This window comes from Myotis yumanensis, unplaced genomic scaffold, assembly GCF_028538775.1.
Source record: "Myotis yumanensis isolate MYYU_CA2020_CCGP unplaced genomic scaffold, mMyoYum1.0.hap1 SCAF_10, whole genome shotgun sequence".
Lineage (NCBI taxonomy): Eukaryota > Metazoa > Chordata > Mammalia > Chiroptera > Vespertilionidae > Myotis > Myotis yumanensis.
Window position 1 is genome coordinate 58,416,565 of NW_027223761.1, and position 111,073 is coordinate 58,527,637.

Genomic DNA, 111,073 nt, shown 5'->3' on the forward strand with positions numbered 1-111,073 from the left:
TTAAATTTGAGGTCTTGGAAGAACATGCAGATGTAACTTTCTAACAAGAAGCTGGAAACACTACACTGGTTCTTGGGCAGAAGCTCAGGGAGAAAGATTTGATGCCCATGCAAGTACAATGACGTGTAGAAGGCGTGAGGATAGGTGGATTCTGGGAGACTGTAGAAAGAGAAGAGGATTTAACCCAGGCTTATGCCCATATCTAGGGGAACTCGAAGAGGAAAGGAGCAGAAGGACCACTCATAGATGGAAAGTGATCTGAGAACCATGATCACAGAGTGCCACCAAGGCCAGGGAATCTTGAGGAAAACACCAGCAAAGTCAATGCTCAAGAGGCCAAGAGATTGAAGACACACAATAGATGTCATTAGATTCAGGGTTAGAAGGTCATTTGTATTTTTGCACAGTGTCATTTGCAAAGAGGGCTAAGAAATGAGTGGCAGGTTAAAAAAAAAAAATGTAGGCCAGTGGAGCAGTTTGACCACCACCAAGAACAAGCAAAAGGTTTTTTTTAAAAAAATATATTTTTTTATTGATTTCAGAGAGGAAGGGAGAGGGGGAGATAGAAACATCAATAATGAGAGAGAATCATTGATCAGCTGCCTCCTGCACTCGCCCTACTGGGAATGGAGCCCAAAATCCGGGCATGTGCCCTTGACTGGAATCGAACTCAGGACCCTTCAGTCCGCAGGCTGATGCTCTATCCACTGAGCAAAACTGGCCAGGGCAGCAAAGGCTTTTTAAGGAGGCAGATCTGAGTAGAATTATACACCAAGAAGGAGGGACCAATAAGAAAAAGGAGAGACTGACAATATTAAAAAGAAAAAATCCTAGAAGAGCCTGGACGAGGTGGAATCAAGAGCTCAGGGGACACGGTGGTTAGTGTTAGGAGGGAGACACACATATTCTTTTCACAAATACACACCCATCTCCTCTCCCTAGGAGGGGCATTCCTGGCCCTTCTATAGAGTTCCTGCACATTGCCCTCAGCCTGATTAACACCATGTATTTTTACTACTAACAATACCTCATACACCAATCATAAATGCACACACTGGGAAGTATAAGTCACTTGGCTTTTTACATAGCTTTTGCTTATTAAAAAGTAAGTTCATGCAGCAATTAATAAAGAGAAAGATCTTGCAATTCACTAAAGAAGGATCATCCATAGATGTCAGGGTTCCGGTATTTTATTCCCACATTAAATTTAAGGACACGGGGGCTTGTTAAACTGGCTTTTTATTTGAGGATTTGTGGAGTTAGCATGTTCTGAATGTCTTCGGCAAGATAATTTAGGTAAGAAAGTTTGTGCATATCTTTCACGCAGGTGACAACATTCCAATGAAGTATTTCACAGAGTGCAGAACACAGTCATTAATAAGGCAACATCCTCAACAGTCATGCATATTTCTTTTTTATAACAAGCATCTTGGTAAGGGCAGGACAGCAGAGTGAATATCCTGCCACATTGAAATTCATGAAGTACAATCCATTTTATGAAATGCACATACTAGTATAAAGACTTTCTGCTCGACTCTTTCTAAATTGCTGTCTCTAGCCTCATGACTTAGGGATCTGGGAAATATTCTCCTGATAATAATACTTTAACATGCATCTCCCCTGCAGTATACCCATTATGTCAAATGAACTACGTAAGGAATTCTTCAAATATAGCCTGCCTTATCTCCGTAAGGATAATTATCTGTGGAGGACGCCTTGTCTAGGAGTCGTAGGGGAAATGACTAATGGCGCCAATGGAGGACTGTCCTGGGACTCAGCATCTTTATCGGAGCAGCTTGGAGCGTATGCTGTCAGGATACATCAGGCAAATTGAAAGATTAGAATCCCTCTCCTTTGGTACGATGAAAAGGAAAATGAATAAAGTGCATGCTGGCGTGGCTCTGGTTCCACTCCTCTCTCTGGGCTGTTCCGCCCAACCTTGCTGATTGAGACTAACTGGGGAGAAGAAATGTCTGACTTTTGGAATGTTTTCAAAGAAATGCAGTTTTAATACTCCTAAATACCAATAGTAGCTCAAAGCAGGCAGCAACTCTGCCAGGTCGGCTAAATACCAATAGTAGCTCAAAGCAGGCAGCAACTCTGCCAGGTCGGTGTGCTGGGGGTGGGAGGGGGCGGGGGCGGGGGCGGGGCAGGGACGGTGTCATGACTGGAGCTGACAGTAATTTGCCAATTAGCACAGTGGCTGTGTGTGCAGTGATACTTTGAAGGCGCTGTCTTGATGCCCCCCTCCTTTTCTTTTTTCCTTTTCAACCTTCAATATTCTTCTTGCAACTCTGTTTACCCTAATTAGTAATCTTTCAGAAAGAAACTTTAGTCGTGTCCCTGTTTCATGCATTCAAATAGAATGAAACTTCAATAAAGGAGGTGTGTGTGTGTGTGTTTGTGTGTGTGTGTGTGTGTGTGTGTGTGTGTGTGTGAGAGAGAGAGAGAGAGAGAGAGAGAGAGAGAGAGAGAGAGAGTTTTAACTATTTTGTTTTTAAACAGGGAAGGTGAAAAAGGAAACACCAAGTTACAGGGCACAATGTCATATAAGTTCTGAGGATGGGGGATAAGGGCATTTTAAGGGCAGTGAATGGATATTTTAAAAATCTATACCATGTTCCAGAAACTGAATTAAGTGGATTTTGTATTCAAAACCAGGATTTTTAAAATCCAGTCCAGAAATTCTTGTAATCTAAACTTCTAATCACATAATTCTTGAAATACCAAAATATGCTCCCACAAAAGACACAAAAAGGTCTTTGGGGTAGAAGAACAGTCAAAGGTCATTTAGGGAGCAGACTCAACCAGCTGAAACAAAGGTTATCTAGAATGAAGCCAAAATAAATAAATAAAACCTCCCCCTTTCAAAACACAAAACTCTGAAGAAAAATCAAATATTGATCAAGTTAAACCGATGGCCTTAAATCAGGAAACTCACACTCCCTCACTTTTCTTACAATAGAGCTTTGGGATTCTTCACTCAGAATTGATTTACTCTTTTATCGGACACAAATATAACTGGCTTGAATGACTGGTTTCTTAGCCAGCTGGAGATTAGAAGGAACCTGTTCCACCAGGGTGCTGGTAGTGGCAGCTGTGATTGCTAATAGAAGGAGGAGATACAGTTTACCAAGTCTAGCAGATATTCAGACTCAATGCCTGCTAACCCAGAGTCTCTGGCACACAGTGCTTCAGTAATCTCCAAGATGATTCTATATTACAACGGAGAATACTATGACTCTGAGTAGTCAAGCAAAGATTCATTTATGGTCAGTAGACTCATGTTAAAGTGGGGAAAATATCCAAAATATCAAAAGGTTTGGAGTAGAGTTTCTGCTACATTTAAGTTTTATTGATAAGGGATATGTGGCAAAGCCAGAAAAACAGTGTTTTCTTTTACTTATTTATCACTTTCCTCAATCATTTACTTGTTTGTTATTTTAATCCATCCGACAAATTTGATGTGACCAAAGTGTTACTATATGAGATAATAAAGAAATACTGTAGTTTCAGATGGCCTGATTTACCATTAATCTGAAATCACTTCTACAGGACTAGAAAAACTCAGGATCCAAATACAACCCAGGGAAATGTTTCTCTGAGGAAAGGGAAGTGAATAATTTTGGAGCATCCATGAGAACCAAATCATAACCCAAGGCAGTTCCTTTGAGAAAAGTTTGTAAGTGGATGAATGCTCCTTGTTGTTAGTGTAGATCTTGTGTGCCCTAGCTTGTTTGGCTCAGTGGATAGAGTGTTGGCCTTCAGACTGAAGGGTCCCGGGTTCAATTCCAGTCAAGGGCACATGCCCAGGTTGCGGGCTTAATCCCCAGTAGGGGGCATGTAGGAGGCAGCCAATCAATGATTCTCTCTCATCATTGATGTTTCTATCTCTCTCTCCCTCTCTCTTCTTCTCTGAAATCAATAAAAATATATATTTTTTAAAAAGACCTTGTGTATATAAATAGAGAAAAATCTTCAAGGTGAGGTTATACTTTCAAAAGAATAAAAGGAAAAAGGAACAGAGAGACATGAAGAAGAAAAGAAGGGAGAAAACATGAAAACAGGAGGATGAGGCCCCCACTCAAAGGCAGTGCAAGTACTTATGAAACTACTGCTAAGCTCAGGATAACCTAAACTCTTCAACTGCATCAGAATAATGCACCAATCCAGGAGGTGCAGAAGACCAGCTGGAACTATGTTCTAGGGCAGTGGTTGGCAAACTGCGGCTCGAGAGCCACATGCGGCTCTTTGGCCCCTTGAGTGTGGCTCTTCCACAAAATACCACCTGCGGGCGCGCATGTACAGTGCAAAATTGACTTAAAACTTTAAGTAAAGTTTATTAAGTTAATTTTAGGGAACGTTGTGGAGTGAAAGAAGATGTAGTGTCGAGGATTGACAAAGGTATGTTGAGATGGTTTGGACATATAGAGAGGATGAATGAAAGGAGATAGACGAAACAAGTATACAAGACGAGTGTGGATGGGAGAGTTGGAAGGGGTCGACCTCAGCGAATGTACCTCAGTCGGATTGAGGACATTTTTAGCAAAGGCCAGTTTAGGAGTACCCTAATTAAGTTAATAACAATGTACCTACCTATATAGTTTAAGTTTAAAAAATTTGACTCTCAAAAGAAATTTCAATCGTTGTACTGTTGATATTTGGCTCTGTTGACTAATGAGTTTGCCGACCACTGTCCTAGGGCAAAGTTTAATTTTGCTTAAAAACTCTCTTTTAAAGTTCAGTTCCACATATACATTCAGTTCTGTTCTGCTAATCTATCAGGCATTTACTGAACCTTGCAATATGGCGGGCCTGCTCAGTCATGCAGTCTATTAAAACTGTCCCTTGCTAATGAGTTCCAAAAATCTTTGGACACACACACACACACACACACACACACATTTTCATTACTCTTTCTTTCCCTAAAAACTGAAAACCAGAGAAGGCAAATCTTATACAAACAGCCAAGAGCAATGATAACAAAACTGGTTCAACAAAATTATGCAATTGGTTGCTAACCTGATCCTCCCTGTCTTCTTAAAGTGCCCTTCCTGTGACATTGTTTAATTTCCACATTTATTGAGCACTTCCTATCTGTTAGACTCTAGGAAACCTGTTCTTGGAAAATATGTTCGCCTCAGTTATTTATTTATCAGTGAACACATACATTGATTTAAGTGCCAGGCGAGGTGCTGGTATTTCAGCAAGTAAACAAGATAGATGATATTTACAGTCCAAGAGTATAGTCTATAAGCCAATGTGTTGCCTTTCCCAGGGCATCGGCTTTTAAATTTTTGCAAATTGCTTTGAACTATTTCTCTACCCTCTTTGGTCTTATAAGTAGGGCCTGGGAATTAAACTGACAAAAGATAGATTAACAGGAGAAAGGCATACACATTTTATTTGATGTTAGCATTAAAATCTTTACATGCACAGAGACCTTCACAGAAAAGAAATGAAGACCCAAAGAGGCAGTCAGACCTGGGGGCTTATACCATTTTAACAAAGGATAGTAAATGTAAGAGAAGTGACAAGACAAGGGAAAAGGGGTTTGGTCTTCTGGGGCAGTAAATTGAAGGAAGGTCAACAAATGGGGGGAACTGATGAAAGATAAGGGTTATTTTGTGAGGTTTGTTTGTGCAGACTCATCTTGGTAACAATTTTCAGCCTCCAGCGATAAGGGCTGTTCTCCTGTTGGTGCGGGAGAAGGAGGGGAACCTCTTCACAAAGGGAAATGTTTGACCCGCTTTAGGCCGAAGGGGGAGAGACAAGAGCTTTTTCTGTGTTTGCTGCTTCTGAACTGCCTTCACTTCAAAATAACCCTTACACCAAAGTCGCACAGTTTGGGGTGATTCTGATCCCCTTCGGTACCTTAGGAAGCACTCTTCGACAGCGGGTACTACAGCTGGGGCTGGGGAACTCGGGACATGGGGACGGGATGGATGTAGACTACTACCTCGTCTGGATGAGGAGTTAGTAAGGTGAAGGCTTTGGAAGTCTTTCCTCATGGAACAAATGACTGGTCATCTGCACAGCACACTCCCCAGGTTTTGTGATGGTTTCCTCTAGGCCAGCGGTTCTCAACCTGTGGGTCGCGACCCCTTTGGGAGTTGAACGACCCTTTCACAGGGGTCGCCTAAGACCATCGGAAAGCACATATATAATTACATATTGTTTTGTGATTAATCATTATGCTTTAATTATGTTCAATTTGTAACAATAAAAATACATCCTGCATATCAGATATTTACATTACGATTCATAACAGTAGCAAAATTACAGTTATGAAGTAGCAACGAAAATAATTTTATGGTTGGGGGTCACCACAACATGAGGAACTGTATTTAAAGGGCCAGAAGGTTGAGAACCACTGCATAGGGATGGAAGACGGGGGCAGGGCTGGCAGGGGTACTTGAGAGCAGTGGTTATTCAGGTGCTAGAGCTGGGTTTGGGATCCCTTCTGTTCGTTTGCAGAGCGCTGGTTTATCACCACTATCCTGTTAGCAGCCAGCACAGGTACATTCTCTCTCTTCTCTCTGAGAGCTCTCTAATGCTTGCTCCTGGCTGCTGTCTCCCTGAGTCAGCAGTCCTCTCTGCCGACCCCTACTGGACACCAACATAACAGCACTTGCATTCCCTCGTGAGAGCTGAGGCCTCACTTAGTAACTAAATCTTGTGGCTCTGCCCTGGCCGGTGTGTTCAATGGTTAGAGTGCCGGCCTGTGCGCAGAAGGGTTGCCAAAGGGTCATACATAGGTTTGATCCCTGGCCATGTGTGAGAGGCAAGCAATCAGTATGTCTCTCTCACATCAATTTCTCTCTCTCTCTCTCCTCCTCCTCCTCCTCCTCCTCCTCTCTTCCCACCCCTTTCACTCTCTAAAAATCAATGGGAAAAATATCCTCAGGTGAGGATTAACAAAAAACACAAAAAAGCTCATGTCCTTGGCAGATGAAACCTGGCAAGAACCACCTCAGGGATGGCCCCTCTCTGCCCACTTGCACCACAGAAACAATTGCCAGTCCGCAGAAAGGCCCCCAAGCCTCTGGAGAGAAAAACTCAAGTGCACGGTGGCCTGGCACCCAGACCCTCTGTTCCAGTTCTGCCCCAACCCACAGAGTAGTCACTTCCTTGCGGCGAAACGGGTTGATGAGTGGTTCCCAGGCCCCAGGTTTGTTACCTCCTGAAGAGCGAGACATTTTCTCTGTGTAGCACAATGAGAGGAAACCACTAGAGGCAAATTTTGGCTCAACATACAGACTTTTTTTTTTTAAGTAATTAAGTTTGTTTCCATCTATAGAACGAGCCACTCTTGGAAGGACGAGTTCTCTGTCCATGGAACTGTTCAGGAGGGAGGACTTCTTTTCAAGGGCCCTGGCGTGCCATGGTAAGAGCAACATGGACTTTGAAATCTTACTGAGTTTGAAGCCCTGCAGCACCGTACAAAGGTGTGCATTGGGCGAGTTACGTAATCTTGCTGCTTTTCCTCATGTCTGAGTAAGGGCTGGGGCAGGGGTGGGCAAACTTTTTGACTCGAGGGCCATAATGGGTTCTTAAACTGGACCGGAGGGCTGGAACAAAAGCATGGATGGAGTGTTTGTGTGAACTAATATAAATTCAAAGTAAACATCATTACATAAAAGGGTACGGTCTTTTTTTTTTTTTAGTTTTATTCATTTCAAACGGGCCGGGCCCGCGGGCCGTAGTTTGCCCACGGCTGGGCTGGGGAGAGGGTTGAATGATGACGTATGTACAGCACCTTCATTGGTGCCCACACTTCGAGTGAATAGTGTTTGTTTATTTAACTGACACAGAGGCCAGATTGTGTGTCAGACACGATTCCAAGTGCTTTGCAAATATTAACCCCTGCACCCTCCTGACAGTCTCACGAGGTAGCACTGTCGTTGCTGTGGGTGGAACGGTGGATGCAGTGGTCTCCAGAGCCCCTTCCAAGTCTGAGATGGTGAGACCACACTCCTGCGAGGGCAGTGCCAACAACAGACCCAGACAGCGCCTCCTGGTGAATAGAGCTGGTGCCTGAGGGACTGTTTGATGATGTTAGCCACCAGCTTTCCTGAGCCCAAGGTTAGGCATTGAGATGAATGCATTCTTAAGTCCCCTTCAGCGCAGGGCCCACGAAAATACCCCCCAATCAAGCATTTTTCTCCCTTGCAGATATGTCCATTAATAAATTCTTCCATTATCTTTAAAAGCATGCTCTGGCTGCCTGGAAAATGCTCTCTTCCTCCTCCTTTCCCTCCTCCTCCTCTTCTTCCTCCTCCTCCTCCCCCTTTTCCTGCCCTTCTTCCCTCTCATCCTCTCCTCACAATTAATTGCTACTATGTATTTAATACTTATTTATGCCAAGATCCATTTTAAATTATACATGTGTGTGTTTATATACACATATACATATACACATACATACGTATATGGCAGGTGAGTGACAGGATCCTGTTATGTTCTGGTGAATTATTAAATACAGGTCCAGGCTGACCTCATTCAGGCCCTTGCTTATTTACATCGCTACTTTCATGTGCCTGGGACCTATGTCTGGGAGCCCTGCTATTTACAGCTAAGTAAATAGCAGACTGAGGTTTTCCATGACAACAACGTCTCATTATTTAAAAGAAAAAAATATGCTTTAAAATGAAAGGTGAGAAAAACAAGATTGAGGTAAAAGACAAGGTGATCAGAAGATAGAAAGCGAGCGTGGCATGTAAAGAACCAGGCAACACCACGGGAGACCAGGCCAGTCCAAGCTGGTAATTGTGTATTAAGAATGAGTAATACCTTAATCAATAAAGAAATTAAAGATTGAAAAGAAAAAAAAGAATGATGCAATGTATCTATATTTCTCATAAGCTAACATTTTGGATGACAGATTTTCTGGGAGTAAAGACCCAAGTTTTTCTTGTTGTTCTTATAGATTTTTTTTTTTTTTTTTTTAAACCACAGGACCTCATAGCTAAGAAGGAAGTGTGGACGAAAGGGGCCACATGCTGACCTGACAAGCTCAGGGGAGGCCTGCATAGCAGTTTTTCAGACTCAGAGACCTAAAGTAACCACAAAGGATGGTCTGAAATTAAACTTTAACTAAAAGCAGTTATGGTGGGCAGTTACGTCCTAGGCCAGTATCTTCACTGACAAGGTCAACCTTTACTTTAACTGAGCCTATCTGTCTTTTTGCATCTATGATAGTATACCTTGAAATGTCTGGGTAACTTGTGACTTTCCTGTATCTGGAGCCCCTGGGGCACAACCAGGTGTGCTGGGTCCCAGGACAGATACCACAAATTCCTTCATCATCATGTTAATTGTTCCTGCACCCACCTAAGTATGTGTCCATCATTTTACTTTTTATCCAATCCCAGGGGTTTCCCTGCTTTGCTTTATCCCTCCTCCTTAATCTATCACCAATGAATTTCAAGTAACTCACCTATGTCCCTCCTTTGATTGCAAATGTATAAATACAATTGTAACCCCGCCATTCTTTGGAGCACTATCTCAATTCATTGAGGTTCTGCTTCCCGGCATATGTCGACAGTTTGGCTCAAATAAACTCACAAAATTCTTTACAGGTTTCAATGGTTTTTTTACGTTAACAGAAGGAAGGAACAAAAAGAAAACAATTCCTTCTGTTAGTCACATAGTTATTAATAATTATGTATTAAATTTTTATCATGACTAGTTTGGGGTCCCATAATATGAGAGCATTTGGAAAAATATAAAAACAAGCACCTTGATAAAAGGGTAAAGAAATGGGCTTTGTTAAAAGGCTAACAAATATCAGTTGTGCCTGGCCAGTGTTATTCAGTGGTTGAGCATTGAACTATGAGCCAGGAGGTCACGATTCGATTCCCGGTCAGGGCACATGCCCCATTGCAAGCTTGATCCCCCAATAGGGGGCATGCAGGAGGCAGCTGATCCATGTGATGTTTCTATCTCTCTCTCTCTCTCTCTCTCTCTCCCTCTCCCTTTTTCTCTGAAATCAATAAAGATATATTAAAAAGAGGAAAATAAGTTGTTTGTTCAAGAAGAAAAATTGGAAATTTATCAGTCAATACCTTTAATTACACGAGGGGTTATTATAAACAATAGTGCTCAATTATTTTCCTTTGCCAGGCAGAAAGAAAAATAAGAAAAAACAAGTTTCACCCACAGCAAGAAGAGTTTAAAAGCTATAATGAACCTCATTATAGAATTAAGAGTCCATGTGACTGGGCTGCATTAGCAAAGGGCACAGCCTATGCATGGCTGCAAGATAAGAAGCTCCTGATGGAGACTTCATGGGGGTGGTGAACACACAGTACAGTGTTCAGAGGATGTGTTGTAGAATTGTCCACCGGAAACCTGTGTCATTTTGTTAGCCAGTGTCACCCCAATACATTCAATGAAAAGGGGGGAAATAAATAAATAAAATAAAGGAAATGTAAGGCTACCTGGGAGATACAGAATCAATGGGAATGTTGCAAAAGCATAAGAATTCTAGAGACCAGATAGCAAGAGCTATCAGTGGAGTGAGTCAACTCCACATATTTTTCCACATTCATGCATCACTTTCTTCAAGTTTTATAGTTTCTGAAGACAGTCTAATTGACCAAGCTTTAGCTAGGGTTCACAGGGTACCTTTCTTGATTGATAATCTTAGCAGGTCTACACACAATCATGTAGAGAGGCCATTTAAAAAATATATATATATAATGAGAGTGATACTATCAAAGGAAGGGGCAATGGATGCTGAGTAACAACTCCCACCCCCCCGGCCCCGGCCCCCAACAAAGATCCACTAGAGCACCCAAAAAAGAAACCCAGAGTCTCCTTTGCTCTTCCTTTGCTCTCAAGCCTCATTTTCAATAAGGCCTCAAGCTTGTTCACTCAAATCTTTTGAATCCACCCATACCTATCTACCTCGACTTCCAGTGCCTTAGTTCAAACCCTCTCTCATCTCACATCTTGATTAATGCAACACTTTCCAATTTTGCTTACATGCTCCTTCTTGCCTCCATTTCCCACCTCTGCCCCCCTACACACAGTTGTCAGAATAGTCTCTCTAAAATGCAAATCTTATTGTGCCCTCCCGGTAATCATGTAGTCCACAGGCTTCTATGTAATCCCTTTTCTCCTGCCCATAGAATCCCAGCTAAGGCTTCTATAGCTTTCATGACAAAAATTCAGAGTGTCTGACTTGTTGGCTTTTGCCTAACTCTCTAGTTTCATTTCATATCACTGCCCAGAATAACACTTATCTGAAAAAAAAAAGAGAGATAAGAAGCTCCTCAGCTTACTTTCTGTTGATCTCCATTACCCACCACACCCACACTCTCAATCTCAGTTCCAGCAAGACAGGTTATGGAGCTACCACTGCCAATTGCCTAATCAGCATTGCGGATGACTCTGCTGAATCTAGAGTTGACTCCCATCAGCCTACTTCCCAGGCCCCCGTTGGGGCAGTGGGTAGAGCACAAGCTCCATATCAGGAGACCTGGCTGGCAGTCCTGCTTGACATGCTACTTTCCTTCTTTGAACCCCAGTTTTCTCGTCTGTAAAATAAGCACGTTGGTCTTAATGCTAGTGGCTCTCAATCTTCAGTGTAGATGAGAATCTTTACAATCATTGTTTTTTTTGGGGGGAAGAGGGTACTTGTTTAAAATCCAGATTTCTGCCCTCTTCCCCACATAATTTTTACTTAATCTGGAGTGGGGAACAGGGTCCAAGATTCTGTTTATTAATAAATATCTATAATAATCTATAATAATAAAAAAACGAGGAAACCAAGATGGCGGCATAGGTAAACACCGGAGTTTGCTGCCTTGAACAACCACTTCAAAAATACAACTAAAAGACGGAACGGACATCATCCAGAACCACAGGAAGACTGGCTGAGTGGAAGTTCTACAACTAGGAGGAAAGAGAAAAGCATACTGAGGCTCAGAGGAGGCACAGTGCTGAAGTAAAATACTAAGGTTCGGAGTGCATGCGGAGCGGGCTGGCTGCTGAGGGCGTGGTTGTCATTTTCAATCGGGAGGGAGTCTCAGGCTCTGAGCTCCAGTTCCGGGCGAGTCTCTAGGGACCCAGACTCATATGGGAGAAGCGGGACTGTCTGGCATCACTCAGAACCCTAGGGCAGCTTTCTCTCTGTGGGGCTTGCAGCGATTACTGGGACACTGAGAAGCAGAGCCTCTGAGGGCAAGACTGAGAGCAGCCATAATTGCTAACCCGCCCTGTTGATCCCGTGGGACCCGCCCCGCCCAAGCCCTGCACGGAGACTTTTGCTGGATAGCCTCAGGCAAAGGCTAGATTAGCACCTCCCTAGAGATCCAGGAGCCAGGAAGCCCAGAGGTCAGAGTGGGACCATCCAGTTTGCAGCTCCGTGGAACCATAAAAGACACACTCAGGGGACAGACTCAGTGAGCACCAAAGCCCCATCGAAGCAAGTCTAGCCCCAGAGGGGTGTCTCCAGCACAGAAGTTCTCCCACTGCAGACACAGCTGATTCTCACAGCCAATTGGCCTGGAGGTCAATTCCTCACAGTGATAACTACAACAATCAAGGCTTAACTACAAGAAGACTGTGCACAAAGCCCACAAGGGGGTGCACCAAGAGTGTCTACCTCAGGTAATTGGGACACTTAACACAAAAAGGCACTCTATCGACACAGCGAAGCATAAAAAATGCCGAGACAAAGAAACAGGACACAAACGACAGAATTGGAGGAAAGCAAACTGTTGGATATAGAGTTCAAAATCATACTTTTAAGGTCTTTAAAGAACTGTCTAGAAGCCGCCGATAAATTTAATAAGGCCCTTGAAAAGACTGGTGAGACTGCCGATAAATGTAGTAAGATCTTCAAGAAGACTGGTGAGACCGCCGATAAATGTAGTGAGATCCTCAAGAAATCTAATGAGACCCTCGATGTTGTGATAAAGGACCAACTAGAAATTAAGCATACACTGACTGAAATAAAGAACATTACACAGACTCCCAACAGCAGACCAGAGGAGCACAAGAATCAAGTCAAAGATTTGAAATACGAAGAAGCAAAAAATACCCAACTGGAAAAGCAAAATGAAAAAAGAATCCAAAAATATGAAGATAGTGTAAGGAGCCTCTGGGGCAGCTTCAAGCGTACCAACATCCGAATTATAGGGGTGCCAGAAGATGAGAGAGAGCAAGATATTGAAAACCTATTTGAAGAAATAATGACAGAAAACTTCCCCTACCTGGTGAAAGGAATAGACTTACAAGTCCAGGAAGCACAGAGAACCCCAGACAAAAGGAACCCAAAGAGGACCACACCAAGACACATCATAATTAAAATGCCAAGAGCAAAAGACAAAGAGAGAATCCTAAAAGCAGCAAGAGAAAGAAAATCAGTTACCTACAAGGGAGTACCCATACGACTGTCAGCTGATTTCTCAACAGAAACTTTGCAGGCCAGAAGGGAGTGGCAAGAAATATTCAAAGTGATGAATACCAAGAACCTACAACCAAGACTACTTTATCCAGCAAAGCTATCATTCAGAAGTGAAGGCCAGATAAAGAGCTTCACAGATAAGAAAAAGCTAAAGGAGTTCATCACCACCAAACCAGTGTTATATGAAATGCTGAAAGGTATCCTTTAAGAAGAGGAAGAAGAAGAAAAAGGTAAAGATACAAATTATGAACAACAAATACGCATTTATCAACAAGTGAATCTAAAAATCAAGTGAATAAATAATCTGATGAACAGTATGAACTGGTGATTGTAATAGAATCAGGGACATAGAATGGGAATGGACTGACTATTCTTGGGGCAAGGGAAAGGGGTGTGGGGGTGAGTGAAGAGATTAGACAATAATCGTGCACCTATGGATGAGGACAGTGGGTGGGGAGTGAGGGCGGAAGGTGGGGTGGGAACTGGGTGGAGGGGAGTTATGGTGAGAAAAAAGAGTAACTAATGTAATAATCTGAACAATAAAGATTTAATTTAAAAAAAAAACAAAGAAAAAAAACCCATAACATACTAATTAGACCAGACATCCTTCCGGACGACCTTCCAGACGAAGTTGGGTGGCGAGGGTAGCCCGAGTCCCAGGTGCCAGAGGGAAGCCGGTGCCGGCAGTGGGGGGAAGGAAGGCCTACTCTTGCATGAATTTTGTGCATCGGGCCTCTAGTGTGATATAAGTGACCCTGCGCTAGTGCTTTAATTTGCTTGGGCTGCCATGACAAAATAACACAGATGGGTGGCTTAAACAACAGGCATTTATTTTCTCACAGTTCAGCAGGATGGAAGTCCAAGATCAAGGTATTGGCAGGTTTGGTTTCTCCTGAGACTTCTCTCCCTGGCTTGCAAATGCCACTTTCTTGCTGTGTTCTCACAGTCTTTCCTCTGTGTGCACATCGCTGGTGTCTCTTTGTGTCCTAGTCTCCTCTTCCAAGAAGGGCACCAGTCAGATTGGATTAGGACCACTCTCATGACCTCCTTTTAACTGAATCCCATTTTTAAAGGCTTGTCTCTAGATACAGTCACATTCTGGAGTACTGGGGGTTAAGACTCCAACATGTGGATTTGGGGCAGGGGCACAATTCAGCACCTAGCAGCCAGGCAATCTCTACCATTTTATGACCAGTGAGAGCTAGATCATCCCTCTTTCCAGGCTTAGCCTCCTTTTTGAGTCTTCTAGTAGAACTCTTGTGAGATTGCTAAAATCCTATTTTTATAGGATCTCACCCACTTCTCCAGTCAAAGTTCTCAGTCCTAACCTGGTGACATCTAGCCATAATCTCCTGGCCCTCATTGGTCTTACCACCATAGCTAAAGTACCTGCTGCCTTCCACCCTCCACCGCCTACATTTATTTCTGATCTGTTATTGCCTTATTTATTTATGTTTCCTCATCTCCTATCTTTCTCCCCTGCTAGACTGTAATTCCATAGATTAGCTAACCTATATCGTATATTTTGTTCCTAGCACCACACACAGTGCCTGGCACACTGTAGGCACTCACTAAGTACTGACGCATGAATAAATGAATGAACAAGTGAGATGAGTTGAGATGACCTTTAAGTCCTTTCCAATTGTAGAATTCAATCACTTTTTCCCTCTTTATTCTTCCACTGGGACAGTGTTTAAGAGACTTCTTTCCAGTCAGAGAGGAATAAACAAAATATGTGGAATATATATGATATCTGCCTAGAGGCCTGGGAGAGGTGAAAATTATGCTCACTTATCATCCTACCAATGTCTTAGTACTGTACTGGGACTGAACTACTCAGAGATAGGTCAGGATAGAGGGAGACAGTTGATCAGCCAAGAATGAAGACAGTTGATCACACATCACTCGTGATGACTTGAGTCCCGCAGGTGAAGGTACATGGGCCCACAACTGAGTCTGAGTCTGAACATCAGGCTTCTTGATCTTCAAGGTAAAAGGCCCCAAACACTTATTCATAAACTTTGGGCCTGAGACATTTGCTAGGACAACATAAGCAGTTAAGCTTCTTAACATATGTAATTCTTTTAGGTGGTTGGAAGGATGCTGGAATGTGTCAATAAAAACAACAGTAGTAATGCAAAAAAAAAGTAATAATAATAAATGAAAAAATTAAAATGTCAAAATAGTTTAAACAGAGAGAGGCTGAGGTACACAGGTGAATGATAATCTCTGATGGGTTGGTTCTACACCCAAGAAAACTAGGTCATATCTTAAGGACACAGAAGGCAGTCCTTAAATATTTTAAAATAGCTCCCATGTATATCTTTATTGAGGAATTCAACCCTAGCCTGAGTAGATGGCTTTTTCCTTATATTTACTCAATTTGAGGGCGAATATTTGTTTCTATGTCTGCTCCCTCTACTATACTGGTGAGAACAATGATCACATCTTATTTATTTCTGCATCTCCTGCACCTGCTACATGGCCCTCAAAAATTGTTTACTGAATGAATGACTAACAAGGAGATTTGAATATTATTAACTAGGTATTTGCCAAAATGTTTAGTGGGAGATTAGACTGAAACTCATGAATTCTACCACGATCATTCCGGTATATTCTTCTCTGAATACCTTTATTTATAGAATTCTTAAAATCTGACTTTTAGTCTAAGGCCAGAATTTCTTTGAAGAGGAAAGGCAAAGCATGTTTGGGGAAGAAAGAAGCCAGGAGAAGGATGCCTGTATGGCCACCTCTGGGAATGCAAAATGATTTTCAAATTATGCCAAGTCAGACACAATCAAGAAAGTAAATATATTGAAGGGGAGTCAGATACCTGCAGCACAATGTGAAGCATTTAAAAAAATCAAATTGCGATCCAAATTATACACATTGTTGCTCCACTCAATAGTGTACATAATAGTAAATTGACTCTAATTATTAATTCCAACAGTCCCATTCACTGAGAAATGAGTTTATAATAAAGAGTTATTTAGCTTCCAAGCTCCTGGGGCCAGAGCCAAGAACCTGCCAGAGAGGCAGTCTTGGGGGATCATTATTAATTATCTGTCTAATTATTCCTCTCTCCCTTAGGAACAGCAATAATATATAGTCCAGGATTCATGAGGGCAAGAAGGGTTCACTCGTGCCCACCTCATACTTCAGGGACCTTCTAACAGAGAGATTGTCTGCTCAGCAGGGAACACAGCTACTTCAGACACCTTCACAACTGCACAGAGATTTATGCCGGAGGGGAGACTGACAGGTTTCTGCACGGGAGAAATCGTCCCCCTTCTCCTCGGTCACTGGCCCTTATTTTGGCTCCCCTGCCCCAACTACCCAGAAAAAACCTCAGGAGACCCCTTCCTCAGCCCTATCACCTTGAGCTAATATTTCTCATTATGCTCCCAACTAAACTGTTTCCCCCCTAAAAAACAAAAACAAAAAACCAGTTTGGGGGAGATAGTGAAAGGACTATGAAGCATCCCTGAGTTGAACAAGGCTTTTTTTTAAAATGGTGGTAAAATACATATAAAATTTGCCATTTTCACGATTTTAAAGTGTGCAAATTAATGGCATTTGGTGCAATTTAATGACACTCACAGTGTTGTGGAACCGTCACCACTGTCTAGTTCCAGAACATTTATCACCCCAAAAGGAAACTCCATGTCAATGAAGCAAGTCACCCTGGCGGCCTCTGGCAACCTGTAATGTGCTTGTTGTCTGTATGCATTTGCCTAATCTGAATATTTCCTATTCAGTCTGTGGCCTCTTGTGACCAGCTTCTTTCACTTAGCTAGGTTCACCTATTAGCACCCACCAGTACTTCATTCTTTTTTATGACTGAATAATATTCCACCACCTTTAGTTCATTAGCTAATAAACATTTGCGTTGTTTTCATCAACCAAACTTTTTAAGGCTAACCTCCTGTGCATGATCTCTACGTCCTTAATCTGATGGGATCTGGCATCTACTTTAACAAGAATGGCTACCAATGTTGAAGACAGCCAGTGGTGCCTGACCGGTGTGGCTCAGTGGTTGAGCATCAACCTATGAACCAGGAGGTCACAGTTTGATTCCTGGTCAGGGCACATGCCTGGGTTGCGGGCTTGATCCCCAGTGTGGGGTGTGCAGGAGGCAGCCAATCAATGATTCTTTCTCATCCTTTGATGTTTCTATTTCTCTCTCCCTCTCCCTTCCTCTCTGAAATAATAATAATAATAAAAGACAGCCAGGGGTTATGGAGAACTCGGTCCGTTCCAGGCATTGTGCGCAGTGGTTTACAAGCATAACCCTATTTAATTCTCATGGGGCAAAGTCTTGTGCAGGTGGGTTTCACACCAGGCACCCAGCAGAGCGCCCGGGGACTGTGTCTGTCCTGAGAGAGAGGCACTGGTCTCTAGTGTCAGCAGCCCTCTGGGGTAAATGTTATCATTATCCTCAGTTTAAACTTAAGGACAAAAAATAAAATAAACTTAAGGACAGTGAGAAGTACAATTGTAATATATTCGAGATTATACATCTAACGAAGAAGAAGAGACCAGGGCTTGAACCCAGACCCAACTGCCTCCATATCCTCAGCCACTACCCTCGCTACATTGGGATCACATTGGGAAGGGCATCTGTGGCTGCCTTTCTTCTTCCAAGAAGAAACCATCATGCAAAGTGAAAGACATATCTTACACCGTGACCCAGACCTAATGCACATGTACACCAAAAAAAGTTACATGAAATACAACCTTAGTACCATCAGTATTATTTTCCATTCTATTTTATTAAAAAACACCACAAAACTGGTAAAACTCCAAAAAATGATTTCTAAAGAGTTGCCACCCACAATTTAAAAACTACGGCTGAAATTCACGTTCTTCAGTCTTTGCTTTACTGTAACTTTTTGTGACATTTGACACTGTTGGATGAGCCTCTACTTCCTGAAACTCAACATGTTTTCAGCTCAGTCTCTGTTAGGCTCCAGAACACTATTTCCAGCTTTTTCCTGCATCTCAAGCTAAGTGCCTGATATGTGCTTCAAACAGACAGGGCTCAAAGCTGAACTCATTCCTGTCTTCCTCACCCTTTTAAAACCTCTCTTTCTCTACTGCTTCCTGTCTCAGTGGATGCCTTCTTCTCTACCTTCTTAGTCTCTCAAGATATATAAAGACTTTTACAACCAAAATATAAAAAAGAAAATATACAAGTGGACAAGCACATGAAAAGATGCTCAACACGATTAACCAACAAATAAACACAAAATCAAAACTACAATAAAATACTATTATATACCCACAAGAATGTCTAAAATAACAGACTGACAATGAGCCCTGGCTGGTGTTGCTCTGTGGTTAGAGTGTCAGCCCATGCACTGAAGGGTTGCAGGTTCTACTCTTTGTCAAGGGCACATACCTGGGTTCGATGTAGGTTAGATCCTTGGCCCTGGTCTCGGGGTGCGTGAGAAAGGCAACCAGTCAATGAGTGTCTCTCACATCAATATTTCTCTCTCCTCCTCCTTCACTTCTTCCTCATCCTCCTCCCCTTCCTTCCTTCCACTCACTCTCTCTAAAAAAATCAATGGGAAAAAATATCCTCAGGTGAGGATTAACAGAAATACATAAATAAATCCATAAGTAAGTAAATAAAAATAAAATGACTGATGATGCAAGTGTTGGCAAGGATGTAGAGCAACATATATTGGTGGTGGGGGATAGAAAATGGTACAATCACTTTGAAGATCTGTTTCATAGTTTCTTGTAAAGTTAAGTCTATATTTATCATGTACTCTAACAATTCCACTGCTAGCGATTCCCCCCATGAGAAATAAAATCATATTTCATACAAAGATTTATTCATAAACGTTCATAGCAATTTCATTCATAATAGGCCCAAATCAAAGACAACTTAAATATCTTTCAGCATGTGACTGAATAAATAAAATGTGGTACATCCACACAATAGAATACTACTAAAAAAAGCGAAGGCACCAACTACTATGTAGACAACAACCTGCATGAATTTAAAAAATATTATGCTGAGTGAAAGAAGCCAGACAAAGAAGGCGTGCACACTGTGTGAATTCATTTAAATAAAATTCTAGAAAAGGAAAAACTAATTCATAGAAAGCCTATCAGTAGGGACCACAGGGGCATTGTTTATTGACTGTAAGGGCTTAAGAGAACTTTTTGGATGATGGCAATACTCTATATCTTGGTTGTGGTTGTATGGGTGTACATGTTTGTCAGAACTTATCAAACTGAATACGAATAGATGCATTTTCATTTTATGTAAAGTTTATCTTTATGAAGTTACTTTAACTTATTGGAATTTTTAAAAAGTGTTCATCCAATTCCTTCTCTTTCTGTTACCTCCTACAACTAATCAATTATTCAATTCTGTTGACTCAACTTCAAACATGTCTCTCAAGTGAGCCTTTCCTGTCTCACTCTCCATTGCCCAGTCTTAGTTCAGGCCATCAGTCCCTCTTCCTCACACCAAGATGAGAGCATCCTGTCCACCCCCCCGCCCCCCCCCCCCCCCCCCGCCCACCACCATGCTCACTCCCTTGAGCTCCAGTCAGTGTTTTCCTTCTCACCACTCCTAGTCATATCCTGTCATTCCCTTGATGAAATAATTCCGCTGGTTGTTTTCTGTCTATTGGTTGAGATACAGATTTCTTCCTCCCTCCCTTTCTTCCCTCCTTCTTTCCCTCCTTTCTCCCCTCCCTTCCTCCCTTCCTTCCTTCCTTCCTTCCTTCCTTCCTTCCTTCCTTCCTTCCTTCCCTCCTGCCTTCCATAAATAATTATTGGGAAGAGGCAGTCATTTAGCACACATGCAGAGCCATTCATAAGCTGGTCCCTCTCAAGGTTCATCTTTAGTCGCTTTGAACCTCAATAACTCCACACCTTTATATATTTTGTACCTGTAACCTGTTTTGTCCTTCCCTCTCTCTCTTCCTATTTATTTCTTAGAGATTTTCTCCTCTGTGAGGCCTTTCCCCACTTACCCAGGCAGACATAGGTGTCTCAAAACCTTTTACTTACCCTTACAGCGTCGGCTGGTTATCCCTTCTCAGTGTTCCCCTTCTAGACTGTGCATGATTTGATGTTATAGACTCTGCCAGTCATACCTGTGCCTTGAACAACTAACATCATGGGGCTTAATAAATGTTTATTGAACTAAAAGAAATGGACACATTAATACATTGGCCACATTTCTGTTGATGATAAAGTTAACAAGGTAAATTCTGCTGTTGGAATTAATTTTTTCCTCCTATCCTCCCGTAATCTTTTATCAATCTCTCTCTGGTAATCACTTGTTATTCCCTCACTAGATTGTGTACTTTAATACATTTTTGAAATATTTTTAAGCACCTATAAAAGTATGAAGAATAATAAACTCCCCAGATACCCATTTTTGTCAAATTTTTGCTCTATTTGCTTTAGATGCTTTAAAAATCAATATAACATTTGTAGATAAGTTGAAAGCTCCGGAGTGATCCTTCCCAATGCCATTCCCATCCTCCCTTTCAAAGGCAGTGACTCTCTTAAATTTGGTGTTTATTTGCATATGTGTAAATTCATAAACAATTCATGGTATTGTTTTACATATTTTAAAACTTCATATAAATTATATGCAAATATTCTGCAAGTTGTTTTTTGCTTTGCTCGACATGTTTTTAGCTTTATCTGTGTTGGCACATATAACTACTTTAAATGAGTTAAAGAATATATAGCTGCACGCTGGGCCTGCGTGGCTCAGTGGTTAAGTATCGACCTATGAACCAGGAGGTCAAGGTTCGGTTCTGGTTGGACACATGCCTGGGTTGTGGACTTGACCCCCAGTGTGGGGCGGTCAGGAAGCAGCCAGTCAATGATTCTCTCTCATCATTGATGTTTCTATCTCTCTCTCCCTTCCTCTCTGAAATCTATCTATCTATCTATCTATCTATCTATCTGGCTGCATAAAGTTTCAACTAGGTGTAGTCCAACTAGATGCAGTCCAACATGATTGTGCAATCATGATTATTTAAAAAACAAATATCTTATTGAGAGAGAGAGAGAAACATCAGTGATGAGAGAGAATCATGATTTGCTGCCTCTTGCATGCCCGCAACCTGGGCATGTGCCCTGACTGGGAATTGGACTGTGACCTGCTGGTTCATAGGTCAACACTCAACCACTGAGCCATGCTGGCTGGGCATCAAGATTCTTAAAATTTCCCTGCCGCGATACATGACTTCCCATGATTAGTTTTCCTTCTTTGGGGACTGTGCAGGAGACCATCCACAATGCAGTACAGATGTCTCTAAAGAGACAATACATTAAGAATAAGAACTGGGCAACATTTTTCATAAGCTATAGAGATGGATTAAATCTACAAATTTGAAATTTAACAAGGACAAATGTAAGGTGCTGCATTTGGATGAAACAAAGTCCAATCGCACAAATAGAGGACGGGGAGACATGGCCTAGAAGCAGAACACGAATAGAAAATAGGGAGGCTTAGTTGACAAGTAGGCATGACTGTGAAAGGAAGCTCCAGGTGGTGATGGAGTGTGGCCCCAGGCTGCTTGTACTGTACCTGGAAGAGTCTTCAGTTTCTGAATGTGGAACTTGTTCAAAAGAAAGTAGCATGGATAGTTGAATGAAAAGTTTACTTTTCACTTCAAGGAAAAAAGTACCGCCCTAGCTGGTTTGGCTCAGTGAATAGAGTGTTGGTCTGTGGACTAAAGGGTCCCAGGTTCAATTCTGGTCAAGGGCACCATGGCTGGTTGTGGGCTGGAGCCCCAATAAGGGGCATGTAGGAGGCAGCTGATCAGTGATTCTATCTCATCATTGATGTTTATATCTCTCTCTCTCCCTTCCTCTCTGAAATCAATCTATAATAATAAAAGCATAATATGCTAATTAGACCAGACGTCCTTCCAGACGACCTTCTGGACAAAGCCGGGGCTGAGAGGGAAGCCCTGGTCCCTGGTGCCTGCAGGCAGCCAGAGGGAAGCCGGTGCCGGCAACAGGGGGAAGGAAGGCCTACTCTTGCATGAATTTTGTGCATTGGGTCTCTAGTAAAAATATATTAAAAAAAAAAAAAAAGTACCATGAGGTCTTGGCTGGAGTCTCCTACGAACTATCGGACACTCTCCCCAACCCCTTCTCTTCACTACACAGCTATTAGGTTATCTTTGCAAAAGGCATATCTGATCACACCAGATATAATCCTTATCTTAGAACCTAGAAGGCACCTACTATCCTTAGGATAAGGATCAAGCCCTTAACTCGCCCTGAAAGCCCTGCCTGGTCTGGTCTTGCCCAGCTCTCAGCTTCCCTCTCTGCCAGCTGCCTCTGCTCTCCAGTCTCAGTCCCTCCTGCATCCCAGCCTTTGCCTGGAAATCTCTTCCTCACCCCCTCACTCCTCAGTCTGGGTCAGGTTCCCTCATTATTCACTCTTGAAGAACCTTGTTTTCCTCCCGAATCTATTGGTCCCTATAGTATTATGCACTCACTGGTGTGATTGATTTGATCGATTTATGGCTGACGTTCAGCTGACTCTAACTTCATGCAGGCTTGGAACAGGCTGGGTTTGCTTTTCCAAGCCTGTGCACCTTGCTCAGTAAGTATTTGTTAAAGAGTAAATGGACCCCTGGGAAGTGGATAAAAAAAAGATGTAGTCCTGGCTGGGTGGCTCAGTTGGTTGGAGCATCACCCTGTACCCCAAAAGGTTGTGGGTTTGATTCCTGGTCAGGGCACATACTCAGGTGATGGGTTTGATCCCTGGACCTGAGGCAACCAAATTGATGTTTCTCTCTCACATTGATGTTTCTCTCTCTCCCCCTTCCTCTCTCTCTCAAATCAATAAAACAAACAAAAAAACCCCAACATATCATAAGGTAAGGATTAAAAAAAGATCTATAGGATGATGCTAACCTAGCCTAAGTCTTGAGTCAGAGAATCATTTTCTTTGAACGAACAAGATTCAAGGACACTATGAATTGCAGAGGCATGTGCCCTGTTAGGCCAGGAAACCTATTCCTCCCCAAGGTGAGGACTTGGCAATTCCTGCAGCCAATGTTGGGAGCCAGCATCTGCCCACACTTTGGAAAACAGTGATACATTAACCCTCAGAGGCAGAGCCCAAGGACACTCTGCTGACGGGCTCTCTGCCTGCCTGCAGCTTTAATAGCCTGCTCTCCAATGGGGCTGACGTCAGTGGGAGATCCCGTGCTCAGCGTGTCTGACTCAGCCTCAGGGCAGCTGGGAGAGAAGGATTTGGCTGGAAGACATTTCACCTGCTACCTGCTTGGGGCTTAAAGTGAAATTTGGCCCTTATACTTTTTTCCCCCTGATGTACTTTAACCTTCATTTTTATTGCATTTGCACGTCCTACAATTTTATTATTTATAGACGATTAAATGAAAATCTGCATGTGGAGCTGGGGTAAGGGTAGGGGAGCCAAATCAAGTTCTTCTTAGTCTTTAGACAAAGTTCCAAATTGGCACAGTTAAGGGCACAAGGAGAAATGTTTGTCACTTTAGATACAGTAGAGGCTGCAGGATTTAAAATGTTTTGTTGCCTTTTTTAAAAAATTATGAAAACATTTTTCAATCTTTCAAGCAAAACATGTTAGCTGATGGAATCCCAGAGAATTCTCGCCAGGTGACTACGCAGAGCTTCGTATTTAATATGCCATTTGCAGAAGAGATGTCCTACCAAATGTTCAAGAAAAGTGGTCACACGAACCCTCTTTCATACGGGGTTCTTTAAAATACAATATGGCAAGGTATTATAGGCTTGTCAGAAATGTTGGCCAACACCTCAGAATTCACTTCTCCCACCTCAGTGCTCGCAGTGCCTTAGACACAACTCAGCCTAGTGCTTACCGGGCATCATGATACGATGTTTGAGCATCTCTTTGCTGAGACTGTGAGTCCTTGGGGCTGGAGTGCATCTCTTAGCTATTTTTGACAGGCCTAGTTTCTGTCTGATGTCTGGCGTATGGCAGGTGCAAGGAGAACAGGAATTGAAACCAAAGAGCTCTGTGCTCCAATATTTTATTTTATTTTTTGTTAATCCTCACCTGAGGATATTTTCTCCATTGATTTTTTTTTTAGAGAGAGTGGGAGGGATGGAGGGATGGGGGAGAGAGAGAAAAACAACACATTGATGTGAGAGAGACACAGTGATTGGCCTGTTTGCCCCAACCAAAGCTGGGGATCGGACCTGCAACCCAGGTACACGCCCTTGACCAGGAATCAAACCTGCAACCTTTCTGTCCGCAGGCTGATGCTCTAACCACTGAGCAACTGGCCAGGGCTCTGTGCTCCAATCTTACTCTCACATTTTCAGACTCTAGGACTTAGGCACATACCTAACCTCCCTAAGTCCCATTATTCTGTAAAATGGGGAATCACACCTCTGCACAGGGCAGCTGTGAGAATGAAAGGAGATTCGTGGCCTGCAGGTACCCGATAACCGTTATCATAACGGATTTAAGAGTCAGGACACCGGGCTCTGCTTCTTGCTAACTGTGTGTGACCTTGGGCAAGTCCCGTAACCTCTTTGAGCCTTGGCTGCTCATTTGTAAAATGGGAACAAAACTATCTCCCCATCAGAGGTGGGGTGAGACACAGATTTTAGACTGTTGGAGTTAATGGGCCAAAAAATAAACAGTCTAGTGACTAACACAAAGCTGCCAATCTTTTATTTTCCAAGTAAAAATGTTCTAAAAAAACACACACAAAACACCAAACACACACACACACACACACACACACACACACACATACACACAAAACGGTTGTCTACCATGACAAAAGAAAGTATAACACTCCAAAAGTAGGAAGGATTAATTTATCTAAATGCACATATATTTAAAGAAAAACCCTTTCCAATGTTTCTGTTATAGTCTGGTGAGAACTTTAGTTTGTGCCAGCAATAGTCCATGTCCAACCTTTGGAAACGACTAATTATGAGGATTAAATGAGATGATGTGTGTAAATAGCTGAGCATAGAGCTTGACACACAGAAAACACTAAACAAGTACTAGTATTAATGGCTGCTCTTTAATATTTTTATCATCATCATAAATTAAAATACTTAACTATTTCATTAAAATGTTTGATGAATGGCCCAGGCCTAGGTGGCTCAGTGGTAGAATGTTGGCCCTCATACTGATAGGTCAAGGGTTCGATTCTGGGTCAAGGGCAGGTACCTGGATTGCAGGTGGATCCCTTGCCCTGGTTGGGGAGAGTATGGTAAGCAACCGATCGATGTGTCTCTCCCACATCAGTGTTTCTCTTTCTCTCTCCCCTCCCTCCCTTCCACTCTCTCTAAAAATCAATGGGAAACTTATCCTTGGGTGAGGATTAACAAAACAAAAGCTTGATGAATGAAGTAAGTGCCTGTTATGTTTGTAATCAGTGGAGCTAGAGAAGGAAGAGTGGCAATCATATGAGTAACTGACCTTAGGTTTTGGAATAAGAATATTATTAGCAAACATTCACAGAGGGCTTCCTACATGTCAGGTGCTCCTCTAAGTATGTTACATGTATGATCTCATTTGTTCTTCATGAAAAGCCCGTTTTTATAGATTAAGGCAAATGATGCAAGGAGAGGTAATGGAACTTCTTCCATGTACCCACTGGTAAGTGGTGGGGCTGGGATTCAATCCAGGCAGTTAGACTCTTCTGCGTCCCTATAATAAAGCTAGAACATGATAAATCCAATGTAAATGAAGACATTGTATAAACAGAAGTATAAGATAATTGGAAAAGAAAGCAACAGACTGTGTTATTGAACTAGATATGAGTTAAGCATTAGAAGACGGGCACAGAGTCTCATAACCACATCCAGTTTTATGTAAAAACTAGAGGCCCAGTGCATGAAATTCGTGCACTGGTAGGGTCCCTAGCGGCTGCCAGCCAGGGCCTCCCTCCCTTCCCCAGGGCCAGCCCCACCCCCTGGTCGAACTCCCAGACGAACTCTTGGTGGAGGGGATAATTTGCATACTACGCTTTTATTATATAGGATATCATGTTCTAGAAAAGTGTCAGATATCATTTTAAGTGCAGCTGAAGAATCTGATGTGTCGAAGGCTTGGCACATCACCTTTATTTTCTGCGGGGCTTCTCCATCGGCATACTTTTGATAGTGATGGTGGAAGGAGTGAGGGGGAAGAACGTTTGGTTCTGAGTCTTGTTTCAGCGTTTTCAATTCATAGTGTTGCCAAGGCAGCAAGGGGAGAGTGCCGGGAGAGCACCGTGTTCCAGCTGGACTGAGGTGTGAGGCCAACAGACGGGACAGCCTGTTTGCCACTAGATCACCTGCGTGGAACCAGGTTAATGAATCAATCCCCCAGGAAGCACCACTGCTTTATTGCTTGGCACCAGCTCTATGGCAGGAGCCAAAGCCAGCTCTGGACATGGGCCTGTGCAGAATATAGTCAAACAAGAGGTCACATTTTCCCAGGACCTCACTGCCAACGCGTGGCCAGAGCCCAGCTGAACTTGGCAGCAGTGGCCACCCAAACGTCCCTCCAGCCAAGAGCGGAGGAACTGGCTTCTTGGAGATGATTGAGTCACAGCCACGCCTGGATCCTTCCCAAGCTGACGCTTTGCAACGGGGACCCACAGAGGATGCAGGCCAAGGCCGCCGTGTCGTGGAAGGGGCTGCCAAATCAAGTTGCTCTTTGAAGACCGGAGACCTCTCTGCTGGGTTGAGGTTAAGCCTCCAAGGTTCCCAGGCTGCCAAATCACACCGGCTTTCCATCATCTCATTATTCATCTTGTTTCTTATTAACCCCCACACGTTAGCCTTGACTCCAGTGCTGCTCAGCACAAAATTACATCCTTTTTGGGGTTCAAATTGATAGCGTTTTCTGTGTTCCAGGCATTGCTCTCAGCACATTTTGTAGGTGATCTACTTCTCACAATCACTCTTTGCAGAAAATGATAGGCAGCCAGAGAGACGTGGAGGAACTCATGAAGAGGTCACACAGCACGCTTGCCTGTAGCCAGGTTACCCTGAAGGCCTGAGACCTTTAACCATCCATCTCAGTCCCTCTTTCTCATGCGCGTTGTGAACATAATCATCATTTAAGTGATATGTATCTGTTTTTTTCCAAATGGATTACAAGCTCCTCGAGGGAAAGGACTGTTTCTTACTAAGGTGCTCCCACGGTGTCTGGGTCAGCTCAGGCTGCTACCATACATTCCACAGATTTGGTGGTTTAAATGACAGGTGTTTTTTTCTCACAGCTCTGGAGGCGGGAAGTCTCAGGTCAGGGGGCCAGCATGGCCGGGTCCTTGTTGAGGGCCCTCACGTACTCACACGGCTTTCCCTGGTGAGTGCATCCAGAGGGAAATCTCATCCTCTCCTTCTAAGGGCACTCACAATCCCACCCACGGGGCATCCATCCTCATGACCTGCGGCCTCACCTCCTAATACAGTGGTCGGCAAACTGCGACTCGCGAGCCACATGCGGCTCTTTGGCCCGTTGAGTGTGGCTCTTCCACAAAATACCGACTTCTGCGCATGGGACACGAAGTTTCAATCGCACTGTACATGCACACCCGCACGTGGTATTTTGTGGAAGAGCTACACTCAAGGGACCAAAGGGCCGCATGTGGCTCTCGAACCACAGCTTGCCGACCACTGTCCTAACACCTCCCATCACACAGGGGGTTAGGATTTCTACATACAAACTGGGGAGAGGGACACAAACATTCAGTCTTAGTATTCATTCATACGTGTGGGAAACATTTATTGAGCACTTATTATGTGCTAGGGACTGTGCAAAGCGTCTGCCAATACAAGGACAAAAAAATCATCAGGCCTGCTCATTGGAAGCTAGTAGTCCCATGAGGCTAATACCCAGGGAAGTCCACGAGTTATTACAAAACAACCAAGTCCACCTGGCATGACGTGTGCCATTCTAGCAGGTCTTAGCAGTTATGTATCGGCTACTAACACATTTTATTGTAGGTGCAAGGAACAAGAATGTTATTCTCAGACAAAATCCTTAAATTAGTCCAATGGTGGGTGTGGCAAAATCAGAAATATATATTTGGTCTTTGTCCCCAGTTCCTGACACAGAGCTCCTACATCCTTTGGAATTTCCTGAGTGCTAGGAGTGCTAGGAATGTTTTTTTGTCCTAATGAGGTACTCTGGGTGGGCCCCAGACAGCTTCAGGATGGGGCATATTGCCAGAGAGACCAAATCGTGATTAGAAGCCTGGAACTTTAAGCTCCCTCCCTCCCCACGCCGCCTCTACTAACCTCCCGTGAGGGCAAAGGGCTGAAAATTCAGTTAATAATCAACCATGCTTATTTGATGAAACTGCCATAAAAAAACCCTAAACAACAGGGTTTAGAGAGCTGCTTCTTTTTATTTTTTTTATTTTCATTGATTTTTTAGAGAGTGAGGAAGGGAGAGGGGGAGAGAGAAACATCGATGCAAGAGCAAAGCATCGATGGGCCGCCTCCAGCATGCCCCCTACCAGGGATCGAGCCCAAACCTGGGTGTGTGTTCTTTTTTTTTTTTTTTTTTTTTTTTTTTTTTTAATATATTTTATTGATTTTTTACAGAGAGGAAGGGAGAGAGATAGAGAGTTAGAAACATCGATGAGAGAGAAACATCGACCAGCTGCCTCCTGCACATCTCCCACTGGGGATGTGCCCGCAACCCAGGTACATGCCCTTGACCGGAATCGAACCCGGGACCCTTGAGTCCGCAGGCAGACACTCTATCCACTGAGCCAAACCGGTTTTGGCTGGGTGTGTGTTCTGACTGGGAATGGAGCCCGCAACCTTTTCGTGCACAGGACAATGCCCAACCAACTGAGCCACACCAGCCAGAGCTGGAGACCTTCTGGCTTGGTGAACACTTTGAAATACCAGGAGGGTAGCGTGCCCAGAGAGGGCATGGAAACCCAACGTACCCTCCCCTACCCGCCACCCCCCTTTTCCCTTGTCCTATGCACCTCTTCCACGCGGCTGTTCCTGAGTTCTAACCTTTATAATAAACCAGGAAAGTATGTAAAATTTCTTCTTGAGTTCTGTGAGTCATTCTAGCAAACTATCAAACCTGAGGAGGGGGTTGTGGGAACTCCCAATTTACAGCTGGCCCGTCAGGAGTTCAGGTGCCTTGGGACTTGTGATTGGCATCTGAAGTGAGGGCAGTCTTCTGGAACCGAGCCCTTTAACTCGTGTGGGATCTGACACGAACTCCAGGTAGTGTCAGAAGTGAATTGGAAAAAAAAAAAAGAAGTGAATTGAATTGTAGGACACCCAGCTGGTGCCTGGAGAATCAGAGAATTGGCCAGTGGTGTTGGAAAACACCCCCCGTGGCTTTCTTGAGAGAACAACATGAATTTGTCCATCATTAAACATGGACCTTGGAAGATACAAACATCTGACAAAAGTGTACAGCAGGCTCAAAAGTGCATACATCTTCATCTATATGAACTCCATTAAGGTCAAAGGAGGAGATGGGTGCTTAAACATTCCATGTTGTTAAAGTCCTGTCCAGATTATCATAAAGGCCTCCTAACTCCTCTCCCTGCTTTCACTCTTGTCCTGCTCGAATCATCCATGTATCGAGCATCCATTAAGCACTCGACATGCTTCTCTCATTTAATCATTATGACAACCCCGGCTCTCCTGCTCTCCAATTTACCCAGCAGCCACCCCTACTCACAGGCCCTTCCCCACCCCCGGACTTTCGCATTTGCGGTGCCCCTGGCCCAGGATGCTCCTGCTCCGCTCTTCTCACGGCCGGCTGGCATGCACCCATCAGGTGAAAGTGCAAACGGTCACCTCTTAGGAGAGTCTGTCCTTGACCACCAATCTCAGCTGCCCTCTCCGATTGTGATATCTTTTCCTGATGACGTTCTTGCTAATGCGAACTCATTGGGGCCTGTTACACTCATGTTTATTTCTTTTCTTGGGTTTGTCCGTTTCCCCACCTAGAATGTTTTGTGAGCTCTGTATGGCAGTTTGCTCACCGGTCTTGCTGATGAGTCTATCCCCCGGGCAGAGTGTTTGCAAAAAACAGGAGGTGACCAACATCTATTTGGTGGATGAATTGGTGAATGTATCTTAAGAATATTGAGTTAATTAAAAATATCAAGTAATATATACTAAAATTTTTTCTGTACATTTTTTTTTTTTGTAAGTCGTGACCACCTAACCATGTCCACATTTTCAAATGAACAGGCCTGGGTTCATACGGTCACTAGATGGGTATGCATTTGTTGGCTGAGTGATCACATGGGAAGCAGGTCAGGTGCACCTTGGGGGATATACCCAAGTGTTCCAGATGTAGCTGGATAATCAGATGAGTACAGTCACATAGCGAAGAGCAGAGGACGATGGGAGGAAGGGGTGACTAGTGGACCATCTGAGAGGCATTGGGTGTGTGCGCTTCGGGAAGGTTTGGTGGAGGCTGGAACTTGAGGTAGATGGAGAGAGAATGGAGGGGTGAGGAGTGGCAGGAGATGAGTTTGAAGGTTAGACCGCAGACGATGGCAGAAGGTGCTAAACGCCATGTTAAAGGGGACAGACTTTGTGCTGGAAGCCATGCCAGCCGTGAAAGGGGAAGAGAGCGTAGGAAACCAGTGATTAGATTAATGCCACACAGAAGAGGGGCCGTGGCTCCGAGGAAGCAGAGGCTGCAGGTAAGACCTGAGGCCCTCCCTCCACTGCAGTGGAGCAGGGAGAATGACAAGGATGCTGTGCACTGAGCTAATGGTCCACAGGTCTGCCCAGGAAAAGGCAGATACTCTAAATATGCACAGTGAACTATACAGCACATTATCTGAACGGGTTGCAGGAAGTTTAGGTGATGGGATAGAGAGTTATCGTCTACACCAGTGATGGCGAACCTTTTGAGCTCGGCGTGTCAGCATTTTGAAAAACCCTAACTTAACTCTGGTGCCATGTCACATATAGAAATTTTTTGATATTTGCAACCATAGTAAAACAAAGACTTATATTTTTGATATTTATTTTATATATTTAAATGCCATTTAACAAAGAAAAATCAACCAAAAAAATGAGTTCACGTGTCACCTCTGACACGCGTGTTAGAGGTTCGCCATCACTGGTCTACACGAACAGCCCCAGCATGATTGTAAATGTATAGGCAAGCATCGTATGTCCTTGCATGAAGGATTGTAGATACAGTGTGCAGGTCAGTCACAAGAGTAAGGACTAGAAGGGCCTTCGGAGTGGACCTGTGCCCTTATTCTTTATTCTCACCTGTATGGCCTGGCTCTGTTCACCAGGGGCTCCTTTACGTTCCTTAACTGTGCCATCCCACCCCCACCCCCGCATCCAGAGGTTTGCTCTTACAGGTCCACACTCCCTGTCTCTCTTCCATCCCTGCTGGGTGAAATCCTACTCATTTTTCTGGGCCAAGGTACATAGTCATGTCTGGTGCCTTCCTTAACTTGGTTCAGATACAACCAATTGCTCAACTCTGTATGCTGTGTCATTTGCATTGAGGTCTATTATGTCAATACGTATTGAGACACAATCATGTGATGATTAATAGGGCAGACTTCACAGCCAGGCTGTCTGGGTTTGCTCTTGACTGCCATATAAGTTACTGAACCATTCAGGGCTTTAGTTTTCTCACCTGTAAAATGAAGATGTTAATAGTGACTCTGAGAATATTGTCCATCTAAAGTCATTGGAAAGATCTGATGAGCTGATACATGTGAAATGCAAGAACAATCCCTGGTCCATAATAAGGCATTAAGTGTGTTAGCTATTTTCCTGCTAGATTGTGGGTTTCGGAGGGTAAAGGGTATAGGTCTGATTCATCTCCGTAAGCCCAGAGCCTGGCCCCATGCCTGACCCACGGTGATCCTCAGAGAGTGCTGCCAATTGAATGGATTACACAATTCGGGAAACTGAGGCTTAGGGCAGTTTAGGGACATGCCCATGGCCTCACTAGAACATGAACCCAGGGCCTCTTGAGCTGCAGGCAGTGCTCTGAAGCTGGCCATTGTATCGGCTACCCCGCATGTGGAGTAAGCTATTCTGTGTGTGCCTGTAGCAAGGAAGACTGGGTGCACTTAAACTCACTTTTCAGGTTGCCTTTTATGACACCTATGAAAGTGACATTTACCGCTATAAGACATAAAAAAAATGAGTAAGTGTAAACGTCTGAGATGACTGTGATTTAAGGAATGATAGGTGTTATTTTTTCACAGGTTTTATATGATGTGAGCACGTGCTATGGAATAATGGGAACAGAAGTTGTAAATAAACCTGCCGAGTATGTATTTCTAAGATGGGGCGTGATGGTGGTGTATGCCTTATCTTTCAAACATTTTCAAAATGTGTGGTGTTTCTGACAGTTTAAATGTGAAATGTTTCCTCATAATATTTATTGGCCGAAGACACTGTGAAATAGAGGCATACTCTCGTGGCTTGGGGCCCATACATTCCCCAAGTGTATGTGTGAGGGGGAGGCAGGAGGGCAAGGCAGGCCAATCTCCTTCCCTCAGACTTACGACCTCTTGTCCTGCACCGCAGGTGTCCATCCTGCCCTGACTCTGGGCCGAGTTCTGATTTGAGGGGGATTTTAAAGAGCCCAGATACATTGCAAGTTAGCTCTGCTGTTGGGTCCACTCTGATCTGGGTCCCAATTCCAGTGAAGGGAACTAACTTGTTGGTTACCCACTCTCTGGCAGGCCCTTACTACATGCTTTATCTCATTTAATCCTAAGATTTTCATATGTGATGAAGCAGATACCATAGAGTGAATCTTAGTTAAGTGATTTGACTTAACTAGGATCCAAAACCTGTTGCATAGTGGAAGAAAACCAAATGCCCATTGAATGGGCGAATAGATAAATGAAATGTGTTATATCCATACAATGGAATATTATTCAGCCATTAAAAAGAATAAATTACAGCCCAGCTGGTTTGGCTCAGTGGGTAGAACATTGGCCTGTGGACTGAAGGATCTCTAGTTTGATTCCCCGTCAGAGCACATGCCCTGGTTGCAGGCTCGACTCCCAGTAGGGGGCGTGCAGGAGGCAGCCAATCAATGATTCTCTCTCATCATTGATGTATCTATCTCTCTCTCCCTCTCAATTCTCTCTGAAATCAACAAAAATATGTTTAAAAAAAGAATAAATTACCAGTGTTTCCCAATGGTTAAAGCATCGGCCCATGCACCAAAGGGTCATGAGTTTGATTTTTGGTCAAGGGCACGAACCTGGGTTGCAGGTTCAATCCCTGGTTCCTGTCGGGGCACGTGTAGGAGGCAGCCCATTGATATGTCTCTCTTACATCGATGTTCTCTTTTTCTTTCTTTCCTCCTCCCTCCCTTCCACTCTCTAAAAATGAATGGGGGGAAAAAAGAACAAATTATTAATATATTTTGTAGTTTTAGTATTAGTCAGAGTTCTCCAGAGAAACAGAACCAATAGTATATACATACAAAGTAAGGAATTAGCTCACATGATTATGGAGGCTGAGCAGTCCCAAGATCTCCCTTCTGCAGGCTGGAGACTCGCGAGAACCAGTGGTATAGTTCCAGCCCAAGTCCCAAGGCCTGAGAACCAGGAGACCCAATAGTGTAAGTTCCAGTCCAAGTCTGAATCCAAAGGCAGGAAAAGACTGATGTCCCAGCTTGAAAAGAGTCAGGCAGAGAGAGAGAACAGATTCTCCCTCACTCAGCCTTCTTGTTCTGTTCAGCCCTTCAGCAGATTCAATGAGGCCCACCCTCACTGGGGAGGGCAATAAACTTTATTCCGTCCATCAATTCACATATTAATCTCATTCAGAAACACCCTCACCGACACACCCAGAAATAATGTTTAAACAAATATCTGGGCATCACGTGGCCTAGTCAAGTTGACACATAAAATGAACCATCACACACTATAAATGGACGAACCTCCAAAACATGCTAAGTGAGAGAAGCCGGACACAGAAGGTTACATGCCACATGGTCCCCTTTATATAAAATATCCGGAATAGGCCAATCCATAGAAACAGGAAGCAGATTAGTGCTTGTCAGGGACTCGGGGGAAAGGGGAAATGGAGAACGACTGCTTAATGGGAATGGGAGCTCCATTTGGGATGGTGAAAATACTCGGGAGTTGATAGTGGTGACGGTTGCACAGCACTGTGAACATACTCAACGCTACTGGATTGCACACTTTAAATTGGCTAACATGCTAAGTTATATGTTTTGTGTATTTTTCCACAATAAAAAAACCAAAACCCTGGTGCATCTGTCTTTGAAGACCTTGTTTTTTTCTCGTACAACAGGATGTGCTTCCACCTTGTTCCTGATTCTCAGTCCCTATCTTGTACCTGGATCTCTCTGTGTAGAAAGTTCGGTCCCTCAGTCCCTCTGCTTCGGGCCGGCTTCCCTTTGAAGCCACCCCTCCGTGGTCAGAACCTATGATGTCACTCACTCCGACTTCTGGCTGCTTACAGCTCCTGGCTGGCTGTTCCTTTTATCTCCCTGCGGCTCCACCTGATTCCAGCTGCTTGTCTAAATGCTCATCTCAGCCTGCCCCTGGATTTCCATGGCCTGACTTGTGTCAAGTGCTTATGGGGTCGTCTTCCCCACTCACCTTCATTCCTTCCTCCCTGTAGACACTTCCTTCCCCTCCTACCCTACTCCTGACTTACCTGTCCTGCTCTTTTGACTCCCTTTCCCTGTCAAAGTGTCCCCAAAGTGCCAATTAGTCCTCTGCAGAAATTAACTGAAGGCTACTCATTCCAGCCTTCCTCGCCCTTCCCCAGCTAAGCCCATCTTCCCAGAAAACATGTGGACGTTACCCATTGAACCCCTAATTAATCTTTCCAGCCTGTGCATCCAGGAGAGATGTCCCCCCCTCCCCGCCCCCAAGGCCTTTTCCTCTCCTGTGGGTGCTTACTGCCACCGGGCCCCTTCTTCCTGCCAACATGATCCACTATCCCAGCCCCGCTGGCAGCCTCAGACACCTGGAGACAGGGGCAACCTGCTCGTTTCCTGAATAAGCAGCCATACTTCATTTGCTATGACTTTTCCCCAAGTCCCTGCCTGAAAAGGATGATGTCATTAGACATGCAAAGGGAAAAAGAGCCCTTTTCACCTTCCAGCCACAAAGAAAGCAGGCTGCGTGGAGGAGGGATGGTGTGGCCGGGAGAAGCCCAGAGTGAGGCGGGCTCACCTGTGCAGGGAGGCAGCGGAGAATGAGTCAGCGCCCCTTCCACTACCCCAGGGGAGGAAGAGCAGTGCAGAGGCTGGGAAACAGGCTCAAGGCTTTGGCCTAGAGCAGCGGTTCTCAACCTGTGGGTTGCGACCCCTTTGGCGGTCGAACGACCCTTTCACAGGGGTCGCCCAAGACCATCCTGCATATCAGATATTTACATTACGATTCATAACAGTAGCAACATTACAGTTATGAAGTAGCAACGAAAATAATTTTATGGTTGGGTCACAACATGAGGAACTGTATTTAAAGGGCCAGAAGGTTGAGAACCACTGGCCTAGAGAAATCAAATCTTGCTTATGAGCAGTGGTACCATAAATGGGGAGTCAGAAGACGGGGAACCCTCAGGTCTGAGAAGGCTTCTTGGCAAAGGGAGAACTTGAGCCAAAGTTGACTGGGTGGGATTTGGAACGTGGAGGGCATTCTAGGCGAGGGCCCCTTGTGACAAGTCAGGGATGGGGATGGAGGAGCCTGGCGGAGGTGGAGCACGGAAATGCCAGAGGAAGGGCTGGGAAGGAAGGTGGTTGGGAAATGTGGTGAAGGCTTGACCAGCTGTTTGACTTTGTATGACCTTGGGCCCCTGTTCACCCACTGTGGCCATGATCAGATCTGGTAGTGCTGTTCATAGAGTCCAGTGAGATGCTTGATATGAAGCCCTTAGCCAGCACGGGGCACTCTCCGGGCCTTAGAAAATGTCAATTCTGGTTCTCCCTTCCTGGGCTGAGCTGAGTGGGCCTCACCATCCTGCAGGCTGGGCAGGTGGCAGAAAAGGAATTTCAAAACACTGGCAGAGAGGGAATTATGAAGGTTGAGAGAGGGGGGGGCTCGTGGGAGGTTAACATAAGCCTGCTCTGACGAGGACCCAGGGCTTGGAAGGGATACACTGAGGTCCTGGGTGCAGGGTGAGTTATCTGATGGGAAGCCTTTCGGGGTCTCTCGGACCCTGCCTGAGGCCATCAGATCCCCCCTCAAACCCCCTGGAAGCTCTCTGGAGCTCCCAGACAGTAGGGGCTGCCAAGCCCTCGTCCTCACACGGAAGCAGAATGTGCGGGATAGAAGGTGAGAGACTCTACCTTCCCCTGTCAATCATCATTATTCATTCCAGCTAAAATTTAGTAGGCATATTAAAATGCATCCAGGCAGAATAAAACCTAGTTTGAGGTTTAAAATATAGCTTGTCAGATGAGTATTTAGTGCTGTGTTTTAATATGCATAAGTGCAAACCAGAATTTAATGTGTAGGCCAAAGTACACATTAGCAATTTCGTCAGTGAGCTAACATCGCAGTGTACATGAGCAACTTGAGGGGAGGGAGGGGGGATAGGGAGAGAGAATCAAAATATCATAAAACCTCCAGATCTTTTTTCTTTATTCCCCTAAGTAGGGCCTTGAATTCCAAGGTGAGTTTATAATGACGTTTCCTCTTACTTATTTACTTTTTGGGTTATGCTTTATTGAGACAGAATTCACATACCATAACACTGACCCTTTTACAGCGGATCATTCAGTGGCATTTAACCCATTCACAGTGCTATGCAACCATTCCCTCGATCGAGTTCCAAAACATTCTCTCGCCCCCAAAGGAAAGCCTGCATCCACTCAGCAATCATCCCCACCATTAGGCAGTCAGTCACTCCTCATTTCCCCTCCCTCCAGTCCCTGCAACAACCACGGGTCTGCTTTCTCTGTCTCTGGGGATTTACTTGTTCTGGATCTCCATCTCTCACTTCATTTTAAAAATGTATTTGATTGTTGCTTTTGCTTCTTTCCTGTCATTCATAGAGCTTGTGTGTTTCTCTGGGCCACAGGCAATGCCCCCTCCTTTGGAAAGAATTCAGAGGTTGCAATGCTGGGAGCCAATGGATCAAGTTGTTGAAAGCAGGCACCCAGGATAGAACGTAGAGCCTATTCAGTAAGGCGAGGAGACTGGCCTACCAAGATTTTCCTGAAGGGCTAGGAACTTTTTTGTGTCATAGGCTCCTCTGATGGAGCTCTTCACCCTCTTCCCAGAATAATGATTTGAACAAAATAAAGCATGCAGAAGTACAAAGGAAACCACACATACTGAGATGCAGTTGTAAAACATTAAATTACTTGGTGATCAAGTAATATATACACTTCTTTGTGAACACATAGAATAACAAGATCTAGCTGTGGGTCCCATAACACCATAATTTTAACGTAGTGAGAGGTGTAAATTGTATTCTGAGATTTCTCCAACACTATGTGATATGAAAATATCTGATTTCTATTGGGGGCAAAGGCACAGGTATTGCTCATAATACAGTTTGTTGATTGCATCAATGATGGAAAGGAAGGTGAATGGAAGTTAGTAAAAAACAAAGATAATTTTTCTTGTTCAAGTTCACTACAAACCTTCACTAAGAACTCTTGCTCTGGGATCCGTGGTTTCTAACCTATTTTCGGTCACAAATTCCTTTGAGAACCTAATGAAAGCTGCCTGTAGCCCAAGCATGTCAAACTCAAAGGCTACATGGGCCAAATAAACAAGGTTTAAGTTTATGTGGGCCGCAAAAATACAAAAGCTTCAATTTTCATAGAAACGTAGGTTTATTTCGATAGAGACATGCTGACTACAAAGGGCTGAAATAAATGAGTAATCGTTAACATAAAATAATAGGGCATAAAAATTAATATTTTTTCTGGAACATTAACTTACCAGACACTGAATAACTGCACAAATTAATAAGTGTAATGCAAATAAACCTATTTTTCTTATTCTCCAAAAGCGAAATATTTCCTGTTGTGCACACCAAACAAGTCAGTTCAAGACTAATGGCGTGGCCATTGGTTGCTAAATATTCGCTGCTAAAATATTTGCTGCTAGTATTAGTGGAGAGAAATGGTGCGCCTGCTTATAAGGCGCGTAAAGGAAATAAATGCAGCACAATTATAGCAATCAGTCATTAGCGAATGTTGTAGTTCGTTATTAATAGTTATGTATAAAAGGATATCGTAAAAATTAAGTTACGAAATTTTTATTAAAACGTTTCTTATATATTGGTATATTGGCTGGGCCGCAAAAATATCTGTTGTGGGCCACATGTGGCCCGTGGGCCAGGAGTTTGACATGCTTGCTGTAGACCATCTCAGACAAAGGAAAAAGAGCGTCTACCAGTACCTACAGATACAAAAGTTCTATCATGTTTGTGGTCCTCCTGATGCCCTTCCATGAACCATTTTTAAGTCCACAGACTCCAGGTTGAGAACTCCAGTTTAAGATGTATCAACAGTCAAAGGCACTGCACTATTCAGCATTTTTTTTTTTTTTTTGCGGGTGGGATTGGGGCTGTCAATAACAATCTAACTCTGAAACTAGGCAGTTTTAGAGGGTGTTTGTAGCAGAAGCAACAGAAAAGTCTTATCTGCATCCCACATCTGGAATGAGCAAGCTCCCCCTGTGGCCAGCCTATGCCCTTCTGATCACTGTTCCAGTGTCTGAGTGGCCGATAGCTTGGGTCAGGTGCCTATCCCCTCACTGGGAGAAAGCTGGGCATCTTGATTAAATACCTCAACAGCTTAGATCTAATGAGAAAGAACAATTTCTCCCAAGGAAGTTGAGGTCTTAGTACAAAAAAAGGAATGGTATGGACATGAGGCAGGCAAAAGAGAAGACAAAGTTTAAGCCTCATGAAAAGTGATAAGTACAGTTTTTTAAATTATTATTATAACACATACCTTCTGGAAATATTTTAATGTTCCTGAAATCAGGATATTGCTTTCAATGTATATACATTGAAAGCAGCCTTCTACCCCCCCTCCCTCCCAGAAAAGTAAATTGTTGTTAAATCAATGCTGTATCCTACAAGTGGAGCGGCCTTAGAGCCGAGGGACTGGCCTCACAGTACAGTGTCAATCAAAGCCATACAAGCCCGACTCCTTGAAGATGCAGGAAGTGCGTCCACACCTGTGCTCTTCAGGGCATTTTCCTGCAGTCTCCGCACTTCTATAGCTTACTCGCTTTGTCCGATGTGGCTCTTATTTCACATCAGATGTTGGCCACACTGCTAAATGCTGTGATGAAATTCAGTTCCACCGAACGGGTGTTCATGGACCCACAGCTGCTAGTCAAGCTCTCTCCCAGGCCCTGTGAGCCTGCCAGCTTAGGTGTGGGGGCTGCACACACACAGGAGCCAGGTGAGATGCTCACCTTTAGTGCTCACCTAAGTGCTGCAGCCAAGGGGACACAGAGGTTCAGAGAACAGAGTGCGGGGTGAGTGGTGAGGAAAGCACCTGGGTGTCTCTGCTCTGTGCCAGCGCCTTTTGGGGACAGGGCTCCCAGGACCCCTCTCTGCAAGTAATGAGACACTGAGAGCTCACACTGCCGCTCAGGATGGAAGACATACAGAGGCCTTGGGTGAGAAGGGCCATGACCCAGTGGGCCACTCACTGGGTCAACATCCATTCATCTCTCAGGTCTCTGCCTTAAAGTCACTTCCAGAAAGGTCTCCCAGATTTATTTATCTATTTTACCTTTTAAAAATTTGCATATTTTTATTAAATTTATTGGGGTGACATTGGTTAATAAAATTATAACACATCACCTGTACATTGCATTGTGTGTTCATCACCCCAAGTCAAGTCTCTTTCCATCACCATCTACCCGCCTTTACACTCTTCTACCTCCCCCCGCCCTCTTGTCTGTTTAGGAAGGTTTTTTTTTTTTTTTCTTAATCCCTTTGCCTTGTTCACCCAGCCCCACTCCCCACTCCCTGCTCCCTTCTGACAGCTCTCAGTCTATTCTCTGTATTTATGAACCAGACTTCTCAATTTAAACGAGGTCCCTTTATTAAACTTCCTATTAGCACCTTGTTGCTTTTTTTCCTCAAAATACTTAACATAATTTGTAATTACGTTTGCTTCCCACTGATCTGTGAGCCTCTCTAGGGAGAGAAAGAACTGTATCCTGTTTGCTTGCTTCTGTGTCCATAAAGCTCAATACATCGCCTGCACATACGAGGTGCTGGGTGATATGAGAAGAGTGAGGTGCAGGCTAGAAACCATGCTTTCTGGTAATGATGAAGCACAGTTGGGGACAAGGACACAGTTGATAGGAAATACTTTTGAAGTTAAAAATGTGCCCAACCCAAAGGGACAGCTGGTGTCTGAGTCACCGAGGAAGATCCTGAGGGTTGTGGATCTGAGAGATAAGGTAATGAATGTGTCGCTTTCGGTCTGGAATTTAAAACCGATAGAGGACTATTTACAGCCTATGGAGTGAGGGTGAAGCTCCCTGCTCTGTTCCACACAGGCCAACCGGTCCTCCTTTAATGGGACTCAGGGGAGTTGTGGTGTTAGTGTGGTCTAATTTTCCCAAGCAAAAAACAGAGACCCTGAAAGGAGCTAGACAAGCATGAAGACAGGCAAGTTAATGAAGCTCTTATGTCTCCTGAAATAGAAACTTAACATTTGCCAGCAGGGAGGAAGATGTGAAGACATTAATTGAAAGAATGCACTGGTGTTCTTTTTAAAAATCTTTTAATTATTTTAGAGAGAGAGAAACATCGATTTGTTGTTCTACTCACGTATGCATGCATTGATTTTTTTTTTCTTGTATATGCCCTGACTGGAGATCCAATCCGCAACTTTGGTGTATCTAGACTAGAGGATGCTCTAGCCAACTGACCTACCAGCCAGGCCTCCATGGATGTTCTTGGCTTAAGAGTTTGCTCAGGTGCTGGCAGTGGTGTGGAGTAGGGCTGCCTTCCCATCCTTTTGTGGAAGTCTTAAATTCCACAAAACAGGAGCAGCGAGCATGAAGATCTCGGTTGAAGTTTTCATTAGCGCTCCAGTGCCATTGTGCAAATGAAAGCTGAGATCTTAAAACATTTCCTTATATGGAATTTTATAGCTTTTAAAAAAATGGGCAAGGCTACCTTTACTGCAGCATTGAGTAGGTATAATTTTGTTCAAAGTCTTTGTTTAAAAAAATATATACGATATTACTACCAGTGAGGAAAAAAACATTTTTTACTTGATACTTAGGCAGTTTTCTCTGAGGAATTCACATCCCAGCAAACTGCATGAAATGGGTAGGCTAGCTTCTGGTAGACAAGTAGTGGATGGCACTTCATACTATATTACTTCTCAGAGATAAGAAGTTGGATATTTTCCACTCAGCTTACTGGTAGAGAAAGAAAATTTTACCCCTTTCCATCTAGGAGGATCTTTCCATAATGTTGGCTTCTGGAACTCATATCAGATCTCACCACTATTAACACAGATGGAGCACCTGTTGAGGGAAGCATTGACAAAGGAGTTCATTGTTTGACCACTGTATTCAGCTAAGCGTTGGGTAAACTACTTAAATGTTCTAGGTCTCAGTTTCTTCGTTGTGAAACAGGGATTAAAAACAATCCCTCCTTGCCCTAGCCAGTGTGGCCAAGGTGGTTGGGCATCATCCCTACACTGAAAGGTGATGGGTTCAGTTCCTGGCCAGGGCACATACCCAGGTGTTGGGTTCGATCCCTAGTCAGGGCACATTTGGGAGGCAACAGATAAATATTTCTCTTTCTCTCTCTCTCCCTCTCTCTCTCCCTTCCTCTCTCTAAAATCAATGAAAAGCACATCCTAAGGTGAGAATCAAGCAACAACAACAACAAAATACAATTATCTCCTCTTAGGGTTCAAAAGCCCCTCTCCCATGGTGGAACAATGTTGGTGGCTTTAGAAAAATTTGCCCCGCCATAATAACACACACACGAGTATGTGTGCACAGATACACACTCACACATACTTGGTCATCAACCAGACCTCAAGCCTAGAGCTTGGTTTTCAACAGGACATCTCCAGAGCCATGGCCAGCTCTCTCCTGACCCACCACACAGATGCAGTCCTGGGTGAAGCCCCTTCAGCCCCCTTCTAACCAGCGGAGCTAACATGACTGCCAAGTAGGTGGGAGGCAGGAAAGGGAACAGAGGCTGGATCTACATGACTAAAACCAGCAAGAACAACAGCTGATTGAGGACAGTCTACCAAGTCTGAGGAGCCCTAGTAGGGACCCTCCAGGTCTCTGAGACTGTCAAGTGGTCATTCCTGAGGCTTTCAGATTGCACAGACCAGTAACATGACAGAAACACTGAGAGGTGAAACTGAGGTTGCCAACTTCTCATTTTGCCAAAAAAAAAAAAAAAAAAAATGACCAAAAACAAAACATAAATAGAATATTCACTGATACAAAAATGGAATACATTTGCTTTACATTGCTCCAATACGCTCTCGTTTTGCTCCTGACTGGCGAAAGCTTCTCCAGGGACCTGTGGCCACTGGCAGAGAAGCCTGAGACCTTTGCTATGGCGTCGGCACAGCCAAGCACAGATAGGCCAGGGAGCGGGTTCATGAACATAGGCCACCGACCTCTGCTCCGGGCAGCTGCAGCCAGACCATGAATCCAGTTTCAGTTTTGAGGGCTCCCACTTCAGCAAATGCCCTGAGGCATGTGGCCTTCATTGCTCCAGGCCTCCCTCCTCTTGCTTTACTGCTTATATCACTTGTCCCTCAGAACCAGCACAGAGCAGCATAAGTTGGCACATCTCTGACACATAAGGCAGTGTTTCCTTATTTATCCCGACTGTAAGTCCTCATCCTCTTCATAGCAGTACACAGGGACCCAGCGTGGCATGTCTCCCACAAATCCACGCTCACCATATTCTTTTCTCCCGCCCATTTCTACAAAGCTAATGTCACATGGACGAGTCAGAAGAACCTCAAGGCCTATATTATTCATTCTCATTCATTCATTCAATAAATATTTATTGAGAGCCAATTACATATCAGTCTCTATGCCAAGTGACACGGATATAATAGTGAGCAAGCAAACACTGCCCCTTTTCTCATGGAGGGAGAACAATGGAAGAAACAAATAAACAAATATGTAATTATAAAAATGTGATAAGAACAGGGAAAAGCAAGAAGTGTCATGACAGAGTGTAACAGATGGAGTGGTTAAGAAAAGCTTTCCTGAGGAAACCAAGGCCTGAGGGATAGTGTAGTGGACATTCAGCGATTCTGTCACCTTTGATTCACTTTCTCTTGTGGTAACAACGCCCTGATGATTATCTTTGGGGGTTATATTCAAGGAGTCTCATTCTTCACAGACCGGGGTTGGGAATGTGAAAAAGCTAGGCCAGGGCTTGGATTCTTGGGTGGATGATGCAAGAACAGAAAAAACCGGAGTGGGCAGAGTGCTGAGTGAGGGGCAGAGCAGACCCCATGCCTCTGGAGTTGTACCAGACCTCCTGGGACCAGATTGAGTTTAGATTTGTCTTCAATGCAAAGGAAGGTTGTAAAGATATTTAATTAAGCACGAGGAGGGAATTTTGAGTAGCAACAAAGGTCATAAAGGAAAAGCAAGAAAAATCCAATGAACATTGTGAAGAACTTTGACCTGGTCATTCCATTCCAGTTCTGCTCTGAGCCGGCTCCAGGACCCTAGGAATTTGTTAGGCTCTTCTGATCTCTCCTAGTCCCAGTTTCCTCATCTATAACATGAGGCGGTGGATTAGCTGATCTCTAACTTCCCTTCCTTATCTGATGTTTCATATCTACGGAGAAACCTTGTCCAACTGGACAAGATGTCCATCATTAAGAAGCTCATGAAGAAATGGGAGAGAGAAACACAACCAACCTCCGTAACGCCTGTTGTGCTTTATGATATTCAAAGCACTGACATGCTGATTTTGCCAGCTCATTGTCATGTTGGCTGCCATAGGATTTTAAACAGTGATGGGCTCAGTAACCAACTCAATGACGTCCTTTGAAAGAAGGCATCCCGTAAAGTGGAATACTCCGCTCAGCCGCGGCATGGTGACTTTAATCAAATGCTTTTTTTTAAAAATATATTTTATTGATTTTACATAGAGAGTTAGAAACATCAATGAGAGAGAAACATCAATCAGCTTCCTCCTGCACACCCCCTACTGGGGATGTGCCTGCAACCAAGGTACATGCCCTTGATGGGAATTGAACCCGGGACCCTTTAGTCCGCAGGCTGATGCTCTATCCACTGAGCCAAACCAGTTAGGGCAATTGAATGCTTCTTGACAGGAAACACTAAGGAGTGTATTGACTCTTGGGGGTGAATTTCACCAAAACCTTGCAACTGTCACAACGCCTTTGTGTGATGTATCAGTTATCTGTTGCTGTACAACAAACCACCCAACCCTTATGGCTTGAAACAACCACGTTATTTCTCACAATTCTTGGGTTGGGTGGGTCTTTTTTGGCTGGTCCTGCCTGGGCTCACTCATGTGGGCTGGGGGTCGGCTGGGGGCTGCTGCAGCTGGGATGGCAAGCCTTTCTCTGCCTGGGTCTTTCATCTTCGAGGAGGTTGGACCAAGTTTCCTTACTGTCTCCGCAGGGTTCCAAGAGAGCAAGGAGGACTGCACGCATGCCTATCCACTGTCCCTGCTTTTGCCGTATTTGCTGATGTCCCAGTGGCCAAAGCATGTCACATGGCCAAGCCCAGGGTCACGATGGGAGGGGGCGACACTAAAGGCATGTATACTGCGGTACGATTCATTCGAGGCCATTAGTGTAACAATGTTTGAACTTTCCCTCTTAGACATGGATCACAAGATATGCGACTTTAACTTACAAATGATAGTGCTTCCCCAAAGACACAATAGACACGTTACAACTAGGATAAGGAAGCTTTTGAAGTCACCTTATTAAGGGGACGGAATCCTACATCAAATGGCCCTGCTTGCCTCGTAAAATTATTCATTAATTTTTAGCAGTGGCCTTGGGAAGTTAGGTACATACTATTTAGAGGAAAATGGCATTTACAATTATAATGAACGAAAGCAATTCACACTGCAATACTGCCCCAATTTGCTGGTTTCACATTTAGCAGCATCCGTACCCGCCCCCCCTGCCCCCCCCGCCCCCCCCGCCCCCCCCCCCCCCCCCCCCAGTCTCTCTGCCCTAGTATGTGCACGCCTGTCTCCTCCGCTAGACAGCAAACTTCTTTGAGGGTGGGAGTCTTACCTCACCCAGGTTTGTTCCTTTCACTGTCACAGCACCCACAACACTCAGGAGATGTGCCCTAAATGTTTGCAAACTAATCAGTAGTTGCCTTTTCTTAAACACATATATACTCCAGGGACTTTGCTCACTGACTGGGTCACCAATTCTCTCTCAATGCCACAGGTACTAGTAAATATTATGCACCAGCGTCCAAACCAGGGGCCTGAGGTGCCGGAAGCCCCAGGTGGATGCGCTGGGAGTCCAGCCGAGTCCCACCTGATGCCACGTCACTGCTGCTTCACCTGTGGAGCAGGAAGGAGGCCCTCAGAAGCGAAAAGGTGGCCTCAAGGTGTTGAGAGAAAGGCAAGAAGAAAAACAGTAAGAGGCAGTAGCCTGCAGGGGCCCCAAACCCTTCACTGCCTTTGCAATAAAATAAACACTTGTTCATTGAGAGATGGGCACCGAAATGCAGGAGGAAAACCTGCAGAAGAGCCAGTTCTACAGCTCTTAGGAACACCGAGACCAGTTCCTTCTTGGGGGTGGGGAGAGGAGGAACTGGAGAGGCCTTGCTGGGGGGCTGGCCCTGTTGGTCAGGTGACAAAACCACACAAACCAGGGCATGACAGTTGTCTCCAGGTGAAAAGGGAGGTGGCCATTATTTTACACATTTGCCTATAGTTCTTACTGCCTACGAGGTCAATAATGTGCTAACAATAGCTACCATTTAGTTACTATATGGTGTACGTGTCTGTATAGCACTTTACATACAATGCTTGATCTCAATTAATCCTTCCAACAACCCTAAGAAGATTTTATTTGCTTGTTAATCCTCCCATTTTCCATTGATTTTTTTTTCAGAGAGAGTGGAAGGGAGGGAGGAAGGGAGGGAGAGAAATGGAGAGGGAGGAGGGAGAGAGAGAGAGAGAGAGAGAGAGAGAGAGGAAAATCATTGATGTGAGAGAGACACATCATTAGTTGCCTCCTGCACCAGCCCCAAACTTCAACCAAGGTATGTTCCCTTGACTGGAACCAACCCGAGGCCCTTAGGTGTGTGCGGGAAGGGAGGGAAGCACGCTCTAACCACTGAGAAACACCAGCCAGGGCTGAAGTAGATTTTATTAGTCTTCATGTACAGACGAGGTACGGTACCCAGGAGATCAGCTTTCCGGAGATTTTCGGCTTTTAAGTAGTAGATCTAAAACCCGCCTTTTTGACTAAAAGTCCTGGATAACATTTAACCCTGTGCCTCTTGTGGCTTTGCTGCTGGTTTGAGGTGGGGAATTGTGAATCCCATTTTTTCACGCAAAGCCGAGCACGTGTGTGTGTGTGTGTGTGTGTGTGTGTGTGTGTGTGTGTTTTACAAAAAGCAAATCCAGGTCAGGATAGCTTGAGGTTTAAGAGGCAAAAATCTCACTCATTGATTCCCTCTCTTGCTCCCTCGATAGGTATTTATGGCGCACTTGGGTACTCCTGGCAGGGCGCTGCCTTGGCCCCAGGTTAGAGAATGGTGAACACGAGAGGCATGTGTGCCCCTCTAACCACCACCCGCTCCCGATTTTACTGTTTCGTGGGCGAGGCTTTCAGAGAAGCAGGAACTGAACGGCTCAACCCGGGGATGACTTCGGCACCGGCAGCGCGGGAGCCAGGGGAGGAGGCGCTGAGCAGCTCGGTGGTCGGGGCAGGCTCCCCGGAGGCAGCCAGCGGCGAGCCCGGTGCCGGGCGCGCGGGACGATCTTCGGGTCCCGCGGCTCCGGGAGGGAATGGAGAGCTGAGGCCAGGCCCGGAGCCGGGCTGGCCAGGGAAGGGAAGGCGAGGGCGGCGGGGGCGGAGGCCCCGGCGAGGGCGGCGGAGAGTTAGGGTTAGGGCGAGAAGATGCGGCTTCCCGGCGGCAGAGGGCGCCTGGCGCTGCGGTCCGGCGCTCCGGAGGCAGGAGCGCGGGCGCGGAGAGGAGAGGAGAGGCGAGGCGAGGCGCGCGAGCGGCGGCGGCCACTGCCACGTCTTCCCGGCAGTGGCGGCGGCGGCGCGGGAGGAGGTGAGCGGAGCGCGGCGGCGGGGCGGGCGCGGGGACCCGGCGCTGGACGGGAGTGCGGGCGCCAGGACAGCGCGGTTCCCGCCACGCCGGCCCCGCCGCCCGGGCTGACCGCCGAGGCCCGAAAGCCGAACGGGTCCCGAGCGCAACTCGTGCGCGCCGGGCGGGCAGGGGCCAAGGAGACGCGCGCCCTCCCGGCTGTTGCGGCTCCGGGCGCGGAATCCCTGCCGCTGCGGCGCCCGGGCCCCGGCCGGGAAAAAGTTGGGGCGCACGGCGAGCCTGCGTGGGCCGGGCGGGAAGTGCGGGTGCCGGCGGACTGGGGTGTCGGGAGGACGCGGTGAGAGGAGGCGGGGGTGGGGGGGTCCCGGGCCAGAGGCGGGGCGGCCGGGAGCGCGGGGTTGGGAAGGCGGAGGCGCGGGTCCTGTAGGCGGGGAGAAAGGGTTGCGTGCGCTCAGAGTCTCGGGCGCTTGTGGACGAGTGTCTGGCCGGGGCTCTGCGGTGAGAGGGAGGGAGGCGCCACGGAGACGGATCCTGGGGGTCGGGGGACCAGCGGGCCGTAGGGCAGAGCGCTGGGGAGAGGGTCGCGCCTCCTCCCTGCCTGTTTCGGGGCAGACCCGGAGAGAGGGGCAGGCTGAGAGTTGGGGACGCCTCTGGCGTCTGAAGCCCCGAAGGGGAGTTCCTGTACGAGGTGGGGGAGGGAGCTGAGAATTGCTTCCTCCACCGCTCTTGAGTGCCGCCCCTCCCCATCTGCCACATGCACCTCTCAGACTGCAGTGCTTTTGTCCTGGGGAAGTTGAGGAGGGACCCCTGAGTGGATGAGATAGTTAGGGGTTCCAAGGTGAGCAGGAGGAGTGGGCTCCATGAAATCCTAACGAGCCGGAAGCTATCTGACTCCTCCCCCCGCCCCCTCATTCCCTCTCCAGTACCGCCAAGGTCTGACTCCCCGGGTTTGGGCTAGCCGGTCCCCCAAACCGAGCAGCATATCTGCTCACAGGGACCCGAGTATCCTGAAGGGAGTATAAAACATGGCATTTTAGTCTTTGCTGAGGTTGGTTATTTGAGAATCAAGTGGTTCTGGAGATGCTGGATGCTTAATTAGAACAACCTGTGAGGTGGCCCTCGACAATGGCGATGACTCATGCTGGCTTAATTTTTTCTTCCCCAGAAAAAATTCAAGACACAAGGATGCGAGGTCATTAGCAAAAGCGATAGAGCTGGAGCCCCACACTGTGGCCGTTTTGAACTCTAGTTCTAGTCCCAAATATATGAGCAGGGCATGTGACCTTGAATGAGTCACGTGCCCTCTCTGGGCCTCAGTTTTCCTTATCTGTAAAATGGGGTATAAAGAAAGAGAACTATACAATCTGATAGTGGCAGGAGTAGGTTTCTGAGGGAGACAGATCTTTTTCCTTGTGAGACTAGATTAGTCACACAAAATCAATTTCAACCTATTCCTATAAAGAAATTAGGATGGACTTGAAACAGGTGAGAAGCAATACTGCCAAAAACAAGACAAAACCAAAAACGAATAACAGTTGGTACTAGACTTACAGTATGACTACTGTTCTCATGCAGGCACTTTGTGTACATGGCTGTCGAGCTGTCTTTACTGTAAAGTTGTTTGCTGAAAAACGATATGTGTATTTCACTTGTGGATTTGAATTTTTGTGTTTGTTTGAGCCGTCAAGCCTGGAGTGGACGCTCAGTTGCAGCCTTACTTGAAGAACATCCCCAGGATATCTCATTGCCATAGTACTATAGATTTCCTTCTGTCTGTCTGATGCTGGGATCCTAGAACTGCGACTTCTGTCAACTTTTTCATTCTGGCTTAAAAAGTGGTGAGCTGATTCCTGTTGCATATAAATAACCTTTCTGAATTTCTCAGGTTTCTTTTACAGTGAGTGCAATTAATAGGCAAACAGTGCACTAGATGCAGGACGTTAAAAATACCTTAAGGTAATAACTGCCCACCCCACCCCTATTCCCAGACCTTCTGGGTAGCCTCCCACTAGAACTTCCGGGTCACCTGCTGGCCATCCAGATTTGGATACTAAGGGTCATCACAGAGTTGAAATGACATGGCCCACTCAAACAGCACATTAATGATCAAGCCATGATGCTGGAAGGAGAGGAGGAATTTTTGTGTTTTACAACTGAATGCGCCTGTCCTTCTGTTTTCTCCCATTAGTAGCTTTCAGAATCCATATTGGATTTGACCACATCATTTTCAGTAATCCTTGTTCGTCAGTTTCTTGGACGCTGCAGTTAGTGATTATCTCAGAGTTTGAGGTAGTGGTAAAATTATATTCTCTCCAACAAGTAAAGGTTTGATTAATTAGGGTGAATCTTTAAAATATGTTATATATATATATACATATATGTATATATAAATATATACACACACACACACACACATACTAGTATATATGTGTGTGTGTGTGTTTAAAATTTGCTTTAAGGGCTGTTAAATTAATAAATGTCATGATGCTAATAATAGTTACCATTTGAGCCCCTACCATTTATCAGACAGTGTGAGGTGAGAAAAAAAGAGTTCAAAAGGGCACAGCTCTTACAGCTGGCTCACACAAGTTACTGTCGATCTTTGAAACTGAACAGCCTTTTATAATATAGTGAACAAGGAATTCTTAGCTGTCCTACAGGGTTGTAATATTATATGAGGCAGTGTATATGGGAAACAACATGCAAACTGTGACGTGCCCTCCAGCCCAGGACCGTGTGTTAACATAAGAAGCATGTGGGGACACTGGAAGCTTAGGAGTCCAAGGGTCTTGGTGTCTGATGGGCCTGGGTACACATCCTGATCCCATCACCTGCCCCCTCTGAGCCTGGTGTCTGCATATGTAAAGTCAGGGTATTGTCTGTCATATATTAAATGAGAGATCCCTGCGAATTGCAGCGGGTGCTCAGTAAAGGGTGGCGTCCACCCCTTTCTGTCCCTTTGCCCACAGGCACTTGGGATAATGGCATTGATTAAGTCTTCCAGTAGGAATTGTCCTCAAGGGAAAAAGGCTTTTAAAGTACACTTTTGTGCTTATGAATAATTCTTCCCGCCTTCGCCTTCCAACACACAGAGTGACTGTTGCAGGCCCTGTCATCATCTAAAAAGGAGGGCACTGACCCAAATCAGAAGCCACCCTTCTGTCATCTTTTTCATTCTGGCTTAGGGTCTTTGATAGGAAGGTGAAGATGGACGTAGCTAGTTTCCCTTTGCCCATTTTTGTGCCCTTCTCTCCTTTTTTATTCATTTTATGGGCAGGGAAAAGATACTGAATGTGGGGTGTTTCTAACTGGAGGGGAGATATTGGAAGAGCTATAGCATAAGGTTGAGGCGGGGGGTGGGGCAGGGCAGATAAGGGCTGGGAAGGAGATGGGAGAGTTGAACCTGACATAAGAACTGGAAAGTTTGGCGTGGAAGAGATCTGATAGATGTAAGATTTGGCTCAATAAACGAGCCAAGTTCCACCTAGCCCTATAAGTCTCTCTTGTGGGGCCTTGAAGTTTTCATGCTTCAGGCAGATTTTGACTTGTGGTGGCATCATAAATGAGTTTCCATAGCAAGTGGAATGCTGAAAAGGAAATTAAGTTCCAAGAGGGTGTTTGTTGTGACTGATGCCAGAATATCTCTGAGAATTTTATTAAGATTCAGTCAGTCTTTAAGAATACTCCTTAGTCCTCTGAAGATATTAATTAAGAAATTGTTTAAAAAAATAGAAATGTGTTCTTTGTGAGCGTTTGAAAAAAAAATGTAATCTTCCTAAATCTTTGGAACAAAGGGAGTCCAAACAAAAATCATAGAGCTCTATGTTTTAAAAGCATTTCCTCCTAGAGTCATGCTCTCCTCCCCCCATGCCCATTCTCCTCTTGCATTATTTTGATAATGAGTTAATTTTGGCTTCTTTCACATCTTGGAAGCCTAATTTTTATGTTTATGAATGACCCTAATTTTTAGATCTCAATGTGCCTTCTTTTCTGTTGTGTAATTCATATTCACTCACCGTGAAGCAGCCGTGCGGGTGGTGAAGAGCACAGATCCAGAGCCAGGTGCAGGGGGTGGGGGTGAGGGTAGGCAGAGTGGTGTCCCGGGAGAGCTGGGCTGTCTACAACTTGGGTTTAATCCTCACAGCGACTCTGGAGGTAGATCGTGTCATTCCCACTGCACAGAGGGGGCATGTGTGCCCACAGAGCCAGCCAGCGGTTAGTCTGAGTGCCAGCTGAGATCGGTGTGACTCCAAAACTCGTGCAGGCAGAGGCCTGGCACGCCCTGCCAGGGTTGTACTCTGTCCTGTAGGTGGGGGGTTTTCATGAAGGGAGAGAGGGTCCGGTCTGTATTTGAGAAAGCTGGCTCATGGGCTGTGTAGACTGTGAAATTAGGAGAAAGGAGTCTGTGAGAGTAATTGGCATGAGAGATGATGACGTTAAGACATTACGACAGCGGCAGTGGCGATGGAGAAAGCGGGATGCGTCAGGATGGACAGTGCTTAGTGTCCCTCTATCCCCCGGAATTGCAAATGCTAATGGTGTGGACTGAAAGCAACCTCAGCAGAAACCAAAGTCACCTCCTTTGGTTTCCTGTGTCAGGGGGAGCAGGTGCCTGAGTAAGACCTGAGAGCACCTTCCCCTCTCTGCCCACTCCCTGGCCTTGTCATTTCTGCCTTACAGGTTCCGCAGGCCCCATTGAGGAAATGCTGGTTTGAGCATTCAAACGAAGCGATAGCATTGAAGGGAAAACACCCCCAAGGAAGGAAACTTCCTGGGGTGTAGTCTAAATCCCACTGTTCTCTGGTGGGCCCTAGTCTGTCCACTAGGGGGTGTGATCTGCAGTTTTGCCTGTTCCTCAAGAGTTGACTGCTTCTAGGCAGGGCTGGGAAAGGGAGGAGTGTGTTGGGTGAGTTCACAGAGGTGACCAGCCCTTTGAGGAGGAGGTGGGACCACCCTCCCCTGAGGGGTGCAGCCTCAGTGGGGAGCCAGGCCGTACTTGGGTGAACCAGATTCAGAGCAAGGAGAGATGATGAGTCCTGGTGGCTCATGTCCGTGCGTCCCCATCAGGATATCCGGTGGCCATGTCAGTAATGTGCTAGTCTCGTGCCCTCTACTCGAGTCAGTGCCAGACTTCGTAACAAACTTGCGTGGGCTTCTGTTTTCCCAAAGGCATAACACGTGTGCCCTTCAGAGAGTTCTTGCTTGGCTTGGGCCAGTTGCTCAGGTTTCGGCTTTTTTGGGGCTGCACGGTCTTTGGGAGGAAGGTTACCTTTATTCCCAGGGTTACCTTTATTGCATTGCCTGCTTCCTGGCATCGCAGACATCAGCTATCTCTGCGGTGAGTCACTGCAGAAGGGTCAGCTCCCCTACCTTTGCTGGATGGTACCCCTTTCCCTCCAAGATTTGACCTCTTTTCCTTGTCTGAAGGGCACCTCTTGGCAGCCCCAGCTGCAGACTGTGAAAGTGCCCAGTGAGTTTGGCTGGTGCTAACAGGGTACCTGTTGTAATGGGAGGAGCATTTTTGCCTGGCCATGTTAGCTGTCTTGCCTGCCTCTTAAATATTATGTCCTAAGCAAAGCCCCTTGGTTTTTCTTTTTCTTTTTTCTTTTTGCTTCATGTTAGCTCTGTGTGTGTGTGTGTGTGTGTGTGTGTTTTAATTATTACTGGGAAACAAAAAAGATACTAATTAAATATTTGAGTCCACATAAGTGCTTCTATTGGCAAGCAGAAAGAATGGTTACATATTTCGCCAGGATGCCATTGATTTATGTCTCCCTTTTCCACATTGTTGCTGTTTTGTTGGCAGAGCCATCTGATGTGATCAGTTTGGATGTCAGCAGTGAGTGTGAAAAGATCTCTGGGCTGTGTGCCGAAGTGGACGGGACTCACAGGAGTGGGCCCTGGGGCTGCCCGTCTGGGCTGTGCCCACAATCTGAGGATCCTGGCACACACGCCTCTGTCCGGGAGGTGGAGCTTGGCCAGGCCTTTCCGTTGACTTTGCTGGAAGCAGCTCAGTGGGTGGCTTTTCCTCTGCTGTTGGAAAGAGCATTCTCCCTTAATCCTGAAATTCTCTCGCAATCTCAGTTATTGCTTTGTTTTTTCTCATTCGGGGGGTGGGGGGGGGGGGGGGGGGGGGCGGGGGGGTGGAGGCAGAAAGTCCCAGGACAGTGAGTTTGGAGCTGTGCAGGTTCAGGGTAGGACAGGCTTGCCGCTTGCACAGAGCTTTTCCAAAAGTGTTCCTTACATCTCACATCTCCCTTCTTCCCTGTTGATTCCAATCCTGCCTCTCACCAGTGGCTTAGAAATTAGACTTGAACTTTATCAGTCACTCTTGGGAAGACCTGGAAGTGGGCACCAAACTTGTTCAGGTTGGTGTCATAATTTCACAGCAGAATAATAACTCTGGTTTGGTGGTGGTGGTGGTTTTTAACCAGTTCAATTGCTTTAAAAAAATGACAGAGATAATACATGAATATATTACACTCTTAAGCCCCACACTCCCATTCCGAGAGTATGTAGTAGTGCATAGCAGAAAATGTAAAGTTCCCCTTCCCTCCGCACCGCCTCCCTGCTGGGTTCTCAGAGGTGACCAGTGTGATGCTTATCCTAAATTATTCATCAGCCTGGATGGACACAAATGCTGATAATTTTGTTTTGTTTGTAAGCATCAATCTGGTCGCATCATATATATCATTTTGTTATTTTCTCTTTTCCCATAGTATGTCTTATAGATCTTTTCATGCACGTAACTCTTTTTCTTTTAATTTCTCTTTTGTCTAAAAAATATTATGAGGCAGCCCCCCCCCCCCCTTGGGAGATATTTGAACTAACTCTTTGGCTTTGCTGTTAGATCTTCACACATACCTACCGTTACGCACACATACATGCGTTTCTCAGAAGTGGAACTGGTGTGTCAAAGTCTTACACATTTAAACTGTTACAGCAACACCCACGCTGTGCTCTCAAGGGCTGTACTGGTTTCAACGACCAGGACTGTGTGAGGTTGCCCATTTGCTGTGGGCTGCCATTCTTCTAGGGCAGCGGTTCTCAACCTTGGCTGCACATTAGAATCACCTGGGAATCTTTTTAAAATCCTGACTTCTGGGCCTCATCCTCCAGAAATTCTGTTTCTTTGTTATGGGGTGGGACCACAACATTAGTAACAAAGAAGCAGAATTTCCGGAGGATGAGGCCCAGAAATCAGGATTTTAAAAAGATTCCCAGGTGATTCTAATGTGCAGCCAAGGTTGAGAACCACTGTTCTAGGGGAAGGAGGTGGATTGTGGTGAGTAGGCATTTCATTGATTATGGTTGAGGCTGTGAGACTCCTCATTTGGCCTCTGGATCATAGTGGGCGCTTCCATAGTAACGACAGAAAGTGCGGAGCTGAGCTCTCTAGGACCAAGGTGTGAGCATCCTGTTGCCAGGGTGACCCCGGTGGCTCTGGAAGCAAGCACTCCTGGTTTGCCCTTCTCTTCGCTTCTCCCACTGCCTGGGTGGATACTAGAATTGAGCACTTTAATTGTGGTGTAACCTGCCGGGGTATTTCTGCCGACCTCTCCCCTGAGGAAGCAAGCATGTGTAGGCAGTACATTGAGACCAGTCGGTGCTGCGCTGCTGAGGCAGGGAATCGAGACTCGGGGGCTGAGCTGGGAGAACATGTAAAGATCACTTGCCGGAAAATCAGTCACTCTTGCTTCTGGAGTAGTCTCCATGAATGGGGTGAAGCAAGGTTCTGGGTGCGGAGGGCCTTTCCTTCAGGGGTGTGGTGATCAGTGCCCGTCTCCTGGCCTGTTGGAATATTGTGACGCTCTGCCCCTTAGCCAGGGTGCTTTGGGGAGAAGCCATGGTCTCTTAGATGGTGTTCCAAGGGTCTGACCTGGTAGAGGAGGCATCTGGGGGCCCTCATGAATAGCTTCCCCTCTCCCTCCTCCATACCTCTCCCTCCCACTCCCCTGCCTCTGGCCATCCCTGCAGGCTGAGCTGCCCAGTGGGTTTGGGGAAGCTCTGGCCTACTGGACGAGTGTCCTTTACCTGCCATTCAAAGGGACCAGAGAAGAGAGTGATAGAGGACGCTCCAGGGTCAGGCCAAGGGGGTCCAGCTCCCACTGGGCACCTTACGGCTGAGGGATGTAAGCAGAGTTATTTTATCCCCTGGGCCTCAGCTTCCTCATCTGTAAGCCAGGAATAATATTAGTACCAACCTCACAGGGCTCTTGTGAGGACTCGGAGGGTAATGTTTGTAACACACTCAGCATATTACCTAGTAAGGACTCAGTAATTATAAGTGATGACCACTCTTATTTGTGTTCCTTTTTCCTTCATAATTGTTATTAAATGCATGAATGCACATTACATTTGCTAAATATAAAACTGCCCATAATCGAGTATTGTTAAAGAGAGGAGGCAGGAGACGAGGCCAGGTGCTACAGGCAGATTTGGGTGGGTGGGGGCTGTGGGAGTGAGAGGGGGTGAAGGGGAACGTTTGGCAGGGAGCCTTGGGAGGGGAGGAGGGCAGGTCCGATGTTGCCTCCTCACAGCAGTCCTCCTGCTGTGAAACCCCAGGGCCCTAAATGCATAGACGGAGAGTGCGGGTCCCTAGTACAACTTCTCCCTTTGGCTTGGGGTGGGGTTGGGGGTGCTGAGCTAGGCCCTATGAGGTGAAGTGCTGCCCCTGCCCCTGGCTGGCCCTTACTGAGTGGAGATAGGGAGGTGGGGTCCGGGTCTCCTCACTCTGGGGGTTGGGATTCTTTCTCTCTTTTCCACCCTGCCACGTGCTGCCTGTTTCCATTTGTGGGGGGAAAACTACAGTGTTAGGCGCTCTGCAAAGGTCTGCTTTCTGAGGCGCTTGTGGGACGAGGTCACTGAAGTACAGAAGGGTAAGATCAGGTGAGGCAGGGCTGGCATTGAGTTAGGCCGGCCCTGCTTCAGAGCTCGGGCTTGTACCTTCTAACTGGTTACGTTCCTAGCAGTGCTGCCTGGGTGGGTGTTGCCAGCGGTGCTGCCTGGGTGGGTGTTCCTAGCAGTGCTGCCTGGGTGGGTGTTGCTTGCAGTGCTGGCCCTGGGTGGGTGTTGCTAGCAGTGCTGCCTGGGTGGGTGTTCCTAGCGGTGCTGCCTGGGTGGGTGTTCCTAGCATTGCTGCCTGGGTGGGTGTTCCTAGCATTGCTGCCTGGGTGGGTGTTGCCAGCGGTGCTGCCTGGGTGGGTGTTCCTAGCATTGCTGCCTGGGTGGGTGTTGCCAGCGGTGCTGCCTGGGTGGGTGTTCCTAGCAGTGCTGCCTGGGTGGGTGTTGCCAGCAGTGCTGCCTGGGTGGGTGTTCCTAGCAGTGCTGCCTGGGTGGGTGTTGCCAGCGGTGCTGCCTGGGTGGGTGTTCCTAGCAGTGCTGCCTGGGTGGGTGTTGCTTGCAGTGCTGGCCCTGGGTGGGTGTTGCTAGCAGTGCTGCCTGGGTGGGTGTTGCTTGCAGTGCTGCCTGGGTGGGTGTTGCCAGCATTGCTGCCTGGGTGGGTGTTGCTTGCAGTGCTGGCCCTGGGTGGGTGTTGCTAGCAGTGCTGCCTGGGTGGGTGTTGCTAGCAGAGCTGGCCCTGGGTTGAGGTCTGTGCTGGCCTCTTATGCTGCTCAGTGAGTGATGTCTGTGCATGAGTGCATGTGTATGCATGTTTGTGCATGACAGCAAGTTCATTTGAAGTCCCTAACTTGTTTGCCGATGGTGGAGGTCTGAGAACTGCAGACTGAGTGTGGGGCAGGCTGTACCCAAGACGTCCGAAGCCGGTCAGGCTGTGAGGTTCAGATGGGGACAAGGAAACTTGCTCTTGGTTGGTGGGTGAGCTTTTTGCCCGTGGTCCTGGGAGGAGCAGAGCCATGCAGCCAGGATGCAGGTGGGGCTCGAGCACACCGCTTGGCTTGCAGAGGGCTGTGACGTGCGTCCAGATAATGTGTGAAAATGAACTGTGCCCATGAGAGAACAGTGGCCTGTGATATGAGGGGTTTCAGAGTAGTGTGTGGTGAGTGCCCAGTGCACTGCCCTGAGGGTCAGTCAGTGGATGGAGACCCACCTTGGCTCCCAGGTCGGAGGCTTCTCAGAAGCAGCACCCACTAAACAAGCCTGTCTGCCCCTAGAGAGCAGGTGGACTTCACCTTGCAGATGCGGACCCTGAGGCGAGATACTTGTTCAGGGTCTCGGCCTCGATGAGGGAGGGCTGGGCTGGCACCTGTCCTTGCTATTCGCCACCCACAAGTGGTAAGTGATCACTGTGGGTGGTCCTGCCCTGAGGAGCACTTAGTGCCTGGAGGGGCTCAGTATTATTTATCGAACAAACACACAAAGTCCCGTTTCAGTTCTGGTCCTGGCTCTTCTGTCTCTGAGCAGAGTTAGGATATCAGCCTCTCAGTTTTGCCCTCTGTGGAATGGGTATAGCACCCCTGCCTCCCTCCCCATCTTACCCTCATTCACCACCAAAATTCATTCAGCATTTACTTAGCGCCTACTGGTGCCAGACACTGTTCTCTGAGTTGGTCACTCTGTACTGAACAGTTGAAGCCCAGGTCAGTTTCTTCTGGAGTTTATTTTCTAGGGAGGGGCGACAGAGAGTAAGTGAAAGTCATGGTATGTGTGTGCATTTCCTAGGGCTCCCGTGACAAAGGACCACACACCGGATGGCTTAAACAGCAGAGGCACCTTCTCTCCCGGTCTGGAGGCTCTGAGGGAGCATCTTCCGGTGCCCTCTCCTAGCTTCTGGTGGCTGCGGCAGTCCTTGCTGTTCTTAGCGTGTGGCAGCCTAGCTCTGCTCTCCGCCTTGGTCATCGCATGGCCTTCTCCCTGGGTCTCTCTCTAATTTTCTTTTAAGGACTCCTCCGTTCCTGGATGAGGGCCCGCTCTATTCCATTGTGTCCTCATCCTAACTAATTATATCTGCAAAGACCCTGTATCCAAATGAGGTCACATTCCACGGCGGTGTGCTTGAGCCCCACCTGCATCCTGGCTACATGGCTCTGCTCCTCCCAGGACCACGGACAAATGGCTTTCTGGGGACACTGTTCAGTCCAGCACAGCATGTGAGGTGGGGATGAACAGCAGGGGACCGTGCCGGGGCAGAGGTGGGGTGGGAGGTGTTGGGAGGTGATCAGGGCAGGCCTTGCTCAGTGTTTGAGCTTCCATCTGGAGGAGGGGAGTGGGGACAAAGCCGCGTGTGGAGGGAGAGCATGGTAGGTAGAGGCCTTGAGGTGGGCATATGCAACTGCCGGGATGGTGTAGGGACAGCGTGGTTGAAGTCGTGTGTGTTGTGTGTGTGTGTGTGTGTGTGTGAGATATGAGGTCCCAGAGGTATGTGAGGGGGTCAGGGATCAAGTCGGTCCTTGCCAGTCTTTGAGAAGACTTAGGTGGGAGCTGCTGCTCTCTCTGGCTGTGAGCACGAGTGGAAAGTGAGACCAGCTCATTAAGCATTTTTTTTCTGTTCAGATGTCCATTCTGGCACTGCGCGTGCCCCGTAGATATTTTTGCAGCCCCTGTCTCTCTGCAGTTTGTTGTTGTTAATCCTCACCTGAGGATATTTTCCCCCCCATTGCTTTTTACAGTGGAAGGGAGGGGGAGAGACAGAGAGAGAGAAACATCCATGTGAGAGAGACACACTGATTGGTTGCCCCCCGCAGGCACCCTGATTAGGGTCAGGGATCACTCCTGCAACCGAGGTACGTGTACGTGCCCTTGACCGGGAATCAAACCCCTGACCCTTCAGTCCTCAGGCCGACGCTCTAACCACTGAGACAGATCGGCCAGGGTTGCTGTTTTTTCTTAAAGGTTAGTGCTCAGTGGACCCTTAATCCACTACCCTTTTCCGTCTGTTCTCTCTCCTTCTAGAATCTAGATGCCTTTTCACTCACCCACCTCCCCACACTTAAACCACAAGCGTGAAGAAGAGAAAGTAGGTGGGCAGGCTTCGGGGGGCCGGGACTGCCAGGACGCCCAGCGCGAGCCGCCGCCCTGCTCCCAGCCGCGTGTTCTCCTCCAGCCCTGGGCCTGCCTGGTGGACAGGGCGCCTGTGGGTACGGAGTTTACCACCCGCCAGATTGAGGAAATCTGGTCAGTGTGTGAGTCGATGCATTCAGCTCTCCAGGTCCTGCTGTGGCTGAAGTCACTCTGCCGTGGAAAGAGTTGAGTCAGCTCCCAGGGGCAGCAGCCACACTTGGCCTTGAAAATGCGGGGCAAGGAGGGACGTCCACAAGTGCCTGCCCAGAGACCGAGGGAGCGGCTGTGCGGTCACTGTACAGGGCCCGGCGCCCTCTCTCCCCTGCCCGCTTTGTAACCGACCTGCACAGTGTTGCACAGTGTTGTTCCCTTTTGCCAAAACCCTTAGGCCTGTGGGCTGAGTATCACTCACAAAGCAGGCACGCCAGGCGGTGGCTCGCCCTTAGCCGCCTGGCCCGGCAGTCGGAGGCCTGTGCTGGTTTGGTTTGCGTGGTTGCTGTGGGGATCATAAATTTCAGATTCCTTGGCGTCAGAGCTGAAGGGAAATCTCCTTATCCGGCTGACATTTAATTTCCTCTTTGGGCCTCAAAGGGAAAGGGCCTGACGTGTTTGAGATTAGAGCTCGGAGACGTGGGCCGTGGGTGGCCTGCCTCCAGGCCCTCTCCCTGCCTGCACCGACTAGGCTAGCGCCAGGAGCGCCCACTGAGGGCGGCGGTGTGGGAGGCCACTGGCACTGTCACCCCTCTGGGGGGCACCGCTTTAGAATGTAATTATGTGTAAGCGGAGATGGAAATAGACTTCTCCAGCCAGGGGCTGGGAGCCGGGAGCCGGGAGCCGGGAGCAGCTGCTCTTCGGAAGGATTTCAGGGAATTGCCTTTGGGAGCCACTCACTTATCCTCACACCACCTCGCCCCCCCCCCCCCCCCGGCGCCCCCCCCCCAACCAAAACACACAGCCATACGAAATGAAAGTTGTAAAGACTGTTCCTAGCTAGAAAATGAGCATTAACAGAGTGATTTGTGAGTTTGTAATTCCTTCTCCAGAGTTATTTCTGGGCGTGTCCCCCCCCCCCCCCCCCCCCCCCCCCCCGGCCCCACACACCGAAGTGCTTCCTGAGAGGAGCTGCCTTTGAACTGGGCAGCCCGCTCTGCCAGATGATACGGAAGTTTTGATGCAGGGAGGACCCCCAGGGGTCTGTGGAGTCTGGTCTTGTTAGAGGCCTCGCCCAAGAGTGGGAGCCAGACGGGATGCCAAGTGTTTCCATAAAACACCTCCGTTCCTGGGTCAGGCGGCCTTTGTTTCTGTGCTTAACAAAGAAATACTTGTTGATGGGCAGGATCTATGGATGTGGGCCCCTGGTGCCCAGCAGGCAGCATGCTGGGAGTTAGCGCCCTGAGAGCTCAGTCCTCTGGCCCCGTATGAGGACTGGTCACCTCGCTGTGACCTTGGGGAAGTCATTGGCCTCCCTGGGCCTCAGTTGTCATGTCATCTTTAACGGGGGCCGGATGAGATGCTCCCTGTCCACTCTGTGCCCAGTCCCCTGGTCACAGTGGAACCTCCTGAGGGCAGTGGGGGACATGAGCCCTGTCCTGTGGAGCCTGACACATGCAGAGCAGACCCCACAGAGCATCCGCCTTCTGGGCCAACTTTGATGGGGAAAGGAGGAGCAGGTGGTGGGGGATTTGGCCTAAATCTCCATCCTGGCCATGGAGGAGGTGCCTCCAGTTGTTCAACGTGAGCTCCTTGTTCCCGTCTCAGGTTTCATGCAACTTCTTATTCTTGCCTTGAACAGAGTCCCTTTATTTCTGTTGTTGTGAGAATTGTTTTTGCAATTACTGGCAAGGCAGAAAAGCAGTGGATCATTACTATAAAATTGTATGTACATTACGTTCCCAATTTAAGAAATGTCTGTGCATGGGAAAAAGTACTGTAAAGAATTTAATTTCAGTGACTACCTCTGGATTTTGGTACCACAGGAGATTTTTTTAATCTTTATACTAGAGATCCGGTGCACGAAATTCGTCCACGGGTAGGGTCCCTAGGCCTGGCCAACGATCAGGGCTGATCTGTGGGGTGACCAGCAGAGTGATTGGGGGGGCTTCGCTGGTACCTGTCTTGGCCGGCCTGTCGCTGCCTGCTCACCAGCTCCCCCCCCCCCCGCCCCCCCCCCCCCCTGCTGCCACCGCCGGTCACTTCCCTCAGCAGGGCAACCGGTGGGGCGATTGGGGGGGGGTCCTCACTGGCACCTGCCTTGGCTGGCAGCAGCTCCTGTGTTGAGTGTCTGCCCCCTGTTGGTCAGTGCATGTCATAGTGACCAGTCATTCCACCGTTTAGTCAATTTGCATATTAGGTTTTTATTCTATAGGATAGGATTTTTCACCACTTTCTACATTGATTATGTATAGCCTTTATATATAAAACAATTAAAATTACTTTAAATAATAAATAGCTACTTATTAGGATTTAATATGTGCTAAATAATGTTAAGAACTTGCCACTACAATGCCTTATTTAATCTTTACTATGAATCTGTGAGATCCTTTTTTAAATCTGAATGTTAACTTATTTTTATTGTGCTAAAATATACATAGCATAAAAGTTACCCTTTAACCATTTTGTGTAGTTCTGTGCATTAAATACATTCTTTGTGAAGTCCTTTTTTAAAACTCCTTGGAAGCTGAAACTTAGAAAAACAGAGTTGTTTGCCTGAGATCACTGAGAGTAAGTAGTTTCAGAGACAGGATTTGAACCCAGAACGCAGAAACTCAGAGATCTGGGCTCTCCGGTTGTGATGGTTGGAGTCCATGATTACTTACCCTGCCCGCGCTCACCACTTGATTGCAGGAAGCTAGTTGCTAGTGTGTCTCCTTTGAGAGTTCTAGGGTTGGGCTTTGTGTGTATGTCAGTGAGTGATCAGCCCGGCTTGGGAGACATGGGTGCTGCCTGCTGATGGGCACCGGGGTTGATGACTGTGTGCTCCTGTTTCTGTGACGAAGGTTGAAGTGTGTGGGCTGCTGGGAAGGGTTGTGTGTTAGAGTTCTGTCTCTGGAGGTGTTCAGCAGTGGGGCGCAGCGGAAGGAGCCGTGGCCTAGAGCTTAGATACCTGGCTATGTCAGATCTGGGTGTACTCTGCTGGGGGACTTCAGCGTAGGGATGGGGAACGTCTAGCCTGCAGTCCGTATAAGGCCTGCACAATCATTTGGTCTGGCCCTGCCAAGGCATTAGGGGTGAGTTAATTAAATGTTTGACGAAATATAGCAGGTAATTTTTAAGTTGATAACTTTGTGTGACTCGAGAATGATGTTATAAATATCCAAATGTCCCTTGGCACATAAAAGGTTCCCCACCCCTGCTTTAGAGAAAGGCCTGAATTAGGTCTGTGCTTTAGTCCTGATCTTACCGTGTGGGTAGACACGCTTTGGCCTCGGTTTCCTCGTTTCTAAGTGGGGGATAAAAATGCTTGCCCTACTTGCCTCCCACAGTTGTAGATGATTACGTGTCATGATGTGGGCGAGAGTGCTAGGTAAACTAAAGGGCTGCCATGCACGTTTCTGTGATGGGAATTTTGCGTGTACAGTGGTGGAACGTGGAGCAACTGGGGCTGACCTCAGAGACTCGAGGAGGATGGATCTGGAAGTGAAGAGCAGCAGGTTTGCTTTGTTTTGCCTTTCCCATCAGCTCACTTCCCCCACCATGGTTTGGTTGGTGCAGTGTTCCCTTGTCTACCTGTTAGAATGCTCTGGGATTTACTCGAACGTGAACCTGCCAAAGTCCTTGGATTCACCCTCCTGAAGACTCGCATCTCCGTGGTGAAATGAATGGTAACGTGGGCATGATTTTGTAGCTGTGTGGCAGTTGGAAGTATGCCGTATATTCCCCTGGTCTCGCCCCTCTTCCTTGTCTTTATAGCAAACATCAGTCTGTCTCTTCTTAGTCTCCATTGTTGAGTAGCCAAGCGTGCGAGTGGGCTGGGATCTGGAGGACGCACTGGTGAGGGCAGGAGCTCACGTTCTCACAGTCAACCTGGTGTTTGATTCTCATCGCACCAAGACACCGTGGAATATTAAGATCAAGAAGCCAGGGTCTCAGCTCTCGGGAACCCACTGTTCTAGGGGGAAGATGCATAAGAAGCCTAAAAAGTGACTGTCCTGAGACTGTAGCCTTCAGTCTAAGTGAGTGAAAACGCATCTTCGGGGCTGGTCAGAGGTAATGAGTTGTTAGTGTGGCTTCTGTGACTTATTGTTAAAAAACACCGTTTGAATCAGCTGTTTTAAAGCTGGGGTTTCTGTCTAGCTACTCCGAGATCATTTTTGAGTCATCACTGTTTCAGTGCACGTTTCATCTGACCCAGAAGGCCAGGGGTCCTGGGCAGGGCCCTGCTGCAGCCACCCTGCCTCGCCGCCCCCTGCCTTTGGCTTTGAGAACGGTACTCGAAGGCTAAGTAGGTCATGGATATCTATTTTGAAACGAGTGTGGCCGGGCTGCATGGACATTGAATTTCCGGATCCTGTTGGACTCGTTTGCCCAGAAGGTTGGTGGCAAGGCTCTCTGACTGGTCGTGTGGTGTATTTATAAAGTGTGAGAGAGTGGCGGTAACGAGACACTCTCTTTCCCTGTTGGGAGAGCCGGAGGTGGAGAGCTAGCTCTCGGAATCCTCCGGGAGGCGGGCGAGTGTAGTTCCTCCACTGCTTCCTGGGGTTTCCTGAGAATTCTTGGTCCTCACTAACTTCACGAAACCTTTTTCTTCTAAGGAATCACATTGATTTCTACCCAGAGGAGGTTGGCTACAGCTTATGTTTGTATAGTTGGTGGTGGCTGGTTTACTGTGTTGATCCTTTTATATACAGTTTCTCATTTAGTCCTCAGAACCTTGGAAATGGGATTATTGTCTGCGTTACAGGTGAAGAAGCAGAGTCAGAAGGTTCCGTGATGTGCCCACCAGCTGAGTGTGCAGGTAGCAGAGCCAGAGATTTGAACACAGGTCCTTGTGAGCAGACTCTGCCTTCTGTCCCCCATCCTCCAGGTCCTCAGGGAGCCCTAGGGTTGGAAGACGCCTTGGCTGGAAATGGGGAGCAGGGTTGCAGCTCCTGGGCCTGAGGAGAGGTGGGACCTTCCTCTCAGAGGAGGCAGCTGTGGGTGTTGGGGATGCAGGTCCCCAACGCACAGGGGCTTCTGGGTGGCGCTGGAGCTGTATTTTCGGCTCTCACTCTGGGATAGCTGGACCACAGAATTCTGTTTTTGCTCATTGTTGCATTTTCCTGTTCTCTAGGTGTTCTTGCCTCCATCCGTGGGTGAGTGCAGTGGGGTGGCGAGACCCATGAGCTGGTGTAGGTGGTGATGGAGGCATTTTAACCACGTCCTCCATCCTCCATATGCACCGGCTGTCGACCGGAATGTTCTTCAGTACTCTGCTTGCCCTACATTTTTGAGGGGTGAACACAGGGTTTGGGGTGGGTGTTGGCTTTGTCTTTCTCTGCAGTTTCTTTCCCCTCAGTTCCTTAGGGAGTGCCGGCTGCTGCCCACGGTCCTTTATGTTTGCTGGCGAATCAATTTGAGGGGCTTTGCACAGGCATTGCCTCACCTGCAGGCCCAGCAAGCCACCGTCACCCCCATTTTCCACATGGGGACCCTTAAGGGACAGCACAGACCTGAGACTTTTAGGCTCCTCAGGAAGCTTCGTGAACAAGGCCAGAGCAGGTGTCTACTTAGAATCGGTTGTATTCTGAAAGTGAAAGAATGCCCTCTTCAGTCGCCCTCTGTGCCGACTGGTACCCAGGGGGGTTCGAGGTCAGGAGGCCCGGGACCCATTCTGGTTCCCCTCCCAGCCGTTTCCTCTCTGAGTCTGCATCCTATAAATTGGGGGTAATAATAATATCGAAAGGAGCTTTGTGTGGTAAGATGTAAATCAGACAAGAGATATAAAATCACCCAGGACTCGGTGAATGGGTGCGTACTTTCTGTCTTTATTTTAAAACACCGTGACTTGGCGATCATGGATGTCAGCTACGGAAGCGGAGGCCGGAGAAATTCCCCAAGGGCCTTGGTAACTGAGCTCTCCTGCAAATGCAAGCAGAAGAGGAGGACAATGCGTAAAGAACTGCGAAGAACCCTTGTTTTAGCTGGAATCTCTCCAGGGTTTTCCCCCTCTTTTGGGTTTGGGGTGGAGTAGCAGGTATTTGCTTCCTTTGCCGGGAACCAGAGCTCTGTGAAGTCTGTGTTAGTCACGTGGCCACTCTCAAGTGTCCAGGCCCAGTATTTTCAAAGAAATGAACAACTACTAAAACAGGATTTGAGAAATGGAGGTATTTATTTTTATTTTCTTTATTGATTAAGGTATTACATATGTGTCCTTATTCACTCCCCCCCATTGCCCCCGCCACCCCCCTCTCATGCCCTCACCCCACTGGTGTCTGTGTCCATTAGTTATGCTTATGTGCATGCATACAAGTCCTTTGGTTGATCTCTCTCCCTTATCCCCACCCTCCCCTGCCTTCCCTCTGAGGAGAAACGGAGGTATTTTAAATGTGCCTATTGGACACTTTTAGCACATGCATGTACAATGATTATGTAATTATCTTGAGAAGACTTTAAAGTCTAAATTTCAGGCCTTCTGGCCTCGCCTCGGGAAGGCCTACTCAAGTGTGCAGCACATTCCGTTTCTGACCACCTAATGGGAGGCCTTCCCTCCCACCCTGCCTCCCTCTCTTGTAGGTTTGAGTCTGGATGAGTAGAGGCAAGTTCCATAGGAACCCAGGAAAGTAACCAGTGATTTTTGATCCTTGGGGATTCCAATTTTGTGTATATTTGCCATGTGACCTTGAGCAATGAAGTTTACCTCTGGCCTCAAGGAACTTATAGTCTTATCAGGGAGGTGGACCTGGAGTTGTGAGAGTCCTAATATGGGTGTGGGTGCAGACAAGGGTGCTTTTCTTCCTGCGTTCTAGATTAGAAATTTGCAAGCTGTGGTTTCCTACCAGGAGGATCACAAATAGGATTAAGGACTAGACTTTGCAGCGTGAGCCGCTCTCTCCTTGGGCTCCCAGTATTCAGTGACACCTTCTGGCACAGTGAGTGACAGGTGCCTGTTCACCTGTCCCTCTGCCCAGCTTGACGGCAAGCTCTGCAGGGCAGGGACTTGGCCTGTGCCCCGTTATATAGGTATCCTATGTGTTTTACTTTTATGTGGAACACAGCTGATACATACATAAAACATGGAAGGAGTTGGGATCACTTACCGTGGTGGAAAGAAGGCTGTGAGTGGATTGATGGCAACCACAGCCATCCCCCCTCCCCCCCAAGAATTGTCTGTCAACCACCAGGGTATATTGAGAGCCGTGTGGGGCCAGGGGGCCTGAAAGTCCCCTCCCCTGCAGGCCTGTCCCAGAAACCAGGCTCAATTCTCTTTTGTACCCCATGCCTTAGCGCCTCTTCGGGGGAAAACAGGAATAGCTACCAGGTGGGTGCTTTGTAACAAGCCCAAGGGGTGAGTGGTATCATCTCCAATTTCACAGGCCAAGATCTGGAGCAGTCACCTCGCTAGCATGCAGGTGAGCCAGTCAGCATTTGAACACAGGTCTGCAATTCCACTTCCAGGGCCTTAACTAATGTGATACGCTGCTGCCTCTGCCCTGAGGACCAACCCAGCTGTACACATTTAATTAACCTGATAGCCCAAGAAACTTAAATTAGATCTAAGGATGAACTTCCTGACACCTAAGAAAAAAAAATTAAAGCTAAAACCGGGTATTCTAGAGCAGGCCTCTTTAAGCTGTCATCACAACCTGCAGTTACAGAATTAATTTGTGGGTGGACACGTTAAAAAGAAAGAAAAAGGGGACAGGATAAAAAATATTAGTACATCATCACTCATGGTAAGACTTGGTGTGTGTGTGTGTGTCCTGGATCACGATGGAAATATATTTCTGACTGTGGGTTATGGTCAAACATGTCCTAGAGAGAAAGAGATTATGGCAGGGGTCCTCAAACTTTTTAACCAGGGGCCAGTTCACTGTCCCTCAGACCGTTGGAGGGCTGGACTAGAGTTTAAAAAAAAACTATGAGCAATTTCCTATGCACACTGCACATATCTTATTTTGAAGTAAAAAACAAAACGGGAACAAGTACAATATTTGTATTTGCATGTGGCCCGAGGGCCGTGGTTTGAGGACCCCTGGATTATGGTTTAGATCGATGTCGGTTAGATTGTCAAGTCCTTGGAGGCAGGGATCTGTTCTCTCTTCCTTTTGATGTTCCCTCCATCCTGAGCCCAGTGCTGAGTACATGGTTGGTCCGTGGGTCTGCTGGGCGAACTTCAGACTGGGAGATGTCACCACACATCCTGCCTGTGCTCCCAGGGACGTGAGAGTGGGGGTCTCTCCCACGCTCTGTGAGGAAAGAGAGAGAGAGAGAGAGGCAGCCTGTGTGTGCTCGTTGAGAGTTTGGGCTTTGAAGTCTGAGGGACCAGGTTTGAGTTCTGTGTGCAGCATCCAGGTGCGTGGCTTTGGGTACGTTCCTTAACCCCACTCAGCCTCACTCTCTCCCTCGATAAGCTGGGTGTAAGGAGGCACCACCTCAGGGCTGCTGCCCGGGTTAGAGGAGCTAACTCCAGGTACGTGCCTTCAGCACAGTGCTCGGCATCTGATAAGCTGCCAGGAAGCATTATCTGCTGCTCTTGTTTTTATGATTAATCTTCAGAGTGATTAAGTGACTCATGCCAGGTCACTTCCAGAGCCCTAGTTCTGTGATGGTCATAGATCTTGAACTGAACTAGAAGCTGGAACCTGTGGTTTGGTTGTGAGTGAAAGGAAGTGAATGTTGCAGTGGAGCAGGTGTCTGTGCGCTGAGGGGGACGTTCTGGTTTTGTAGGTGAGAGAAGCAAAGCAGCTTCCTTATGTAGTGAGAGAGAGGACTACCAGGTGCTTTTTATTTTATCAGAAAACAACAGTTTCAGTTTAATGTGGGTGTTTTTTTAAACCACAATTTAAAACAAAGCACAACTGTTTCCTGAAACTGAACATAACTATGTGTATGATTAACCTGGTGATGTGTCCAGCACAGTAATATTTCTAGTGGAAGCTCCAAGATCTGGTAAATACTGATTCTGAAATCACCAACTGGGCCTAGCAGCACCGTTATCCAGTCAGAATTAACTATGTGAAAACAAATATGTGACATGTTGAAGGTGCAAGACTCTGGACATGAGATGCTGGACAGAATCCCAAAGAGACCTGGGTTTTGGCATGAATGCCTCATTTTCAAGTCTGAGTCTGTTCAGCCCTGTGGTCTAGGCTGGGCAGTCTTCAGCCTTCTTTCTCCCTGGTTAACAGAGATTTTTGTTCTTCATATCCCTTCGTTCTGATTGTTTTTGCATCTTGGAAGGGAAAGGTGGAAGGCACTAAAAATTATCCCACGATGGATAATTTTTTAACATGAAGTGGGATCTGGTTTACACTGTAGTTGAAAAGGTGACTTTCTCCCTCGATTGGAAAAAGTCGAGTACAGTGGCTAAGAGCACAGACTTTAGCTAGACCGAGGTTTCCATCTGCCTGTGCTGCCCTAATTTCTTCAGCTTTATTGCATTATAATTATCAAATAGCAATTGTATGTGTTTAAAGAATACAACATGATGACTTGAAATAGTTATACATTGTAAAGTGATTACCACAATCAAGTTAATTAACACATGCATCACCCCACACAGCTACCACTGTGTATGTGTGTGTGGTAAGAACATTTAAGATCTGTCTTAGCAAATTCCAGGTACACAATACAGTATTATTAACTGTAGTCACCATGCTGTACATTTCATCCCCAGGGCTTATTCATCTTATAACGGAGAACTTAATCATCTTAAAATTGAAAGTTTGTGCTTCTTGTCCATCATCTTGCTATTCCTCTCCACCCTGCCCCCCAGCTCCTGGCAACTACCATTCTATCCTCTGCTTCTGTGAGTTTGACTTTTTTTTTAATATATATATATTTTTAATATATTTTTATTACTGATTTCAGAGAGGAGAGAGGGAGAGAGAGAGAGAAACATCAATGATGAGAGAGAATCATTGATTGGCTGCCTCCTGCACACCCCCTACTGGGGATCGAGCCCGCAACCCAGGCATGTGCTCTGACCGGGAATCGAACCGTGACCTACTGGTTCCTAGGTCGACACTCAACCACTGAGCCATGCCGGCCGGGTGAGTTTGACTCTTTTAGATTCCACCTATTTGTGATATCATATAGTATTTGTGTTGTTGTTGTATTTTTTGTATCTGGCTTATTTGACTTAGCATTATGGTCTCCAGGTTCATCCATGTTGCAAATCTGCCTGTGCTTCTAATGAGCTGTGTGACTTTGGGTAAGTGGCTTCACCATTCTGCACCCCATTCTGTGAAATGGGCTCATAATAATACCACTACTGTATCGTTTGTGGAGAATTAAATGGGATAATACATGTAAAGCCCTCATTGTAATGCCTGCTTATGAGTTCTTCAGCACATGGGAGCTATCATCATCATCTTCATCATCATCATTATTCATGTTGTTAGTGGAAGGCTTTCCAGGAGACCAGGATTACAGACCTGGCTTTGCCATTGGTAACAGTGGGCCCTGGATATATTGCTGAACCTCTCTGACCCTCAGTATTATTTTCTCTAAAACAAGGGCGTGGCCCAGATGCTTCCGCCTCCTTTGAGCTCGAAAGCTCTGCTTGCGTTTGGTTTTTTATCTGGTCCGAGGGTTGTGATGCTGGCTGCCCGGAGGCTGAGATCCCACTTTGTGTTAAGGACCCATACCTCTTCCCTATGCAGCCCTCTGCCCTACGCAGCCCTCTGCCCTACGCAGCCCTCTGCCGGATGCTAATCCTGATAGCCTTTGTTTTTCTTTCCTTGAATTTATATTCTCAGTGTCTCCCTTTCTCTAGCCTCTGCCCAATGACTCCTCATGCTTTTATGTATATTTTCTAGTATATTCAGACCACAGATATGCCCAGTGGGCTGGACTTAAATCTGGGTTTGGCAGAACCTCGCACGTAGGGGATGTTACAAATAAGGAAGATTGCATCACTTTGTGTTGGTTTTTTAATCATGTCCGTGTTTGTCCTTATCACACTCAGCCCAAGCACGGAGGGCTGCCTGCATCGGAGGCTGAGCAGGGAGAATCATTCAGGAGAAAGGAATGACTTTTAAATTTGTAATAAGCTGCTTTCTCACTCTGTTTCCGTCCTGGCCTTTGGTTTTAGTTTGAACCTTAAAGGGCTGATCTCAGGGTAATTTTTTAGGTTGCATGTGTATCTTTACTCGCCACCCCTTTTGCATAAACTGAGGTGTGAGCTCATCTCTGGCCTGCTGCTGGTATTTCGGGCTATCATCTTGTTCTCGGGGACAGGCGTGCAGGACGAATTAATTGAGTTGTTTTCAGCCCGCTTCCTGCCTAATCGAACACCTGCCCGGTGAATGCTGCCAGCACGCCTGCCTGTACCTGATTTGTCAGCCGTCCCTGTCATGTTGGTGTCTCACTGGTATCAGAAGAGTCAGGGTTGTCATTTGTAGTTAGCTTACCGTGTCCTTCAGAGAACTGTTTTATCCTTCACTTAATTTAAAGGTGCTGATGCGTCCTTTTCGGTACAGTCCCTCTGCATTCCCATCTTGTCGCTGTCCTCCCAGGTAACCTCATTGGTGATGGGCAGCCTCATGAAAGCTGCTGAAAGACCAGATACAGAGAGAGTGTGTGCACCCTGGATTGCGCTCATGCTTGCCTCGCTCTCCCTTGGGCCAGACTAAGTTTCTTTTTATTTTTTTTTTCCAGGCTTAAGTTTCTAGTAAGTCATTCTTAAAGTAATGCACATGGTTTAGAGCTGATTAGAAATATTCTTTTATGGGAATGGACACAAATTTTGTTTTTGGGGAAGACGTTGCTTATATTAGGTTCATAGCAGAAGATACAGATTTCCTTCGCACCCCCTGTCATTCCCTCTCCCACTTGCCTCCCCCAATGTCAACATCCCCCACCCCAGTGGTGTAGTTGGTAAAATGGATGAACCTACCTTGACACATCACAATCACCCAGAGTCCCTAGTTTGCATTAGGGTTCGCTCTTGGTGGTGTACATCCTGTAGGTTTGGACACGTGTGACATGTATCCATCAGGATGGGATCATACATAGTGTTTTCACTGCCCTGAAATCCTCAGTGCTCTGTTCATTCTTCCCATCCCCAGTGCCTGGCAGCCTCTGATATTTCACTGTCTCCTTAGTTTGCCTTTTCTAAAATGTCATACAGTTGGACTCATATAGTATGTAGCCTCCTCAGATTGGCTTTTTTTACTTAATAATGTACATTAAGGTTCTTCTGTGTCTTTTCATGGCTTGATAGCTCATTTCTATTTAATGAAGAACAATATTCCATTGTGGATGTACCACAGTTTCTTTATCCATTCACCCACTGAAGGACATCTTGGCTGCTTCCAAATTTTGGCAGTTATGAATAAAACCGCTATGAACATTCATGCGCAGGTTTTGTGTGGACATACGTTTTCAGGCCTTTTGGGCACATACCAAGAAGCACAATTGCTGGGTCATATGGTAAGAGTATGTTTAGTTTTGTAAGAAATAGAGCCTCATTGTCTTCAAAAGTGACTGCACCATTCTGCATTCCCACCAACAGTGAATGAGAGTTCCTGTTGCTCCACATCCTCCCAGCACTTGGTGTTGTCGGCGTTCTGGACTGTGCCCGTCCTAATAGGTGTAGGGTAGTGTCTCATTTTAATTTGCATTTTTCTGATGACCTATGAAGTGTGGCAAGCTTGCTTTTTAAACGGTGCTGTTTTTTTTTTTTTTGATGCTAGCAGCATGTCTTCCCAAAGAGAAACATGGTTTTAGTAGACATGAGAGCCAGAGCGGAGAATGCAGCCTTTCCTGATTCTGGTTCAGGGCCCTGCTGGTTCTTCTCAACTTTCTTTGGTTTAAAAGCCTTGTAGGCAGTCACATGGTTTTTAGTGAAGTCCTGTCTAGGTGTGACTTTGTTGTTAAAAACATTGTGGAGAGGCCCTGGGCGGGTTGCTCAGTGTGTTAGAGGGTTGTCCTGCTACATCAAGGTTCGGGTTCAATCCCTGATCAGGGCACATACAAGAAGCAACAAATGCATAAATAAGTGGAACAACAAGTCGATGTCTCTCTCTTCCCTTTTTCCCTCCCCCTCCCTCCCTCCCTCCCTCCCCCCCCTCCCTCCCTCCCTCCGTCCCTCACTGTCTTAGAAATCAATAAAAAATCACACACACACACACACACACACACATTTTTTCCCCCCTGGAGACACAGAAACCCTTGTTAATTATTTGGTAGAATTGCATATCTTAATTTTCTCTTCCTAGTGTTCTTGGCCTTTTAAAAATAACTATACTGCTTGGGTTCCTTCTGCCTGGGTTTGAACTTACTCAAAAATTGGGTGAGAGTAGAAAAATATATTTTTTAACTTCTTTGAGCTCACTTTGGTTTTACATTTTGCTTTCAGTTTTCTTTTCTATTTTCTTTGTAAAGTCTCACATTTTAAAAACATCTTAAAGGGCTCCTCAAAAAGTGAAACTCAGAATTAATTACCATAGGCGCTGGCAATTCCATCCTAGGCATATTTGCAAAAGGATTGAAAACAGGGACTCTAATCTTTGTGTACAGATGTTCATAGCAGCACTGTTCACAATACCCAAATGGAAACAGCCCAAATGTCCATCAGTTAATGAATGGATAAACAAAGTGCAGCGTGTCCGTACAATGGAATATTATTCAGCCATAAAAAGAAATGAAGTACAGATATATGCTACAGCCTGGATAGACCTTGAAAACACGATGCTACAAGTGAAAGAAGCCAAACACAAAGGCCACAAATTATGTGATTGCATTTATTTTCATTGTTTTTTAATGTATATTTTTTATTGTTGACAGTATTACAGATGTCTCCCATTTTCCCCCCTTTCACCCCTCTCTGCCCAGCCCCTACCCAGCCCCTCAGGTCTTCAGTACCCCTTTGTCTGTGTGCATGGGCTATGCATATAAGTATACAAGTTCTTTGGTTTATCTCTCCTCAGCCCCCCAATCCCACATCGAGGTATGTCAGTCTGTTCCATGCCTCCCTGCTTCGGGTCTTATTTTGTTCATTAGATTCTATGTGATTGCATTTATGTGAAATATCCAGAGTAGATAATCCATAGAGACAGAAAACACATGAGTGGTTGCCAGGGGCTGGGGGAGGGGAGCATGAGGATTGACCACTTAATGGTACGAGTTTTTTTGGGGGGGAGAGAGGGCTGGCGATGAAAATATTTTGGAACTAGATAGAGGCAGTAGTTGTACCACATTGTGAATGTACTGACTGACACTGAATTGAATACTTTACAAATGGTGCATTTATGTTATGTGAATTTTACTTCTGTTACAATCATTTTTTAAAAAGAATAGTTTATTGATGTTTAGAGAGAGCGAAAGGGAGGGAAATATCAATGTGAGAGTGTAACAGTGAGAGCACAACATTGGTTGGCTGCCCCTCCTGCAGGCACCCCACTGGGTGAGTTGGGGGGATGTGCCCTGACTGGGAATCCAACCAGCAAACCTTTGGTTCACTGGATGACTCCCAATTAACAGCCACACCAGCCAGGGCTATAGTCATTTAAAAAATGTTTTAATATATATATTTTTATTGACTTCAGAGAGGAAGGGAGAGGGAGAGAAAGATAGAAATATCAGCAATGAGAGAGAATCATTGATCAGCTGCCTCCTGCAGCATGTGCCTTGGACAGGAATCGAACCCGGGACCTTTCAGTCCTCAGGCTGACGTTCCATCCCCTGAGCCACACCGGCTAGGGCTACCATCAGTTTTTGAAGGGACAGCACATGAGTGTTTTTGCCAAGGGTGGCTTTTCCAGGGACACCATACAAGAGTTACTCTCCAGTGAGCCACTTTCATGTGGGTACAATGGAGGGTGCAGTCCCTGCCACCTCAGTGCTACCAGTCCCCAGGTGGAGAGTTAGCCCCTGACAGTCGCCTCCCCGCGCAACCAGTTCTTTCTTCTGTAAGAGGGTTTAAAAGCAGGCCGTCTGGGGTTGCTGTGAGCATGAGGAGAGCTCATGGGTAGAAAGTGCTGCGCACACTGTAAGTGCTTGCTACACATGAACCTTTATCTCTGGTCTGTGGAAGGAGAGAAGGCAATGGGCTCAGGGAGAGAAGCCAAGTGCTGGAGCTAGAGAAAGGGGGTGGGTTTCAGCCACATAGGCTTGGGTTAGACCTTTGAGAGAAGGTTCAACAAATTCTGTTTCCTAGATCCCTTTTGGAAGTCACCATAGCCGTGTGCAGCCAATGGAGCTGGCGAAAGTGAACGTCTGCTGCTAAAACACAGTATTTTTAGAGCACTTAGAACAGTGCCTTGGTGAGGGCTGTAGAAGCGTTTGACTAAATGAAGCCTCCCGAGGGAATTGTGCCAGTCTCAGCGAGGCAGTGAGGGGCACGGGAAGAGAGTCACCAAAGAACGTATATGCTCATGTGCGGAGCCCATGGACACAGACAGTAGTGTGGGGAAGGCCTGGGAGGGACGGGGGCTGGGTGGAGGGGGGCAAAGGAGGGGAGAGTGGGGGACATCTGTAATACTGTCAACAATCAAACAAGAAGAAGACTGGACCTAAGCAGAGGCTGCCTCGCTCAGCTGTAAGGGGCATCTGGGGAGGGCAGGGGCAGGGAGGCTGAAAAGGCTAGTCTGACTTTCATTGATGAAGAAATAACAGTTTTGATTTCTTGGCCCAGAATCGCAGCATGGAGAGAGCTAGTTTTAGGGTATTACTGGGATGTAAATGGGTATATTGATCTCTCCCTTTTCTAATTCTGTTTGCATTCAACATCTTTTCTGCATGATTAGCACCTTATTCTTTACTGGCTGTTCTTTACTGTTGTTACTTCACAATTTAGTGCCCAAACAATGCCAGCTGTGATGTAGAAAGAAGAGAGATTGCTGGACTCTGCGACTGAAGCGCGGTGGCTTTGCGGTAGTGTACACGAACTTCCACTTACTTTTATTATTTAATCTGTCCGGCCTCTTCCATCTTTTTGAACTGGCATCCCCCTATTCCCCTAGCCCTTCTGGGGGACTGCTTATCCTCTGACCACTCTTGGGGCCTGCCAGCTGTGGTTTCTGATTGGTCCCCTGTGCCAAAGGTGGACCCTTTCCTGACTTGGCTAGACAGGACACTCCTGAATTTTTAATTTATTTTTTAGTGAAAGGGAAGAATTTATTGTTAGGCCCCAGGTGTCTCAGTGACTTCAAGGATGTCATTGCAGCCATGTAATAGGATGTTAAAATGGGGCTTTTCCCTGCCTCTGATTTTACAGAGCCACAGGCACAGGGATGTCCTTTGTACACCAGAGTGAGTGTGAGGCAGCCTCCTATCTGCAAATTAAAAGGAAAAGCCCAGACTGGTTTTGCCACTTTTGGACCCCTTAGCCTGATCAGAGATAGTAAAGGAGGTGGGGGGGGGGGGGCGCGGGAGCCTTTAGACTGTGGAGAGGGGAGTGGATTTATGGAGATGTGTCCTTGCAGAAGCTGCCCCGTCTGTCCCTATGTTCCCACCATTCTGTCACTCAGCACAGCCCGGGTGACTGTAGAGGCACAGCAGGTATCATTTCAATCCCATCTCCCTGCAGTGTTGAACTTGAAGCCCAAGAGTTGGTGAAGCTGGGGAAATGGGTCTGGAACTCAGGTGGCCCTGGTTTCCCGCCTGGAGGGGGATGCTGGGCTGCCATGGGGCAGGAGGAAGGAAGCCCCAGGCAGAGAGAAGCCCAGGTTTGGGATGTGCTCTTCAGGGAGCCCTCCGCTCGCTGGCGCTGCCCTTCCTTGGGGTAGTTTCTTTTTGCCTAAGCCCGTGGTTGGCAAACTGCGTCTCGTGACCCACATGCGGCTCTTTGGCCCCTTGAGTGTGGCTCTTCCTAAGCCTTAGGAGTACCCTAATTAAGTTAATAACAGTGTACCTACCTATATAGTTTAAGTTTAAAAAATCTGGCTCTCAAAAGAAATTTCAATCGTTGTACTGTTGACATTCGGCTCTGTTGACTAATGAGTTTGCCCACCACTGGCCTAGGCTAATTGAGGGGCTGTGTTTCGTCCCTTATAACGAAGGGTCCTAAGTAATATGTTGTGACCTTCAGCAACTCACTCAGCTTCTCTTAGTCTTGTTCTCCCTGCCGCGCCCCCCCCCCCCCCCCAGCCATGTGGACAATGGGGTAACATTAATCACCTCACAGTTTCTGAGATGTCCAGATGAAGTAGTAACGTATGTGAAAGCTTTGGGGGGACTGTAACATAGGAGATGGGGGGGCTGTTACAAGTGTGGCGATTATTTCACTACCTGACAGTAATGATTTGATTGTTCTGAACGTTGTTGGTTTCTTAAATTAAACATTCTTACAGAAACAAATGATGTCTTTAGCATGTTCCATTTTTTTAAAGAGTTGAAATAAGCTTGACCTGACCTAAGTATTTGTTGGTAATGAATGAATGGTTCTTGATAAATTATGGCCTTTTCAAGCCTAAAAAAAAGCTTTCTCTGATTTGAGCTCTAATTATGTCTTGGTGAGCATCGAGTACAGCTGTCACATCAGATGGGTTGCTCTCCATGCCTCTGTCCCAGGGGAAATCGTGCTAAAATTTTAGAGCGATTGCACATTTATTTGGCTTTGGAGTTAAGTAGCCATAGGTTTGACTCTCCTGATGTTGTCACTTACTAAACTATGTTGTCTTTGAGCCACAATCTTGTCATCTGTGAAATGGGACTAATAGTCTCAACCCTGCAGATTGAGGATTAAGATGATGTATTTCAAGCCCCTAGCTGTGTCTTGTATGTGGTAAGTGCTAAATAAATGTAGCTGCTACTATTAAAAATGATAGCTTTAGTAATAGTTGCAGTTAAAGGGGTAAGACTAGAAAATATCAATATGAACTTGGTATTTAATGCCAAAATGAATGAGTATCAAAATCAGCTAGTCAACTACTATCAGGTGCCTTATCTGTGTAAGGGGTAGGCGTAGATGGATAAGAAGGCCTATAGCACCATTCCTGTCATTTGGGGGAACAAGTCACATGCATATAGAAAAAACGGGCAACCTACTAGGAGCTGGGCTTTGGGAGATGGCAGGAGATTGGAAAGGAGGAGGCATCCCAGAGAAGGAAAAGGTAACAAGGGAAGGGGAAGTGATGTAAAGACTGAAACGTTTAGGGCAGTGGTTCTCAACTTTCTGGCCCTTTAAATACAGTTCCTCATGTTGTGACCCACCCATAAAATTATTTTCGTTGCTACTTCATAACTGTAATTTGCTACTGTTATGAATTGTAATGTAAATATCTGATATGCAGGATGGTCTTAGGCGACCCCTGTGAAAGGGTCGGTCGACTGCCAAAGGGGTCGCGACCCACAGGTCGAGAACCGCTGGTTTAGGGTGCTCTTTGGACTCTAAGTGCTCTATACCCATTATGCCTCATTTTCCTCTTTCATTTTTCCTGTCTTCCTGCTTCCATCGCAGACCTGCTTAGTGTTTCGAATCATTAGGGTGAAGATCTATATCTATACCCATCCTGCATTCCAGGGTTTAACACTTACTGCAGACTTGTTTTCTCTGTGAACAGCTGGCTTCTTGTTGGCCCACACCATCAACTCATGAGAATTCTCTTAGAGCAGTGATGGCGAACCTTTTGAGCTCGGCGCGTCAGCATTTTGAAAAACCCTAACTTAACTCTGGTGCCGTGTCACATATAGAAATTTTTTTATATTTGCAACCATAGTAAAACAAAGATTTATATTTTTGATATTTATTTTATATATTTAAATGCCATTTAACAAAGAAACATTAACCAAAAAAAATGAGCTCGCGTGTCACCTCTGACACGCGTGTCATAGGTTCGCCATCACTGTCTTAGAGGATTTTGCCTCCCCCCTCTGATTTGCTTGGCCTTGTTTTAGTTTCCTGCACTGTGAGTGGCTCTTTTGGAGTTTTATCGTGTTGAACCTTGGCTGTCAATTCAGCAGAAGTTTGTTGAGCACCTACTACAGGCAGCTGGTAGGGCTGGGGGCTCAGGAGGCCTGAGGAGCAGGGAGATTAATGAGCTGGGTGGCCCCTGCCCTGAAGCCACACACTTAGTAGAAGAAACAGATGGGCAGACAGATTCTAATTAAATGTTATTAGTGCTTTATTTTGGTCGGATAAGGGAAGACGTTTGGCGGGAGCCCCAAATCCTCGAGTCCTCCGTCTGCTACTTAATGCTGTGCTCCATTCGCAAAGGCTGTCTACCTCCCCAGCCCAGTCTAGAAACCTGCATTCTTTCTCGGTAGCTACAGTTCTGATGTGAATCTTTGTGCCTCGTTCCCTGATGGTAAAGGGCTTAGGTTCTTTTATCACCCCACCCAAATCCTCCTCCAGGCAGAATGTCTAGATGGAAATTCTAGATCTGGAAGTTTGTTCTCTTCCTCTCTTCCCACAGACTCACACCTGCTCCTCCCCTGGGTTCTCCATCTCATCAACCCAGAGGCCTTTGACACCTCCCTTTCTCACTCCTATTTTTTTTAAATATGTTTTTTATCAATTTTAGAGAGGAAGGGAGTGAGAGAGTGATAGGAACATCAGTGATGAGACAGAATCATTGATCAGCTGCCTCCTGCATGCCCCCCTGCTGGGGATCGAGCCTGCAACCTGGGCATGTGCCCTTGACCGGAATTGAACTCGGGACCCTTCAGTCCGCAGGCTGACACTCTATCCACTGAGCCAAACTGGCTAGGGCTCTCACCCCTATTTATTATTTCCTTTCTTCTACTTACTCTGGGCCTTTCTTTGTTTGCTAATTCTTTTAGTTGTAGGGTTAGGTAGTTTATTAGAGATTTTTCTTGTTTCTTGAGGTAGGCCTATAGTACTATGAACTTCCCTCTCAGGACTGCTTTTGCTGTGTCCCATAGATTTTGGGTTGTTGCGTGTTCATTTCATTTGTTTCCAGGAAGTTTTTAACTTCTTCCTTGATCTCATTGGTAACCCATTCAGCTATACCAGTGGTTCTCAACCTTCTGGCCCTTTAAATACCCATGTTGTGACCCAACCATAAAATTATTTTCATTGCTACTTCATAACTGTAATGTTGCTACTGTTATGAATCGTAATGTAAATATCTGATATGCAGGATGGTCTTAGGTGGCCCCTGTGAAAGGGTCATTCGACCCCCAAGGGGTCGCAACCCATAGGTTGAGAACAGCTGATTTATACTAATAAAAGGGTAATATGCTAATTAGACCACACATCTTCCGGACAAAGCCATGAGGGTGGGGCCGAGGCAGAGGCAGTTAGGGGTGATCAGGCCAGCAGGGGAGGGCAGTTAAGGGCAATGAGGCCAGCAGGGGAGGGCAGTTAGGGGCCATCAGGCTGGCAGGGGAGGGCAGTTAGGGGCCATCAGGCTGGCAGGGGAGGGCAGTTAAGGGTGATCAGGCCGGCAGGAGAGGAGAATTAGGGATGATGAGGCCGGCAGGGGAGGGCAGTTAGGGGCCATCAGGCCAGCAGGGGAGGAGTTAGGGACCAGCAGGGGAGCAGTTAGGGGGCGATCAGGCCGGCAGGCAGAGGTGGTTAGGGATGATCAGGCGATCAGGCAGTCAGGCGAGCGGTTAGGAGCCAGCAGTCCTGGATTGTGAGATGGATATCCAACTGCCGGTTTAGGACTTCCCATCCCCTGAGGGGTCCCGGATTGGAGAGGGTGCAGGCCGGGCTGAGGTACCCTCTCCTGTGCACGAATTTCGTGTACCGGGCCTCTGGTTGTTTAATAACATGCTATTTAGCCTCCATGTGTTTGAATGTTGATTATTCACCAAGTCCTGTCAATTCTGTCTCCTCCTACTTCTTTCCTCATTGCCATCTCCCAAGTCCAAGCCATCATCTCCAGCTGTAGGTCATGACCCAAGCCATTGGGTTCTAAAAATAATTTAGAGCAGTGGTTCTCAACCTTGGCTGCACATTAGAATCACCTGGGAATCTTTTTAAAATCCTGATTTCTGGGCCTCATCCTCTGGAAATTCTGTTTCTTTGTTACTAATGTGGCCCCACCCCATAACAAAGAAACAGAATTTCCGGAGGATGAGGCCCAGAAATCAGGATTTTAAAGATTCCCAGGTGATTCTAATGTGCAGCCAAGGTTGAGAACCACTGATTTAGAGGATCTTTACTAGCATTTAAAAACAAGAGAAAGAGAAGTAGAATGAAAAACTTTAGAGTGGAGTCCGTGTAGTGAGGCTGTTTTATTTTGTGAGACTTGTACTTGTGTGCAATACAAGTTTTACAGAGAAAGGTTAACATTGCTAAGAGTTTCACCTATATTGATTTACTTATCCTCCACAACAACCTATGCTGTAGGATCATTATTGTTACCCTTGCTTTACGGATGAGAAAACTGAGGCTCAGGGCATTTGAAAAACTGGCCCAACATCACAGAGAATGCCAGTGTCCCTGCCCACCCACCAGCCCAGGCTGGTGGCCAGCCTCTCATAGACTGTGTGTGTGTGTGTACTAGTACTGGGTGGCAAAGTAAGTGTCTTTTTATTCTGCAAGTTGTGGTAAAAAAAAAAAAGTTGGAGAGTTTCTTTTTGACAGATATCTGTACCTTCACCCTTACCCCCTCCACATCTCCAAGCAGCAGCCACAATAACCTTCTACAATGCACACTGGATGATGCTTCTCTATGGCAGGGTCCCATACTCTTAGGAGAGTGTGCAGTCCATGTGGTGACAGGCCTGTGGAGCCTGGTCCCGGCTGGCCACTTGGGCCTTGCAGCTCATCCTGCCTCAGAGACTTTGAGACGCCCCTCCGAGGCCTCTGAATGTGCTCCCAGTACCTCAGCTCAGGCCTTTCATGGCCTGTTCCCAAGCTATCCTGGACTGCAGTTCACAGCATGTACTATATCCATAAAGTAATAGTTTCTTGTTCAGTTGATGTCTGTTTGGGGTAGGGACACATAGGCTGGCTCGCACCCCAGCCCTGGGGGCAGTGTCTGGCATGTCAGTGAGTGAATGCTTACTGGGTGTTCCACTAGCTGTTGGTGTCCGACTAAAGGGGTCCATTTGCCTGCCCGCTTCAAAGCCCAATAGGACACAAACAGGAGCTTGCAGCAGAGAAAGTGGCCCAGGCCTAAGAGTCACAGGTGAGCTAATTTAGCTCAAATACCTGTCTCTTAGATGGCTTCCCAGGGATGGGCTGGCTGTCTAGGCAAAAAATCATTAGTCATGGTGACTAAGGGAGTTAGGATCATGGTCCATACTGATTGGTGATCATTAGTCATTGCATCTGGTCCTGATATCAGCCATGGTGTTGCTTGGTCTGGTTTCCCTGCTCTTCTGGGCCTGGAGCTGAAACACAACTGAGGCCTAGATGTTCTCTCTTGTGTCACCGAAACGCTTTCTCCATCTGTGGTCAGCAGACCTGAGATTAAAGGACAAACCCCACACCGTGGTCTCATCACCCCAGTGTCCAAATTCGTACTCTACAGGGTGAGCTGAATAAAACCACGTAATGTGCTTTTCATGCTCCGCTGCTCTGACCTGTCTGAGTTGGAGTAATTCTTCTCTTCTCTGCCATGCAAAAGAAAACACAAAAAGACACCCGACCTTCTATTTGGTCCATACATTTCCCCCTGCCCATACATTGGGGGAAAATGTTAATAGACTCTTTCTATGAATATGTTTAATCAAAGAACTTGATGTGGATACAGTAAATTGGCCTTTGGTTTTCTGTCTGCATAGATGATAGCAGGAGGGCTTTGCAACAGAATAACCTTGGAGTCAGGACTTCGGTAAGAAGATCAAGCCACTGTTTAATTTGATGTTTCATTCTGTGAAGTCACCTACAGAGAAATCAAACATTTACGTAAACCACTGCTTTCGGTTCTTGGCATGTGGCCAGCACCACTCACGTTGGGCTGGATGAGCTCTGGGAATGCATAAAAACCTCTCGTTGCTCCCTCCCACCCCCCACCCCACCATGTATAGATAGATGGACAGGAAAATATTTACCAGCTCCGAAACACCCTCTTGTTTCAAAGCCTGAAACTTCTTCCGCCACATCATGTTCCTGCCAGAGTCTGAAAACGAACAGGCCTGGGAAGGCCCAGGGATGCGTGAGCCTTAGAGAATGGCATGCATCTATCTGCGTTGCTGATTTTTCAGGTGTTGCTCTGAGATGGAATTCAGAAAATTCTCAGGGAGTTTTGATCCTCTTGATTTCTAATTTTTGTGATGGAGTTAGAGTCGCAGAAATATCATGAGTTGCTAATTTAAAAAATAATTTTCTTTTTTTTTGTATGAGCAATTCACACTGATTGTAGACATTTGGAAAAATATCAAAAGCCGTAATGCTGAAAATTACCCATAATTCTAGTATTCAGAGATAATCACTTACAAAACATTTTGTTGTATTTGCATGCATCTTTGTATGCATAATTAAGATCATTGTGTATGAATTTTTATTTCTATCTTCCCCATTTAACATTTGAATATTTTTTCTTGCGTTGAGAGCAGTACAGAGTAGGGGCTCGTCTTCGTTTCCTCTGGCTGCTGTAATAAATTTCCCCAAACTGGGTGGCTTAAAACAACAGAAATCTAGTCTGTCAGAGTTCTGAAAGGCCAGAAGTCTGAATCAAGTGGAGGCAGGACTGTGCTCCTTCCGGGGGCTCTAGGGTCAATCTTTTCCTCGCCCCTCCCACTTTCCGGAGGCTGTTGGCATTCCTCAGCATGTGGGCCCATCCCTCTAATATCTGCCTCTTTGTTCACATGCCTTTCTTGTGTGTTTGCCTATGTGTGTGTGTGTGTGTGTGTGTGTGTGTGTGAGAGAGAGAGAGAGAGAGAGAGAGAGAGAGAGAGAGAAATCTCTCTCTGCTTCTATTCTGAGGATACTTGTGGTGGCATCTAGGGCCCACCCAGAAAATCAAGGCTATCTTTTCCTCTCAATCTTATCTTAATCACACCTGCCAGATCCTATAACATTTTCAGGTTCGAGAGTTGGGGCCTGATGTCTTTGTGGTTCTTATTCAGTGTAGTGTAGGGTTAAGAGCTTGGACTTTGGAGCTGGGCACGGTGGACTCAAATCCCAGTGCTGTCTCTTAGCAGCAGAATGGCCTTGGGTGAGCATCTTAACTCTCGGTGCCTCTATTTTCTGATCTGGAAAATGGGGATAAAAACAATACCTACCTCTTTGAGCTGATATAGGGATTGGGGGTTAATAACATGCAGAGCATCTAATAAGCATAGGATAGTGCCTGGTCCATGTAAGGATTAGCCGTTACTAATATAGTTGTTATTTTAATGAATAATTCTTTGTAAAATGTTATTTTAACGGCAGCATAAAACTTTATGAATCTACCATAGTTTATCTAATTTCCTTTTCTTGGCTATTAAGTTTATTTTTAGTTGTTTTTTTTTTTTTTTTTTTTTTTTAATTTCATATAGAACACTGCCATGGATAGCTCTGAGGGTTCGGTTTTGTCCCTGTTTCAGATTGTTCCCCAGTGAAGTTCTGAAGATGGAATTACAACATCAGATGGGTGGACAGTTTTAAGCCACTTGTAAGGATATAACAAATTGCTTTCCAGAAAGATTGTGCCTGTTTCACTCCTACCAGTCGTTGAATGAGAGTGCCCACTTTACTATGGCTATACCTGTATGGAGTGTGATCATTTTAAACATTCTCAGGTATTTTGGCTTAGTTTGCCCATTAAGGCGGAGATGTAACAGCAAAAGAACTCAGCACAGTGGTTCCTTTAGCAAGGACTACTCGTGCCAGCAAGGCAACTTCTAACGAGAAAGTAAGTCCTTGCTTTGTTAAGTCTCCAAGTGTTGTCTCTGTTCTATATGAAGCCTGGAAACTTCCTGAGTGTTCTTGAGAGTACAGGGAGGAGTGCTGGGGGAGAGGATATGTTAGTAGCAGGGTACAAAAGGATTTTAATGAAAAAGTTTTGTGTTTTCAAACTTGAACATGGAAAACTCTGAGCATTTTATGGGATGAGGGAGGCATTTGAACAGAAAACAGAGCAATTTAATCACTTTACAACTAAAGCCATGTGAGGGATGGGAATAGGGGTCAGGAGGGGACAGCTTCTGCACTGCCTGTCCGAGAAGGTGGGGACCAGCCCTGGGCAGGCCGAGGGCACAGTCTCCACCTGCTCTTTGCACCCCTGCCACCTGTTAGCCACCTCTCCTTTCTTGCCCCATTTCGTGGTCTTGCCCAGCCCCGTCTCTGGGCTGTAGAGGAAAAGCAGGGTCCTAGCTGAGTAAAAGATGGGAGTGTTTTTTTTCTCAATGGTGAATTGGTTTGTGTGCACCATGTACAACTGGCCACAGAGGAGTTCAACACTAAGCAAACCAGCTGTAGTAGACTAAATAGTAGCCCCAAAGATGTATCCAAATAATGTTTTCTTATTTGGCAAGAGGGTGTATAAATATAATTAAGACAAGGATTTTGAGATGAGATCAATTTGGATTATCCAGGTAGGCCTAAATGCCATTATAAGTGTCCTTATAAGAGAACAAGAGGGCGATCACACACATACACACACTCTCACACTCACACCGCAGTGAAGTGGAGGTGTGATGTGGCCACCAGCCACCTGATGCCGGAAAAGGCAAGGAGTAGAGTCTCCCCAGCGCCTCTGAAGTGATTGTGGCCCTGTGGACACTTTGATTTTGGGCTTCTGGCCCCCAGAACTGTGAGAGGCTACATTGATATTGGCTTACACCACTCAGTCTGCGGTAATTTATTACAGCAGCTGCAGGGAACCCATATACCAGTCTGTGCTCCATTTAATAAGACAGTTCCATTGATTGTGTACTTGGTTGTGTAGCAGCATCATCCTATATAATAAAAGGCTAATAGGCAAATCAATTGAACGGCGGAACGACTGGTTGCTGTGATGCACAATGACCATCAGGGGGCAGACGCTTAATTCAGGAGCTGCCCCCTGGTGGTCAGTGCACTCCCACAGGGGGAGTGCTGCTCAGCCAGAAGCCGAGCTGACGGTTGGCGAGCCCAGCGATGGTGGCAGGAGCCTCTCCCGCCTCCAGGGCAGCGTTAAGGATGTCCGACTGACGGCTTAGGCCCGCTCCTCAAAGGGAGCGGGCCTAAACCGACAGTCGGACATCCCCCAAGGGCTCCCAGACTGCGAGAGGGCGCAGGCTAGGCTAAGGGATGCCCTCTCCCCGCCCCAGAGTGCACAAATTTCTTGCACCAGGCCTCTAGTATGCTATAAAAGCTTTGAAGGCTCTCCGTTTCTGTACTTGTGAACCAGCAGCAGAGTTGGAGAGTGGCACTGGTTTGCAGACCACCCTTGGAGTACCACCGGTCTCCTTTGTTTTATGAATGAGGCCCAGAGAGGAAGTGGTAGGACTGAGATTAGAGTACGGTGCCTCTGCTGCTTGCAGTGGATAGATGGGATGTGGCACCAGCCTCCTGGGGCCGGGTCTGGGGTGAGCAGACAGGAGAGCTGTCCTGCTGCCTGTTCTGTAGGCCAGCTGGTGTCCCTGTCACTGTTCTGTACCCTGCCGAGTGAGAGCGGATGCTCCAGGGAGCCTCTTAGAAGGCCCAGGAACCAGGGGAAACTTGCAAAGCCTCTGCTGCAGCTAATGAGCCAACAGCAGCAGGCGAAGGATCCTGTCAAGGGTAAAGGTCATTGCTTGCTGTCCACTTAATTTTCATTTGACTGCTTTAGTCCTGTGGTTTGGGTGTTATTTTCTGTCTGCAGTCCAATTTTAACTTTCTACATTTCCTGAATGGTAGTTATCATGAAGAGAGTGTGGGATTGAACTACAGTCATCTTGACTATCAGGCTGCTTGAATAAAGTCCATCCAACTTAACTTGGCATTCAGGGCCCCCTGGAGAACGTTCTCCTTTCCAGCTCTGCCCCCCACCCTTCCCTTTCTTACACCTTAATCCCTGAACTTGACCAGAATCATCACTCCAGTACAGCAGGGGACTCGAAGAGGCTAGATTCTTGAAGCCCGATAGTAAGGTTAGTTCATGGTTGGCTAACTCAAGTGCTAACGGAAACCTGTAGCAAGGAGATAAATCTTTAAAGGTCTCAGGGAAGAAATGTTCACATTTACTAATAGACTCTAAAGGCAACACAAACAGCTAGTACCAGACACCAGCATCTGGTCTACCATCCAGCGCAGTTGAATCACCAGGTGATTGTAGCCAGGCAAGAGCAGAAGAAAAACCAACCTGCTGAGCCCAGCACTCATTGCTGACCTACTAAACCATGAGCAAATAAAATATTCATTGTTTAAGACAAAGAAAAAAAAAAAGGGCAGCACAATGAATCAAGACTGAGTTATTACACTTCTTATTTTAGTAACTATGGGCATTGTATAGTTACTTAATTATTCTTTGCTTACTGTGGGCACTTTTCCATCTCTCACCTTTTTGTATTTTCAATGAAATTTTTATTTGTTTTGTTTTGTTATGGATAACGCCCATATTAGGAGTCCCTTTTCTCCAGTATCTGGGCTTCCATCTTAATATTAAACACTGCTGGGATTTTATGAATTATTTATTGGGTCTGTTCTCTGGGCCTCTTTCTTTCCTGTCAGATATTATGAGACAGAGGTTGAGGCCCTGGTCACTCTCTCATCTTTTATTTTTTCCAAGGCTTTGTTTCAGAAGCCTTTTTTCTTAACCCTCTACTTTTGTTTCTTTTTCTAGTCTCAACCCTCGATCTCTTATTTTTAAATCAGTGATTTTTGGTTGCAGGGAAAAGAGATGCCGTGGCACCAGCTTAGGTTAGTAGAGGGTTTGTTGTAGGAATGTCGGGAGTTGTAGGGAGCAAAGCTTGACCGCCTGCTGGGAGCTGGAGCAGGAAGGCCCCTCTGACTCAGGGCTGCACTGTCCTGCTCAGTGTGTGTGTGTGTGTGTGTGTGTGTGTGTGTGTGTGTGTGGTGTGGCATGTCTGTTTCCCTGAATCAGGGCTCACTACTGTGTGCCTAAGTTTGCAAGTCTTTATTCTCAAAGGAGGGAAGGGGGCAGTGCGGCTGATGGTGATATGTCCATCCCCAACTCGATCAATTGAGGGAGGGGAGCCATGTGATCGCCCTCTCAGCACGGACTTGGGGCATGTCCCAAAAATAGGGTGTGCGGAAGGGTAGCCCTCCAAACCTATTATACCTCTTCTTCTGATTTCTCAACAGGAATAACTCAAGTCACCTCTGCTGGAAATCGGTTTGCTGAAACTATTGAAACAGCAATTCTTGAAGTTGAAGAAAAGGTAAGGGGACGTAAATTCATATCTACTCAGGTTCTCTTATCAGGGAAACACACGTGTGGGGAGGGAATCCTATCCCTGTCGTTCCTCAGACATGCCTGGTTCTGGATGTCATATTTCACCCCTCTTCTCTGCCTGGCACATCCCTCCATCCCTCAGGGCCTTTCTCAAATGCTACCTCCCTGGAAATGAAGGCTCTTTGGTTCCTTCCTGCTGGCAGTGATTCCTCCCCTTTGGAACCCCATAATATTGTCTTACCGACATGTATTGTATGGGCCTCAAGTTTTCTTTGTGCTCCTCCCCTGACGGCTCTTCTCCCACAGCTGCGCTGAGTGTGGGGGCTCCTCCTCTGTGACCTTCCCATCCTGGCATTTCCAACTTGATTATAGTTGCCTGTTTGTGTGTCTTTCCAGTGAGCTCCTCAGGGGCAGACCTGAATTGTGCCTGGGACGTAGTAGATGCTCCATAAACGTTTATTGAGTCAACAGTGAATCGGCCTCCTGCCAGCTAGACTGTCAGCTCCTGTGTGGGCTCCCTTTGTACCTCCACCTCTCCACTCGTTCTCACGTTGGTTCTGTTCTTTGAACTTTCATCAGAAATTGCTAACCTTCTCTAGTTTTGCTTTGTGTTTTGACTATTGGTGAAATGAAGCTCAGAGGAAAGCTTTTGTATCTGATTTTTCTTTTTCATGGGCAATTTGAGCCCATGTTCAGAGCCATAATCCAGCAGCTGGAAGGGAAGGGAGGTGACAGGCAGGTCAGGAAACCAGTGACCGCAGGAGCCTGGCTCCCCGCCTGCCTCACCTCCCTGTGGCTGGTGGTGAATGGGCCTTGCGCGAGGTTGGGGTTTGGTCCTCTTATCTGCCGGCATCCATCCATCCGTATGCTCTTCAAGCTGCTTTAATCAGTGGACGATTGCGTTTTAACCCACTTCCTTGCTCCGAACATTTTTGCATAAACGAATGTGTCAGCAGTTTCCTAATTTCAGACTGTTTACTGCGCTTGTTAAGTATCCCAGAGACATTCCTTACCAATTCTACTAGTTTTCTCGGTTACCATCGTCTTTGAGGACTTGTCCCAGCCTTTCCTACCTAACAGTAACCAGCGGTTGTCTCTCATAGCTGTAGAGTTCTTCCCTTTTTACAGGGCTTCTACACACATCATCGGATCTTTTCCCACCAGTCCTAGCCAACAGGCAGGACAAATGGTCACTTCTCGTGTTCAGGCAGGAAACGGACTCAGCAGCTCAGTGTCTTACGTGAGGTCACGTCATCAGTGTGAATGGAGTTGGGTATTTCTCTCTTCTGCACCATCTTACCATCTTGGTCCTTCTCCGTGGAAGCCCCCGCTGCCGTCACAGAACCTGACTCTGTCTCTCACCTGTCTCTTACTCACCCTCACTGTTCCTTTTGGGGAGGGGAGCCTGGATCTGTTGGGAGATGCAGTCTTACCCTGGTGTCACCCCGAACCCCAGCCAGGCTGCTTTCTTGAGGAAGTAGATGTCTGTGGATATCTTGCTCCCAAGACCTTCTAGAGCAGGGGTCCTCAAACTTTTTAAACGGGGCCAGTTCACTGTCCCTCAGACCGTTGGAGGGCCGGACTATAGTTTAAAAACAAACTATGAACAAATTCCTATGCACACTGCACATATCTTATTTTTAGTAAAATAACAAAACGGGAACAAATACAATGTGGCCTGCAGGCCGTAGTTTGAGGACCCCTGTTCTAGACAGTCTGGTAAGTTTTATTTTTGGTAGGGCTCACTGAAACGCAGGAAGCTTAATGAATTTACGTTAATGCTGCCCTGTGTTACACTATGAGTGAACGGGAAGACGCTAAGAGAGGCTTGATCAGCTTAATCTGGCTGTATCTCATGATGTTCTTTCCCTCCCTTCTCCTTTCAGTCATTGCAAATGGTCCCATCAATCAAGGCGGCAGCTCACTGCTCTATGGCCATGTGGGATTGTTTAGTTAATTGTGACTTTGTAAAAATGGCTCAACGTTTAATTAGAAAGCAGATTGTCAGATGACATTTTGGTTTGTCCTCTGATGGGGGAATTGGAAACTAGGCTCGTCATGATAGGAGACAGGCTCTGGTACAGAAGGAGGCGTATTAACTGAGAGCAGCATGGGATTGCAGTGAGTCATTGTTTTCCTACAACAGGCCGCCTTCTCTGGGCTTTTTGTGGAGAGAGACCTCCCTCTGCATCTGATGCCACCTTAGATTTTCCTAGGGGAGACTCTAACTTGGAACCCCCAAACAGGGTGGTACTTGAAATGGTGTACTTATCAGGGTGCAGGACTAGATACCAAGAACCTACTGGCGCTACTTAAAAACATCAGTATCAAGAAATCAGCAAACCTATTATGATGCTTGTAATTGAAGAAAATAGCTTACATTTTTTTATTTGCAATTTCGGTGTGATGCAAATACCATTTTACTGTGAAAAGTTATTGTTTCTATTGTTTCTTAGCCCCAAAGCTGGTATCTGCATTACTACTGAGGGCCATCATAGAGGCGGCCTGCGCGCGTCCTGGTTGAGTTTGGTCCCATATGCTCCTCATGTGTACCTCCCCTTGGCTGGCATACAGGTGGACATTGGAACACCATGAGAGGAGGTCAGGAAGGGCCACCAGTAAGAATGGCCCCAGGACTCCACCCCTCCACAGGTCACCTCTGTTGTATGTAGCACTTTTATACCTTTTATATCAGTTAGAAAACTTGTATATCTCATGGACATCTCAAGCTTAATGAGTCTAAATATTTACTCTTGGTTCCTCCTACCACAACCTCTTTCCAGACACCACCTCCCCACCCCCAATCTCATTAAGGTGCACAGCTGTTAACTTGTTTTTTCAAGCCAGAAACTGGGGAGTCACTCACCTTTCTCTTCCTCCAAATCACCAAGTCCTAGGGATGCTTCTGAAATGCATCTGCTGTCTTCCACATTGACCTCCCAAGTCCGACAGAGTCATTGCCTCGGTGACCACAGAGGCCTCTGAACTGGCTGCCCTGCTTCCACTTTCCCTCCATTCCGTTCAGCACTTTGGACCCAGAGAGATCTCTACAAGTACTTGTCACATCATTTCACCCCCTTTGTTAACCCTGTTAGTGACCACCTCCTGCTCTTGGACATATCCCCTACTCCCAGCATGGCCCATGGAGAGACGGCACCGTCTGGGGCCCAGACCTGGCTGGAGGTCCCACAGCACTGTTGACATCACACTGAAGTGGCTTGTAAGATTTTCTCCCTTTCACTGTTGACTTCCTGGGCAGATAGCAATGGCTTTCATTTTTCAAATGCAGTAGAATAACTGCTCACGAAGGTATACTTAGAATGGATGTTGTGTCCTGGGAAATGGTACAGGGAGTGATTTCTTCCTCCAAACCCCAGAATATCAACTCTTACAACACAAAGGTGGACCACTATTTCATTTGGATCATGAATAAGTGAATAACCAATATGTAATCAACTAAAATTATAACACCCTTGCGACTTTCCAAGTAGCACTCTCCTCGAAATATTTTGATATAAAAATGTGTGCAGTATTTTAGCTTAGGCAATCATGAATAAAACTTGCTCCAGGCTGGTAGAAGAAAAGACCGATTTCAACAGGGGAAATAAGAAACACACTAAATATTAGTACACAGCTTTCCTTTTTAGACACACATCTCCTATCCTGAAACCTATTTGCTTTCCTTATTTACTCTTGAGCTATTCTTTTGTGTGTTTGTGGAGCGATGTATACACAAATACACACCTGAAACAGAAGTTCTTAGTTGAGTGATGCTCCCCATTCTCCTCAGGCCTTTCATTCAAGGTAATGAATGGGAATACTGAGTTTTCAGCTTTATTTTTGATGGCCTCAAAGTAAGACAACTTTTCTATGACCTTGAATTAGAAACTTTTTATGCTACCGGTTTGGTGGGTCACTCTGACGAGTTACAAGCCAAGACTGTAGTGGGAATACCAGGCAGGGTGATCTTAATACAGCGTGGCACGCACTGTGGTGGAGTTGGTCATAGAGCAGAGGGATGAAACTTCACTCACTTTGGGGAGTGGGAAGTCATGAAATGCTTCTAAGGCATGTGACCTTTGAGATAGGTCTTGAATGAAGAGCTTGCTAAGTGGAAGGAGTGACTGGGAGAAAGAGGTAGAACAGGGCATTTCAGAGAGCTGTACGGACAGAGGCTGGGAGTCAGCAGGAGCGTGCTGTGCCTAGATTGCTGCCTGGAGGGCTACTGTGACCACACCACGGAAGGTGGGGTGGGGTGGGGGCTGGAGGGCAGGCAGGGGCCAGATGGTGCAGCGAACGCCCCTGTGGAATGTTCCCCTGGGTCGTCACTGGATCTGATTTGTCTTTTACGGCAGGGGTTCTGTAGGCTCGGTCTCTACTTTTAAGGCTTCTCCCAAGTGGCAGGAGAATGGTGATCTGATTCAGACATGCAAGTTCTTTTATCAATTTCTATGGGTGTGAGACTCACAATCCCACAGACTTCCAGGTTCCAGGTATGACTGCGGGCCACCTACCAGTAATTACAGAGATGTTATTACAAGTTCCTGAAATGTGATTGGTGATAAATGACTGCCCTGTTGGAGTGTATGGATGACCGTGTTCCATATTTCACTGGGCGTTCAGCTGCCTCGCCTGGCTCAGCAGTGTGCGTTTCAGGGTCCTATGGAGCACAGGCCCTTGGGGTTCCTGGGGATCGGAAACAGTGCTCTAATGCCATCTTGAATTTGTGACAATTTTTTATTGCTAAGAATCCAGATATTTAATTGTCAGTAACTGTTAGCTTGGCTTTCTAATGATCAGTTTAGCATGGTTTGGTTGGTTGTTAACCTGGAAGTGTGAAGAGATTTACAACAGGGATGTGTTTTCACTTAAGAAGTTCCAATAACTAGACTTTAAACACGTATGAGGTTTAAATGAGTCATCTCTACCCCTTTGCTAGAGAAAATGTACACATCTCCTGCATCCATCTCTACAGCGATTCTTCACGATGGTTACCACATTCTGTTTTGTTGGTAAGGAAAAGTGTGTGGAATGGACAGGTTGTAGTATCCTTTGCCCTGCCTTCATGGGCAGTGATTTTAGAAGGATTTAGAAATGCTTGTACTGCCTGGCCGGTCGAGTGTCATCCCATGCACCAGAAGGTTGCCAGTTCAATTTCCAGTCAGGGCACGTGCCTGGATTGTTGGCTCTATCCCCGGTAGGGGTTGTGCAAGAGGCAGCCGATCCATGTTTCTCTCTCTCTCTCCCTTCTTCTCTCTCTAAAACCAATAAAAAACATTAAGAAAAGGAGAAATGTTTGTACTATTTAGGGCTCAAGAAAGTGGAAAGGTAAGGTGGGGAGGCTGTTACAGAATCCTCATGAACTAAGATGAGGGCCTGACGTAGGGATGGCGGGGATGGGGCTGAGGGGATATGTTTGGAAGATGTTTAGGATAAGGGACTGGAGGACTTGGGGAACAGTTTGATGTAGGGAATACAGGAGGGGGGAAGCGTCGGGGAAACATTTAAACATTAGTAAGAGGAACAGGCTATACTAGTGGGGAAGGTGGGCAAAAGGTGATCAACTCTTTAAACAGGCAGAACAGACGAAGGGCCTATTTTAAAGGCATAAGAGGGCAAAAGGGCAATTAATTTTGACTGAGGGGACCAGGGGAGTTTTCTCAGTGGTGTGAATACATAAAGCCAGCCAAGATGAAGAGACGTGGCCATAGGCACACGTTGACCTGTTCTACCTCTAGATGCAGAAGTCCAGCTGCTTGACAGGGCTGGGCTTGGCACACGGGGCCTGGAAGGCCAGGCCAAGTCTGCACTGTTGTTGGCACTGGGGGCCACCGAAGGCTTCTTAGTTAGAGGGCTAAGATCACAGAGGGTTTAAGTGGAGTCGTTCCGTCTGAAGATTGAGGATCAGGAGGTTGGAGGCAGGAGGCTATGTGGGGAGAGACATTGAGTACCTCATTGAGGGCAGGGAGAGCATGCAGGCTTGGAGTTCGGAGTGCATGTGTGTCTGCAGCATTTATTTCATCGGGAGGTGGGGTGGGATGTGGAATCTGGAATTAGTACAGAGGGAGAATACAGCCCCTAGAATGGGGCTGTGGTGGGTAGGTGGGGGCGGGGGGTGGCAGGTGTAGTGGTGGAAGGCGGAGTTGAAGGTGGCTCGGAGACCCCCTCTCAAAGGGGCCATTGGGTGACTGGGTTTGCCTTAGCAGCAGCGGTGGTCTTCCGGGACCTAGCTCATTGTTGACCTGGGGACTCCCTGGGCCTGGCAGAATCAGTCGACCTTGTCTTTAGTGGTCAAAAGCCTTCTTTGTTCTGTGCCCTTTGCCCAAACCATCCATATGTTTGTTCCGTTTGGTAAAACCAGCTTAAGTTTCAGCAAAAAGAGGTGGCATTGAAATAAAAGCCACATACTTACCACTCAGTGACAGACTCAATTTCAGCAGCCAAGTGCATTGTCTGATGGGGTGCTTCTCCTTCCCTTCCCCCAAAATCCACCCTGTAGAGACGCAAGAACAGAGATAAGCTGCTGTGTAAGTTCGGATTTGATAGCAGCTCAGTTTACTCTCTGCTTTTTGCACAATATTTTAATTTTGGCAGCAGTCAAGGCCTATGGGGGAAGCTTTGAGACATTCGCCGGTGGACTGTAGAGTCCTTTTCGGAAGGATCTCCTGGCCTCCTCTGCTCTTCTCTCACTCGCTGGACATGAGCAGCATGTCCCCGTCGGCCGAGGGCCCCTTCCCCTCGTCTGCTCCAGGCTTCCTTCTGCCTTTCCTTCCGGCCACTGCTCTCTAATCAGAGATGTGGTCCCTTGTAACACTCTCTGTATTACAGTCACCTTATGCTGCTTTGTGTTTCTTCACAGCACTTCACTCCTTGACATATTTATTTGTCTCTGCCCGTCTCCCTCTGCTAGCACGTGTGTTCCCTCAGAGCAGGGACTCTGTGTTATTCATTATTCCATCCCCACTGCCAGGACAGTCCTCACGCATCGCGGTTGTCCTATATTTGCTGAATCAGTGACTGATCTGATGGAGCCGTCGGTTCATCAGTCTGCATATTCACTGCAGGTTCGTCTGTGCCTGGCCTGTGGTCGGCGCTCTGTGGGTGACTGAATGAATGAATTGGCGCGTGAATGACTGTGTGATGAGCTAGTCCCAGCATTGTTGAATAAATGAATGGATGAGTGAGCATGCCCGCCTCTTTCTGCAACTGACCCTCGCTCGATGGGGTTGCCCCCAGCTTCCTTGTTTGTGAAGGCCCAGATGTATGTTCTTGAGTGCGTGAGGTGGTGGCTTGTGTTTGATGATTCAGCCATTAACTTACTCTTTCTCCGTATGTCTGCCATCCGCCAGGCTCTGTAATTAACTTGCTGTAATTGGGCTTAGAGCTGAATGTTTCATTTTAAAGATGCCATAAACAGCCGCCGCTTGTGATATCTTGGTTTTTAATGAAGACCCTGCCAAATAGAACATGAGGATGGAGGCACGTGTCTGGGAGCAAAGGGGCCGTCAGCTCAGGCCTGGCCACAGCAGCAAGGACAGGTGGTGGGGCCTGGGAGAGCGGTGGGTCTCTGCTCCCGGGATGCCCACCGTACGCAGGCAGCGCCCCGGTGTGAGTGTGCGCATCTTCCTCCAGGGTCGAGTTTCACCCAGAGATTTGGGGGAAATAACACTTAGAGCGGTGATGGCGAACCTATGACACCTCTGACACGCGAACTCATTTTTTTGGTTGATTTTTCTTTGTTAAATGGCACTTAAATATATAAAATAAATATCAAAAATATAAGTCTTTGTTTTACTATGGTTGCAAATATCAAAACATTTCTATATGTGACACGGCACCAGAGTTAAGTTAGGGTTTTTCAAAATGCTGACACGCCGAGCTCAAAAGGTTCACCATCACTGACTCAGAGAATATTAAAACAAATGTGAGTGTTTGTTAGAGGGGAATCCGACAGAGCTTGGTGGCAAAGAGCAGGGCTCTGGAACCAGACTTCTGGGCTTGAATCTGTTCCACCACTCACTTGCTTTGCGGTCCTCGTTTCTTGCCTTTTAAGCTGGGAGCCTGTGACGCAGCAGAGCCTGCTGCATGGGGACCATGTTGTCAGCATTCAGTGAGAGCCGCGCAGCCTCTGTCACGGTGCCAATCACACGGAAAGCAAACAAGGGCTAATGTTCTGTGCCATTGCTTGACGTTTTTAAGATAAAAGAGGAGGCAAATGAAATTTTATTCTTGCAGTGAATCTGCTTCAGACCTGGCCTCCAGGGATGAGTGTTCACTCACTTCTGCCATATTTGAGATGGAAAAGTTAGCAAAGCATCACCTTAAGAAAACCAGCACGTACAATTGCCTAGTATGCATGTTTTCACTAGATCGCCACCCAACCCTGTCTTGGTCTTGAGCTGTCACAGAGTTGAGCTGTTGTTAACAACGTGCTAAATTAACGACGCTTACTTTCAGTACCTGTTGTCTTAAATACTTAACTGAATAGCAGGTGAACTTGAAGGAACCTACAGGTTTGGATAAAGGATTGCCATTTGAGGAATGCCAGTCCTTAGAAAAGCTTGTGACTTCTCTGAGCGCGTTCAAATACATTCTTTCCATTTCATCCTCATAACAGCTGGTTATTCATCAAGGTAGAGGAGATGTGAGAGTGGAAAGAATCTTCAGTAAGTCTTGGGTCCATCTTTTTCCGCTGATTCCTGAATCCCTTTTACAGCATCTCATTAGTCTCTTGGTTTCTCCTAGAGATGGGGAGCTCCCTACCCAAAAAGCAGTCCAGTCTTACTCCCGGTAACTTCTGCCCCCTTTGTTCACCTTGTCTTCTGAGCACACCTAATCCGAGCACTTCTTCTGCATGTGATTAATGTTCCTTTTGGTATGCAGACCTTGTGACTGAGTGTTTCTACAGTTTTTTTTTTCTGGGAACATGACTTAACCATTTAGTAGCCCTTCATGGGTGTAAGTCTTCTTAACCCAGTAATTATCAACTGCAGGTCACAGCCCATCAACTGATGGTGAAATCTCTTTTAGTCGATTGCAACTGGCAATTTTTTTCCTAGCGAAATAAAACAAAATAGAAAAGATGATCAGAGTGTTGCACATCATCAGCTTGCATATTACCTTTGTAAAACCTGGGTTTCGGTTTGTGTGGTGTGTGCTGCTGTTAACTTTATCTGTGCATTATAACTATTTAAAAAGCCACTGTTTTGGACCCTCTCACAGGAATTTCAAGTGCTTCATTTCGGTTTAGTCGTCGTCTTTGTCCTTTCCATGGTTGAACTTGCTTCAGGTCAATTAATTAAAATGAAGTTGCTGTGCTGGGGGTTGGATCACTATTCATTTAACTCTGAAACGCCTCTATGAAGAAGAGCAGTGGGCTGTTGGGGTTAAATAACAAGATCTATCAAAGGCCCTGCTCTGTCTGCGTCCCCACCGTTCTTCAGTGCGAGGAGCTGGTGGTTGAGCACCTCGGGTCTCTGTGCAATTGCAGGGCAGGCCCCTGCAAAGCCAGGGTTTCCTGGAGGTTGGAAGAGCCTCCTCTGCCCGGGTTCTTGGAAGGAGCGTGGAGTGGGGACCAGCCTGCACTCGCACGGCTTCTTTGTTCTCCGAGACAAGCAGGAGAGGTGTCATCTCGTCACATCTTGGCCTGAGAAATGTGACAGTAACTGGGACTGAAAAGGGAGGGGCGGAAAGAGCAGAATTGAGAGTCCCTCAGAGTTTTCAGATCCTGAAGTCCCTGTGTGTGTTGGGATGGGAAGGTGGCTGTGGGGGGAGGGGATTCCTGGGACGGGACACTTAATCTCTGGGGACAACAGCTGGGCTTCAGAGCCCCGGTCCTGTGCCAGGCACTTTCATGCAATCCTCACATTGTGTTTCTTTCACTTTGTCATCCGGGCTTGACGGAACCCCTGCACTAGTTAAATCCGACATCCCCAGCCCCCAGCCCTGCACCTGCACCTGCCTCACCTCCCTGTGAGATCTGTATCTCTGACCACAGGTGGGCTGTGGTCCTGGGGTTACTGCTGGGGTGACACAGTCATCCTCTAATGGATTTGTTCTCCCCTCCTGGACAGCTGTTTAATAGCTTCTCTCTCTTAGACTCCTCCTCCCTCCATCTGCATCCTTAGTTGATGACACTCTTCCCATTTCCCTGCGAACCTCTGAGAACTTGCACAAACTCCTGCCTCCATGTTGGGCCCCAGTGCAGGGCCAGTCCCAGCTGGTGCTTCTTTCCCCATCAGTTCCTTCTCCTGGTCCATTTTCCCTCCTCCAATGCACACATTCTGTAACTGCCCAAACACACGAAACACTTGTCCTCACGTTCTATATCTGAGCCTATTTTTATAATAGTGTGATGCATTACCCAATAATGTTTTAATCAGTGACGGACCACATGTACAACGGTGGTCCCATATATTATAATGGAGCTGAAAAATTTATGTTGCCTGGTGATGTCATAGCCTTGGTAACGCTGTGCAATGCATTGCAGTTGCTTACAGTGTTCAGCACAGTAACATGCTGCACAGGGCTGTAGCCTAGGAGCAGTGGGCTACACCGTAGAGTAGTGATGGCGAGCCTATGACATGCGTGTCAGAGGTGACACGCAAACTCATTTTTTTGGTTGATTTTTCTTTGTTAAATGGCATTTAAATATATAAAATAAATATCAAAAATATGTCTTTGTTTTACTATGGTTGCAAATATCGAAAAATTTCTATATGTGACACGGCACCAGAGTTAAGTTAGGGTTTTTCAAAATGCTGACACGCCGAGCTCAAAAGGTTCGCCATCACTGCCATAGAGCCTAGGTGTGTAGTGGGCTACACCATCTAGGTGTGTAAGTGCGCTGTATGGTGCTCACACAAGGACACATTTCTCAGAACATATTCCCATCATGAAGTGATGCGTGACTAATGGTGATGGTGATGGGCGATGATGGCAACTAACACAGTATTTCACATGTACCAGGCGTTATTCTCATGTATCATTTCACTAGGTGTGATTATTGTCCCCATTTCTCAGATGAGAAATCTGAGGCACAGAAAGATGAAGTAACTTGCCCAAGGTCACAGGGCTGATAGATGGCAGAACTGGGATTTCCACGTAGACTCTCAGCCTCCGAGTCCTGTCTTGAGAGGAGGTGCCTTCTTGTGGTCTCCATTCTCTCTGCTCCTTCCCACTCTAAGACCTACTCACATCTTCCCCTCCCTCCTCTCCACCAAGCTGTTCTCTCAAGTCACCCATCACCCGCACGTGGCCGTGTCCAATGGGCAGCTCCTTCTTCCGGTCACATCTTTTTAGCCTCTTTTCCTGACTCCTCTTCGCTTCCCCAGATCTAAACGTCAGATTGCACCAGGGCTTTGTGCTCAGCCCCTTTCTCTGTCTGCACTCACTTACCGGCCTCGAGGCATTCCTGCCTGCAGCCCAGCCATCTCCCTGAACCAACTCATTCTTCCAACTGCCTGCTCAGTGTTGGCTGCTCAGCTCAGGACGTCCAATAGGATCTCACACCTGACGTGTCCATGCTCCCCACCCCGCCCCCTTGCATCTTCCCTGGCTCCCTGAATGGCACCTCCAGGCTTCCACACATAGAGCCTTAGTCTGCTTTCCTTTTTCACACTCCAGTTCCAGCCTGCTGGTAACTCAGGCTGACTCTGCCTTCAGCGTGCACTCAGTCTCTGACCGTGTTTCACCATACCTGCCCCTGCCCAACACAAGCTACCAAGTGTCACCTGAGTCATTCATTAGCATCTTCTCTGATTTCTGGCCTCAGCCTTGCCCCTCTGCTGTGTATAGTCTTGACAGTGTTCAGTTTTAGATACGAGCAGAGCCCTCTGGTGGCCACCATCTTGCCCTCCGCCTGCTCCCACTGTCTTTACTTCTAAAGGCTGCCCTCTGCCCTCTCCAGTGCTGCCTCTCAGTTGTGCTGGGGCTGGAGTTGGGGGGCTGCTTTAGGGCCTTTGCACATGCCCCGCCCTCCTGGAAGATCTTCCTAGGAATCGGCACCTGTCACTTCCTTCGCGTCTCTGGTGCGGTGTCACTTTCTCACGAAGCCTTTCTTGATTGATTGCTCTAAACTTACAGCCTCTGGAAGCGCCCCCCTTTACTTTCTCCGCAGCACACAGCGTCATCTGACACATATTCTATTCATTGGTCAGCTGTCCGTCTTCCCCCATTCCCTGTAAACTGCACGGAGGCAACCTCTTGCCTGTCTTGCTCATGGCTGCATCCCCAGCATGTTCCCTGACATAGACGCTGAAAAAGTATTTGAAGGATAGGTATTTGTACAGACAGAGTCTTCGAAGGTCTGAGAGGTTGAGTTACTTGCTCAGGGCCCAGATCCTAGAAGTGCCAGGACGGGGATTGGAGCCCCGACAGGAGCTTAATTGCTCAGTATTCTCCTTTTTCCTGTTAAATAAGGACAACAGCACATAATAAGCAGGGTTGCTGTGAAGATGAAACGAATGCACGGGAAGCACTTTATAAACCCCAGTGTGCCGAAGCAATTCGATCTAACTTATTGAGAACCTTCGCTTTTGATGTGTAATTAGCAACCTACCCAAAGGTTCTTTCATGTTCTCGGGTTTTTTACTTAGGAGTAGCTGGTTCTGCTGACACGAAATTACCCATTTTCTCCTTCCTTCTGCCCGTGGTGAGAGAAGTAAGTGCATGTGTGTTGGTGTCCCTCGGCTTCTGTCTGTCTGTAGCTCTGATCCCCCCACTAGCTGTCAGTTCGTGAGCCCCCGCCCCCCACCTCTGAGGCTGGTCAGCAGGGGGCGGCCCCGGAGCTGGCCTGCGCGTGGCTGTCATTGTTTGTTCATGTCTGTGTTCCTGGGGAAGGCGCTCATGTTATCAGCAGGTGCTTAGCGGGTGTCAGGAGTCCCGTCTTGCACAATTCTCCTGGCAGCCTGCCCGCCCCCACCCCCGTCTCTGCGGCAGACTGGAGTGAAGTGATCACAGGCCCATGATGGCCACATACCGGGGACATACAGTGAAGCCAGCACACTTGATGAAACGCAGAGCCGCTGCTCTCTCTCAAGCACACGGTTTATGTTTCCCTGAACCCAGGGCAGCTTCCCAGGCTCCTCGCACGGAGCGTGGAGCAGTCCAGCCCTTACTACGCTCACGCTATGATGGTGCAGCTACGAGAAGAGAAGGGAGAGACCCTCCCACATAGACGTTCTTGTGTGGTGTTTATTCCTTTGAGTTCCTGATTTGGAAGTACGAGAAAAATGCCTCTTCCCTTGGAGCACCTTCAGCTGCCTTTTCTGAAGGCAGGCGAGCTGTGGCACTTTGGGAGAGGATGGCAGGGAGAATCCGTGGGCAGCCTCCGTCCTCCATCCCTGGGGGTGGTCTTCTGGGGGGAGCTGCCACCTGCGCCTGGTGTCTGTACTTGCTTTGATTGTGCGGGGAGGTGGGGGTGCAACTGTGACACAGTCCACAGCTGCTTAACATCGTCACCAGGCCAGGTCACACTGTGCTCGGCGGGCACCCCTTCAACAGCCTGTGACCTCCTGGGGCCTTTCGAGTAGCCTGGCCCACCTGGGAAGTCAAGCAGGATGTGGGGCATCTTTAAATCCAGGGCTAAAGTGCCCTGGCCAGGTGGCTCAGTTGGTTGGACATCCTCCCATGCATCAGGAGGTTGCCAGTTCGATTCTCGGTCAGGGGCACATGCCTGGGTTGCAGACTCGATCTCCAGTAGGGGACCTGTAGGAGGCAGACGATAGATGTTTCTCTCTATCTCTCCTCCTCCCTTTCTCTAAAAAAAAAAAAATCAGTAAACTATTCTTAAAAAAAAAAACAATAAAAATAAATAATAAACCCAGGGCTGATGCACAGCCCGGGGAGGGCATGCAAGGAAACCTTCCAGGAACCCGGGCAGGGGTGTGGGTGTAAGGACCAGGCTTTGCGTGCTGCTAAGGGAGGCCAGCTCAGGAGGGCCTGGGCTCCCTCTCACGCACTTTTCCTGTGTCTGCAGATTCCGGAGCTGATGGGCTAGAACCAGGCATAGACTCTTAATTCTTAGTCCTGTCATTTCCAGGGGATGTGTTGGTGTCTGTCGGCTTCTGGAGGCAGCTGTGTGGTGTGGGAGGAGGAGTTTCTGAACTAGATTTAAATCCCAGCTGCACTGCTGACTTGTCACCTAGGGCCTTCTCTGAGCCTCAGTCTCCTGGTCTGCAAAATGGGATGAAGGCCATGGTCAGGTTTGCGTGTTTGGAAGGGCTTTGGGGCGGTAGCCTGACAGGTAGTGAGCCATCCGGAAGTGATAGCTGCTGTTCTTACTTGTGGGGTGACTGGGAGGTACAGTGGGGTCACACAAAGAGGAATGCTGGGCTTTGGAATTTGGTCTGAGTTCAAATCCTCATTCTGTTCATTGCTTAAATACTAGATGAGTGCTTATTATGACTTTACACCGGGGTTGAAACTGTGCTGCTTTCCTACTAGTCTTTGATCACAGGCAAGTCACCATACTTTTCTGAATCTTAGTTTCTTCATGTAAAATGTGGGTAAAAATAACGATCTTGCAAAACTGTTATTCTGTATTTAGAGTGAAATGAGCATTTATAAGTGGTAGCTAGCTACTTTATAATATTTTACTATAACTTTTTCTACTCTACTATAGAATTTCTACTATAACTCTACAGTTTGTATGTAAGATAACTTGCCTTTAATTTAAAAAGATATATGCAGCCCTGGGTTTATTGCAGCATTACTAGTAATAGCCAAGATATGGAAACAACCTAAGTGCCTATCAGTAGATGAATGGATGAAGAAATATGGTACGTATATACAACGGGATATTACTCAGCAATAAAAAAATGAAATCTTACCGTTTGCAGCCACGTGGATGGACCTAGAGGGTATCATGCTAAGTGAAATAAGTCAGAGAGAGACAAATACCATATGATCTCACTTATATGTGGAATCTAAATAAATTTAAAAAATGAATAAACAAAACAGGAACAGACCCATAGATACGGAGAACAAGTTGACAGATACCAAAGGGGAGGGGGGAGAGGAATGGGAATTTTAAAAATTAGGATCAACTAGCAATTTCTCTTTTGGGTACATACCCAAAAGACGTGAAAACAGGGTCTCCATGAGACATATGCCCATTTAAAAAAAGGGGTGGAACAGGTTTTGGAATGAGATTTTCATCTCAGCTCCATTATGTGCTAACCTGGTGACTTCAGAAGTCACCTAGACTTTAGTGTGCCTCAGCTTCCCTATGGGAAAAAACACACAGTAAAACAGGTGAAAATAATTTAACAATATGTTTTAATCTCCCCCACTACATACCCCAAATATTTTTTCAACATGTAATCAGTATAAAAAATATAACGAGATATTTTACATTCTTTTTCTTTTTTGTACTAAGTCTTCACACTGCAAAAGAGCTCAGTTTGGACAGTGGCCACAATATAAATGCCACCTGTGGCTTGTGGCTGGTGGCTGCCGGGCAGTGCTGGGTTGGCAGGTCTGGGATATGGGAGCTGGGTGGGATGTGCAGTCCTGGACCTTTCCTCCATAGCTGGAACCCACCTTCTTCTCCCATCGGACATGTGAACAAACCTGCCCAGCAGCAGACTGGTGAACCTGCCCCGGGAAAGGAGGCAACACGGGGGGATTTCATTATCTGTGGGTCATGTGGTGCTTCTCCACTGGACACATCTTCCTGGATAGCAAGTTACTATGTGCCACTTATTTAGTTATTATTTTAAAAACTCAGAATTTAAAAAAAATTACCATGGACATACAATATTGTATTAGTTTTAGGTTCACAGCAGAGTGGTTAGGCATTTATATAACTTACGCAGTGATCCCTCTGATAAGCCTGGTACCCATCGGCACCATCCGTGTCCCATTTATGGAGCATCTGGTGTGGCCTGGTCCACAGAGGTTACTAGATGCTTCAGATCATATGTGTTTTATAATTTTTTCAGTTACTCCACAAGCTGGTTTTCTCACTCCATTTTGCAGAGGAGGAAAGTCAGGACATGAGAGATTAAGTGCCTTATCCAAGGTCATACAGCTAGACCCAGCAGAGCTGAGGCGCAACCCTGATTTCACACCCTGTTCTGACCTCTGCTCCTGTTGTTTCCCTAATAGGACCCATCCCATTATAGTCTCTAAATTTGAGAAAAATATACCAAGAATTTAATGTGTGCATGTGTGTGTGTGTGTGTGTATACACACACACACACACACACACACACACACACACACATATATATATATATATGTATATATCGGTATATATACATACACATACACATATGTATGTACACATATATAGAAAAAAAGACTGGAAAGCTATAATTGGAGAAAAATTATGACTTTAACAAAAGTTGTATCAGAAAGGATGTGTTCCCTCAATTTCTCTCTGCCTCCCTGCCCCCTGCCCCCCATACTGGGGACCATTTGGAATGTCTAGGGCTGACTAGTTGCCATGAGTGTTGATGGGGGAGGGGGCAGAACAGGTGGAGTTTCCTTAGAACTCAGCTGTCTGTGACGTCCTCCGTTTCCCTGGTTAGGGACCCAGAGGCAGTGGGCTGACCAGATGGCGGCTGCGGTTGGGAAGCTGGGACTCATCTAGGGTCTCTCCAACCTGCCTGGGCTGTTTGGCAGGAAAGAAGCCAGGCTGTGCCGTGTGAGCCTTATCCTTGCCTTCCTCTCTGCTGGGGGCTGGTGAGCAACGACGTGGCCCCACAGTGGGTAAAGGGCTGGGAAGGTATGTGCAGCTGGCACAGAAGGATGGGACTATTTAGGCTTGGGGGTCAGGCAGATGTGTGTTTGACCTTTGACCTCGCCACTCCCTCACTTTGTGACAGTGGCAAGGCTATGGATTTCCCATTTGTAAAAGCGGATTCATCACTTTAGCCTGGGCTCTTTTCATTGGACGATACAGAGGTCCACTGGCGCCACAAGAAGGTATCGTGTGAGACCTTTCCCAACTCTGTCTTCCTCCTCCCACAGTCACTCAGATGTCAATGTCATCTTCCTCATCGGTGGGACAGGCCCCCTGCTGCCCTTGGTAGTGCAAACTGGGCACACAGCATCCTGTTACAAAAGCCTCGTTGTTAGAGGCGTGGTGGCAAACACTGCTCTTCTGCCTCTGAGAGCTCCTAACTCCATGCTAGTCTCCCGGGAGAGTAGACGGACATTTGTCTTCATTTTTCTGCCCCATATCCAACGCCCACTCCTTCTTTGTGATTAGAAAACACTCCACCTACGATGGAGGTTGGAAGGCTGGGCTGGGGGCAGCTGGGCCTCGGCTCCGCTGGTCAGATGTGCATGGGAGCTGGTGATGCTGCAGAATTCATCCTGGAGGCAGTGACAGCCGCTGCGTCAAGTTTCCAAGGGTAGAGGCAGTGGCCTCAGTGCCTGCGGCTCCAGTGTCCAGTGTCCAGGTGGTGCTACAACCTGTGGCATCCTCGTGGCCTATGGTGTGAGTTGGGCCACTCAGTACACACACACACACACACACACACATCTATCTATATATATATAATTTATTTTTCCTCTAATTGATTTCAGAGAGAAAAAGGGAGAGGGAGAGAAACATCAATGATGAGAGAATCATTTGATTGGCTGCCTCTTGCATGCCCCCTACTGGGGATCGAGCCTGCAATCCAGGCATGTGCCCTGACAGGGAATCGAACCGTGACCTCCTGGTTCATAGGGTGATGTTCAACCACTGAGCCACATGGGCTGGGCCAGCACTCTGTTGCTTTTTAAAGCTAAGAGTCAGACTTGTATAGACCTGTTGCTCTGTAGTTATCCTGGGTTTTATTCCTCCCCAGACCCCTGTCTGCACTACTTCACCACCCGAGCACCCTCCCCGGGCCACAGAACTTACGCGAACCCTGAGCTGAGAACCCTAGGTTAGGTGGGTGGCAGGACCACAGGCTTCGCCGTCTCCGTTCATTGGCTGACCCAGATTCCACTCTGGAAGGCTGGTGTGGGTGGTAAAGGAGCCAACAGAAGATGGGGGAAGCTGGTGCCCCCAAACCCTCTTCAGTCCCAGGGAGGCTGCCCTGGCCTGAGATCAGGCACCGGGCAGGCGGTCAGCCACGGGCCTGAAGTCTGCAGGTTGCCTGCGGTTTGATCCTGGAGCTTGGCTGGGGAGACTGGAATCTAGCACAGCAGACTAAGCAGTTAGAGCCTCGGAAAGGAGAATGGTGCCCCCCTCCGGGGAATGAAGGCAGTGAGGTGAGTGCTTTGGCAGCGATTGTGTTTCTAGGGAACTCAGGGCCTTGCCCAGCCGCCAGTGGGGCTGAGAGGCGCTATCTCAGCACAGCTGTGACCCATTCGATGGCGGTGTTACCCTGGTATGTCCAGCTCCCCGCCCGCCCACACTTAGGGGGGGCTGAGGCCGACCTCTGCTGTTCTTAACTCCTTATAAGTCGCAGATATTTTCCCCAGCTTAGCGTTTGCCTTTAACTTTATGATTTCTCTTTCCTTTCGCTCCATTTGTTCTTGATCATTGTTCTCTCTGCAGGAGGTTCTGTGCCTTGACCGGAGGAGTGTGGCCCTCTCTTCAAAACCCTCTCTGGACACGCCCGCCCAGCATCCCCCGGGAAAGATGCGGCAGCTCAAAGGGAAGCCCAAGAAGGAGACGTCCAAGGACAAGAAGGAGCGGAAGCAGGCCATGCAGGAGGCCCGGCAGCAGATCACCACGGTGGTGCTGCCCACGCTGGCCGTGGTCGTGCTCCTGATTGTGGTGTTCGTGTACGTGGCCACCCGCCCCACCGTCACCGAGTGAGCCGGAGGCGGGGGAGAGCCGCGGAAACATGGCTGGCGTCGGCAGAGATTTTCCCGATGCTGAGATCTGAGCAGGAGCACCTGTCTTCTCTGCTCTTTGACTTGATTAAAGTTTTTCCACTTTTCTTGGGAGGGAATAGGGAGCGTTTTATCAGTGAATGTGCCATACACCTTATGGTCCACTTCATGTGCCTTTCAGACTTCAAAGCGGTGTGTGTGTGTGTGTGTGTGTGTGTGTGTGTGTGTGTGTGTGTTTCTTTCTCTCTCCTAAAACCCACGTGCAGCTCCCCCTGGTGAGAGGAGGGGCGTCGGGATCATGAATGAGTTGGAATCAGTGCTCACCCCACCCCCATTGTTTCAAACATGACTCTTTTCCGACATGTGTCCACAATTTCCAAAGGGACTGTATTTCTTCTCTGTGCTTAATGTGATTTTAAAGATGTCGACTCAAAAGTGAAATATTTATTTTTCGAATAAAGGAGATGATAGCCTTTAACCACTGGATGTGTATCTGGTTTTGCCAGAGGCGCTGTCTGTCCCTGGGGCTCTCGCCCTGGGCCTTGGCCCCGTTCCCCTGCACACGTCCTCTGAGGCTTTCTCCCCCACCCCACCCCCACTCCCTGCTGTGAATCACTTCCAGGAAAATTGTGCTTTTTGACCACATCATTTTAAGACAGAGAATCTGGAGAGGGCAGCAAGGGTGTGTTAATTGCTCTGTCTCAGCAAAATAAGAGTTCTAATTGGAATGGTGCTTTTTACAGCACATAGCAAACAGCGAGGAAGAGGTGGTCCTGGAGGGGAAGGTCAGGTTGGGCTCTGTTCTGTCTGAAAGGATGCAAACTGTTGGGTGGGCCACTGAGGGTCTGATGCACTTGGCTATGCTGGCAGCGGGGTCTGTGTTGTATCCTGAAGACATGGGTAGCTCTGTCCTGATTCCTGATGGAGCAGCCCCTTTTTGGAAGTTAGATTTCCCGGACTCTGCCGAGGGCCTGTTCTCCTGTCATTGTTGATTACAGAGAGATGGGGGCGGGGGGGGGGGGAGGGGGGGGGACGCGAGAAGAGCTGTTCTAATTTCTAATCTCGGAGGCTGCACGATGCGCTCACTGATGGCCAGGCTGTTCCTGAGAACGTGGGGCCTCTCGGAGTGAGTCTCAGGGAGACAAAGCAGCTGTTGAAAGGAAGGACTCCAGCTGATACTCAGAGATCCCGGGCCTGGCAGGGCTGACGGGGCTCTTGGGCCTCCTAGTGGGAGACACCGTGCCACCTTGCCCTCACTCAAGTGTCCGTGGTCCTGGAAAGAGAGTTATTAAAATGATTGTCAAATGCAAAGCTGATCGCATAAAGTTCCTCTTAGATTTCTATTTCCATCCCCTTTATTTGGTTCTCTTAGGAGCCTCAGGGCTTGTTGGTTTCATTCAGCAACATACACAAAAATAGCATAATACAGTATCCGGCATGTACCCACTGACCTGCTTCAGCAACCCCCACCTAGCGCCACTCCTGCTCATCCATCTCGACTGCCTCGCACACCCAGACACTCACGTGCACACCACATTGGGTTATTTTGCAGTAAAACAGGAGATGGGACTTAAACCCAGCCAGTCTGGTTTCCGAGTTCATGCTCTTCATCATTAAGATCTACTACCTCTTCATACTGACTTCCTCTACTCCACTCTCCCAGTCTACAGAAACCTTTCCTGCCCAGGTGTGAACGAACTCTTTCGTTTGGGGATTATGTGTTCCCAAATTTTCATGGGCTTGTAATGGGCCCACCCGCTCTGGCTGATGGATGATCTCTGTTCCCAGGTTTGACTGGCAGCAAGCACGTTCCTGACGTCACCCTGACTCACTGTGCATGCACCCATCTTCCCCTCGCTCCAGTTCCTTCCCCCAGTGATATGCAGGGAATGGACCCGTGGTTCCCCTGGGGAGTGTGAAATGTCAGCTTCCTGGTGAAGCTGCCCAAATGACATGCCTGTAATGTCTGGTCTTCCCTTTGCTCCTTTCTTATTATTAATAACTAGCTAATTACAATGGTATCAATAGCATGCCTAGTACATTTTAGGTGCTCAATAGCCATTCCCTTCCTCCTTGTCTGTGTGTTCAGCTCACAGAACGTGCATACAGGCCTGCCTCTTGAGGCTTTACTTGACAAGCTCACACCACACCACACCAACCACACCACACCACACATTGTATAACAGATCCTTTAGGTGCCTCTGGGTCTTATTTTCACCTCCTGTTTTCCTCTTCATTGTCCATCAGGAGGCCTAGGGGATTTGAACTGGGTTTTCAGAAGGCAGTTACTAGATGGGCTTGGTGAAAGCAGGCTGAAAATGGACGTTTAAAAGGAATACAACTTTGACATGAGCCACCTCCTGGAGGGGCCCAAATGCCAACTGACTGTGGACTTGAGTTTAACAGTTCTCAGGGTAAACAGGAATCCCATGTGGATCGACTGGGTAATTTTTTTTTTTGAGACATTAGCTTTCAAATTGGTCCCAGTTATTCAATGGCTTCAAGCAAAACTGAATAATTTACTAGCAGTTTCACAGAGAGTCACGCTGGGTTCTGCTGTAGGATATGGGGCTCTTGGCTTTCTGAGTCCTCATTAATGAGCCTAACATTTCATGAAGAACAAATCCCAAAAGAAGAATCAGGTTAGAAACAGGAATAGAAACCATCGTCATTCATGTAAAAGGTGTCACCGGATGTGTTTGTGTGTCTGTTGGTTCTGAAGCCAGCAGCTTAATTTCTACCTTTCAGTTCAAAGACAGAGCAGCACATGCCCATCATTCCTTCCTGCCTCCTTCATGAAGCAACAGGAAGGAACCTGCAGCCAGACTTACCTGTAAACTGGAGACCGTAACATCTGCCTCGGGGTTGTGAGAAGGATTAAAGAGATGACTGTCCATCCCTTTTCCCCAAAAGGATTTCACATCAATATTTACTCACTAGAGCTAGAAAAAGAAGGAACTTCCTTGAAATTGTGGCTTGTGGTGGAAGTCTGCTATCATATGCGTGTGTATGTATGTACACACACACACACACACACACACACACACACACACACATCCACCCCTTAAAGCTCTGTATTGAAAATGTCCCAGGTGGTCTGACACCTGAAGGTGTCTCCCTTGCTTTGAATGCACTTTATATTTTAGGAACCATGTCTAATTCTCTTCTCTACAATATTTACCACAGACTTGCTTAAACTTTAAAAGTGAGATACAGAATCTTCAGATCAGGGAAACATGAGTAGCTTCCTCTCAGTCCTTCCAGAATGTATGTACTAGAATTGCATAAGGGTTTGCACATCTGGATTCCTGTCCTGCTCTCCCCCATGCTTCAAAGTAAGTTTTGCCTCCCTCACTCTAACAGGCCTGATTTTTTCTTATGGGTCTTTTTGTTCTATAGTAGCCAGTCTGTCCTCGTCTGTTCTGAGTATTTTCTCGTTATTTTGCAGGCGTATGTCTCTGACGTAACTATATCTCAGTGGAGTCATCTGTATTATCCCCCTGCCTGCCAGTTCCGTGGAAGGGAGCCAGTCTTTTAAAAAAGCATTTAATCCCTTGAGCTATTGGGTAATAGCAAGGAATGGAGACCAGAGTGAGCATATGGATACTCAGTCATGCCGTGCTGAAGGCTCTCTCCTTTGTCGTTCCCTTCCCTATGGTTATAGGAAGGTTGTCTGTCTTGGGACCCCCTCTAGGACTGAAACTTTTCCCCAGCCTGTGAATATTCCTTTTTGATATAAGGCACAGCTGGCCACACACTGAACACCTCATCTCTTTCAGAACGTATATTAAGCCTTTTAGGATTAGGCCTAACTCCCAGGGCATAACTCCTTTGGATTGGAATAAATTAACACCCACTATGAATTTTTTTTGCAGTCTCTCCACCTTGAAACCCCTGTACTTCCAGCTGCACTACTAGCTCAGGGGAGAGTCTGCCCATCTATGTCATCCACCCAGGTTCGCCAGAGCCATTGAAATTCCCTGCCTCACGCAGTCCTCTAGGTTGGGTTTTAAAAGATGTAGCAACATATATAAAATGTATATTTAAAGCAAAGATGTACTGATGATTGAACATTTAAGAGGTGGAAAAAGATATGTCAGGCAAATTGAACAAAAGCCATGGTGGCAATTTTAATATTAGCAAAACAATTATAAGATGAACATGTCATCAGGGCAAAGGATGACATATATTAGTAACATACATGATCTTACGATTGTGGATATGTACGTTGCTAACAATATAGCCTCAAAATATACAAAATAAAAGATTATAGACAGACTAGAAATAGATCAGCACTTTTATTTGGAGGTTTTAAGATACATAAATAGCCGAGAAGAGCAAAGATTAGAATATTTGAATTATAAAACTAACTTGAT

At 46.7% G+C, this 111,073-nt stretch overlaps 1 protein-coding gene across 4 annotated transcripts; it reads left to right on the plus strand.

Annotated features, from left to right (window-relative positions):
- Positions 1 to 47,477: 47,477 nt before the first annotated feature.
- On the plus strand, positions 47,478 to 107,175 carry SMCO4 (single-pass membrane protein with coiled-coil domains 4). Of its 4 annotated transcripts, XM_070426897.1 has the most exons (4): positions 63,697 to 63,779; positions 87,824 to 87,900; positions 100,511 to 100,575; positions 106,417 to 107,175. In XM_070426897.1, exon 4 carries the CDS (start codon positions 106,501 to 106,503, stop codon positions 106,678 to 106,680), a length of 180 nt encoding a protein of 59 aa, XP_070282998.1. In that variant the 5' UTR covers positions 63,697 to 63,779; positions 87,824 to 87,900; positions 100,511 to 100,575; positions 106,417 to 106,500; the 3' UTR covers positions 106,681 to 107,175. The 4 variants fall into 4 exon arrangements, with proteins under 4 accessions (XP_070282994.1, XP_070282998.1, XP_070282995.1 ...); XM_070426893.1 differs by lacking the exons at positions 63,697 to 63,779; positions 100,511 to 100,575 and adding an exon at positions 47,478 to 47,649; XM_070426894.1 differs by lacking the exons at positions 63,697 to 63,779; positions 100,511 to 100,575 and adding an exon at positions 64,090 to 64,138.
- Positions 107,176 to 111,073: the final 3,898 nt, after the last annotated feature.

Coding starts and splice junctions, on each gene's coding strand:
- SMCO4 (XM_070426893.1), top strand. CDS start 47,490: ATGCGGCTTCCCGGCGGCAGAGGGCGCCTGGCGCTGCGGTCCGGCGCT. Junction 47,650..87,823: donor CGGCGGCGGCGCGGGAGGAG/GTGAGCGGAGCG, acceptor ATTTCTCAACAG/GAATAACTCAAGTCACCTCT. Junction 87,901..106,416: donor TTCTTGAAGTTGAAGAAAAG/GTAAGGGGACGT, acceptor TTCTCTCTGCAG/GAGGTTCTGTGCCTTGACCG.